A 144,179-nucleotide genomic window follows, 5' to 3' on the forward strand; every position below is an offset into this window, starting at 1 on the left:
ACCTGGTTAAATAAAGGTTAAATAAAATAAATAAATAAAATAAGAGAGGGTGTCTGCCTCCTAGACCCTGACTCGTAGATGATTTCAAAGGAGAGGGGCCTGATAACTGAATGCTCTACCACTCATTCTACTTTTAGAGACTTTAGATACTTTACCTTCACCTTCTTCCATCACTCCATGGTCCAGCTCTGATGTTCATGTGCCCCTTGTAGGAGCTTTCAGAGGTGGACACCCTTAGCGGTCTGCAGCTTCACAGACCGGTACACAACAAACTGTGATCACTGTGTGTTCTGACACCTCACTGTTCCAGCAGTTTGAGCTCCAGCAGCTCTTTAGTTGGATCACACCACACAGGCTAGCCTATACTCCACTTACTGGTAGGTCCTGATCTCTGCAGACCGGGAACTCCTCACAAGAGCTGCAGTTTAGGAGATGCCCTGACCCAGTCGTCTAAGCATCGCAGTTTGGTCCTTCTCAATGTGGCTCTCATCTTCACACTCGCACATTTTTCCTGCATCAACTTAAAGAACAAAATATGAATCTGTTACCTCACACATCCCCCCGACATGTGACTCTGTAAAGAGATGATAAATGAGTGTCTTTACATGCACACGAAACAACCAATCATAACCTGATTACAGGAGTCATCATGTTAGCAGCATAATCCAATATTTTTTATTAGACAGAGGCCATTATCAGTTTATGAAAAAACCTGTTATTTGCCCAGTAATCTGTTTTACTCAGCGCAGGTATTAAGCTAGATCTGGTTTCTTTTGTTCTACATATGTGCATTAGTGAAGTATGCAAGCGGAAGGATGTGGAACCCTCATAGTTTACTTGAGGTATGAAATGTTGCATTCAATTCTGTTGCCATCCCTTCAAAAAACATGTAAGGCTGATTTATGGACACCAAACTGATTCACTATCAGTCTGTTTTCTCTGTAGATACTGAGTCTGCACGGTGCAACTTGCATTTTCAGAATCAATCAATCAATCTTTATTTATATAGCGCCAAATCTCATCTTGATACACCATGAGCAGAGCACCTTGCAGTATTTAGCTAGTTACAGCAGTGAGGAAAAACTTCCTTTAACAGGCAGAAACCTCCAGCAGAACCAGACTTATGTTAGACAGCCATCTGCCTCGACCGAGTTGGGGTTGGAAAGAAGGATAGAGGAGAATAATAGATCGAGAGAGAGATGAGAGTGATGAGACGAGTAGTAGTAGCTGTTGCCGCTGGAGTCCAGCACGTCCGTGTCAGCTGGAGTCTGGAATGTCCACAGCTGGAGGATGTCTACGGCAGCTCAAAGGAACCTACGAGACAAAGAAGCTCAGGGACTCCAGAAAGGTCTATGGTTAGTAACTTTAATGGGACAGGGAGAGTTAAAGTAAATGATGGGGGGAAGGGGGGGAGATAGGATCCCAGTGTGTCAGTCCGCCGGTTCCCCTGGCAGTCTAGGCCTATAGCAGCATAAGAGCTGGTCCAAGCCTGAGCCAGCTCAAACTATAAGCTTTATCAAAAAGGAAGCACTGCAGGACGCACCATCATCTCGTCCGATGGGCCAGGCTCATCACACCTTTCTTCAGATCACACAGGTTTACAAATGTTCTCAATGACATTCTGCAAAGCTCTGGTTCAAAGAACAACACCTGAAGAATCGAAGCCAACAGGTCAGAGTTTAATGTACTCATGTGGCTCTGACGTTCACGTGTCTGTCTACTGGAGGTGATACATTAACGTCTGCCGTACATGTCAGCCTGCAGGCGGGACGACTCATATTATCTGATTACTAATATTGATTACACAGTTCAAGCAATATGCTGTATACTGTGTTGTACTTGAGGCAAATGAGGATTATTGAATTCAGCTGTACTTAAAGAGAGAGAGAGAGAGAGAGAGAGAGAGAGAGAGAGAGAGAGAGAGAGAGAGAGAGAGAGAGAGAGAGTGATTCTTCATACTTTAATTGAGTTCAAAAGTTGACCGGGCCGACCAGCCTCTCTCTAGCTTTTATGTCCACTTGAATCATGGTGACAGTCCATGCATCTGTGTGTGTGTATGTGTGTATGTGGGCTGCAGCAGACCATACTTCAGCAGCAGCAGATTTTGAGCCAGATCATCTCTCTCTCCCTCTTTCTGTCTCTCTCTCTCTCTCTCTCCCTCTCTCACCATCAGCTGTGATTACTTTGGTAAAACAGCGCTGCGTCGCAGAGAACCAATTTTGCTAATGCACAGCCTTCACGCGCACACACAGCATGGTTATTGATGAGGCAAATGGGGAGGGGAGCAACAAGGGGGCACACACTCTGCTGGGAAATGGGGAGAGAGAGAGAGAGAGAGAGAGAGAGAGAGAGAGAGAGAAAGAGAGAGACAGACAGACAGAGGGAGGACGAGAGAAGGACGAGCTGGACTGGGACAAAGAGAGGGACAACAGGAGAGACAGAGGGAAGAGGAGGGACTAGGATGGCAAAAGCTTGGACGCTCAGACATGTAGACTGGAAATGGAGAGAGGTGTCCAGTTAAAGAGCCAATAAAGAAAAGGAAAGAAAAGGGAGACAAGGAAGGATGGAGGATGCAGAAGGAAGTACCAGGATTGTCTCTTTTTTATGGATGATGATGCAGGTGGACTCCAAGAAAGAGACAAGTTCGGAAAAACTGGGATGTAAATTCTCTTGAAGTTGTCGAATGTCACATGCAGAAGATAAAAAAAGCTGAAAAAGGACAGTAAAGGAGGCGGTCGGAGTGATTCTGATTGAACGTCTTCCACAGCAGGACAGTCATTAAACACTCAGACGTCTTACTTTCGTTGCTGTGGCAGACGGGAGATGGATATGACTTCTGAGGCGTCCTCCACGGGGTGGATGAAGACTGCATCGGGGGCCGTGCATGTGTGCAGATGATCCTTCTCTCCTCGTGGTAAAGCATGGCGTCAAAAGAAGCTCATCCCACCTGAAGAATGAGGGACCTGGAGGATTTTGAAGGTTGTTTGAATGTTTTGAAGTGTTGCTGAGGATGTGTTTTGAGAAAGGAGAGGGACACTGCTCTCTTGTGTTGAAGGCCCTAGGAATAAAAAATGGAGGGTTATATATTCAATAAGCTCTCAAGATCGATCCACCCAAAAACTCTCCTTAAGGTTCTCTAAAATCGACCAGGGCCTTCTCTTTCTTCTCTGTCTTCTTTTAAAGCCTCTGCACCAACCAGGAACCTTTAAGAGGAGCTTATCCACCAGGAATCACTACTAGAGGTCCCTTAACATTCAGCATTCACCCTTTTACTGATGATCCACTCTTTATGTCAGGAGGTTAGCATTTAGCCGTCCATCTCCAGAAAACATCCTCTCAAACCTCTCACATATTTTTGAAATCTCATCCTAGGAGTGAATTTCCTGCAAGATATATTTTCTGACATGATCACCTGAGAGCTGAATGATTATCTGGGAGTTCTGTGCAGAGTATTCACTCTCTCTGTCTGGCCTAAAAGGGGGTTTATATGCTCTATGGGGCAAACATTCGACTGGAGATTGTACCAAGGACCTTAAAAAACAACATATCCACAGGAAAATATTCCTCAAAGTGTCTGAAGCATCCAGAAACCTGTATTAAAGGGTACATATCTCACTGAAACACCACTTTTGAAGGCTTTTTTTCATGCTAAGAGTAACTAGTTTTGGTTAAACATCCAGCAGTATGGCCAACATGGAGAGCTTGTCTCACTTTGACTAGCCTAAACTGGGACTCCAGGAGGAGAGAGGGAATAAAGACAGACACATGTTGAGGAAAGTCAAAGTTACCCTGCATCTCTGAGTTCTTCATCATCTGACTGTGCACTCATCTGCAGAAACAGCTCTCCTGGTTTTATGCATCTTTCACCGAGCGTCTCAAATCACTCACGTAGAGCCTGGTACAGGAGCGCTGCAGCATGGGACTCAGCTGCTTCAAGTCCTGGAAACATGACAACACGGGGCACAAAGGTGAGGCAAACACACACATGTGCACACACACATGTGCACACACACACACATGTGCACACACACACACACACACACACACACACACACACACACACACACACACACACACACACACCATCAACATATTAGCTTTTAATCCCTCCTGTGTGTGGTGTGATGTGGTTTGCATGTTGCCCTTAAGTGAAATCTGCTAAATGCTGACTCAGGACGCTGCTGGGGTGACTTTGTGTACATGTGTGTGATGGAGTATGACTTTGAGAGGACAGAAGAGCATGATGGGACATGGGAGAGGGGAGAAGTGTGTTAACGAATCTGCATGAGTTTGAGACAAAGATAGATGAGGAGGAGGAGGTTCATGTGATTCCAATAAGTCTTGGTGCCAGGTCTACAGAGTAACATGCAGGTGGAAGATGGATAATAAAATAGCATTAGCTGGTCCTCCAGCAGAGTAAATCATGGCATGTGCGTGCATCCTTGCAGGTAACAGAGACGTGTTGGCCAGCCCAGGCTCGTACTTCTTCCTCTCTAACAGCGCCGGTCAGGGTGACGAGTGGCTGAAGAGTCTGAACAAGGGAGTCTGGATCCCTTTCACAGGTAAAAGAAAAACAGCAGCTGCATCATCTTAGCATGCTTCTGAAGAAATGTGTTGTCTCTAAAACTGGCATTGAAGTCAAGTCACCAAGTATCTTCAGTCTCTCTCTGCTTTTATTGGATGTCTGTTAACTTTTGAGTTTGTCCTCGTCTTCACCTCACTGATCCTTTTACATATCCAACATGTTGCACTCCCCTTGTTTCAATTTAATGTAGAATCTTTGAAAGTAAGCCTCTCGGTGCAGGGGGTCTCTTATGGCAGGAACTGCTACTGAACAAGACAGCATGTGAGCGTGCACGCTGGTGAACACACGTGAAGGCCGCTGCACGAATTTAATACATTATCAGGGCCTTGTACAAAGAAACCAACAAACATAATTAAAGTTTTTTTATCAATGAGTGAGTCAGAGTCTCCATGACTCCTAATGAAGTCCAAGTCCAAGTTGTCTGTGCATGGTTTAACGTCACAGATTTTAGCCTCCAGTCATCTCGTTTTCAGGGGTCTTTGGTCAGCGTCTGGAGGAGACGGTGCTGTATGAGCGACGTTATGGTATGCGTTTGGTTCCTCTGGTGGTGGAGCAGTGTGTGACCTTCATCCGGGATCGCGGCCTGCAGGAAGTGGGTTTGTTCCGGCAGCCAGGACAGGCCAGTCTGGTCAAAGAGCTGCAGGAGGCTTTTGATGCAGGAGAGAGACCGTCCTTTGACAGGTGTGATACCTCTGCTGTCTGCCTGGGCTGCACATTGAGTCAAATTTTTCAAAATAAAACACTGAGCTGTAACTTTTTGTTTTCTCCCTGCAGTAACACGGACATCCACACGGTGGCATCTCTGCTGAAGCTCTACCTCAGGCAGCTGCCTGAGCCTCTGGTTCCTTACAAGCGTTACCAGGACTTCCTGCTGTGTGGTCAGAAGCTGATGAGTGACCACAAACAGGTACTAGCTATACCCATGAAACCTGCTTTTACTGATGAGTCAGAGTCTGGATTTATCTCAGTATTAAGTAAGATGTTTCACAGTCTCTCTAAATCATGATATTCTACTACCTTATGTCACCACTGGAGCTCAAAAACTCCAAAATACCCTCATGTTTTGATGCAAACTTCCACATAAAGGCATAAAGTGAAATATTAACATTTAGTGTTTCTTTCCTAACTTTCTTCTTTAATGTTCACATCCTCTGTCTTTGTCTCTCTCTCAGGGTTTGTCAGAGCTGAGACATCTCCTCCATGAGTTGCCCGTTGCAAACTTCAACCTGCTCAACTTTATCTGCCAGTAAGAACCTCCTGACCTTGTTTCTCTTTCTTCTCACAAACTTTACTAAGTCCTATGAGTCATGTTTGTGTAGTGTCGAGGCTTTGAAGCGCTAACAGCGTCCTCTGTGTGTGTGTGTGTGTGTGTGTGTGTGTGTGTGTTTGTGTGTGTGTGTGTGTGTGTGTGTGCAGGTTTCTAAATGACGTCCAGAGTTACTCCAGCAGCAACAAGATGAGCAGCCAGAACCTGGCCACTGTGTTCGGGCCAAACATCCTCCGAGCCAAAGCTGAAGATCCGCAAAGCATCGTGGGAGGTAAAGACACAAACTGACCCACAGCTCTACAAGAAGGGGATTTATTCAACCCCTAAGCTCCACCCAGACTTTCCTTCTCCTCTTCTTCTTGTTTCCTAGGTGCAGCGCTGGTCCATGTCCTGATGTTGGAGCTGATCAGAGAGCATGAGCCTCTCTTTGCCCGAGTGCCTCCGTCCATCTCCGCCCGTCCACCCTCAGGTTTGCGTGCCTCACCCAGTCCCCTGAGACAGCCTCACCTCCACCCGTCGCCCTGCCATCGCCAGCTGTCGCTGCCTCTCATCACAGAGCGCTCAAAAGAAGCAGGACAGTTGGCTGCAGATGCACAGAACCACAGGTAAAACTCATGCAAGCATCTCACAGATTCATGATCAATTTCTATTCCCCAGTGACAACAAACTTCCAGGATAAGCCTCTCTGTAGGTTAAAAAGAGGTCAGCATTCATTCCTCCTTTGACTCTCTTCATTACTCGAACATGGGCCGAGGATTTCTCGACATTAAGCATTGTTAAAACTGTTTTAGATTTATCAGTGGAGTAAGACAAAGGCTAATGTTCAAACACAACAGGACGCTGGTGAAGAAATTGGCTGAATGACCCGAAACCCTCCTGAATACCTCACAAGTGTGATAATGAAAGGTTCACAGGAACGGCAGCTTTTGTATTATCTTAATGAATGTTCTTCTGTCTTAAAATGTTTTCTAGGTGTGTTTGACGGTAGTATGTTGTATAACTGTTCTGTTGGGTCAGTTTTGCAGTATGCTTGGCCAGGCATTGCCGGATTTCCTGTTTCAGAAAGCGGAAGTAAACAATGACCAAGATAATGAAACTGCTTCTGTACCATCCAGTTACGATTTGGAATTTAATAATTTTCACAACACCTAAACATAAACGTATATAACTTTTTTTCTGTCATATACGGGGGATAAAAGCAGAACATTAGCGCTGTGCATTGTGGGAATCAGTACAAAAAGGAGACTGGTCCGACGCATACTGAGAAATTTTCCCGAATTAGTACGACATGTGGGTAGTTTTTGCATACTGCAAATTTTGCTCATGTTCACATACTGCATACTGACAGTACGTACTACTGGTATAATAGGCAGTTTAGAAAACAACTAGAGACAATCAGGCGTCTACTAGTGCTCACTCCTTACTCCCCCTGCATCCGTAAAACCATCGTTGGGGAACTTGCCGTAAACATTGCCTACTTCAAATCAAAGCTAAGCAACTTTGATAGTAACACGACCATTTCAAAATGGTCAACAAATTCTCCTCATGACGTCAGGCGTGGTTCTGTGTGATTTGGACAGCTGCAATCCCTCTCTTGCAGCCTGCAGACACACCCGTCTCATTTATTGAGACAGAGGCTGTTTTCGAAACGGCCTGCTACATACTACCTACAAATGTAGTAGGCAGTAGGTATTGCCTACTACATACTGCGTTTGGATTTAGTATGTAGTATGACTGTTCTGTTCAATCTGTGTTGCAGTCTGCTGAGTCAGACGTCACTGGATTTCAGGTTCCGAAAAGCGGAAGTAAACAATGGCCAAGCTGATCGCAAAAATGCATCTTTAGCAACACTTATTATTCAAAATGTTTAGAAGTGGTTTATATGGAATTTAATTATTTTTACAGCACCGAAAAACTGAATGCCACCGTCAAAAAAGAATAAAAAGAAGAGGCATAACGTTAGCGCTGTGCATTGTGGGAAACTACGCAGGGAAGACTGGTCCGATGCATACTGATACGTTTTCCCGAACCAGTAGACATCTTGGTAGTTTTGGCATTCTGCAGATTTTGCTCTTGTTCACATACTACATACTACATGCTGAATTTTGGCCAAATCAGTACATACTGCTAGTATAGTAGGCGGTTTCGAAAACAGCCAGAGAGAGTGGGGCATGCTGTGTGAGTTGCCGGAGCTGCTATCTGTAGCTTACCATAGTTTGGCCATGTTTGCTATTATTTTTCACTTTGATCACTTTCCACAAACATAAATACAGATGTTCATTCAACTTTGCAAATACAGAAAAAGGCCTTTCCTTTATGAGATCCCTGGTCAACTGTGAACCCTACCTGTCCTCTCCTGCTGGTCTTGCCTACTCCTTGTCCTACCCAACATGTCTACTAAAAAATCTACTCTTCCTACATCCATCCCATTTCTCACATCCATCCAGTCTTGCATCATATAACATTTTACGGGTTGGCCTTTTTCATGTGTAAATATTTTTTTGAAGTCTAACCTTCTTTCCTTCCTTTCTGTAGCTGCACCTCCTCGACTTCTGCAAAAGCAGATTTGCCTTTCAGCCAGAAGAGACTTCTCGGCCATCGCTATACCTCCTCCCACCCAGAAAACTGCTTCTACCCTGTGCCCTCCTCCGGTCAGCACCACTCACACCACAATGTAGATCTTCACCAACACCATGCTGGACAAAGATCGTCCCTTGCACATACTCAAGCCTCTGCATCAAGCGTCCAGGTTCTAGGCCCACAGCCACACAGCTCCAAGTCCAAATCCATGCTTGTGGACTTGGCAAAGGCCTGGCCAGATGCAGACGCTGATTTATGGTGTTCTGGTGCTGCAGATGAAGAGGCTGCAGTGCAAGAAATAGCCAGCGGAGGCAGCAGTGACGCTCAGGATGACAGCAACCTTTCTGCCTACGACAACCTGGGTGGAGATTGTGAACGAGAGGGGATGGCAGACATCACCAAAGGACTTCTTGCAACTTGTGGAGATGAGGCGGACCTGGAGGAGGTGTGGCAGACAAGAGGCTCCTCCTCTTCGTGGTCTTCTTGTGAGGTTCTACCATTGGATGAGAGCAGGGATGATGCGGACACGGTTAGTCCTGACATGTCGCCAAAGAGACCTAAAAATGTGCCTTCAGGTCAGATATCTGAAGATGAAGACGGTCATAATGATGATCCCAGGGATAAAAACAGTGACTGTAATGAGGAAGAGGATGATGATGATGATGATGATGATGATGATGATGATGATGATGACGACGATGATGACGATGATGACGATGATGACGATGAAGATGCCCACCCTAACTCCCCGGCTTCATGTGTGCTACTCAGCCCTGTGAGCACAGGGAGCTCTGAGGTGTTCCTCCCCTCTGGTCCTCCAGATGTCCAGGGGCCTGAGCCTCAGCCGCAGCCCAGGGGCGCTCACTCACTCCTGGATGAGCTGCAGCTGCAGATGTCCCGGCAGAAGGCTGAGTACCAGGCCAGGATACAGAGGTGAGACACCACCACAAGTACAGGTAACCTGCTGGACTACTAAACAGTATTCATTGAAATCCAGTACCTCAGCACTGATAATTTTAATATTTGTTTCACTTTTGTTTGGTCTTCAAAGGACAAAAAGTTAATTTCCGTACTAATGATACAAGTTGCGCTAGACCTCTGAAAACTACACAGTAATCTGGAGAAGGCCTCAACTTTGAAACTCAGTTTAATTTTGTCTCCTTTAAAGCTGCTGTCGGTAGGAATGGTGTAAAAAAGTTTTTTTTTTTCTGCTGGGTTTGGAGAAAAGGTCATAATACCCATCTGTGCTCATCAGTAAGTGGAGTAATTTGAGACCATTGTGAAATCTCTGCGTTTTCCAATGCCTTTGTACCAAGCAATGTTATTATTCCCCTCGTTCCCTCAATGACGGACCAATCATAGCTTATCTCCAGTCCTCGGTTCTGGTTGGTTGAGGGGCGACCCCTACTACGTCCTCCGATTGGTTATGAGGTTGGCACTAAGAAATGAAAATAAAGAGCAACCACTGTCTTCTTTGGACCTCCGATGCTGGGACATTAAATACAAATATCTGTGTTGGTTTTTTGCAACCATCAACAAAAGAGCAGTTTGCATGTCTAGTTCTAACCTTTCACACCTTCACTCTGCAACACCAAAACAAAACCATAGTAGTATAGGAGGTAGAAGAATCACTCCAGGAGTGAGGAGTGGTATTGCATGCATGCCTATGTAAATCTCTCCTGTTGTTACATTACTACAGGAGCAAATTCAAAATGCATTGTAGAAGCTCTCTTATTTCAGTAGTTCAGCTACGGAAACAATGCAGAAGCTTTCTGGCTTTCACATTCTCAAGAAGAAGCAAGTTTTTTGTCATGTGGGACCCTTTAAGCTCAACCAGAAAACGTTTCTGAGTTGCAAAACCTGATTCAAGCCCATAGTAAACTGCTCACTTTTAAAGCAGAATTACACATGTTTACAGCCTGGTACAAAAACAGTATTGGCACTTCTCCCTTGGTTCTTCCTACGTGACAGGTGGTGAGCTTTTTTAAATCATCCATTTCAATTATATTAAGGCTTAGAGTTGCCCCCAAGCGTTGTGCACAATTAGGCATAATTATGGGAGTGGCTAACCAACAAGTGTAGCTTTTTTGTCAGGTGGCAAGGCTGTACCTAGGGTTGCCAACTTTCTCGCTACTAAATAAGGGACTGGTGCACAGTGCACAGTGCCATGGTGGTGAGATCCCGATGTGTGAATTTAGTGTATATTCACATTCTGATTCAACTAGAAATGCAGAAAGTGTGTATATTCCCATTAATCCTTACTGTATCATTATGTAACCTCACATCAATAAACCTCAAAGAAACCACAATTTGGCTCTTTACATCAAAAAACAGGCAAAAGAAAAATGTAATGCAAAAGAGGAGTATAACTCACCACATGTACATTTTCAATGGATACTTTTTGCTGCTCTTGACTGACTCAAGCAGTCTTTTGTCCTTTTGCACAGCCAGAGAGAAGTCCTTACATGACAAGTCACAGTTTACAGATATTTGAAGGTCATTTCTGATCAGCTCTGTGCTGCATCTGTTTCTTGAGTCTGACCATTTAATGGCCACCAGAGAGAAAATCCTCTCCACACTTTTTTTGCAGGACTTGGCACATTTGTGCTGTATTCAACTGATGTGCGTGAGGGGGTCTGTGATTGGATGACAGGCGGTGTGATTGGCACATGATATGCCACTGCCGTTTTATCTGATCTAGGATCTGTAGAGTGCAGTCTGCTGTATTTACAAGAGTCAATAGTCAATATACGGGACAATACAGGTCCCGTATGAAACAAACCAATTTAGCCCAATATACGGGATGTCCAGGCCAATATGAGACAGTTGTCAACTCTAGCTGTGCCCTCAACCCCACCTCTTTGGAGTCATCATTTCTAATATGGCAATTGCCATCTTTAGGCTTCATAACCCGTCTTCAGACAATAATGGATGTTGTCACTGAGATAACATCAATGTTTTATACAGTCTGGTCTTTCTGCTACGTCACTGAGAGTAATTCATAGGTACATAGGTGTACATTAGCCATTTTGACCTGGGTCTTATGCAAATGCCAAAGTGTATCTTGGTAATTGTACAACATTCGAAGGACCTTGAAGTTTTTTGTTTCCAGTATTTGTTACCTGGGCATGATAACTGTATAAGTCAATTTTAAACTAAATGATAAACTTATTCTATGTTAGGTGTAACAAGTGCTCTTTGTTGTGAAAGCCTGTGTTTGAACTCCAGTTTGTGGTTTATGTGTGTACTACAGGTTGGAGCGCTGTAATGACGTCCTGGAGCGGCAGGTTGCAATTTTGAGGGTCAGTCTGGAGCAGCAGAAGCGAAGCCAAAGCGTGGCCGAGATCAAGATCCGCAAAATGGAGCGAGCCAAAGTCGACGCCGACCTCCGAAACACCACCCTGCAGAGAGAGATGGAGATGTTCTTCCAGATGTACGGAGAGTTCAGAAGAGGAGATGGAGGAGGAAGAGGCGGAGGGAGTCTTTGAAGACGAGAATAAAAGATGGAATATTTCTTTGAAGAGATCTGGGGACAATCAGAGAGGAAGGAGGATTTTTGCACTGACTTTGTTGAAAGGGATGGATGGTAAAACAATCTGAAGTTCTCACTCCTCTATGAGGGCTTCAAACCCTGAAGGAAAACAGTTGGGACAAGACTTGAAGCAAGTCATGGGTGAAAGGAATGAGACCGAAGTTTGCAATTTAAGGTTTCAAGAAGAGGGCCAAAAGGTTTGAGTCATTTGGTGCAGTTATGGGTGTTTGGATGTCGTGAATGTCTGAACTTCCTCAAACATGGAGCTGTTGAATTGGTCAACTTGATCAAGTCATGGATACTAGGTTTGCTTCATAGAAACGTGTAACCAAACTGTGTCCTTTGAGTCTGACTGAGCAGAGGTGGTGTCCAATATGAACTCAGGTCTCTTTTAAGGAACCAGTCCTGTTTCTGAACTGTGCTCACACAACCAAGACCAATTAATCTTTTGATAAACTACTACTGGTGCCCTAATGAAAAGGATAAGCGCTCAGTGAGAACCCCACTCCCCATATCCCCTGATAAGTAACATAGTTCACCTTCCCTAAAACTTCGCCTCTAATTACCCTGACACCCTGACTTTGAAAGTAAATGGGCAGCAAGTACTTACACACCAACAAGGTCATGAAGTGGGCACGTCTCTTTAGCAGTGTGTCTTCAAGTTAGGCCAAAAACATCTCTTGATAGTAAGCTCTGTCATCCCCAAACCACCACCTCTCTTTGATTGCTCTCACCACCCACCATACCCATGTACTAAGAAGAGAAAGAAAAGACAAAACCCAAGGATGAGAAGTGTTAGAAAGAGGGCAGGCAGAGCAAGGGTAAGAAACCTGTTTGAGTTAGGCTATATGCTCTACCTTCCCCTACACCTTCAATTTTAAAGAAAGAAAACAGAGAGAAGAGCTTGTAGAGAGATGTTAGAGGGAGAGTGAGAAAGGCAAAGCCAGTGCGAGAAGCCTGCCAGGCAAAGCTGTACACTCTACCTCCCCCTACTCCCCCATTTTCAAGAGGAAAGACAGGAGAGGCGAGGATGAACTCAGGGAAGATTGTGTATAGAGATGTTGGGCTAGGAAAAAGGAAGGCTGAAGTATGTAGAGAAGCCTGTTTCAACTAGGGCTCACTCTGCTAGGTTCGGCTGTACGCTCTACCTTCCCCCAGTCCCCTATTTTCAATACGAAAGACAGAAGAGAGGAGTTGAACAGTCATCTCCGATTTCTTTTTTATCCCCCAACTGGCATATGTCTCCTCATGCAACAGACAAAAACACAAAGCTAATGGCTGGTCCAGACTGGGAGACTTCCAAGATGTTAGAACTGCTGTGCTGCCTAAACAAGATGAGTCAAGATCAAGAGAACGGTGACTGAATTGTCAGAATACCAGCGTTGTTGCATTAATACAGGACATAAGTGCCGGTCTTACCTCCTTTGAAGCCATTGTGCATCCTTTAAAAGAATCTGCTGCATCTGTTCTTTTGAGCTTCTCTTTCTCAACAGTTCAATCAGGCATTACTCAAACTTCAAGACTCCACTCTGAAATCTATGAAGTCTGAAATGGACAAACTGAAGATTTTACACTTGTATTGAAAAATGTAGCTGGTAAGAGGATAGTTATTACCAAAGTTGTGTTGTCATCCATACTTTGGTTACTAAACAGTGTCTTCCAGTGTTAGAATGAAATATTTTTTTTATCTAACAGTAAAAGAACCCTCAGAACTTGAATCTCAGGCGAGATTTCTCAACCCGGAGATGTTGATGTCCTCAAGTTGACAGTACACTTCAAGTAGTTGTCTTTTATCTATATTTATGTACCTCAAAGTAACTAACTCCAACTTTCATGCAAATGATCTAACAGACTCAAGGAACAACTCTCATGTTTATATATTCTGAATGTCCATGTGTCTTTGTTTCATCACCACTCAGGACCAAAGTCAGCTGGACTCTTATGGCCCTTTTCCACTACACAGTTCCAGCTCTACTCGACTCGACTTTACCCAGTTTGGGTACCTTTTCCACCAGCCTGAGAACCGACTCGCGGTGGGCGGGGTCGTCATAACACAGCTGCGTGAAACTGCTGCGTGAAACTGCTGCGTGAAACTGCTGCGCGAAACTGCGTTCACATCATTTTGAACGCGACACAAACACACCGGTGGGCGTCGCGCTCATGACTTTTCGGTGATGACATTCTCTGACCAATCAGTGGCCAGCAGTCCGTCAAAGTCACCTTTTAGTATCGGCTTAGCTCGCTTGGAACCAGAACAGAGCAGATACAAAAAAATGGTATCTGACACGAGGTACCGCGCCTATGGAAACGCAACACAAACCGAGTAGAGTCGAGTCAAATCCAGTAAAGTAAGGCTAAGACGGGCCGGTGGAAAAGGGCCATAAGACTCCCGGCTGTGGGAGGTTACAGTAGATTAGAGGATGAGCTGGGTCTTGAAGCTGGCTCTCTCTGACCTGGCTGGTTCATCATGGTGAACAACTCCAAACTCATGACTTGGTGGGGCCCAGGTTATGTTCAGATTTGTAGAGTGAAATCTCAAGATGCTGTCATTTAATTAATGAATGCCTGCCAATGTCCCAAATACAGATGATTGGCTGATGTAAAAAGGGATAGGAAATAGGACAGGACATGAGGGTAGAGTGGGGAGTGAAGTGCAGGAAAGGGGCTACAGGTTGGAACCAAACACAGGTGGCCCACTTTAGGACATAACCTCCGTACATGGGGCACACAACTTGACCACCAGGCAGAATTAGTTAACTAACCAGACTTCTGTTTGGCGAAATACTGAAGTTATCTCTTTCTTTTTGAAGCAAATATTGCTGTTTCTGCCTATACTGCTGAAATCATGCACTATTGCAGACGTTTCAGAGTTGTACTGTGTTAGCTGTCACAAGTTAACAGTAGCACTCAGCGTATATCGTATGGGAAAGCATATGATTATATGATTAATAAACAAAGGAAATCAGTATTTCTCTGCAGGATTCCTCTCTTCTAACTAGAGCAGCAGTGATTCTTACCACAGTTGTTCTTACATAATCATTGTCTACTTTCATTATATCAGTCTGACTGAATGACAAACAACGTAGGATAAACACCTCTTTTCATAAGCAGCAGAAAGCCAGAGTTAACAGAGAGATTATAAGCAGCTTCGTGGTACCTCATGTCAGAGAAAGCCTGGGTATGTGGAGCAAACTTCAGGGTTAAATAACAGAGATAGAGGCCTCTGATGTCTTCAATGGAGGGAAATGTTGAGATAAAAAATAATCTTATAGGACAAATCAGCGATAGAAGATCTCTGAATCAGCTGGGTGGACACTAAATGACTTTTATGACATTTTGAAGTTAAAAAAGTTTAACGACCAACTTCAACATAAAGATACAGACCTCTCACTCTGCATGAAGACCCTTTCAAAATGAAACAATCGTACACGCGGAAAATAAACGTTCTCATTCCAAAAATGATTATTGGATGAAGCATTTTTGTGTATTTGTATGCTTCTAACATGCATGTGTGCGGCTGATCAGATTGGAATTTCTTCCCTCCATAACTTATACCTTCATGAACGCTGAGCTCTGCTGGCTGAAGATTGTTTTCAACTATTCTTTCAAGTGTGATCGTCCAGGATTCAAAGGATTGGACAGATGCTTTCCTAGCCAATCAGAGGCCTCAATCAGAAGCGTGTTGTACCTGGTTGGTGAACTGATGCCATCTAGAGGCAGCAATAAAGAACTACAGATGAAATGGCATTTGATTGTTGAAATGCAGAATCTGTTGTAAACCAACTTTTTTCTTACAGAATAAAATAAAGCTCTGAGTCTTATTGTGGTGAGAATGTAATATTTATTCTCAAACTATTTGTTACAGAAAAAAACAACTTTACAAACAACATATCTCTTAACATAACTTTGAAAAAACACGTTCAACAAACGAAACAAGAACAGAATAACTCAGTCGATCAGTATTACAGATTCACACTACGTCAGCGAGGGAGAGATTTAAAGGGAACAGTGTCACACTTTAAACACACTTGTGAACAAACTGAAACAAAACATTACTATAAACAGAGCGAGAACAGTCATATTTAATATTTTATATTGACAGCTGAGTGTTTTTTATTCTTCTGTGTCACACCTAACTTACACCACAGCAGAGTGACATGTGACGTGGTTTGGATTGGGAATGTTTGCTCTATAAAACACAAACTCCTCCACTATGCGTCATGTGATGCATGGAACCAATGCAGCAAACACACTGCTGCTACTTCATGAAGTAAAAGTGCAATAAAATAATAACAACGGTAATCAAGGTGCTGCATTTCATTCATGAGCTCTCTGATGTTCACACTGATGTCATCCTGCAAAAACCTTGTATCAAAAGGAAGCATTGCAGAGGCAGAGTAAGGAATTTAAAAGCATCCATCTTTGATAAGCTTGATGCAAACTGCGTCTTGGCGGGGCAACGTTTCTGCAGGACGGGACTCTTGTGCACACCAGCAGCTTTAAAGCACCAACACTCATCAAACCCACAAAGTGGAATCCTTCAGGTTTCATTGTTAGGAAAAACAGATGCAGACATGTTAAGTTGACTCTTGGTCACATGTAGATCTGTTTTTTTTATATATAAAAAAACAGTCTTTACATTAAAACGTCTAAAAAAACAGTGAAATAAAAAAGTGGAACATTTCAGTGAGCAGGAGATGAATGTCTGCAAATTCCTGAGACAAACTGTCATATATACATATCATCTTTTTGATCTGTAGCTCGATTTTCTTTGATAAACTACGCTGCATATCTGGTTAGATGTACCGCTCCCGTCCTGCTTAGTGAAATTTCCATTTTAAGGACTAAACTTTTGAGACAGACACGATGTAAAGACGACGAGGCAGTCTTTCATACTGGAGATTAAATGACAACTACTCTCTAAAGGGTATAAAGTGCATTTACAGTGGATCATTTTTTAAACACGTCAACTTCTCCTTCTGCTGGACAAACTTCTCAACATCCATGAGTGGCACTCATCCTCAGATGATCTGAGCTCAGGGAGGATGAATCATGCTGATTTTGTTAATGTGACCCCTGTGGTATGTGTGTATACTGCAGCCAGATGATACATTATAACGGTGAAAGATTAGAGAGGATGTTTAACAGCCAAGCAACACTGTACACGCCTAAAAACAGCTAAAGCAGATGAGAAATGCTCCATGTTTCTGTTCCTGGAATGTTTGAATGTTTGTGACGGAGGGCAGTACAGTGTTCAGATGTTATCTGGATGTGAGAGCTGCTTTCAAAGGTCCCATGGGGCAAGAACGAACGGTCAGACGATCAGTAACCAGAGTACAGAAGGTCAAAGGTGATGCAGAACAGTTCAGGACTTCTGACAGCTTTTAATTTTACCGCCCGCCTTTGTTTTCCACCAAAATAACTTTTGGTCTATCTACATCCCGTCACCTTTCCGACATCTTTTAGTAATGTTGCTGATAAAGCTCTTATTAGGAAAGATAAAATACAAAAACAGAAGCTTGTGTTGGGGGAGTTTTCATCCCATGGGACCTTTAAAGTCTGAGAGACGGGAGTAATGTGTCCTTCTAGAAGCCAGAGGGCGTCAGGATGTTCATGTCTCTGGGTTTGAGCTTGTGCGGCCGCGTTCCCTGCCGCCTGCCGTCCACTGTGGGGATCTCCATCTTAGGGGGAGCCATTGACTGCGCTGCCGGAGTGTCGCCCAGTCGAGTGGTCTGCGCCTTCATTACTTCCATTGGGGTCGGTTTCTGGCCACCACGGTAGGCCTGCAGCGCAAAGCCTGCTGGGAAAACAGAGAAGGATAGACGGTGTAAGAGACAAAGGATTATTATAAACCTGGATGTTATTTTAGCTTGGTGTTCGACTCTCTTAGTTTTAATGTCTGGCAGTTTGTGAGTGAGTCATGACTCAGAGAGCACGGAGGACAGGAGAGCTCATTGAATCAACATGTTTGTCTATTGGTGCAGAGAACACATCGTGTTTGCTGTTTTTGTCCCGTCCACTGAGTCACACATTCATGAAAGTGTTTTTTTTATCTTGTTTTGTGACTGTACGGCACTTTATGACTCTGAGTTTAAAGATAATGAAACATATCTCATGACTAAGGTTTCTCATTTAACGTCTTTGTCATTTCTCAGTGACAACACTTTTAAATGCATTTAAAGATTATTAGCTCGGACATCCTGCAGGATATTAACGTCTGCAATGTGGGGAAGAAGGTGATGATGTGTAGACTCCGAGGTGGAACAGCGCTGTGTGTACGTGCAGATCTGAGTGTGTGTGATTGTGCCTCTCCACAAAGCTGTAGTCTACTGTGAAATCTCACACTAGGACACCAATACAGCACTTTGTGAGGTTGCAGTGTGTGAGTGCAAAGACATAGATAGATGACAGGACTCAGTTGGTGCTGTCGCAGAGTTGCAGTGTGTAAGAGGCTTATGTCAGAATTCAAATAGTACACTCCATACACCAATAATCATCTTTCACTCCTCGATCTGTTTAGTTTAAGGTCCGCAGTGTCTCACATATTCATTCCTGATTCTTAAACTGTTGCTTCTGTCTGAACTACAGAACCAAATCAGACTGTCAGTAAATAAACAGTTTGTATCTACAGGCAGTAAAAATGACAACAGAATCCGTCAGTGCTGTATTTGATGGTCTTGTTTGCTTTTGTAGCTCATAAACAGGCATCACTGCAAACTTCAGTCTGTCTCATAAGAAGATAAAAACTCCTCACAGGAGCTTTAATTAGAGAATGAAAATACTGTCTGTCAATGCTTTAAGATTAATGTCAAACAATCGGCCATACAGTAGAAGCAGACATTTAAAAACAAACTCCTCATGTTTAACTTGTCTTCCTTTCACTTGGATTCAACACAAATGCCGACATGTGCAAAGATGAAAACAATCATGACACCGCCGTACTGTTCTGGTACCAAAGGACAGCCAAACATCTCTACATGAACACATCTGTGAAGCTCTCAGTCATCCAGGTCATTGTAATTCAAAGCTTGATCCGTAAGGCAACTGGACTCTGAAGGTCATTCGCTCGCCTATTAACCCAAATTTCCACCAAGTCCAGTTGCCTTACGGATCAAGCTTTGAAACACAACATGAACATTTCTCACAGATGCTTTAAAGATATCAAATAGTCTGCACACAACAATACACAGATACGTCCTCAAGGTTCCTTCCAAACAAGAAGAAAGTGAATGAACATCTGTGGGTTCAGTTTGAGGGCAGTAAATATGTCTACATGTATCCTTAACATGTCATCTGAGGTCTCGGTAAGATTTCTGCTCGGGTCTCAAAGCGAAGAACAAATGTCCCAGGTGTGAACGTTTCTGCAGGTTGAAGTGTTTTCCTAACGTCCCTCAGTTTCTTGTTTTGCAGATTCCAAAATAAAACGACTCCTCTGTTTAGTGTTCTGTCAGCTAAGTCATCAAAACACTGACGTGTCTTTCTTTAAGTTACGTACCTATTGTCATCCTGGTCAGAAGCGTTTGATGGTTCTCATAACAAACTGAAGTGATCATGATTGTTTTTTTTTCCAAGTAGCGTTCAAGTCAGACTAATCTGGATCCAGAGCTCTGACTTTATACCACAGAAAAAACACCCACCAATAATTAACCAGATTCAGAGGCTCCCAGGGCAAAGTTCTGGTTCATGTTTACCACAAGTCTGAAGGTCATTCGCTCGCCTATTAACCCAAATCTACCACTGCTTATATAACTAGTGGAGGAAATGTTAACCGAGTTCCTGATTGAGCCTGAACTTAAAAAGTCCTTATGTAAGAGTTCGCTCAGATTAAATGGATAATTCAGGTTTGTTCATCAAGAAAAAATATGTCATGAAAACAAAATCTGAACTTCTGAAGGAGCTTCCGTCTGACTCTTTGAGGGCGCACTCACACTCAATCCAATCCAAGCATATCTCGCTCCTAGAGTCCATTTTTTTTTTACTCATGTGAGCGCTCACATACACTACACTTCTTGGCCCTGGCACGGCCTTACATAATCTATATCAACAGATAATATCAGACTTATTCCAAATGCAAGACGAGTTGTTTTTCTTGAAATACATGTGAAAAAGCGGACCGCCTTTCCAGGGTTTATACTTTTTAAAGCTGAATACACACACCCACGCACGCACGCACGCACGCACGCGCACACGCACACGCACACGCACACACACACACACACACACGTACGTCCCATTATCAGCCCATTTGTGTGGCAGTCGCGTTAACCAGTAGCAGGGTGAGGCGCTGCTAGTAGGGTGCTGTCAGCGTCTGTCTCGATCTGTATGTCGGTGTTCCTGTGATGTGGCGTGTGTGTTTACATTTTACAGGCATGCTCATATTTCTATGGAAATATGTGTAGTAGTGAGAGATTCAGAAACGGAGAAAATTGCTGTGACTGTCGCAAATGTCTTCTTTTGCAATTTAATCGAGCGGCAACCTCCGGTCTAAAAATAAGTGTCCAATGTGGAAGTGTTAAAAACTGCAGTTCATTGAGGATCCGTTTGAGGCTGGCTCCGGAAGTACTGGAAACCACATACACACTAATTCAAAGAAGACGATATTTACAGCAGAAATAAACATGTTTACATCCTGGTAAAAAAAACGAGTGTAGTCTGGATAGCTCATTTCTCTATTGACACACACTGTACGGGGGTGAATTTTTTTCTAACGTGGCAATTTTGAAGATATTTAGATTACGAGTCTTCCAATGAGAGGCACAGCTGACTTGATTGACAGGCGGGAGCACTGTAGCTGTTGGCTAGGAGGCTCAAAGCCCGTCTCTTTACATCACAATCGCTCGACAGCAGCAATATGGCTGCCGCCAATGATTGGCCTCAAAAAAACAGTGCTTCAGAAACAAACGAGTGACGTCACGGATACCATGTCCACAATTTATACAGTCTATAAATTTGATGCAGTTAGAATTCATCTTCTTCTGTTTGCCAATACGGTTAGCAAACAGCTTTAAGACGCTCTATAGCCACCATCTGGTGGGAATACCGTATTACAACCAGGCACTGGTAAAAACGATGTAAAATTGTACTTTTGGAAATGAGAAAATATTCGTAGTAACTCTTCGATTTTTACAAAGTGAACGAATATTCGAAAAATCATTGCCCATCCCTAATCAACATGAGGGCTTAAGCCTGATTTATACTTCTGCGTCAAATCGACAATGTAGCCTACAGCGTAGGTCTACATAGCTACAGTACCTACGCAGTCAAATCGACGCAGCGGCATTGTATTTCCCGCATTTACAACACTTCCGGGATCCCCACACATCAGCCGTGTATTTCATCTCCTCCTCTCTATTCTTCATGTAATCATGTCTGTATGATAAACAGCAACATGTATCAGCTGTAAATAAACATAACACGCTCTGAATTGCTGTAAAAAAGTAAACAGAGATCGTAGCAGGGCCGGAAACAGGTGACCCGACTATCAAAGAGACCACACTGCCCTCAAGCGTTTCAGCTGAGTATTGCTGAGCGAAACAGACACATTGACGCACAAATATCTAGTGCTCAGGTCCGCGTCGACCACTGCTGCGTAGGGTCGACGCAGAAGTATAAACCAGCCTTTAGTGAAAACAGGAAGACCTGAGTGCAGTCAGGCTGTAAAGTTTGCTCAACAAAAGCAGCAGTATGACACGTCACTGTCAGAAAGGATGAGAGGAAACGAAGCTGAACTTCAGCTTCTGTCGGAGAAAGATGGTTAAAAAGGTGAGTCTGGTTATAGGAAGAAGATTAAGAATCAAACAGAGTGTAATATGCGGGAGTGAGCATGGTATCAGTCGTGTCGACAAGTTGATCAGGATGTAGTCAGGAAGAATGTAGCACATACACTACCAGTCAAAAGTTTGGAAACACCATCTTATTCAAGGGTTTGTATTTATGTTAATTATTTGAAACACAGTAGATTAATACTGAAGACATCAACACTATGAAAGAACATTTATGGAATTATTGAATGAACAAAAAAGTGTTAAACAAAGCAGAATATGTTTTATATTTTAGAGTCTGTAAAGTAGCCCCCTTTTTCCTTCATGACAGCTTTGCACACTCTTGGTATTCTCTCAGTCTGCTTCATGAAGTGGTCCCTGGAATGGTTTCTAATTAATATGAGCCTTGTCAAGAGTTCATTTGTAGAATGACTTGCCTTGTTAATGTGTTTGAGACCATCAGTTGTGTTGTTCAGAGGTAGGGTTAGTACACAATGGATAGCCCTATTTGACTACTGTTGTAATCCAGATTATGGCAAAACCAGATTACTTCATAGTTTTGATGTCTTCAGTATTATTCTACAATGTTGAAAATAATTAAAATAAATAAAAACCATTGAATGAGAGGGTGTGTCCAAACTTTTGACTGCTAGTGTATAATATGATCAGACAGCTCATTAACCCTACAGCTGCAAACAGCGGTCAATGATTGTGTTCTCTTTATCTCTCTCTCTCTCAGTGCAGCAGGTGGTATTGACACACATGCGTGCGTCATACTACACAGGGTGTGTGTGGATGGAGAGAAAAACAACCAGTTTGTGTTGTTGCCCCGCAGTCAGGTGACGCCGTTTACCTGCAGCTGCAGAGTCTGATCCCAGGTCAGATGTGGATTTGTGTACTTGTGGCCGCGGACCAAACACGCTCCAGCGTTCAACCGCGCCTCCTGCCATGTCTCCTCCTCCTCCTCCTCCTCCTCCTCCTCCTCCTCCTCCTCCTCCTCCTCCTCCTCCTCCTCCTCCTCCCATGTCTAAGCTGCTGCTGGAGGAGCTCATGCTGATCTCTGAACCCGTGCTGCTGAACCAACTCCTACAAAAACAAACAAACAGAGAGTAAACTTGACCTGGTTCCAGATATCTGGTGTTTATTCCACATTCAGGTCAGGACTGGGACAAGTTCTTTATCACAGAGTGGACTACAGGACAGCGAGGACTCAAGAGTGTGTGTGTGTGCACTGCAAAAACTCAAAATCTTCCCAAGTGAAATTGTCTGATTTTTTAGTCAAATCGTCTTATCTCACTTGATTTAAGATACATTTACTTAACAAGTAACATTTGTGCATGATAGAGGGATTTTTTTGCTTATTTCAAAGTAAAAGTTTTTTCTGGTTTTTGGAGTGGCATTTTTTCCATACCTGCGTAGCTGTTTTGGGGAGGTGTGTGGTGTGGTGGAGGGAGTGGACTGGGAGGAGCTGCTCTGCCGCTCCTCTCTGGCCTCCAGGCTCTGGATCTGGAGCTTCTAAAGAGGGAAAACAAAAACACCTTTTAAGTCGAGGGTGTACAGAAAGCTGAATTTAGTTCACATCGACAGAGAAAAAACACTTCAACCTGCAGAGTTCACAACCCAAAGTATATTGATATCTTTAAAAAATGGTGAAAAATGGTGATATCCTTCACTTCGTTGCGATCTGTGTGTTCGGGTGTCTCTCACCTGAAGGGACTCAGGGATACGGTGGTGGTGTCTCGTCTCCTCAGCGGTGAGGCCTTTGTGGGGCGTGTAGCTGGCATCGGTAAGTCCCGCCCTCTGCTCAAACTTGTACATGCTGTCATGAGTCTGTTCTGAAAACAACAGACAGAGAATCTTAACGTCACGTATCTTTATGAATCTGTTATTAACTGATGATTAGAGGTTGAAAAACGTGGACGGCAGTGACCCCCTGTGACGTACTGGTGATGAGAGAGTTCATGATGATGGAGGAGGCCTTGGCTTTCACTACAGTTGGTGACCATGAGGGGGCGCTCTCTGGCACTATTGGCTTACTGACGACACCGCTCTCATCCTCCTGGTAAATAAACAAACCCAACATTGTTCTCACACTGTCCAACAGGAAAAATCACACAGAGAGGAAGCTGTGTGTGACTCTGTGTGTGTGTGTGTGTGTGTGTGTGTGTGTGTGTGTGTGTGTGTGGTGGAAGACGTGTCTCACCTCAACCAGGTGTGGGAACTTTCTGTCGGGTATGATGGGTCGTCTCCACAGGTTGTTGATGCTGATGTCGTGGGGGGGCGTGGACATCGGGGCCTCCAGGTTGTCATCGTAGCTGAGGGCTCTACGGGTCATCCCAATGGGAAGCTTCATCCCGCCCATCCCAGGACCCTCGATGGCTGCGGAGACAAACAACCACAAGAGAAGAGAATACAGTCTGTTACTCCTCTTGGTGTAATAGTTTCAAGTTCTTCACCCTCTTGTTTGCTGCAACACAAGCTGAAGCTGAAACACATCCTAACCTGTAGCCTCAATACTTCTCTTCATTGGAAATCAAGTTGCAGAGCTCAAACCATGAAAACTTAACTTCTGCAGCAGTCAACACTCACCTGGTAAGTCTCCTGAGCCTGACATGACTCCAGTAAGACAGTGAAGAAGATGAACCAGGGCAGGACCTGAAAAGAAAGACAGGGAGGTTTCATAAAATAACATCTTTGTACTCATGTAATAAGTAGAGATGGCCACAGTTCATCCTTAATCAGTTCATCTTAAACGGGCTCAGGTTCAGAGAAGTCTCCAGAGTTTCTGGATCATGTTTATATATGGTTTCATATTTGCATGGTTCAGATTTAACCTGCATTTGAGGATGCAGTGATGAACTGTGTTAACTGACAATGTTTTTTGGAAGCTCATGCAGTGATTTCAACTACAGAGTCATGTCTGTTTTTAATACACTGATTTCCACTACAGAGTCACGTCTGTTTTCAATGCAGTGATTACCACAGAGTCATGTCTGTTCTTAATGCAGTGATTTCCACTACAGAGTCATGTCTGTTTTTAATGCAGTGATTACCACTAGAGAGTCATGTCTGTTCTTAATGCAGTGATTTCCACTACAGAGTCATGTCTGTTTTTAATGCAGTGATTTCCACTACAGAGTCATGTCTGTTCGTAATGCAGTGATTTCCACTACAGAGGCATGTCTGTTTTTAATGCAGTGATTCCTGAGTGCCTGAAGATCAGGTCATCCAGTCTTGGTTTTTGTCCTTGTCCCTTTTGTAGAGAGATATCTCCAGACCCCCGAATCTTTTGATGATATTATGAACTGTAGACGATGAAATCCACTAATTTTTTGTCATTTTACTCTAAGGAACATTATCCTGAAACTGTTGAACTACTTGCTCATGCAGTCTCTCACAGAGTGGTGAACCTCTTACCTTCTGAGAGACTCAGCCTCTCTGGAGTGTCCTTTTTATACCCAGTCATGTGACTAACCTGTTGATCATTAACCTCATTGGTTGGATGATGTTCCTCCAGGTGTTTTTTTTTTTTAGTATTACTCAACTTTTGACCTGTTTTGTTGTCCCTGTTCAAACTTTTCAAAATGTTTCTGGCATCAAATTTAAAACGAGCAGATGTTTCTTATAAAACAAAAACATTGTTCAGGCTTTAAATGATTACACAGCTTCCCAGCTCTTATGGAACTGGTGTTTGTAAATGATGATTTACCTTCGTGCTGTGCAAGGTGGTGTGGCTGGTGAAGTGGTAGTGTAAGTGTTACATCGGCCCGTCCGAGACGCACTAAGTGCTAAGGAAATGCATTGTGGGGAAGCAAGCAGCCAGGCCAGGGGAGCAACTATGGAGGGAGAGCAGAAGTAAATGGTCAACCTCATATATGTGATTTGGAAACAAACATTCATTAAACTGACTCCATAGCACTTAAGAGTCACTCTTCTTTTTCCATTTTTTACTCTTAAACTGAATTACATACACATGATTTCGCAGCTCATCAACATTAAATAATGTTTTTCTGTAATTTATTTAAAAATTGGCTTATTTACTGAAAGAAATAAAGGCTCTGTAAGATTAATCTTTTGGTCCTTTTTACATAAAGAGGTAATATAAATAGCTTTGGTCTTCACTCTTCATTGAAAAGAGTCAACCCATTTATGTGTCTAATATTGAGACTTATGAAGTGTTGTGCATCATTTTACACACATTACATCAAAATTCAGCCTTTGCAATATGTTTTAACATGTATCAGAGTAAAAGAGTTTCAAGAGTGTCTTAATAAAACAGATATGTTCAATAATAAGAAATACGAGTGGCAAAATTTATATGAATTAACTATTTTAAACACGTATTTATTCCTGAATACTAGGCATGTAAGGATATATCGCAAATCGGTAAAAAAAAAACGATACAAATAAGGGTGGATTAAAATCGATTAAACGAAATTTATATCTGGATATTATTTTTAAACAGTAGAATGCGCTATCTGCATTATAATCCGCTTGTTTAACATCATGAAGTCTCTTGCGCTGCTCTCTCGTCACTCGCTGATTGGAGCTGTTTTAAGTTTAAAGCATGTTTCAGAATCAGCTGACTGCACACAGCGGAGACGCTCAGCTGGGGGCTGCAGCTGAGTGACAGGTCTCCATGAGCACTTTTTTTCTCTGCCGCCGGACTGATTCTGAGCCGGTTGCGCACTCGGCTGACACCTGACCATGTTTAAATGCTTATTTTTCTCAATAAGAACAAGAAAACTGGGTCCAAAACATGATTCTGTTCAGTTGTCCTGTTGCAGTAAGTCCACATGTTGTAGTCTGAGTCTTCACTCTATGACCATGCGTCCACGGTGATTATTTATTAGCATGCTCCTCATGTTGATTTTCAGCGTGTTTAACATTTTGAACACCTCCTCAATACGATCCGTAGCTGATTTATACCGTCAGTAATATACACTGTGTCGGGAAGGAAAATTTGATCTAGGGTGCAAAAACGCATTTGGCATTATTTTCGACATGGAAAACGTTCACGTGTTAGTAATGATTAAATGATAATTGATCGTTAACATTTCCAAAGATCGATCAAGGAGAGTACTTGACATATACATCTCTAATTCAAAGAGATTTAACTTATTTGTTTTAATATTTAATACTTTCATTTGGGAATTGTTCACTTTCTATTTCTCTATAATTGTTCTGAAAGGTATTTCTGTATGGTGGTTTTAGTTTTTTGAAAGGTACTGAAAAAAAGTGTGCAGTGGTTTTATTGGAGTTACAACACACCTTAAAAATGAAAAAGGATTACTTTGTTTACAAAGAAATGTAAGAGAAAAAATATATATCCCAACTGTCCATATCTGAGAATTGAAATAAAATAATAGTTATTTAAACTTTGAGTTCAATCCAGTTTTCTTGAAAAACGTTAGAGAATTGTGAGTGAATCGTATCGTGAACCAAAAAACAGGATTCAAATTGAATCGTGGGCTGAGTGTTTCCTTACATCCCTACTTACATTTGAAAACGTGTTTGTTTGTTTCACAATTTTTAATTCCTACAACTTACATGTGGATGCAGTTGTTAAGAAGAAAAAAAAAGCAAACAAGGAGCACAGAGGCTATTTATCTCAAAGCCTTTCTCAGCATTGCATGTGGTAATAACCTGACATGCCCCTTAACTACAGGAAGTAAGTCACAGATTTTCACAATAAAACTTGCAGGTTAAAGATCACATATCGTAAAGAAGGGGGCAGTAGGGGTCATTCAAACCTAATAACCTTAGCTTAAATTAAAATTTTAAACATAAATAAAAGCTTTAAAGGACATTAAGTGCGCTGACTTTTTAAAAACTCTTTGTTACGTCTATTTTTAAATTAACTTATCTTTTATGCTAATTCCGAGTTTGTTTTCTACACAGGCTGGGAAGCTTTGGCCTTTTATTTTAAACATTTATTTCAGTATTTAAAGTCTCTCCATGTGACAGCTACTATTTTAAAAGCTGAGGGAGTGGAGTCAAACAATGCTTAGTCTTTTCTTTCACATCAAAACAATGTTGGTTTTGTTCTGTTCATGGAATCAAATAGTTTTAAAAGCACGTATCTGATGTGAGAATGGTGTGAGTGAATCAATATAGTGGCCTCTGTTGGAATCAGTCTTTGGTTGGAACCAGCAGAATCCTGCAGGACTAATCCAGAGGATGACGGCAGACAGGATTACATAACCCGCTGCTGCTGCAGCATCATCATCACAGGGCATGGACACCACATATTTAACTCAAACCCCCTCTGTGACATTCATCATTTAAGGGCCTATCGCTGTGTTTTTCTGTCGATACAAACATAATATCAAAGTGAATTCAACCCCTCACATAAGAACGTTTTCCAAGTGTTTTTCTAAAGGTTTAAGAGTGTGTCGATAATGTAAGGGGAACAGAGAAACCACAACAAACACGTCACTTTTAGGAAAATTAGCTCTTCTTTGTCTCACAATACAACCCCGAATAGAGGATTAACTGCTAAACCATCGAAAGATATGATAATTTAGTTTCTAAATACATAGAAATCAACTAAAGAGCTATTTATCGTTAAACAGTTATATTCCAAGGCGTAGTTTGTCACCGTAGACATAGCGGAACTAGAGGATGAAGGACGACAAGATGACAAACCTTTGATGAAAAGGATGCTTAGAAATGATCTGTCGAGATCATAAACTGTCTTAATTTCTCTCACCGGAGGTAACGGCGGCTTCAGGACGACGACGACGACTGAGGCATCGGTGACCCTCCAATGTCAGCTGAACAGCAGAGAAAACGACGATGGTGTTGAATAGCGGCCATTATTGTCCATTCAATAATAGCTGCTTCCTCAACGGATGTCATGGTACGTTGAGTGTGCAGCTCTCGTGATATCTCGCGAGAGTCGACTATGATAAAACTACCAGCTAAACCAGGGGTGTCAGACTCATTTCCGTTCAGGGGCCACATACAGCCCAAGTTGACCTCAAGTGTTCCGGACCAGTGAAATCATAACATAATAACCTATAGAGAAGGACAACTCAACATTTTATCCTTTGTTTAGTGCAAAGAAGTACACATACAGTACATTCTGAAAATGTTCACATTACATGAACTATCTTTTACATAAACAGCTGTTGTATGTTTTGCCATGATGGATCTCATGGTTGGGCCGAATATGATATTCTTCAAGCACTGAAACCTGCTGCGAACACACCAAGCACACAGGTTTCCCATTCACCTGCCACACAGTGTGTAGTGTTTACTGCAAAAGAAAAGAGCGTAGAGTGTAGTGCTATTGCTAGTAGTGACGGAGCACACCTATGATGTATGCACATGTATGGTAAGCATGCACATGTATGGTAAGCATGCACATGATATGTGACTCCTTTTTTCGAGAAAGGTGGATCCACCACTCCTGCTGTTGCAAGTTTACATACACGGAAACTTTAGTATTGATTGGATCTTGAAGTGCTCTAAAAATTCTGTGAATTTTCACCGGATTATGCAAACTGAAAATATTCTCCCGGAGCGCCGTTTAGGTGCTCTCCATCACTATTATGATATGCGACCCCAGAGGACAATTCTGAAATAGCAGTTACTTTTATTGAAAAATTGCAGTTAATGTCTTCTCTGTAATTTTTTCACTTTGGGAAGTCGTCCATGGGCCAGATGGAACTTCTGGCGGGCCGGTGAAAGTATGAATATATGGAATGAAAGTATGAATATATGGAATATATTCAGACTGTCATTCCATATATATTCAGACTTCATTCAATATATTCAGACTTAATTTCATATATTCAGACTTCATTCAATATATTCAGACTTCATTCAATATATTCAGACTTTCATTAAATATATTCAGACTTCATTCCATATATATTCAGACTTCATTCTGTATATTCAGACTTTCATCCATATATTCAGACTTCATTCAATATATGCAGACTTTCATTCAATATATTAGACTTTCATTCAATGTATTCAGACTTCATTCCACATATTAAGATAAGATACAGCAGCAAACAAAAAGCTGTACAGTACAAGAATTCCAACAAGAATATATACTGTATATATATTTAAAAAAAAAAGAATTCAGACTTCATTCAATGTATTCAGACTTCATTCCATATATTCAGACTTTCATTCAATGTATTCAGAGTTAATTCAATATATTCAGACTTTCATTCAATATATTCAGACTTCCATTCCTTTATTTAATATATTTAGACTTTCATTCGTTCATTCTATATATACAGACATTCATATTCAGACTTTCATTCCTTCATTCCATATATCGAGACTTTTATTCAATATATTTAGACTTAATTTAATATATTCAGACTTTTATTCAATATATTCAGACTTTAATTCCATATATTTAGACTTTTATTCAATATATTCAGACTGTCATTCAATACATTCAGACTTTCATTGCTTCATGTAATATATTAAGACTTTCATTACTTCATTCCATATATTCAGACTTTCATTCAATATATTCAGACCACATTCAATATACTCAGACTTTCATTCCATGTATTCAGACTTTCATTCAATATATTCAGACTTTCATTCAATATATTCACTTTCATTCCCTCATTTAATATATTTAGACTTTTATTCCTTCATTCTATATATTCAGACATTCATATTCAGACTTTCATTCCTTCATTCCATATATTCAGACTTTCATTCAATATATTCAGACTTCCATGCAATATATTCAGACTTCCATTCAATATATTCAGAGTTTCATTCCATGTATTCAGAGCTCATTCTATATATTTCCACTTTCAGGCTGTTATAAATGTCATAATTTCCTGAATAGCTTGCCATTTGTTTGTCTCCTTCTAGTGGCTGTCTCAGAAACAGTAGCTTCTTTCCTATTCCAAGTGTAAATTTTATTATCAGGAATTCTCACTTTGCTTACTTAAAACCTTAATTCAGTCATAAAACAATTTTATCTACTTTGTCCCTGAAGGGCAAAACACAACAACATTTCAGGAAACCCAAAGACATTAGAGAAAACACAAAGACATTAGATAAAACACAACAACAATTCAGAAAACGCAACAATGTTTCGAAAAACTCGAGGAAAATACAGAAAACGCAACAACGATTTAAAAAATAAGACAACATTTCACAAAACACAACAAAATGTTTCCTCAAAAGCACAGTTCAAACTTCAGTGTGAGGAATGTGTTTAATTTCCATCTCCCATGAACAATGCCCGCCAGGATTCAAATTCAGGATCCTTGCATTGAAAGGCAGCAGACCTGTCCACCACACCAAAAGGCAACTTTGCATTGCTTTTAAATTTTTTTCAATTCAATTTGCTTTATTGGCATGAACAAAGACATGTTGTTGCCAAAGCACATACAATTCATACACATACATTACATATATATTAATTACATATTATATTCATTACATATATATTCATTATATATTATATATATATTACATATTTTATACGCATTAATGAACGATGGTGTCACCCATACAGCATATCTCAATGTCCTCACTTGATGCGGTATGCTCATAAAACCTTCACCTAAAATCAGATATTATGGGATGGTGGGTCCCTAAGGCTGCGACAGGCCGACACATATTTAGCAGCCAGAGGAGCTGCTGACCCTTCCCCCAGGAGAACTGACAGTTTCTCTTTGGGGTTAATGTTGGAAAGTTTGTTACTATTTTAGTAATTTCCCTGTAGTGGGAATCTCTTAGTAAAGAGAACTTGCTACAGCGGTGGAGGAAGTGCATCTCTCTCTCTCTCTCTCTCTCTCTCTCTCTATATATATATATATATGATAAACCAAACTTGAAATACAAAAGTCCCTGTCCTCTTTATGTGTGAAGTGTAGGCTTTATGTCGCCAGGATTATATAACTACGGTGGCCCTGAAGGGCAAAACAAACACAACATTTCAGAAAACACAGACATTACAGAAGACACAGCAACATTTCAGAAAACAACATTACAGAAAACACAATAATGACAGAAAACAGAAAGGGGAGGGACAACACTTCTTGTTTCCGATTGGACAGAAACCCGACAGCTCTAAATAATTTCCTATTAATACTACCGACAACAAATTTTAAACTGAGTTGGAAGGAATGGAAGAGGAGATCGATAAACATGTAATGCAGCCTAATACTCCTATGGTGTGGCTGACATATTAGGACATCCTCAGGTCTCTGAGACAGGTGTCAGACCTCAGATGAAAAAGCATCAGGTCTTTTTCACTTCGGAAGCAAAATGTTTCCCTTTTTTCACGTTCTGATAACATGTAATCTGTATGATTTTGGGAGAGTACTCTGATAACATGTACTCTGATGACTTGGAACTAGGAACAGTAACAGGATGGTATTCTTTCTGATTAGTTTAGGGAGAGAACTGATCATTACAGGCATGCCAATTGTGTGGTGGTTAGCACGGAGGAAAAAAAAATTCACACTGTCACACTCGTGCGTTGAAAGTATCCCAATAAATGTTTAAAGGCAACATATCATGCAAAATCAACTTTTTAATGGTTCTCTACCAACTTTTTAATGGGTTTTTCCTCCGTGCCAACCACCACACAATTGGCATGCCTGTAATGATCAGTTCTCTCCCTAAACTAATCAGAAAGAATACCATCCTGTTACTGTTCCTAGTTCCAAGTCATCAGAGTACATGTTATCAGAGTACTCTCCCAAAATCATACAGATTACATGTTATCAGAACGTGAAAAAAGGGAAACATTTTGCTTCCGAAGTGAAAAAGACCTGATGCTTTTTCATCTGAGGTCTGACACCTGTCTCAGAGACCTGAGGATGTCCTAATATGTCAGCCACACCATAGGAGTATTAGGCTACATTACATGTTTATCGATCTCCTCTTCCATTCCTTCCAACTCAGTTTAAAATTTGTTGTCGGTAGTATTAATAGGAAATTATTTAGAGCTGTCGGGTTTCTGTCCAATCGGAAACAAGAAGTGTTGTCCCTCCCCTTTCTGTTTTCTGTCATTATTGTGTTTTCTGTAATGTTGTTTTCTGAAATGTTGCTGTGTCTTCTGTAATGTCTGTGTTTTCTGAAATGTTGTGTTTGTTTTGCCCTTCAGGGCCACCGTAGTTATATAATCCTGGCGACATAAAGCCTACACTTCACACATAAAGAGGACAGGGACTTTTGTATTTCAAGTTTGGTTTATCGTGAGTAATCCACATGTGTGTTTGGGAACACCTGAAATCAAAACGTAAGCTTCTTAGGCTAAAAATAGACAGTGGGAAAATTGTTTGTAGAAGTAATTTACACCTATGAGCTCATTCTTTCTGGCAACCAGGTAAACTTTCTGCTCACTCTCCTCTGACCCCTCCCACCTCCTGATGTGCTCACCATCGTGTTTGCGTAACGACGCGCAGAGCGCCTCCCTCAGCGCTTTGGTCCTCCTCTCTTCGGTGAGACTGCTCTGACCGGACTTTCCTCTCCAGTTTTCCCCAACAGTGAAGGAAGTTTGAGTCAGGTGGTTCACGTCCCCGCTCCTCCACCGCTGAAATCCTCTTTACAGGACACATACCGAGGAACCTGCGCGGCTTTCTCCCGCAGCGACTTTACCGCTTTGAGAAACTTTCAGCAGCTGTTCACGCTTTTTCGGTTTTCTTGTGGGAGACCTGAGCTGATCCGCTCCGCCAATTCATCAACATGTCTGTTACTAGCCAAAAAACGACCTACCGGACCGTGAAAGTGGCCACACCGGAGCCGGTGGCCAGCACGGTGATCTCAGCCGGGTCGGTGTCCCCGATGCAGTACAGTCTGAACGGGAGCTACGAGACGGTGAGATACCTGGTACCGGTGCAGCAGGCCATGCAGCAGCAGTCCTACGTGTTCATGCAGCAACCCATGATGCAGCAGCCCATGATGCAGCAGATGGTGTCACCTGTGTACCTGCAGGGTGTGCAGGGTATGCAGGGTATGCAGCACCTGAGCGTCAGCAGCCAGGACTCCGAGCTGATGTTCCAACAGAGGAGCGCACGGGAGGTGAGCCCCAAGTTCAGCGTCCCCTCATGAAAACAATCCTTTAACTCAGTAAAGCAGACATGTAGGGCCACCTTTTGAACGTGAAACGCTCTGAAATGATTAAAAACTCATCGAAGAGTTGAATAGTCTGAGCTGAACATGCAGCACAGTGATGTTGAAAGACAACCCATGTAATAAAGAATGTTCTTTACAGACCTAAAACATCATTCAAACTTGCTTAAACGGCGAACATTCACAGCCAAGCTGTTTGTCTAAAAGACATCCCACATAGATACACTTCCTTCACGCCACCTTCATTTATTTAACAGCTTATATTACTTCTATTCAATGTGCAGATTTCTATTAAATGCACACCTAAGAATGAAAAAAAGCATAAATGGTCAAAATTATGGAAACTGACTTTTCTATGTGTAATTTCAAGACCGTTCAGTGACACTGTTATGTTTGGGGATGAGTTTGTAAGTGGGATAAGCTTTGAACATAAATCTTCAGATTTATGATATTGTTTACTGTCAGCTATTTTAACAATGAAGGCTATGCTCTGCCCTTTTTCATTTTGATGGTTTTCAACCCATCTCAAGCATTTATGAAAAACGCTTCCAGTTGTAACTCTGTGTACCTGGGTTGCAGCTCAGCAAAGCTGCAGAATCTGTATTTCGTCTGGCACCAGTTCTGTATCTCTGCATATTTCGTAATGTAGAACTATTTAGAGATAATTTTAGCTTCAATGTCTGCCCCCCTACTTCTTTTTTAAGCTGCCAAACAGCTTTACCAAGGATTAAAACGTACATTGCAAAATATGAGTGCAGAGTATGTAATGTAAGACAGACATTCAGCTGTAGAAGCTCAAATACTTTTCATGAAAGGCTGATAGTGTGCTGTGCTCAGAAGTGAAAAATGTACGTAAGGAACAGGGAAGTTTAACTAATTCATATCAACTTAATGTGATTTGATATGCAGCAAAAAAAGGATGGTTGTTGCCAAATTATATATAGATAAATCAAGCTTTTATTGATGCATGTAACGCTATCAAATGGTAAATGATTGTCTTATGAAACCTTTTCAATTGGTTGTCATAATACTTTTAAGAGAGATCAAGTGTTTCTCGGATGTTTGCATGAAAAATAAGTCTTACTGAATGGAAGAGAAGAGAAAAAGAGAAACTGATTGAGAATATTTTGTCTGAGGTCATGTGGTCTTAAATAATCAGAACTGAGGCTGTGCAGAGCGCTCCGTCCAGATTCCATCTGTGCTCAACGGACGGTCAGCAAGGAAATCTCACAGCAGATCACGTCGCTGTTATTAATGTGATAATAATCATAACCTCAAACTTAGTTATCATCACCACTTTATAACTGACAAGCGTTGAAAAAACAATGGTGAGTGAAAATCTGGAGGCGCCTCTGGCCGTTTATTTAAGTTAAACAACATATTTGATAACCCTCACTGTATCATAAGGTGTTCATGTTTTCAAACCTGCAAATAGAGACACTTTGATTTTACTACAAACCCATGTGTATGAGCTCATGTTGCAACTGGATTCTTCATCAGTGCATCTTACTGTGTGCGACTGAAGATTGACACTCACAGTGTGTGCAAAAGGCAGCATATTCGTTAGCAGGTACTTCTCAATAGAAGCAGTAACTCCCCTGAAGCTCTGTGGGAAAAGCTGACTTCCTTTTAGGAACTGTAGGTAGGCTAACCTACCCCTTGTTACGCAGCAGGTCCTGTCAGTATAGTAAGTTAGGTTAGCTAAGCAACAGCTGTATGCTGAGATCGATTGACACATCCAAACAAATCCTTTTTCAAGCTCATTGTTTTACAGATATTTGTTGGGACTTGGGACACGACTGTGTCCTAGTTTTGAACAATCCCTGTCCCAGTGTTAACCAATTGAAATCAATGTTGTTGCTCTTTTAACCAATAAAAAAACATCCCTAATGCACCGGCAGTCAAAGTTTAATGTTTATTTGTCTCTGCATGTATAAATCAAACAATACCTGCTGCGTAACATCAGGTAGGGTAGCAGTCATGCAGGATTTCCAAAGAGCTCCAGCAGAGTCCCATTTTTGTGCACATTACAAGAGTCCATTTTTACTCACACACTGTAGAAATGTCGACATGCAAAGCTATATTAAAACGAGCAAACACAAACAGCAAGTACAGGCAGTTGCAATCGATGTTTCATCAGCGGTGTGCAAAGGTGCACCATGAGTTCACACGTGGGTTTAGTTCTTCTTAACCTGCAGCCTGAAGCACATCCGTGTTATGACAGGAACATGTCTAAAAATGGTGAATGCTGATTGGTCATCCACCTGAAACACTGCATACACTTTGTTACAGTTACTGAGTTTCTTAGTGCATCTTTGATCACACTCATAGATCCATTAATGTCTTCTTTACTAGAGTTACAGACGTGTTTGTGAGAGTACTGGACTAGATTCAAGACTCTGGTCCAACCTTATCGGACATGTTCATCCTTCTTGCCAGGTTTTTGTTAAACGGCATGAAAACATCTCTCGTTTAAAGAAGAGTTCACATATAAATCAGTGAGTGGTCACAGCTGGCTGTTAAAACAACAGTTTATTAGTCTGTCAGTCACAATAAGGATCACACGTCAGGTGTTGACTTCATGCTTAAAACAGAGTGAGCAACAGCAATGTAAGCATGTCCCACGTAGCAGCGTTGACTTAATAATTCTGACACCTTGCTTCGAGTTTTCACGGCGAATGATCAGAGATAAATTGGTGCATTTGATGGACAGAGAGCTGAGCTGTCGATTTGAAGTGGTAAAGGAATGTCCACGTGCAGTGAGAGGAAAGGGCGGGTGTTTTTACCAGATATAGTAAACAAAAAATGCTTTATCATATTCAGTCTTTGCTGCAGAATCAGAAACTGAATCTTGACAAGTGAGCTGGCCAACTAAGGTCTCAACTCAACCTAACTTTATTTATATAGCACCTTTCATACATAAAAAGTTGCTGCCCAAAGTGCTTCACAAAAGAACAGAGAGACAGAAAACAAAAGCAATGATACAATTAGAAAAGGCATGATTATAAATAAAATACTGACAGTAAAATTAATAAAATCAGTAAGAGTAGAAAGAGGAGTTAAACATAAGGTAGAGTTAAAAAGATCAGATAAATAAAAGAAATGTATACATAAATAAATAGGTAAATAAGATAAATAAATGTTAAAGCAATGATTCCATAAGCTAGATTAAGAAGATAAGTCTTAAGTTTACTTTCAAAACACCCGGAGGCCAATTACACGATAAGTTTGCACAGTTTTCTGAGTAAAGTTTTGCATGAAATAGTTTTTATTTTAAGGAATGCATCCAGGTAAGGATTTAAAATGCCTATACTAAGCTACTTCATCTCGTCTGGCTCAGATTTGATGCAAAATCCTAAATACTTTTCATCAAATCTTCACATTAAAGTAGCTAAAACAAGCAAATGTTTCCCAAGTTTTACTCTAATTGTCTTTAAAGTAATACATAGAGCATCTAAACGGCTGCAGATGGCTCTTCGTTGCATTTCTAAATCAAGTTATAGTAGCAGGACTATTTTAAGACTATTCCTGCAGGTTAAAGTTCCTACCTTGCAGATTTGTTTGGATGCAGTAAACTCTGAAGTAGTTTACGAGTTTGTCTTATTTAATTGAGCAGAAAAACAGGTTTTGCATAAAAAGGAACATTTGTATAATCTTCAGTACCAATTTTTAATCCTTTTTGTGCTGTTGGCATTTAATCATTAAAAATTTAGGCTCTGGGCAAATGTGCCTCAGAGTTATATTTTGCATAATTCTGTTTAAATGAATCCAAACTAAACAACATGACAAGAAAACAAATCTTAGTGACCACAGATGAAACTCTCAAAATGTAATATTGATCTCTGTTCTTCAAATCAGCAGAACTGATGAATTTCAAAGTATCTCACGGCTTAGAACAAATACAGAAGAAGACTCGGATAAAACAGTCATGTCTCCGGCTGTGAGTATCTGGTGAAGTCTCTAAATCCATGCATCCTTGCACAAGGCTCTGTGTAACTTCAGCCTCTGTCTCTCTGTAGAGAGCTGATCATAGTGTTCGATTGGAATTTAAACTCTGGCTCCAGCGTGTTCACTAACTTTTTGAATCCTTATTTGTCGACCACAGAAAGTGTATGTAGATCTTTAGGTATATATTCAGAGCCATCATCTGAGATCTCTTGAACTCTCGCTCTGTTCTGGTGAAGTGAGGCTGTAAACGACTCCTTCACAGTTTTTCTCCTGGCTGGATTTTTTCCCTCACTTCTTCTCGAATCATTTCAAGGTGATGATTCGCCAAGTTGCTTGTCATATCACTCAGAAGTCCGGAAGTGTCTGCATATTGTTTTTTGTCTGTAACCTTTTCTCCTCTCTCGTTTCTTTATGCGGAAAAACCGAAACGCTTCAACACGTCAGATTTAAAAGACGCTGCTGCATCCACGGTTTCCAAGTCCTCTTTCTGTTCTCCCTCACCACTTACGCCGGTGTCTGCCATGTTTGCTGTACTACATCTGGGGGAGCAAGCAGAGCGCATAGGACGATGACATCTGTAGTTCTCACCTTCATCTGATCCACTGCGACTGAATCAAAACTACCATTTTTGCCCAGATCGTTTTATCCGTCACAAAATCAACAACGGTGGGGCCCCATTGGCCTAGCAGTCTAAGCGCGCACCCCATATAGAGAGGGAATAGCCCTCGTTGCAGAGCTCTCAGGCTTGATTCCAGCCTTGACCATTTACTACATGTCCTCCCCCACTCTCCATTCCTGTCTCTTTTCAGCTGTCCTATCCATTAAAGGCAAAAATGCCCAAAATATAACTTAAAAAAACAAAAAATCGACAGCATCAAGACACTTCTATTCTCCCGACATTGTTCAATTGATGATACCGTTACATCCCTATTAATTGGTTGAAAAACTCTGGTCGTGTTAGCTAATATTCACTGCTTGTGTCTTCATTCTGGATCATTCTTGGTCACTGCTTTTGGTGAATTTATTCAGAAAAAATTGATGCAAAATGTCAGATTTTTGAATATGTTCTAATTCAGACATCTCACCTTTAAGCATTGGTTATACAGATTTGAGGGATATAAAGCATTATAAATGATTCAATAAATTACATCAGCTTAATCAAAACTACTAGTTTTGGCATTGATGTGTCTTTTCTTTCTCTGAGTTTGAAGGGTTAGCTGAATTTAAATCTTTCCACTTTCTGATTTTGCCGTTAACTTTTGTCCGTGCGAATAGACCTCCTGTAAAATGACGATTATAAGCTCAGGCTCATAAAACAGTCTGAGTATTCACAGGTTGGTTTATTGGACTCTTAACACCTCATTGATAACCTTTCACCAGGTCAACCTTTTTATGGTTCAGCAGAAAAACTCTTCCTGTTCTGATTAAACATCACTTCCTCAATGTCTTGGCCTTAGGATGATTTACACAAGTACTTTCTTTTAAATAATAGTCCCCCACATCCTCCTCCTTCTCTCTCTCTCTTTCATTTCTTCATCGTGATTCCCTCTGAACCTTCCTTCTTGGGTTCCCAATGATCCCCAAAACTCCTGTCACTGCTGTTTGAGTCACTGCACACGGAGCTGACTGATCAAGGCGTGTTGGTAGAGACGCAGCACCACACCCAGTTTAGCTCTGCTGAAATGGCACACCCTTACATTGAAAGACAAACACATTCTTCCACCTGGTTGGATCACTTCTGCTGAATTAGATTCTGTCGATCAGAGGTGAGACGGCAGGGTCTCTACTCTACCTCTCTTTCTCTTAAACCAGGCATTGACTTTACTCATGCTTCTCCTTTATTATAGATTTTATTATCTTTTCATGTAGTTTTCTGGATCATTTTAAATCAAATATCCTTTGGTTTTGAATTTGGCTGCATTTCCAAACGCTGCGTTCCAAAGTTCACAAAGAAATATCAATCAGCAGTGTCTCCTTCATCACATCAAAGAAAAATCAGCGTGGGAGTAAAACACTACTTCTATCACTGATTTCTTTGGTGGCAAATCCTTGTTAACAGCTTCGTACAAGTTCATCTTGGCACCAGATACTAAACCACTGTTCGCTGAGCTGGTGGTAGGATTACTATAATGATCAGAGGAGTGATAAAAGGGAAAGCAGTGCACAGAGGGCATGATTCACTGGAGGTTGTAGTGCTTTAGTTCGAGTTCAGACCAAAACACAAGTCACAAAGCATGTACAAAGGGTTAATGCTCCTCAAACTGCTACAGAATAACAGCTTCTCTGCACTCTGGTGCAGTTTCGACGTATTCAAATTAGCTATAATGCCCTCTCTATGGAAAAGTGCCTCATTGTGGCATTAGTGCCACAACATCTAATGCACAAACACCAGCGATAAAGTCCTGTGCATCTAGAGTTGGTGGTAATTTCATTGCATTATTTATATGAGATGTCACACTCAACAGTTCTTTCTCTTGATGACCTACAAACAATATGTCTGTATGTGAAATCTGTAAATCTTTCTTTGACGTAACTGTTATTATTACAATCAGGAGTTAAACCAGTCTGGGGATGTCAAAGGCTCAACCAACACTTTTACGTGTTTGTGGAGGAAGCCTTGAGCCGCGACAAACGAGCTGCTCTTGCTGGCTTTAACCGTTTAAATTTTTGGGTCACAATTGTCACAAATCAGCGTAACAATTAACTGATAAGAAGTGTCCGCTCTCCGTTGAGCTCATCGTACATGCAGACAGATCTGAGCCTCATCAGGAGGAGAGTGCAAAGCACAGCTTAGTGCAGCACAGAGAGGAGCTACTGAAGGTTCATCTCCTCAATTGGACACGAAACAAGAGCAAACTGCACTGAGTTGATGAACACTGGGCTTTTTGAGCTTGGACACTGAAAGAGGGCACATAGAGGGGACAAATGATGCACAATTCTTGGTGCTATCAGTGGATGAGCATCACAATGAATGTTAATCAAAAATCTTTTTTTCGATGTTGAAGACGAGACGAGACAAAAATACATCACAGATAATAAAAACTCTGATAAATGTATATTTAGTTTTTGTTAAACAGGATAATAAAACACCTTTTCCAAATGAAAGCATGAAAATGAAACAGTATGAGGTAGTTTTCGCAAAATCTGGTGGTCTTATCGTTTCCTCTCCATGTTTCTCAGAGCATCAGCGGGCAGTCTTCGGTGTTCAGCCAGTCGTCCAGTCCGATTAAGAGCCCTGAGCCCGAGGAGGTGAGGACACACACACACACACACACACACACACACACACACACACACACACACACACACACACACACACACACACACACACACACACTTTGTTCTTCATTTGAGTAAATTCAGAGCCTACAGTGTGGTTTGTGTCATCCCTGCAATGATTCGTGGAGAGGAGCTAGAGGAAGGAGTTTCACCTCCATGCTGCCGAAGAAACAAAAAGAAGGAAGAAGTGCTGAGGGGATATGAAGTCTGTTGGCTCTGAGCGGACACACCCATCAATATGAAGCCTCGACATGGGAACATGTTGGTGTGTGAAAGTACAGTAACACATCAGGTGTCGTCTTTAAAAACAGAACTTCCCAGTCCAGCCGGGGAGTTTTACTATACACGCTCTGTGTCTGTGCAGCTACGCCCTGCTGCCTCCACAGTCACACTGTTACAACAACACTCTGTTCATCATCACAGGACCTGCAACTGTCTCATCCCTGATGAACCATACAGGGTGGGTGTTAGATCGAGGTGTGTCTGGCCACCTTCCAGAGGCCTCTGCTGTGGGCGGGTGCATTCCTGTGAACTGAACGGGCAGCGTCATGTATATAGCACTGTTGTCAAAACAGGTCGGATCAATGATTGATCACAGCTCTGACGGCACTTTGATGTCATGCATCTTGGCATTACCTGAGAAGTTTATCTGTGCGTTTACATTTAATGATGGTAATTATTTCTCTTAATAATTTTGTGGAGTGACAAACTTATCTGCAGTCTGTCTTTGAAGCAGGTGGGAAAAAGCTGAGGTAGCATTACAAATTGGCAGCACAGGTGTCACCCCAGGGCTTCATCAGCATCTCATAATCATACTTATTATGGATTGAACAGTCTACAGCTTTTATTGCAGAACAATAAAAAGCCCCATATCTTTACGTTTGAGAGTAACGCAAACTACCAAAGCAGCAGAAAAAATTACAGACCTACTGTCATACTTTTGACTGAAGCTGTCACGAGTTTAAGGGAGAGAGCAGGGGTGGTCAAGCGAGAGAATGCACAATCTTGTTTTAATGCAGCTGCACTTCATTCTGTGCTGTCCCTCTGCCTCTATCACACCTGCTTGGATTGGATCGGAAAGTCTTTCTTGTCTCCAAAGCGTACTGTAGTTTGCTACAGAAGTCCACTTATGCATCATATTACAACAAAGGGAATGCACATAATAAGCAAACACAGTCATATTTATAATTTGAATACAAGCCTCCCATGGATGTCATCATGATATTTGTTCAGCGAGATATCAGGCACAAAGTCTAACAGCCCAGAGTATTTGTGCAATAGCAACAGAGCCTGCAGCTTGTTTAAGATATCTGTTTGATTTGAACCTCCTTCCTATTTGCTGAAGTCTAAACTCTGAAGACATAGAGCAGAGAAGATAGCCAGAGGTCGTCATTGCATTGTTGTGCTGTCTTTACGTCCGACCTGCAGGCTGCAGCTGCATACCTCTGCACGATGACTGTCACATATAAATATCCCAAACACAGCCACATGATGAGAGAATCATACATTCATCATGCCGACAGAGGACATACTGATTTCATGGTCTAAGCTGCCACTTATAGTCACCGTGTCACTACTTGAGGACTCCTCAATTTAAAGAGGGGGACATGAAGAAGAAGAAGAAGAAGAAGAAGAAGAAGTTAACAACAGGATCAGCCAATCAGATATTGTGATGTGTCGTCCTATGATTGTCTTTGTACAAAATTGTTCTGATATTATCATTATTATGAGTAAGGTATCTCGTAGGGATGGGTCATGATTTTCGAATTCTCTAATATTCATTCACTTATTAAAAATCGAAGAGTTCATGCGAATATTATCTCATTAAATGAACAGTTTTTCCTCGTTTTTACCATAGACATGGTTTTCACCATTTCCTTGTTGTAATACGGTGTTCCTGCCATATGGTGGCTATTAAGCGCCTTTAAGCTGTTTGCTAATTGCACTAAATAACAGAAGAAGAAGAATACTGACTGCATTAAACATCCAAAAAAAAAGAAAAGAAAAAAGAAAACGGTAGTGACAGTCTCTGGAAATACTTGTGTTGTGATCAAGTGGCAACCTTCCGCCGAGAGAATTGAAGCCAATGTGGAAGTGTTAAAAACTGCAGTTCATCGAGTGTCCACTTGAGGCTGGCTCCAGAAGCACCGGAAACCACATACACACCCATTCAAAAAAGACGATCTTTACAGCAATAATAAACATGTTTACAGCCTGGTACAAAAAACGTGTGTAGTCTGGATAGCTCATTTCTCGATCAGCACACACTGTACAGGTTATTTTTTTTCATAACGCGGTAATTTCAAAGAGATTAAGATTACGAGTTTTCCATTAAAAGCGGCATAGCTGACTTTATTGACAGGCGGGAACACTGTAGCTGTTAGCGAGGAGGCTCAAAGCCGCCTCTTTACCTCACACTAGCTCAACATCAGTTAGGTTGAATTCAGCATATCCAATATGGCTCCCGCCGACGATTTGCTTCAAAACCGCTCTTCAGAAATAGATGGGTGACGTCACGGATACTACGTACATTATTTATACAGTCTATGGTAATAGTGTGAGATTCAGAAACGGGAAAAAAATGCAGAGACCGAGCATGGCTGTAAAATGTAAACATATATGCTGCTGCATCACAGAAACATCGGCATAAAGGTCAAGAGTGATGCTGCCAGTGCCCGCTACTCAGGGACTTGATTACAGAAAACTGCCAAATAGATGCCAGTGACTATTGAATAGTGTTTTGGCTTCAAATGCCTATATCTTGTATGGCACAGCACTCAATCCCCCCCACCCTCAACTATTTTTGGAAATTAGGACTAGAAATGACTGAACTTTAAGTGCTCTGAAGTTAATTTTTGTCGCTCTGGACTGGTATCAAAGCAGGTACAGGTGGACTGCATACATTTGATCAGTGTTACACGCTCTGGAAACAAATCCCCTGTTTTGACAGTTTAACCTCTGCCTGGCTTTGTGCATACGACTTGACCAAAATTGAACCAATTTGTACTTCATTTTTTTGAAGTTATGTCAGAAAAGTTATCAAAAATCTTTAAAATAAGTTATGGTCAGGATCTGCTTAGAATAACTTTGTGAAGAAGAAGAAATCAAGCTTTAATGTAATTGTTAATGAGTCTCTTCTTCATCCCATCCTCTTTGAAAAGCAGCTGTTACGCTCTTTGTCTTCCTCTTGTCCTCAGACATGGAAAAGAGCAGTGTTGTAATTACGCTCAGTTTATAATCCTACCTCTGACATCATCTGTGCGTGCTGGAGCGTCTGCTGCCTCTAATCTGTGTTTGCTCAAACATGCCTCCTCATGTCATCTTCTTCTTTGGAAAACAATCAGGTCAGTCAGGCTTCCACGAACAGTCGTCTGGTCGTGGTTGTCAAAATCCAAAGGGCTTTCTTTGGATAAGAGGAAAAGTTGGACGAAACTTCACCACACACTTCAATGTTTTCCTATAGGAGTGGAGTTTCTCAGTATGGCTGTAATTTGATGTCTTTCATTTTCATTTCCATGTTTTCGCCATTTCTTGTTGGACGTTAGGGTCAGTGATCTCTTCTTGGAAACTTTCCTGCCTTTGTGGTAAAAACAGACGCACTGAGGAAGCCAGCACGGGGTTAATTGTGTGTGCAGAGAAGGCTGAAGTGTTGTCTGTTGTCTGGGAGGCTGCTGTCTGATTAACGACAGACCCCCACCCTCCTGATTGTTGGTCTGTAAAGTGAGGACTCACACAGTCTTTTAGAGGACACTGACTTACACTCATTCCCTGAAACGCTGTTCTCCCCTGTATAGGCCTTTGGGTTGAGCGTTAACATTCATTTAGAAATTTCGATCAAGTATTTTTTTGTCGCAGCATGATTTGAGAATCTACTCCAGTTGTGGAATCACAGCAATGTGACAACATTGCCAAGTTGTATGACACGAATGAGGGATAGATATGTTGTCATATGTTGCCAAAACCAACAGGACTCATTAACGGTTGACGAGGAGGGAGGCGTGACAACCATACAAAACCAAAAACTGGTTTTGATGAATTGATTCTCCTGAAGCCTAACCTCAAGAGTGTTTTTGTAGTTTTGAATCAGTCAACCAGTCAAAGCTAAAAAAAAGAAACAGACAATGGATTTAACTTCTGTTTCAGTGTTTCCCTTCCTGGAAACACAAATCTGTGACATGTAGGGATGAAAAGCTGTGTTGGTCTCGGTACTAGTGACAGCCAAATTCCACCGGATTCATTTCCGGTCCGTCTCTGATCCATGACAGCACTGGATCTGATAGGTTTATATTCTAGTCAATGTGTTAACTTCCACTGGATCCACTCTGTTGCATTCAAGCTGCGTCTCTGATCCAGCAGGTCGGAGCCCTCCAGATCAGATACACAAGATTTCTATTTTTTCCGGATGCCGAAGCACGACGCATCAATCTAAACAGATTTAGATCGAGCGGGACAGGAAGTCAGGCACCAAAACAAAATGAAAACAACCAGTTAATTTTCAAAATAAAGCTCTGTGTTATCGTAGGCTCGTATTTCACATTACTACAACAACAAACCATAATGATGAGCGAAGCCAGCCCTGGAGTCAATAGGTCAGAGGTTTTCAGCGGCTGATAAAGACAACATGGACGAGGAGAGGGGTTGGATAATCATTAATGCAGTAATTACCGTGGGAAAACCTCGGTCACATGACTCCAGCAGTCCGACGGTCCTGCTCCGTGCTGCATTCTGAAAACGCATCAGAGAAGGACCGGACACGGATCTGGTGGAAGTCCCGGGTGAAGTGTATTGAGCTAACCTACCAGTTACCCTGTGTTAAATGAAGATTCATAACACTGAAGCTGGACGCCAAACGGCTGTACCAAGCTCTCCAATTAACAGAGTTTAACTAACCGATCCGTGACACGCCATCAGAGCTCGTCATTCAGAGTCTAATTGGTCTACACATTCCTCATGGTTCAACCTGCAGCTCTGAGCTGAAGGTCTACATGTCTGTGCAGGCCGGAGACTCCACTTCAAATGTTAGATATGAATGGTGTGATTATCTGAAGCAGTGAAGGACAGATTTCACACGCTTAAATGATCATGATCTGCAAGAGGACAAGCTCTGGAGTTTAAAGGAGAAAGGAAACGTGATGTCACTCAAGAGTGATTTGGGATGTCTGCAGTTTTGTTTAGTGAGGAACATATTGACTGAAGAGCTGCATGCCTAAAGAAGCTGTCAGTCTGTTGCTTCGTCATGATTTATTCTTTTAAAGCAACAGGAGCAGGAACAATCTCTGGATCTTTGGCGTTGTGTAAAGAGTTAGTTTGGAGGAGGTCAGAGGTTGAATGTTGATGGTTCTCTGAATGGTGTGTCGTTTTCTTAAGAAGGCTGAGGTTCAAGTGTTTCACAGAGAGGTTGCTGACGGACATGTTTGGGATCTGTCACCGTTCAGCTGTGAGACTTTCCCTCTGTCAGCTTTTCAAACATTGCTTCGTTTGAGCCCACATGAGGCAGATTTTAAGGACAGCACTGCTCCCTTTTAACACAGTTCTCAGTCCCTGCTCAGCAGCTCCTGAAGAGGCCTTTCTCAGCTCTGTGGGGTATGTGAAGTATTCACACTTAATTACAGGTCGGTGAGGGAGGGTGACACAGCGTGGGGAGGCAGGAATGCTGAACAGAACGTCGTATTTTAAATGTTTACTGTGAGGAAGTCTCGCTGTCAAGATGTGATGGTGTGGCTTTAATTAGAAATGCATGAGCAGAAGAATATTTCTAAGTATTGCACAGATTGTACGGATCAGGTGAGAGGGCTGCACTAAAGTTCATGTTTATAGAACTACATCTATAAAGTATAACGTGTAAAACTTTGTACAATAACGATGATCTAGTTGTCTATCACAGCAGAAAGAAACAGCAGCTTGTCAGTCTGCAGGTTTTGTCTGCAAACAAAGCACATGCCACCTCTCACTGCCCTGTATCTGAGCTGCTGGTTAATCAGTGTTAAAAGAATCCCTAATGTAAACAAACCAAGCAATTGATAGTGGCAGCTTAGCCCCTCTCTACTTTTTCTATATGTGTGAAAAGCATTGTAACATCACTAAACATCAGATATAAACCACATCATTACTATTATTTTTTTCCACTTTTAAATATGACGAAGGATGTTCCAGAGTGACTTCTTTCCTCACCGATTTAGTTTGAATTAAGATTAACCGACTAGTCTAAAGGTAAGACACTCACATTGGTTTGCAGAGTGTGACTAACCCTAGCAGAGCTAGCATCACCAGCCTTCAGTCCTCCTTGCAGGTTAACGTCCTCATGCCTGTGCTGGTTCCTCTCTGGTGGAGTGATTATATGTCAGTTTAACCAGACACAGCCTACATACAACTTTATCTCCATTTACTAGATCAACATACTGACAAACCATGCCGTGCTACCAGATGACATCTGTTCCCTGTGCTTGTTTACATCAAGGTAGTAGAGCTTTAGAGCATTATGGCAGCAGGCATTAACTCGAGCTACAGCTTAGACACAACATGTAACCAACATATCAGGTCTACAACAACCAAAATATTAACAACTTTTGGCTGTATGGAGGTGTAGTGATTCGTGCTATTGCTTCATAGCAAGTAGGTTCCTGGTTCAAATCCTGGCTTCATGTTCTGTGCATACATGGGTTCCCTCCCACAGTCCAAAGACATGCTTGTTAGGATACTTGGTCACTCTCTTTTTTTCTGTTGGCTCTGTGATAGTCGGACCACCTGTCCAGGTTGTACCCTGCTTGTTAATGACAGCTGGATGGAACAAATTGATGGATGTAGTTTAGTTTAGTTTAGTTTAGAACATTGTTAATGTCCTCAACAAGGCAACTTGTGGTACAGCAGAGCTTAAAAACACAAGTACATCACACACAACAAAAAGTTATCCAAACAACACGTAGTTGCTGGTCCTCATTAGTGCAATAAAACCACTTCCACAGACATGACATAATATTCACAGCAGTAGTCATTGCTCTCTCAGCCCAATGTGATCAACAATCATATAGTAACAACCATAATTGAATACAGATAAATAAAATAACACTGTGTGTACTTATAGACAACCTTAGTTTAATCACTGGTGCATATTATTTAATTGAGTTATTGCCATGGGGATGAATTACTTTTTAGCATGATTTGTTCTTATCTTTGGGTATCTATACCTTCGACCAGAAGGGAGTAATTGAAACTCCACTGAGAGTGGGTGTGATGAGTCCTTGTAGTATCGATAGTTGGTCCAATTGAGGAATCAGGTGCCGACTAGAGAGGACAACAATGTTCAGTCAGGTAGTCGCTGAATGCACTCATTTTTGGCTGTAAAATCAAGGTCTTGGAAATCCTGAGTATTTTTTATCAATTTTTCATTTCCTTTCTTTTTTATTTATTTGTGCTTTTTTAAAATTATCATTATTTTGTTGCAATGATATTGATAAATGAGTTTCCATTTATTTATTTATTAATTCATTCATTCATATATTCATTTCTATCTTTTGTTTATTGAAGCAGATACACTATTTTTTAATGATTTATGTTTATAGAAAATTTAGCAAATGTCTGAAAGTTCCAAAAATATATATACATTTTTATGTAATACAATTGTAAATCATAAAAAAGACCACTTTTGTAAAATGCCACAAATTTATTCGCGTTCTCATCACACTGGCTCACAAGGTGAAAAATCCTGAATTTTTAACAGTATAGAAAATAAAGCATTATTATATGTGTTTTCAATTTCACCCTGCCCATTATGTTTGTAATTCAAAACTCCACAACAGTCGACCTTTTTGCAGTGTCGACAAAATTCATGGTTCTGCAGCTGTAAACATGTTGGCCAACATGTTTTTCACTCTGTCAGCTATAACATCTTGTCAGTGCTTGTTTTTCTGTGCTCTCTTGTTACTGTAGTATATGATGAGGCAGACAGGTCATGGTGTAGAGACAGAACTTGGAGCTTGCTCAGGAAGGACTCAGCCTGTTATTAGTTTCTTGTTAAATCCATGCGCCTCAAAGTCATGTGTAGATCTTTATGTTATCGCATGTGTGCAGCAGCTGCTTCACCGTCTGCTGCAGATTCACATATTTGCATACGTCAGACTGAACTGAGCTATGATTGGTAGTTTCTTTCTGCACATCATGACTGGAGGGAGATAAGAATATGCTCTAACCAACCTGCAGCCAGTCACTCCTCTGACTTGTCATCAGGTTTATGAGTTGACTTAGATTAAAGCTTCACCAGGAGTAATTATCATTCAAACAAATCAGCGTATTTACAACAGGTTGAGTAACTGTATGCTTTTATTACACATGCAATAAGCGTTATTATATAATGAAGAAGACAAAGTTATGTAATCAAACCCTCACTCGCCACCAGGAGAGAAAAGCTAAAGGAAACCCTGCAATTGTTGGAAATTAGAGGGAAACATGAATGGAATTTCAATCTGATGTTAATCAAAAAAACTTCTGGTAACGTTTAGCTAGTAAGGTTAGCTTAGCATAAAAATGACCATGTACAAAGGTATGATAACTGCTCTCCACCAACTCTGAGGCTCATCATATCTCACTTATGTAAGTGTGTTAGTGGCTGTGCAGTTGTATTGTTGTTGTTATGTCGTTGTTATGAAGAGGTCTGAAGTTTGGCTGCATTTTTACCAACGCAATAGATGAGTGGGAAGAGAAATGCAAATTCTGTGGCCATATAATTTCCATTGAGAGGGAAGGCAACCTCCATGGCCAAGCGCATCAGTGTCGTGCATCAAATTAAACCAAAGAGCAGCTCCTTTAACTCTTTGCTTAGAGAGACTCAGTCATCTCTGATTGTGGAATTGATAAAGACTCAGATCCTTATGGAGGCTTATTCTTGTAGTTGCATATTTCAGCCTTTTGTGTCTTATTGGGAGAGCATAAGTCAGATATAGGAGGATACCTGGAGAGAGAGCGGAGAAGAACATGCGGAAAAGGGGGGGCAGGTTGGATTGAACCCAGGCCACTCGCTTGAGGACCACAGCCACACGGGTGTGTGACTTAACCACAAGGCTAAACCAGGATCCCAATATTTAGGAAATTAAACCCAGTAATCAGAGGAACACATCGGACTAGTGTAGGTAGCTGTTCAGTTTGCAGCCTCTCCTCACATCTTCCACAGAGGAGTGTTGACTTTCTCTACAGGTTATTTTCTTTCAGAGGAATCATTTGACTCCCAGCAGAAAATTGTAAGTAATTAGAAACATAACCTAAAAGCTAAGCTAGTGCTGTTAGCAACAGCTCAGTTTGAAGCCTGTCCTTACAAGAGTTTTTAGATTAATATGAATTTAAAATGATGACTCTTTTCCTTTCTATCTGTTTTATTTATTTTTTAACCTTAGTTTGTTTTAAAAGCGACATATGCAGCCTTAAATATTTGGAAAAATCTTTGAGAACAGGTCTCGATAATCTGGACTGCATTTAGGACTGAATGAAACCATGTAGGACTTGTCAGGTCAGGGATGTTTTGCAGTGAGCGCACACAAAGAACCTGTGTGGTAAAGTGACTCCTCTCTCCAATAACAACCTCTAGTGTTACTCGTCCACAAAGAGTCCTGAGATCCTGGCTCACACACTGACCTACATCCAACACACACACACACGCACGCACGCACGCACGCACACGCACACGCACACGCACACGCACACACACACACACACAAACACACGCACACACACACACACAGGGTGAAGTGGTGAAGAGGAGAGGTGATGATGTATTCAGGGTGAATATTGGGTTTCTTCTCTTCTGGGACGCTCTTTTCACAGCCCGTACACGTGAAACAAGATCAGCTGGTTTCTGATCCAGAACGCTGGTTTCAGTTTGAATCTATAACAGGAAGTTGTGACCATTTGACCTGATTTGACAAGATCAGAAGCACTTGAAACAGGACATCACATTTGTAGGAGGGGTGACCTCCAGGCATCTTTATTTCACACATTTTTGGAAGTCAGGTGGTAGAAACTTTGGCTCAAACCAAAGGCTTCTCGCCTTCTCGGCTTTGCCTTTTTTTTTCTATTTCTAACATTTCTTTAAAGGCCCTCCTGTCTTTTTCCTCTCCTTTCTCTCCTCTTTTCCCTCATGGAAATGGAGGAGTAGGGGGAGGTAGAGCGTACAGCCAAACCCCGCCCAAACAGGCTCTTGTCCTCGTTCTGCCTTTTCCTCATTCATTGGCCTACCTTTTAAAATGGAAATGTTTTGACATCTCTTTTGACCCACAGATGCTCTTTTGTCTGTTTAACACACATATACACACCCCATTAGGCCTGCCTGCTCATCATCATGAGGTTGTTGTCCCCCCCTCACACTCTGCACAGCTCAGGTCAGCAGAGGGTCTCTGGAATTTAACATCTTCACGTTAGCTGCATGTTGAACTGTGTCAGAGCTGACCTGGTGCATTCTAGTGATCCTGATAATGAACAACACCTCCACCATAGACAGCAACTTGGGAGAAAAAAACCCAGACATGTAGTTGTACAGGTATGAAGCTTCTCTGTACCTGAAGTCCGGGATTATCAAATCTGAGACATTGATAAAAACATTGAGATGGCTTCTTTTCCAAATGTTCCATGAAAACAGCTTAAAGCTCTTAGTTTTGGTCATTTTGCTCAGGTTCTCCAGCCTAATACTGTTAATAACTAATATTTGAGTCCAAAACATGTTTTCCATTCAAAGTAAAGTTTATGGATGTCAAAGAGAAAGTTGCTTGTTACTTGACTCAGACTGAGTCCCATCTTACAGACAGGACTCAGTCTGATCTCATCTTAATCCACCATGAGCAGAACACTTTGCAGCATTTAGAAAGTTACAGTGGCAAGGACAAACTTCCTTTAACAGGCAGACACCTCCAGCAGGACCACACTCATGTTAGACACACATCTGCTGAGACCGAGTTGGAGCAAGGGATAGAGGGAGATGAAGAGAGAGAGAGATGATAGTGGTGAGACTGATGGTAGTAGTTGTAGCAGCTGGAGTCTGGCACGTCCACAGCAGCAGAGATCCAGAGGAACCTATGAGACAAGGGAGCTCAGGGACTCCAGAAAGGTTTATGGTTAGTAACTTTGATGGGACGGGAAGAGTTAAAGTAAGTGACAGGCAGACAGAGGAGAGAGAGAGGGAGAGATAGGATCCAAGTGTGTCAGTTTCCCCGACAGTCTAAGCCCATACCAGTCTAAGCCTATAGCAGCATAACTAAGGGCTAAGCTGGTCCAAGCCTGAGCCAGCTCTAACTATAAAATGTATCAAAAAGGAAAGTTTGAAGCCTACTCTTAAAAGTAGAGAGGGTGTCTGCCTCCCGGACCCTGACTGGTAGATTATTAAGAATATTTTTGAAAAAGCTTTGTGACATAAAACTTGAGCCCTAACATTTGAGACACTTGGAGTCTGGATGAATGTCACAGGTGTTAGCATCACAACACATACTGAATTTCCCCCTGGGGATCAATAGAGTATTATCTTATCTTATCTCATCATCAGGACTGAGAAAGGTCCTGTCTTTCTGCTGAGAACAACAGGATTATCTGTAACCAGTTTTGTCTCCAGACTGGTTCAAGTCTGTCGTCTCTGCTCTCCCTCTCTTTGCAGGAATGACCGGCATGTATACGTAAACAGCCACACCCCTGCAACGCTGAGGCACAACCACCTCCTTATAATTACATATGTGCACTTTTTATTCTCCGTCCTGCTCTCCTCATTCGTCCCTCACGTTAAGTTATGATCTATGACCAGACATAAACGCCCTGAAAGGACTAACCTTTGCTTCAGCTTTGAACTTTGAGCTCTACGGGCTCGTAAACCCACCTCCTTCTTTAGGTTTGTCTTCAAAGCCGCTAGACGGGGTTTGACTTCAGTTTACAACCCTGCACCATGAGACACCAAAGTTATGTGTCATTTTAGATACTTTGTGAGTGCCAAGCCCTAATCAGACACTGAGATGTGTTTTGATAACTCTGCAGGTGTGCGTTTTATAGTCCTGACAGGCATGGTGTTTTCACACTTCAGAGATTTGGCGGCCTGTACAGCAAATATTTCAATGTGAGTGTGGACAACCATCCGCTCAGCTGTGATGTTGTGCTTCATGAGCTGCAGACAGTGCTGAAGGGATTCTGGATTCTGAGCACCTTCTTCTGGACAAACTATACAATAACACACTGAAGCATTGTTTTCTGCATATTATGATCTGTTGCATTGTTGATTAGATTTTTTTGGCCTGTATTGGTCAACATACATACTAGGGCTGTAAAGATGTCATCTCCTCAAACATGATTTGTGCCACAGTAGAAGCCACACACTGCAGTAAATGCTAGCTAGCTAGCTGGTTACTGAGTCTTCTTCTGCTGCATCTTCTTCGTCTTCCGTCCATGCATGAAGACACTCATAGCAGCCACCCATAAACCACTGAGCACAAGAACAAAGGGAGACTTTATTGGAGGTGAAGACAAGAAAGAGATCCCTCTAGCTCTGATGAAACATAATGAGTGCCTCAATTTCAAAGCTAACAGCAGAAAAATGAAACCTAGAGGACCATAACAATGGCGGGTGGCAGCCAGTGTAAAGAACCGCTTCAGCCTCCTACGAGGAACCAATCCCTTATACTGTTATACTAGGGGTGTGCCAAAATATCGATACTACGATATATCCAGAGATTTCGTCTTGCCATACGTTATCGATACACTGGCACCAAATATCGATATTTAAACAATAAACATACAGCCGTTCTAAACAGATTCTCTCACAAAAGCTACAATTTTAATTTACAGAGTCACCACTGCAAGCCTCCACATGATGGCGCTTAACATGAATAAGAGTGGGTGCTGCGGTAGAGTACTCTTTGAAAGGAAATAAAAAGAAGAAAAAGAAAATGGTGCAAGGCGGAGGATTAGCAAACAGCAGAGAAAAACATGTGAAAGATGCACCTTGGAATCCTTTCAGCAGCGAACTTAAAACACGCCATTTTCATGGATTCTAGGCTCCTACAGCTGGCAAAGTGCCAATTTGTGAACTGCTCCAAAAAAGTGAAAGTTAAAAATTGCACTAGCAGCAGTGAACTCTTAAGTGACGCAGTAGCATGCTGTTTGCGTATCGTTGGCATGGAGACAAGTCGCGGTATACACGTGCTGACCCGACCTAAACATATAGTGAAGGAATAACAGTTTGAGGGCCACACATAGGCGGCAGCCTTAAAGTATCTACTGCACAGAGGCCCTCAATAGGCACCCCCGGCAGGCCCTGGGGTGCCTATTGAGGGCCTCTGTCTTAGACCATATGTGCAGTAGATACTTTAAGGCTGTCGTTCATGTGAAATTGATTGACAATGTTTTGTAATTCCTGTGAAATGGATTCAGTGCAGTCAATAAATTCTGAATTTCTTCAGTGACACAGATACCGTGATGTATCGTGGATGATATTTCTTGCAATATATTGATTATCGCAGAATCGCTGTATCGTGATAGTATCATTATGGTGGGCAAAATAATGTGATAGTATCGTATCACGATGGACCTGGTGATACCAAGCCCTATGTTATACCATAAACTTATTCTTAGCACAGTTTCAATAGTTAATGTGTTTAACAGACAGTTATTGTCAGTATCAGTATATCTTGACAACCCTGGTACCTACCAAGACTGGTTTATCTTCAATAGGTCAATGACAGTGATCTGTCAGCTGGCTGCTCACATAGCCTGTAAAAGACGTACTTTAACATACTGTCATACATCGTTGCTGATGTGGCTCATACTCAGCCACATGACTAAGTTATTTTAACTGATGGACTGATGATAAATTTGCATTATTGGGCTGTTTAGACAACATTATAGGATTCTTTTTAAAGCATGCACTTTGTGAAAACAAAACAAAGCATCACTAAAAACTGAATGTTGAGGAATTAAGACGTGGCCTGCTGTTTCAAAGAATTTGGGTTCCTGCGTGACTGTATTGAGATTTGTTGGGCCAACTTGTTTGAGATTATTTTTAGAGTGTGTACTGGATTTAAAATATTGAGTGATCAGTTTATCCTCCAGGACACAGTCCCAAACAATACACATTTAACAGATCTATCCTAGGGTTTATTCTTTGCGATATACTACGCTCTCTGCATAAATATCACTTCTGTGTGCAGTTTTTCAGTCCTTTCAGCCACCCTACTCCCTTTGTCTATCTTCCTGTCTGTGGAATTTCCTTCATTTATTTATTTTGTGATAACAATACAGGAACTGCTCATAAGTCTGGCTCTTGATTAACGACACTCCCCAAATGAAATCATTGTTTTGCTTTTCTCCTTTTAGTTTGTCTGTACTGATTGTGGTTACAGGAATTTTAGAGAGCCATGACATTCAGCAAGATTTGATCAAGAAAATCTGTGCATCTTTAATGCAATGTTCATTTTGGTGTTGACATAACTATTGGATAAGCAAAAATTAATACAACTCTGTTCATGTGACTGTAACGTAAATGTTACATGCTCTGAATTCAACCTCTTATGTGACCAAATGGGGACCACAGTGCCAACAGAAACTGAACTTGATATCAAAGTGCTGCAGGGCTCCATGTTGGTCTTGGTGGCTCTCCAATGGCACAATAGTGTTAACTTAACCTTCTGGGAAATTTGGGCTCCTGGTGGTCCCTCAGGCTCATGAGGAATCTGGCTGGACCGCTGTGTACAAGCAGGGTTTGGAAATTCAAAGTGGCATTACTTCAGAAAAAAAAATCTACTTATATCAGGAGAAAAATTAACCCTGAAACATCTCATGGATGACTTGTTTCATTAAGAAAGATATGACTCTTGCAAGATCTTCCCTCTCAGACACAAAAAAGTGTAAAAATGCCTTTTCAACACAAAGAAAAAGTCTCCAGATAATTCTGAAAATCCTAAAAAATGCCATAACTTGTATTAGTGGGAACGTAATCAACAGAAATTAGGTTACTTCTTTGTTCAAATGGAAAATAATGCAATTTTTTGTCACAATTTACTTGCAAAATAATGACTTTGTTGGTTCCAAAGAGGCTGATTCAGTAACAATGGACACTGTCCTCCGCTCTAAAGAGGAGAGGAACCACCCGGCTTGTTATCAGCTCATAGTTCAAAGCCAGCGTCCCTTATGGTATGGGGATCATAAGAGTCCATGGCATGGGTGGCTTGCACATCTGTGAAGTCTCCATTAAAGCTAAACAATATATACAGGTTTAGGAGCAACATATGCTGCCATCCAGACAATGACTTTTTCAGGAAAACCTAGCAAGACAATGTCAAACCCCATTCAGCAGGTATTACAACAGCATGGCTCTGTAGTAGAAGAGTCCAGGTGCTAAACGAACAAAGGAGACCCTGAACTGATGAGCAGCTGAAATCTTTTATCCGGCAAGACTGGGACAACATTTCACTTTAAACTCCAGAAACTGGTCCCCTGGGTTCACAAACTTCTTCTTCTTTTGTCCATTTCTCTCATTACATCATGCTGGGACGTTGTGGCTTCAAAAAAGATGATGTTGTTGTATTTAGGACTTCTTGTGTTCGCTAAAATATGAGTATACGTTACTGTTCGAAATAACTAGTTTCAAATGTCACTTCTCCTCTATTCCTGTCTTTTCTTCATTTAAAGACTTAATAGAATTATGAATTTCTTTACTCATTGAATCAATACATCTCATTAGTAAGCCTTTATTACTCTTAAAACCTGTCCATCAACCCTGTTTATGTTGTATGGAATTTAGAGGTAAAGGTAGGCAGGTAGGGACGAGAACCCTGCAGAGGCCTGGAGCCTCGTTTCAGATGCACACCCTATAAGAATAACAGCTGCACCCTCAGGTAACTTCTATATCTCACAATGGGAGGGTTAAATCAGGCTGAACATCCAGATTATCAAACAGCCTGTCAGAAAAACAAACCGACCTGTCTTCACCCAGAAATCCCCCGCCACTTTTTGGTACCAGATTTAATCTCTCCACTTCTTCCTGCTGAAAGATGAGAAAATTAGCAGCTATGTTGCTACAGGATAGCTCTAATAGCCTGCTGGGTGTAGCTGAGAAATTATTTGAAATGTGCTCTTTAGCAACCGGTTCAGTCACCGCATGCCTCACGAGAGCTTGATGGAACAAGAGGAACATGATGGATAACGTTGAGGTAGACCACCCGTCTGTCATGTTTGTCTGGGGAAACGACCAGAGTGGCGGACAGGTGTTTGCACACAGTGAAAGTGCTCTCTGTGTGAAGAGTACACAGTGCAGGAAGCTCATCTCAGCTCAGCCAGATAACAGGTTACGCAACAAGTGTTTGACTTCACTCTGCTGCTACACGCAGATAAAAGGCAATGGGTGTGTCCGCTCACGTCATGTTTAGGTGCACATGGACTGTGCAGGGCTGCAGGGGGAGTTCCCTGGAAGTTAGGCTCTGTCACTTCACGTTACCGCCTTATTAACCTTTACAAACCTATGTGGGTAGTATGTCAAAATATGTATCTGTACTTTTGTGTCGCATTTTAAAGCACTTTTCTGACTTCATTAATGAAGTTAATAATAAAAAACTCTTGAACCCTTCTGTAATATTCTACCTGTTTTATTTATTGAATTTAAATAGTTCTTCAGATTTTGAGACACACATACACATCCTCTTATTGTCATCTCATCTTGCAAATCTTAATGTTATCTGCGTGAATGCACCCCTACAAATAAATCTCTCTCTGTTCTGTTTCTTCAGGAGTTAGAGGAGGAGGAAATAGAGGAGGAAGAAGAGGAAGTCGTAGAGGTGGAAGAGGTGGAGATTGTAAACGTGGTGCAGTCGAAGCCACCACCAGTGGTACATAAGATCTCCAGGACCGAGATCAGCAACGTGATGAGGGAGGAGCCGACCAAGATGGACACGCGATACTTCGGCGAGCTGCTGGCCGACGTCTACAGGAAGAACTGCGACATCCACTCCTGCATCTTTGACCATGTGTCCAAGATCAGAGGACAGTAAGTGAAGTTGCATTTTATACGTGTGTCTTTGTGTTCACAGCAGGGTAGACAAATTAATAAAGAGATGTAGCGATCTATCACTCTTTATTTATATAACACCAAATCACAACAAATGTTATCTGAAGACTATACAAAAGAGCAGGTCTAGACCGTTCTCTTTGTTATATTATTAACAAAGACACAACATCAAGACAGGATAAGATCCAGTCCCATCTTACAGAAAGGACTCAGTCTGATCTCATCTTAATCCACCATGAGCAGAGCACTTTGCAGCATTTAGAAAGTTACAGTGGCAAGGACAAACTTCCTTTAACAGGCAGAAACCTCCTGTAGGACCAGACTCATGTTAGACACACATCTGCTGAGACCGTGTTGGAGAGAGGGATAGAGGGAGATGAAGAGAGAGAGAGATGATAGTGGTGAGACGGATAGTAGTAGTTGTAGCAGCTGGAGTCTGGTACGTCCACAGCAGCAGAGATCCAGAGGAACCTACGAGACAAGGGAGCTCAGGGACTCCAGAAAGGTCTATGGTTAGTAACTTTTATGGGACAGGGAGGGTTAAAGTAACTGGCAGGCAGATAAAGGAGAGAGAGAAAGACAAGATCCCAGTGTTTCAGTGTGTCAGTTCCCACGGCAGTCTAAGCCTATAGCAGCATAACTAAGAGCTGGTCCAAGCCTGAGCCAGCTCTAACTATAAACTTTATCAAAAAGGAAAGTTTGAAGCCTACTCTTGAAAGAAGAGAGGGTGTCTGCCTCCTGGACCCTGACTGGTAGATGATTCCAAAGGAGAGGGGCCTGATAACGGAAGGCTCTACGTCCCATACTACTTTTAGAGACTTTAAGTATGATGAGCAGGCCTGCATGTTGGGAGCACAGTGTTCTCGAGGGGTAATAGGGCACTATGAGTTATTTAAGATATTAAAGTTTCTGACCATTAAGAGCTTTGTAGGTCAGAAGAAGATGTACACCCCTCCTTCGATCTGACTGGCCCAAAACCATAAAAGCATGATTGGCTATCTGGCCTTGTCAGAGGTGGGGCTTATGTTAAAATCAACTGTTTGGGATGCGTTGTTGTTACAGGCCTCTAGAAGTTTTCTTTGCATTTAATTTTAGCACCTTTTCTGTTTATTGATACTGTTTTGTTACTTTGGAAATCTGTCTTTTTAAGTCCTTCAAGACTTTAGCTCGGAAGGATTTTTATGTTTCAATACACAAGAATATAACACCTGTATGATGTAAGCACTTAAGGTGTGAATGATCAGTTAGAAAATGTAATTGATTTATATGCACACATCCTTCATGCCACCCCTAAAGCCAGATCCTTGCCACCCGAGTCTTCAACTCCTGGCTCCGCCCCTGTGAGTAGATGTCTAGAAAGCAGCCCGGGGATCATGTGGTAATGTCTAATACTGCAAGTTTGACAGCTCCGATAAGTATCCTGAATGGCATGCTCGGACAGGTAGAAGGAGAGTTTCAGTTGGTTTCCTTTCACCCTAATTTCTTTAATTTATGTGGTATTCTAAAAACATGACAGGTGCAGTAACTGGAGTCATAGTTTTACTACACCTTAAATCATCGGTAGCTGCTCCATAAGACGAATAGTTACAGGAAACATGGGTAGGGAAAAGGGAGGATGATGTGACTTGTACGTCAGGTGATTTCATGCAGCCAATGAGAGCTACTGTTTAGACCACTCCCCGTTGATTCATGAGGTGTCATTTTAACTTATGTCTGTGTGTCAGAGAGGGATTAAGCATGAAATCTTCAATCTTTCCTGAACTTTTCACCTCTTTGTGCGACACCTGTGACACACAAGGCTTCAAACCCCCACACACACACACAGGGTTCAACGACCTCTTCATTCTTACACTGTGAGTCATGATACATGTGTAGTGTGATTTTGTGCAGTGATGTGTTCCAGGTAAAGATCTTTCTCGTCCCTGCAGAGCCTGATATGTCGTCTGACGGCATTGATTTAGCCTGATGCTTCTGACACACTTCCATCTTACCCATATACTGCCTCATGTCATCTTGAGCCTGCCGTGGTCCTTTTTCTACTTTGTATGGTGTTGTCCCTCATCTTCATGATGTCTTTACCTTATAACATACAAAAGCTACTGCCATAATGCTCTAAAGCTCTACTACCTGGATGTAACAAGCACAGCTGACAGATGTCATCTCGTAGCGCGGTGTGGTTTGTCAGCATGTTGATCTAGTATATGGAGATAAAGTTGTATGTTGGCTGTGTCTGGTTAAGCTGACTTACTGCACCAGAGCAATGAGGAACCAGCACAGATTGTGCTCAGTCCTGACTGTTTTCTGAGTGTCTTTTACCTTTAGACAGGTTGGCTAGTCAGAATGGGAATGTCTATTGAACTGTGAAGAAAGAAGTTGCTACAAAACGTCTCTCAACTTCCATATCTTCAAGGCTCTATGAAGGTGCATGCATGTAGAAACTTAGCTTTTGACTAATATTGGCTGCAACAAGTCTCTTTTATCATTTAAGGAATTTCTTTTAGACTTTGAGGACTTGTTGAGTTTTCTCTGTGTGCAGGATGTGATGTTTACTCTTCATCTATCAATCAGACGTCCCGCGTTCTTATTTTAGTCCAAACAATGTGATGACAAACACAGAGTCTGACTCAATGTAAGACTCATGAGCTATTGTAAGAAACAGTCTAAGTCTTTTCTCTCTGCAAACACACACTTAACCACTTTATTTTCCTCTTCCTCTTTCTGACACACACACACACACACACACACACACACACACACACACACACACACACACACACACACACACACACACACACACACACACACACACACCTCGTGTTTCTTGAGTCACGCTGCCGTCTTCATTGTTGGTTTTCCTCTGTGTGTGTGTATCTTACAGGAAACACCAGCTGGATCCCAGCATTGACTACAAGGTGAGAAAAACCCTCCATTAAACACATCTTGTGATTACATCTGAACCAAGCTCAGACAATCTTTGCCTTCTACGAAATGAATAAATATAAAATCAGTTTCTCAATATCTATGTGTAGATGAGTGAGATGTGTCTGTTTGTGAGCTCAGGTGGAGAAGGAGGAGGTGGAGGCTCTGCTTCCAAAAGGAGCCACTGAACTGACCAAACAACAGATCCGCTACCTGCTGCAGGTGAGTGACCTCTGATCACAACAATAGTAAGGTATAATAAATTGCGTCTTATGGGTTACATCATAAAAATGTTATTTATTTATATTCAACCTGAAAAACACTTTAAAAGCAATGTGCTCTCACAGACGGTAGCTGGGTTTACATGACGACTCCTAATCAGATTAGAAATGAAAAAAGGCCCAATTGGATTAAAAATGACTGATAGAAACACCACACTCATTCAGATTGTATTCTGGTGGCAGGTGTTTTGCACATGCTCGTTTCTTGTCTTACTTGACTCGATATCGCACAAAAAAAAAACTCTGAAGCAACACGGTGGCATGAATCTTGCGGGGGAATAAAACATAGCTCCTTTTGGACATTTTAAAAGCCTTACACATTGTTAACTGGCAAACACAAAGAAACAATGATCTCTCCAACTCCCTGATTGTATTGTGCTGTTTTGCTGTCATGGTGGTGTGCTTCACCTATAGACTACATAAAAAATTGGATGTAGTATCCGTGACGTCAACCATCTGTTCCTGAAGCTCTGTTTTGAAACCAATTCCCAGCAGGTGCCATATTGGAAATGCTGAACATAACCAAACTTCGTCAAGCTAGTGTGAGGTAAAGAGGCGAGCCTTTAGTCTTTTTGCCCACAGCTGCAGGATGCACGCCTGTCAATCAAGTCAGCCATGTCCTTATTTAGGCAAAACTCGTAAGTTAACTCTCAATAATACAGAGTTATATATTAATTCACCCCCTGTACAGTGTGTGCCGACAGCGAAATGAGCTACTCAAACCTAAACCGTTTTTTGAACCAGGCTGTAAACATGTTTATCTCTGCTGCAAAGATCATCTCTTTTGAATTGGTGTGTATATGGTTTCTGGTGCTTCTGCAGCCAGCCTCAAGCGGACGCTCTATGAACTGCCGTTTTTAGTACTTCCGCATAGGCTTCATATTTTAAGACCAGAGGTTGCAGCCTGGCTACACCTTGAGTCAAGCTGCTACGATGTGGCGCTACTAATGATAGGTTCGGGGCCTTGAGCATGTAAACACCAGACGGGGATAGAGCATATCCCGTGTAAACAGATGACACTGGATTTTAAATCAGAAACATTTTAATGGGAATAGCAAAAAGTGGTCACATAAACCCTCCTACAGAAAACAGAGTATTTAGAAGATAATATTGATAAAGAAACCCAACAAAGCAAGACAACTCAAAGGTGGAGTAAAGATAAGATTTATGTAAAAAGAAGACAAGATTGAGATTAAAAGGATAGTTCCATTTTTAAGGGAAGTGAATATAAATGTTGTGGTCAGTGTTTCTTGAAAATAGCCACATTACATGGTAAAATTGGAAGCTGGTAGTCTTGCTTCTGTGCTGGGTGTCCGGTTGCTTTCTGAGCAAAGTGGCCGAGCTGACTGAGATCTCCTGAGAGTGATACGCTGACTGTTTACAAGAACCTCATGAAACCACACTGCAAAAAAGCTGAACTATCCCTTAAAGTCATGCATGCTAAACATTTGTATTTAGATCTAAATTTACTCTTTTAGTTTCAACATGTAATGTTCCTGAATGAGCTTCATCTACATTATAGTGTGTTATTAATCAATGGATTCTTTTGTGTACTGCCTTTAAATATATTTATTTGAGACTGTGAAGCCTTGATTTCACTTATATTACTATAACTCCTCAGTGAAGTTATATTTGGATCCAGTTCAGAGCACCAACAAGTCACCTCTGCGATGTTTTCTTTAAATCTCTTTGTGTTTGTGTCTCCTTAAGACCCGTCTGACTGCAGATAAGAGCATGCGTCTGCTGCTGTCCACCTTCAGCAGCCTGAGAGAGGAGCTGCTGCACATGGCTGAGGACCTGCGGGTAAGACAGAGAAGTTTCAGTCATTCATTTAGTACTTTAAATCTACTTTAAGTTTGTTTATTTTTTTATTGTATTTATTCAAGCGCCCCCCCCCCCCGAAAGTCTATTCCTGCAAAGAAAGGAAACATTACTTTATTGACTGCTATCTGCTGTAATGCATCTTTGCAAATACAACCACAAACATCTTGCCGTTTAATTAAATGCAGACAATCGCCTAAGCCTCGAAAATCATTGCAGCTTCTCTCTTTTTAAACATGCTGAGCTGCAGTAAAACATGCAATGAAAAAAAAGTGCAAACAATACACAAATTGCAATGTCCTCAAAAAACATCATCTTAAGTTTTCTTGAAGCAATGAAGGACACTAATGAGAGTATGCAGTAAATATTTCCTTCAGTGTGTGCACAGAAACATGAATGCTGCTGGGTGGTTACATATGTAATGAGCACATACAGATCCAGGTCGTAGCAGCAGTTTATGTCGGGTAAGAACAGTGTGTGCCCACAACTTGAACAACAACTCACAGCAGCTTCTCACAGCTGTGTGAGCTTTAAATTACTCCAGACATTTACAGTCTCATGGGAGACAATAACAACTTATTATTGCAAGTGTTACTGTGGTTTGGTGGAGTCACTTTTAATTGTTTGCTTGCATTCCTGGGCAGAAATCCCTCGGGGCTCGACAGACCAAATTAAACATGTCGTTTAAGCATTTCAGAAATAATCAAATACAAATAAAGTAAAGAAAACACACAAATATGACTCTCACATGATTACTTACTATTTTAAATAGGATGTTTGACCGTGGTTTGTCTGTGGTTTCAGCGTCTGGAGAGCGAGAAGGAAGCTCTGGAGAGAGATCTTAGCTTCAAAGCCGACCAAGCCAAACAGTATGACTGCCTCCTGGAGGCCGTGCGAGAAAACAACAGACAGCTGCAGGTATGGTACACAAGGCCTAACAGGTGTAACATATCCCACCTTGAAATGTCAGTATGATAGAGCCTTGTGTGTTCCTGCGTCTCTCTCCAGGTGTCTCTGAAGGAAACCAGTGCCAGCCAGCGTTCTCTGGAGAGCCAGCTCATGAGCACCAAAAGCACTGACTCGGGCCGGGAGTTCAAACTCAAAGAAATGGACGGAAGGATGAGAGCGCTGGAGAAGGAGAACGAGATGCTCAGACAGAAGGTGTGTGCACCACCTGTCTCACTCTCACCTGTTCATTCATTGCAGTCCTACCAAACACATCCACTTGTAACACTACTTGTTTGAAGACACCTGTTACACTCTCCGTTGTATTGATCTCTTTTAAAGGTAGTTTTTTTTAGATTCCTGGAAGGAAATGTTAACTCTTTGTCCGTCTGTTCTTCAGCTGGCAGGCCAGGGCAGCAGCTCCTCTCTGCAAATCAAGACGGAGGAGCTGTCCCGTCAGTACAGGGATCAGCTGGATTCCATGAGACAAGAGAAAGACAAGGAGATACAGAGGCTGCGGGTGAGGAATTCACTTGGCTGTTGGTTTGATTTCCATAAACTTTGCTTCAGATTTTCTCATTCACTGATCTTAGAGAAGTAGTCAAGCTTTTTTTATGTTTCCAAACACATATCAAACATAAATGTAGCATGTCAACACTGGGCGTGGGCAGAGTTTTAGATAGTGACGTAAACATGTGTTGGAGTAATCCCAGGATGAGACTGCAGGATGCTCTGAACAGCTCACACGGGAATTACATGAGAGGGACATGAGATCTGCTCAATTCATGACATCATGGATTGGTGAATCTCCTTTACAGAGCATAATATACATAATGCTTGACAAATAGGAACATCCCACTCCGTTTGTTGTCCCTCGGATTTTTTTTTGTCCCTTCCCAAACTTTCCAGGTCAGATTAAGAATCCAAAACCTAAGGCTATATTTCATAATTTGTTATCTTAAACAGAGAAACCTGACTTTGTAGAAGGGTAACAGTGGAGAAGGCTCCCAGAATGCTGGCTTCTGGAGTCCTGGGTTCCGGAATTCCGCGTTCCAGGATGCTGGGTTCCGGAATGCTGGGTTACAGAACTCTGTGTTACAGAATCCTGGGTTCCGGAATGCTGGGTTCTGGAATTCTTGGTTACAGAAATGCTGGGTTCTGGAAATGCTGGGTTCTGGAACGGTGGGTTCTGGAAATACTCGGTTCTGGAATGCTGGGTTCCTGGAATTCTGCCTTCCAGAATGCTGGGTTCCAGAATTCTGGGTTCCGCGATGCTGGGTTCTGAAACTCTGGGTTACGGAATTCTGCCTTCCAGAAAGGCTGGGTTCTGGAATGCTGCGTTCCAGAATGCTGGGTTCTGGAAGTCTTTTTTATTTTACTTTAATTTTCTATACAACCAAGCAGAACACTCGCTCTTGAAACACTCAGCATACCGTGGAGAAGTTCATCTTCACAGTGTCAATGGTCTTGTTTGTCAAAGACATTCATATTTACCCTCAGGTTTGAATGTAATGACTTTTAATCTGCTGCCATCATCAGTACACAGTTTAAACTGGAGCAGCTCTTTAATTTGATGCCAAGTATCTGTGACTGTAATAACATTCCCATCAGGCTCAGGTGTGCTTCATAGTGTACTAAAGAGCTGACAGGTCAAACTCAGGTGGCAGATATGGTAAACAACATCCCTGCTAGACGTCAGGGCGTTAGCATTCTGAGTGACACTAGCTCTTGTTTTCACTTTTTGTTTTTGTTGAGACCTGCCAATATTATCTATCATGTCTATTGTATTGTATAAACTGCGCTATATGCTGTAGAGAATAGAGTAATTACAGTACAAAGCCTTAACTGTTAAGTCTGTATTACCTTCTGTAACTACCCGAGTCGCCGATAGTTGTTCCAGATAGTTGTACAGTCTCTCTCACTCGCCTGCTTTGGTGTGTACCTGTCTGCACTGGACTTGGAGCGTCCTACAGAATGTCAAGCTTGCCATCCTCAGCTCTTCATCAGAAGATAAAAGTTAGATCCTGTGTGAAGAGTAATTCATCTCCTTGCAAGTAGACATCCATCTGTCCTTGTTTAGCCAAAGCTAACAGTAAAAACTGAGGTGCTGTGTCTCGTTGATTCAGAAAAAACGAGCTGATTGTTTTATTCTGAAGTGAACGCAGAATCTTAAGGATACTCTTAATGTGATGAGATAGCTCAGAGAGAGGTAACTGGATACCTTATTTGTGTGGTTTCTGTTACATCTTGAGGAAGAGGGGGAAGAAGAAGTTGCATGCTGAATATGTCATGCCTTTTAATCCTTCAGCTTAAAATCTACACAAAACAAAAGGAAAAAAACCAAAAACACTCACTTTCTTGTCCCTTGTCTCTCTCTCCGTTCTCCCTTCAGACTCAGATAACAAGAATCCAGACGGACATCACCACCCATACAACCACCTCGGACCAGAGCCTGCAGCTGAAAATCTCAGAGCTGCTCGCCATGCTGGAGCAGCGGCAGACCACCATCACGCGTCAGGAGGAGGTCTGAAATAAACATCACACTCTTGGTCATTTTCAGAGTAATTTTTTGTAATAACAGCAGGACACGTTCACATGTTGGTGAGGAGAACTTTGAGATATAACCCTGCAGCTCATCAACTGTTAACTGTAGATTGGTCTGGACAGTTTGCATGAACGTTACAGGCAAGGATGCAAGTTTCAAGAGTTTACCATTCATATATTTTGAAGCTGTTTTGAAATTGATTGGAACCAATGGATACTGGGAAATGTAGGAAAGGTACCAACTTTTCAACAAGTGGTTTGTGATAATAACAGACTATAAAGTTGTCACTGGTGGTCTTAGTCACACCATTATGACCAAATATTCCTTATAGCTGTTCAACCGACTCACGTTATGGAGGCTAGTAGCAGCAGGACGTCTTGTGTGGGCAGACCTGCAGAAACAAAGTGTGTGATCGAGTGTGTTAATCATGAAAAACTGGCCAGCTGCTGAGCGTTACAGAAACACGGATCTGTTTACACACAAACACACACACACACACACACACACGCACACACACACACACACACACACACACACATACTTTTATAGACACACACACATGCACACACTACACACATGTCTCCAGGCGTGAGTTGATGTGTTTCTTCATCACATTGATAAGTTTGCACCTTTCAAGTCCGACCACATTCTGATGTTTTTGTGCTGCACAAACTGCAGCGAGCTCTCGGTTACCATCAGCTCAGGAATGTTTCTGTCCCCTCAGGCTGCTGGAGCAACAAAGCCTCACTTTACTTTCTCACACAAACACACACAAAAGGTACTGATGGCTTTTGTTAGAGCTCACAACAACTACAGTGGCAAGAAAGTGTGGAGGAGAAGCAGAGTGGAAACATACAGAGCACAAAATTTGATCTCACTTTTTTCCGATTAACGTAAAACCTGTGATTCTGACATGCTGCAGTGTGAAGCACTTCAAGGAAACTTCCTGGTTGGTACCTAAAACTATCCGGCCTTAAAGACACAAAGTGCATGATCAAACACTAATGCCAGATCAATCAGACTTTATCAATCAGACTTTATTTGTAAATCGCTTTTCATACAGACATTGTAACACAGAGTGCTGTACGTAAAAACAACTTAAAATAGAATGAATTAAAAAATGAATAAATAAATAAATAAATGAAAAGACACTGCCATCCTAATCCCAACACCAAACCCACCCCACAATCCTAAGGTCAAGAACATGATATTTGCAAAAATGGTAGAAATAATAGGAAAATAATAAATAAATAAATGAAAAATAAAAAAGAAGTTGCTGAACAAACTGAGGAAACACTGTTATGATATCTTAATGAGGAAACACTGGAGGTAAAATAAGATATTAAAACTCAACACAGGAAATTAAATTCACCAAAATAAAATAAATTAATAAGATAATAAAACACGAAAATATTAAATAAACTAAAATGCTTTACTTAAAAAAAGTGACAAAAATTTGAGCTAGGAAATAAAACTTTTATAAGAATGAAACTCAGTCAAGACTAAAAAGGTCGGTCTTGAGTTTGCTTTTAAAAATGTTGATGCTCTGTGCAGCCCTCAGATCTTCAGGTAGAGTGTTCCACAGGCGTGCACCGTGATCATAAAAGCTGCCTCACCATGAGTCTTTGTTCTAGCTTTTGGTACCATTAATAGTCCACTACCTGAAGACCTGAGGGCTTTCACAGACTCATATCATAAAAGCAAATCTGACTAATAAGAAGGAGCAAGACCATTAAGAGATTTAAAAAACAATTAAATAATCTTGAATTCTAAAAGATACTGAAAACCATGTACAGAGATTTAATAAAATAATGACCCAGGATTATTTGTTGTTAAAAAGGACTCATGGGGTTCCAGGTGTCCTCTCACACAGTAAACCCACTCGTAAAACTTTTTCTAATCTCTAAAAGAAAGGCATGGTACAACAGGGTTTGCGTGAGAACTTGTTGGATGAATCAATCCTGAAACCAACAGATGAACTCAGAAAGCATTTTAGTTTTACATGTTTCTCTCAGATGTTTTCTTTTGACTCTGTTTATTGAACTGAAACAATGATACGTGCACTGAACAGGAAGTCTTAGCTCAGATATCCTTCCTCACTCGTCAGGTTACCTGCTAGCTTCACAGCCTGCCTAAATTTCCACCGAAGAAGCTCTAGAGTCAATGAATCTAGAGATCAGACTGTCGATAATAACGTGCCCAAGAGGACGAGAAACCTGGAGGCTGGCTTCCATCAAACATGGTTTAATTGCAGATCATCCTTCAGTTGCACTCTGTTGGCCTGTTAGCAATCATTACATGTAGCTGTGTGTCTCATTCTACTCATTTAACTGTTGACCTTTGACCTCTCGTGTCCCGCAGGAGATCAAGAGGCTGATGCTGGAGAAGAACGACAGCTCTAAGAACGTCACCAAGACCGTCATTACCAAGAGGTGCAACATCACACACACTAATCTAAAAGAGTTTAAATACTACATTTTCATTTTATCGACCAAAGCTGTCTCACCAGGGAGATTTACAGACTGAACATCTCTCCGTCTGCTTGTGTTTTCTGTGTGTGTTTGCGTGTGCAGGTACAGAAACCATTACCCGATCCTCGGTCTACTGAGCGACGACTACAGAGTCACCTCTCCCGTCAAAGAAGACAAGACCATCGTCATCGAGAGATCAGGAGAGATCATCAAGCAGGTAAGAAAGTAGTGACTGGATAAAGAAGAAAACAAAGCTTTAAAGTAGGTGTGAAGAAACAGAGGAACAGTAGCAGCCTTCTCCAGAGTGAACACATGGTCATGGGTAAACCACAGACGTTTATCACTGCAGCTGTATTGGGCAGTTTGTGTATATGTAACGATGACGAGCAGGATCATTCAGAGAAATCAGCTGGCACTGAGGTCCAGTTGTTACCAGAGACCCCCCTTCACATAGTCGTACCAGATTTACCACGGACATAATGAAGGATAGGGCTCAGATGCTCCAGGACAAACCAATAACGAAACAGACTTATGAAGGGTTTCAAGCAAGAGTACAGACAAATGAAGTTTCTTAACATGTTTATTTGAATGATACTCGGTCTCACGCATCAAGTCGAGGCCCCGTTAACTTCAAAAAGGTTTGAAGACTCCTGCATGTCTGTGCTTAAAACTCTAAATTATTCAGAGTAAGTCGAGTTTAATGGAGAGTAAATCATTTCAGACTTAAGATTCAACCTTAAAAACTTAACTGACCTGAAATTCACGTGTGAGAAAATATTAAAATGTGCCTCTCTGTCTTTGCCTTGTTGTTGTTGTTTGACTGTATTCTTTGGTTTCACATAAAATCATGGGCCAGACATCTGATTTGTAATCACATGCACTGGCGCCCCCTTGTGACAGGATGTTGCTGCTGCAGACGGATCTGCTGCAGGTTTTCGGTTGAAGCAATGAAATGCTGTTTAAACTGTATCTGTTACACTGTGATAAGCATTGGAGAGATTTAGGGATTGTTTAAATCTGTGTTGCATTCATGAAACGTGAGAATAAGCTGGATTTACTTGATTAATTTCAACTTTGCTGTCTTTTCTCAGTGCTTGGGATTTTCTATTCTTCCACTACACACTTGAAAATCCAACAAAACAGGGGTATACTTTAATCCTAACACTTCACAACAGCACGTTCTGAATTGAAATGCCCCTGGAGTTGGTATTTTACAATTCTCTTTGGTTTCATGAATGTAGCACAGTCACTTTGCTAGATTTGAAGCTGTTTGAGGTAACTTAAAGATATTCTCTTGTGAAATCCGGCATGTTTTGGATGTGCCACTCATCACAATCACTTAATGTGAAGGTGAAAATTAAGATCTCTGTAATCTTATCAACCACTGCATCATAAAACTGCACAAAAGGCTCACCTTGTCATAAATATGGTGGAAACCGGTCGGCCATGTTGTTTTTTCCAGTATGTTTTTTTTTTTTTGACTGAAGCTTTGAACAAAGTATAACAGCTGTGCCTGTGTTCTCTCAAAACAGGAAATCATACTAAGCCCTTAAAGACACTGCTTCTCTCCGACAGGAATGATTGAACGTCGAGAAGACCCAGACGTCATCTGCCCCTCCCCCTTGCATGCTCCTCCCCTCCCCTCCCTCATCCTCAGGGCTCCTAGGGTCGGTGGTGGTCATTGAAATCCCCTTCTCCTCCCCTAAATTTGGGTTTGTCTGTTCGAGATTTTGGTTTTGACCAAATTGAGCTCGTTTTGGGTGAAAATTTTATCTGGGCTTTTTTTTTTTTAAATAATCCAATAATCCGAGAATAAACCTTTTAAAGTATGCAACACCGTGTTGATTGTAAAATGGATTAATGTGGCAATCATGACAACTGGGAACTGGGCAATATGTGAGCTGATTGGTTGATGATTTCCTCATAGACAGACTCTCTCTCCTTACTCACCTTCATAACAGTCCTCTATCTGCACAGGTCATACTTCGCTTTACCTGAAAAAAATAACTTTTGTGTTGGTAAATGAAACTCAGTGCAGCTGGAGAAAAATAGAATAAAATAAAAACATTTACATGAGGTTGTTTCAAAGTAAAAGTCTGTGCTACATTAACATTAACTCATGTTTAAATTTAACATCAAATATTTCTAACTCTGTGCATTAACCCTAAAGTATGATACAACTTTTATAATAACATTTTTTATAAAAATTGTCACGATTCAACCTGGTAAATATTTATACATTAGTGATATGCTTCTGTAAGGTTGGGAAATTCTAATTTATAGGTAACAATAAATCATCAGAAATGTGAGTAACTGAGGAGAAACAAAGCTAACTACGAGGGAGTAAAGGTCAGAAGTATGTAAATGTGGCATAGTTGTTCTTGTTATTAATTTAGCACAACAGCTGTCTTTTTCTTTTTACAGAAACAATGTACAATACATAAACAAACTTTGTGTTTTGATCATATATTGCTGCATCTCTCATGTAAGGGATAATTAATGATCTCCCACCTGAAGGGATTCTAATACACACAACTACCCATTCACCATACATCACCCCACTTATTACCCAGCTACAGACTGAAGTCATAAGTATTATGACGCTAAACAATGGTCTAAAGATGTTTTAATTTATTTTAAAATTATTTTTTATTTGTTTAAGAATGTATTTAAGCAAGAAAGCCTCATTGAGTTAAAACCTCTTTCACAAGAGTGTCCTGGCAGAGATCAGCAGCAGGTCGTTCAAACAAAGTTACAAGCTGATGCATCTTCCTTACGCCTTCAATCTACTTTTAAAAACATTTAAAGGGGGGTGCTGATGATCTGCAGTTTAGACCCAACCTTACCTATAAAAGTAAATCCAAGTTTAAACATTGAGCAGACTTTTTGTATTTGTCATAATCAAATATTTCCTGATGCTCCTCAGTCCTCAGCACGAGGCACATGGAGGGAGAGAAATGTTATGAGAAACCAAACGACTGAACACACAGCACCGTCTCAGCTTCCAGTTGTCACTAATGCACGTTCATACAAACCTGGTGCCATGTAGCATGCAGCATGTCCTCAAAGCCACCACAGCCGTGCTAGCCCAGGGGTCGAGGAAGTAGACGTGATACTATGATTGCTACTCTGCATGTAAATATTTATATAGATATATATAAGAGCAGGAGGGGCCTGCTCACTGTGACTGTAGAGCAGCCCCCTCCTGCTCAACATCTGAGGAACATTTGAAAAATGTTCTGATTGGGTAGTTTGCTTGGCTTTGTTTGTGCTAAATGGTAGTTTCTATTCATCCACTGTGTTATCGTGTTTGTATTTTGTGGTTTTTACATCTGATCTGACTCAGAGGTGCATGGGCATGTGCTGATCACATCATGTGTGCATCGCAGTGGGTGGGGGTGGGATTAAGGGGTGGATGTGTGGATCTGGAACATGATTTTACTGGGCTTTAAGATGGTGGAAGAACAGTTTGAAGCACAAAGTTATGCAAATGTATGTTTGTCTGGTTGTTTCTGGTCAAGTGTTTTACAAAGGGAAGCATGTTGACGGCTTTGTGTCCACTTGGTGCTCGTCTTTACGGTGCAGCGGCCTGTTTTGCTGATCCACAGTGATTTCTGCATCTGGAAAAGCACAAAAAAGAAAGACTTTTAATTACTTTTGGACACAAATAGAGGTAAAATATGCTCTTAAATTGACATGGGAGTAAATCCAGATGCTGATACATGCACTGTAACTAGTTTAACAAGCTGCAGCACCCTTTATTTGCATGCTGGAATATTTAAAAAAAATAGTGGATAATTTAACCATGCTGCTTAAACATCTGATTAACACTACTGACATGAGACAGAGCAACCCAGTGGACACAGAGCCTAGTTTTTGCAGGAATCCTGTAAAAATATGTTAACTGTCATGGTGCCTTATTGTGTTTTCTTGTTAGCAAGCTAATGAAAGGCCTGCATGGCTGTTTGGTGGAAAACATATCATTATAATCTGAAGGTAATCGGAGATGCAAGATTTTGACCAACTGACCAAATAGCCTTGGCACCATCAGTCCTCGTGGCTCTTTGGTCGCCATAAGACCGGCTTTCATCAGCTCGCTATCTGGGTGATCTGCAAAGAAACCAAATCCTGTCCTCCTGTGCCAGCACAGAATAAATTGTATGCTGAGCTAAATTAACTGGTTGATGCTAATCTGCAAATAGATGTTTCTAAATATATTTTCATATGCAAACTGTGTCTTTATTTTTCCAGTTGAACAGGATGCTTTAGTCCACTCCACAGAGAAATGCTTCCGATAGATTGTGATTAAAATCAGCCATGTATCTTTGCAAAGGTCTGCGTCTTTTGTCTTTTACTAAACAAACCTTTGGAGCATGATCCCAACAATCAAGTGTGGTAAGTTAAGGGTGGATGGATGAACATGTAGGAGCAAGGGGCTCTCTCAAGCCGGTCCTTCTCCCCTTCCTTTTACTATGCAAAGAAGTCCGTTTGAGGTAACGGTGGGTGATACGACCTAAAATTTATATCACTCTTCAGCTGTCCTATCAGAGTTACCCAAAACAGAGAGCTCATATCAGATCATATCAGACAGTGACAGTGGCTTATGGACAATATTAAAGAACGGCAACAGGTCGCCTCGAAATCCCATCACACTAACACCTCTGCAGGCTGGATGACATTAAGGCTACGTTACAACTGTAGAGGCAAAGACTTTGAATTATGTGAGAAATATGCTTCATATGTTAAAGTATGAGTCCCTGCTGGCTGTCACTGTTGTTTTATTAGGCGCACAGATTGAAAAAGTTAAATTTGTCAGCGTGTTTGGTTCGGTCGCTTAAGTTAACATGGTAGCCAGCTTGTCTCACATGCAAAGGTTAAAAGAGAATGTGTTATACTTTCTCATATTTCAAACATATATATAAAGTCAGAATGTGCGCAACATGTTGCAAATTTTCAAACCGCTAGGTATGCACATGTAGTAATCACTGAATTTATGTGTAAACTGCTCAAAATGGCACATTTTTAAAATACAGCGAGATCTTCACGAGATAGTCACAAGACTTACTGAAATGATGAAGTCATCACATGAGGGTCTCGTAACTGGTTAATCTACAAGAAGGAAACTGTCTGCCCATAGCTCTGCCCCCGACAGGCCTCCACAGGGCTAGCCAATCAGAGGACAGGGAGTACGTTCAAGCCATGAACAAGTCAAACACCGGCTACATACTGGCAAACTGTAACATTTTGTCTTTGTCTTTGATGTGAAATGTGTAACCTCCTGTTCCACATTTCTCTCAACCTCAAACAAGCCTGCGATGCGATAATCAACTGGTCTGTGCATGCGAGTAGAGTAAGATGTTTCTATAAATCACTGTCATCACTTCTCAATAAGTTGTACCTTCTAGCTGAATCTGTAATCTCTCCTGCTTCCCTGTTTGTATTTCAACACTTCTACTTTATTTGTATTTTTATTTTACATTTGAGTTGTGTCCAGTTAAACCAACCTGAAACCATATCACTCCATGACCTGGCTGTTTCAGAATAAAGGGCGTGTACAAAAACCAACTGGTTAGAGGGCCTCGCTTGGCCACCCAAACAAAATTCAGGTCCCCAGTTTTGGCCACCCAAGTCAGAAAAGTCCAGCTTCGCCCCTGCTGCTGCATCAGGTATTTTTGCCTCCTCCTTTGTATTTTAAAAGGCTTGTTTTTCATCTCCAAACAAAATGCTTTTTATGTAATTTCTATCAGACACCTGAGGTGATACAGCTTATGAAGAGCTATAAATTGTTTCCACCTTTAGATGAGAAGCTCTTCAATAAATGCATCACATCATGCATTTTCAACTAACTTCCTTCCACTCTGAACAGAGTTGCAGACCTTAATATCTCCAGCAGAGAGCGCCAGCTCCTCCCTGCAGCCTGCTCCCAGCTCGGGGTCAATGAGTGGAGCTGATGGAGCAGAGAGACACAGAATGAGGTCATCACAGCTCTGTAGGGCTTGGCTCAGTTGGCTGCTTGACAACCATTTTGACTTCAGTCACTGTTCTCAGAGCACACACGGCCTCGTAGGGAGCATGAAACAATCACAGAGCGTCGCTAACAGCCACGACTGTCCTGACGCACAAGATCACATTTCAGTGATCAGACTGCCAGTGATGAGTTCATTTGTAAATAATCATCTGATTAAATACTATCATTTCAGATGTTACAAAAAAAACAAGGGTAAGAACTCATACTTTTCAAGTCCTTTCTATGATTTAACCTCCTCTTGTGTTAGGGTGGGCACCGACCAGTTGTAGGTTTTAAATGTCTAAAAGAACCACATAAATTTGTTTATTGCATCAAGGCTTTTTGACTGTCAGGAACCTCTGTTTCAACAACATAAAACTAAACTTCTTTTTTCACTAAATCATAAAGTTCTCTGGTTGAAGTTATGACCTTTTGTTGTTAGGGTCGGGTTCAACCAAGTTATAAAAATAAAATTATAAAGAAATAATCAGAGCCAAAACTGAAATCATAAGTGCACCATGTTCCCACAGCCCTTTGTTCCCACAGCCCTATGTTCCCACATTTAGGCATCTATAAGCTCTGCTTCAGCCGAAACCCTTTTTGATCAGCCTATTTTATTTTTTCTTGTAATGATTGAGATTGTGAAGATTTCTGCTGCTGATGATCGAAATAAAATTATTAATTCATTTGTTAATTTACTATAAAGTGCTTGCAAAATATCTTGTGGGGGGATAGGGCTTAAATTGAAGGGAAATGTAGGAACACAATACCTAATTTTGAAAATGTCCTAGAAATGTTGGAACATAGGGCTTTGGGAACACCATTCGACTTGCAGAGTGCACATCTCCAATTTGCCGCATGCAAAAATGAGAAGAAGATTTTCAGTGAGTTCTGGATAACATTTTTAATGAAAATGAGGGAGAGGATACAGAACAGCGTAGCGATAAAGATGAGTGTGATATCATCCAGGAGACACAGACACCTCTGATGAGTCTGGTGAGGAGGTCACCGGTGATGAAGCTGCTCCCTCTGAAAGATTCAAGTCCAAAAATGTAATCAGTACCTTATGATGTACATGGCAGGGCATCTGCTGCACATGTCATCAATATGACCCCTGGAATCACAAGGTCTGCTGTGATGAGAGTCAAGAGTCAGTGACATCAAGAAAAGTTTTGAGCTATTTATGCCATTGTCACTAAAAAGAGTCATCATATATGACAAACCTTGAAGGAAGAAAAGTCCATGGCGACACGTGGAAAGACATTGATGAGGAATACCTGGATGCTTATATTACTTTTTTTTAGCCTTTTTTCTTGAAGTAATTATATATTGGTCGAAATTGACCTGTAACACCATCTATGTTACTATAGTTAATAATATTAAAGTGAAAAAATGAATAAAACAAATTGTTGGAAGAGATGTGTTCTAATTCCCCTCAGTAATAGTCAGGTAACACAACAACCTTTAATTTATTTATATGATTCTCTTGAGGTTCAGTTTACCATTTTTTAAATTGAAATCTAGGGGTGTACTGACAAAAAAAGTACACCCCCACACCAAAAATATCAAAACCAATGTTTTCATTGATAAGGAAGGTCAACAAGGTAACCAAGAGATGGGAAACAAATTGGATGATTGTAAATTGTTTTTAGTGTTTTTTACAGACGATTTAAGACACGAGTCAAAACCGACCCGTTAACACAAGATGGTAAGAGAAAGCTAACACAAGAGGAAGGTTAAGAAAATATCTCTGCAACTTTTTTTGCAGAGTATATTTCCATCATCTCAAATGCACCATTGCATAGTCAGACTTTAAAGATCATTCTATGTTACTTTTGACTTATTTTGGAGGTAAATCATAAAAAGATAAGTACATTTACAGAAACTACTGTACATGAAATCAAATAGATTCAAAAAGTGACGGCGCATTTGCATAAACAAACACAGTAGTTCATCGAAGAGGATGACGGCCAATTTAAAAAAAACGTTGACTTTTTTCTCAGATTGATTATTATTATTATTTCATTTTTTATTTGTATTATTATTATTTTATTAAATATTATTACAATCATTATTGATTATTTTAATTCTTATCTATTTTAAGTTTAAATATATTATTATTGAAACTATTATTAATTATTTTCATTATGACAGAAAAAGTCATAAATATGATAAGAAGTTTAAATTATGAGATAAATATTTTTTTTCAATTCGAACATTTTGGACCATGCCACCCGTTGGTTTCTGTAGCAGAAATTTGAAGCTTATCGTTTGCAGAAACCATGTTGGAAAGGCCGTCTCAACCCAACTTTGGATGACCTAGTAGGAGGCAAAGAGGCGGTGTTGAACAAATTAAAAAAGACCCCTGTGTAGTGTGCTGGAAGATCCAGCACTGAACCAGGCTGTAGAGTTTATTTTAACTAACCAGACTTCTGTCTGTGCATATGATTACAGCTAGTCCTCCAGAGCCTATAAGTGGAGCCGCATTATCAGCAACAGTGTGCTTTCAAGAAATAACAGACCGTTGCTACGAAGTGTTGCTATGTAACTGCCATTCAGAATCAAGTAATAAACTGCTATGTGATAATATGAACACTTATGATAGAAGACGAAAACTAGGTCTGACAGTTGAAAACAGGAAGCAAACACAACTTTGTCAGCTGTGTTTCACTGACATCCTTCCACTCTCTCTCTCTCTCTCTCTCTCTCTCTCTCTCTCTCTCTCTCTCTCTCTCTCTCTCTCTGCAGACTTTATTATAACGTCACTGTATTTCATCCTTCACTCCAAAAGGACAAGCATCCAAATTCCCACAGCAGCTTGACGCATGTTGTGTTTCTTTGAAAGAAAATCTCCAACTTTGCCTCAAAATATTTTCAAGCTCATGCTTTTGTACTCTTTTGCAAAGTATGTGTCAACTTCTCTCTTACATAGTCATGCTCATGCACCATGGCTGATGTATACTCTCTCTCTCTCTTTCTCTCTCTCTCTCTCTCTCTCTCTCACTGTAAACCCAATATTCTCCGGGGCCCGGGGTTTTAGAGTGTAAAGGCAGCGTAGAGGCAGGAAGAGAGAGACTGCATTATCCACATCAAAGAGCCAGAGTTAACAGCCATAATCAATGCTTCCCCATTACGCACTCCAGTCGGCCTCTCTCTCTCTCTCTCTCTCTCTCTCTCTCTCTCTCTCTCTCTCTAATCAGATCAATATGCTTTATTGGCATGAATGGAAGTATGATATTAATATTAGCGAAATAAACGGATTCATGAACAGAAAGTGGCAACTGACAGAAAAAAAACAGGTTAATGTTTCGTACAATAAAAATGTGAAACTACCGTAAACCTTGGAATAGAAGTTTGGCGTCAGTTTTTTGGGGGTGTTCAACAAAGTCCAAACTGTGTAGCTGAGAAGCTCTTCCTTATACCATTATTTTTCTGTATCCTGCTAGCTTACAGTGCGGTGGTTAAACTCAGTAGAGGTAGTGTTAGTAGTTGTGACCCACTCCCCACTACCAATTTGCAGAGACTAAGTTTATTTCTTAATGAAATGTTTAAAGATTGCTTTTTTTTAGATAAAATAACATAATTACTTGCACAATGTTGCCTATGTGGTATAAGTTATGTAAAAGAGTAGGCAGGATAAGCCTTGGCTCCAGCCTACACCTTTTTTGGTCAGCATGTTATTGGCTAAAATATATGTGGGTGTGTATGCATGTTTATATGTATGCATGAATGTACTTGTGCATGTATGCATGTGTATTTGTATGTATGCATGTACATATCGATATGTGTGTGTCTGTGCGTGTGTGTGTATATGTCTATAAATATTTTCTCGATGAATCCCTCAGTGAATGTTTTGTTTTTGTTTTTATTTGTGATTTTTACATGGCTCCTAAGTTGTGGAAGGAAATGTTGGTTGTTGATGCAGACCAAAATAAACCTAATCTATCTAATCTGTCTAGCTTCTTCAAGCGCAATCTTCTGGGTGAAACACCTCAACACAATAAAATGTCTCTCTTTACACTAGCATATTGGTGGCACTGGTGTAGGATGCAGCTACACTTTTTAGTGTGTCTTATACACCATTTATGCAGTAAACTAATCCAAACTGTGGTCATGTTGAATTTGTGTATTTGCATTAGACCATCTGCGTCAAGCCTTGAGTGACACATGGTAAAAAAAAAAATGCAAAAAGAGGTGTGTCTTTTCTGAAGCCGTGCTTTGAAGCCTGTTGGCGGCGGTTACCATATTGGAAATGCTGACTCATGCTAACTTTGGTCGATCTGGTGTGAGGCAAAGAGGTGGACTTTAGGCGGGTCTTTAGCCTCCTAGCTAACAGCTACAGTGTTCCTGCCTGGCAGTCAACTCAGCTGTGCCTCTAATTATGCAAAATGCATTATGTTAATAAATTCAAAACTGATAATAAAAAACATCACCCCTATACAGTGTGTGCCTTTTGAGAAATTACTATTCAGACCAGAACTGTTTTTCTAACCGGGCTGTAAACATGTTTATTTCTGCTGTAAAGAAATCTCTGCTCTTAGAATGGGTGTGTATGTGGCTTCAGATGCTATTGGTGGCAGTCTCAAGTGGACACTCGAGGAACTGCAGTTTTAACACTTCTGAATCAGCTTCATTTCTCATGGACAGACGTTGCTGCTTGGTTTAATCTAGAGTACCCAGGTAGGTATAACCATGTAAAGATAAAATTTGTGTATGTAAACATTTAGTGCATTCACCCCACACGTTGACACTTTGTGTTGCTGCCACAAATCCACAAGTTGGTCCTCCATTTCTAGCCTCCATCTAACTTAATGTTTTGTGTATGGTCACCAGGGCTGCTCTTACTTCTGCAGTCAGCTTGCTTCCTGATTGTGGATTGTCACATAGAACGACACCATAGCCAGAGAGAGTGCTCAGCTGAGTAAAATCCCTCTTAGTTTACCTCACACCACGGGAAAATCTGACAAGATAATCTTCAGAACCATAAATAATCTGGACTTTGCTGACTTTGGTTTGAAGGGAAACTGTTTGAAACTGTCATGGTTATCTTAGTGTGTACCCTGCTTTTCTGTGACTATATAGAGTTCAATAGCAGCAGCATCAATTTCGTAAATTCAAACACAACATAACAAAACAAACATTATTAATGAACAGCCTGCTCACACAGATTGGAATGATTAAACTGGTCTGTATTGACACCTCTGCCCCTCACAGCCCGGCCGATCGACCCCTCTTTCCCAGTAACCAGGCTCCATGCCTGGGGTCAGCCACCCTGTGAAGCCCCCTGCGTGGCTGTGGGGCCGGGGTGTACGTGTGTGTGTGTGTGTGTGTGTGTGTGTGTGTGTGTGTGTGTGTGTGTGTGTGTGTGTGTGTGTGTGTGTGTGTATGTGTGTGTGTGTATGTGTGTGTGTTTGCGTGCTCCACATTGGGCCACAGCCAGGAATTCGTAGTACGAAAGGCTGCAGCTCACACATGGACATCCAACAGCACCACAGTGACAGCAGTGACTTAATCACATTCAAAGTTTTAATGATCATTGTGTTTTAATCGTTTCTCACTTTAAGGCGGTAGTCTCAGTTTGTAGCAGCTCCCACCTGACCTTAATTGCTGCAGGAGCCTGTGTTTGTTAATACATTGGTTACATTTTTGGATGTCTTTACTTATGATTAGGATAGTTAGGGTGAGGAGTAGTGGGACACGATTGCGAATTGGGAGGGGGTTCTAATAGTTATCCCACAGAAAAAAACACAGATATCACAAGTGGTTGAAAGGGAGAGGGAAAAAGACAAGAATAATATTGAAAGCTTTGGTAAAGCAAACTAAATTTAGCTGCCAACAGCTGACCAAAAATTGTGAATGGTGCAAATTTGCAACGTGTTTAACACTCCACTTGCTCCATATGCAAGAGTTGAAAAATCTAAACCCAAGCTAATCATTTACAGATCCACCTGTGACATGATGTGACGTACAGACTGGGGGAGGTTCATTTATTTAGGAAAAATACGACAAATTTATTACATCCCTATGTGGCTTCCCTGAACTCTGTGACTCCACCTGTTTTTACGGGATCGTGAATAAACAGGAGCTCACTGTGAGGAAAGTGAGAGAGGAGGATGATCTAGTTAGTTATGAAAACCTTTGTCTGTCACTTGATTCCAGCCAGCGGTTTTGCTCGGAAGTCAGCACTGCCCCCTCTAGCATAACCAGCTTCACCGTTCAATGTAGTCAAGCTCAACCTTGTTTGATGAAGGGAACCCCTCCCCTCTCGCGTCTCTGGCACTTTTTTGATTTGACTGATTTTGACGTGCGATTGTTGGCATCTGGAAAAACTCCTTTCGGAAACAAAAACAGGCTTTATAGGTGAACAGAAAAGGCTTTGGTGAAAATAGGCCCAGTGACAACCAACAACCGTCCGATAGAAACTGCAAACACTCAAAAAGATACTGTTTCAGATTATACAGACACATACACCTTGATAGTACATGCACACACATATATATAGAGAACCTCTCACTATCACACACCTACAAACACCTAACTCTTCCCCCTACAAACACCTAACTCTTCCCCCTACAAACACCTAACTCTTCCCCCTCCAAACTCAATGAGTGCCTATCACAAAGATATTCTTGTTCTGATAATCATTCAGAATAAAGTGCTTAATCTGGAGCTGTGATCCCATGCTTATTATTTATTCTAAGTATGTCTAATTCTGTTCTCTCTCTATATAATAAGTGCTGTAATATGAATTACGTGACTTCTTGCCCTGATAGATTTACTGTTTTCAGCATTCAATTCAATTCAAATATTCAATTGAAGTAGTTTGGTCCTAAATAACTTAGAGATCCACTCAACTTGCTATTAATCAAGGTTGAGTGAATTATTATTTTGAAATCACTAATCCTTGTTTCAGTTGTGTTCCTGTCTGGTCACACCTGCTCCCTGATTGTTTCTCCCCACCTATTTCCCATCACTCTTGTTACCTCTTGTATTTAACCCCATGTTTCTCACTGTCTCATCGCCAGTTCTTTGTACCTCACAGTCTTCATCCCAGCATTCTATCTTCATCAATACATGACACAGTCTAGCTGGTTTTGATCTCTGCCTGCCTTTTTTGACCTCGCCTTTTGCCTCACGTCTGTCTGTTACCTCGGCCTGATCTGACTGCCTTCCTGTGTACGGACTCTGCCTGGATTACGATTAAACCCTTTGCCTTTTGCAACTCTGGTCTAGTGTGTTGCATTTGTGTCTGCCTTACTGTGCTCAGGATCATGACAGGGTTAGCAAAGGGTCAAATTAGGGTCAGAAGTCAACAATGAGTCAGCGTTTATACCAACATCACTATGTTTTTATCTACAATAAACCAGAGTTTTAAGTGCATGCTACTCCCGTACTCCCAAAGTCACTTTTGGCTGCAAGAGATTGGTTCGATCTCCAGTTCAGAGAGTGGACTCTGGCTATTGGTGAATGCTTATGTTACGTTGCTTCCCACCAAGCGACAACCTCCAGCCACGAGAATGGAAGCCAATTCGGAAGTGTTAAAAACTGTAATCTCTCAGGTGTCTAATTTAGGCTGGCTCCGGAAGTACCAGAAACCACATACACACCAATTCAAAGAAGACGATCTTTACAGCAGAAATTAACATGTTTACAGCCTGGTACAAAAAATGAGTGTAGTCTGGATAGCTCATTTCTCTCTCGGTACACACTGTACGGGGGGTGAATTATATCCTAACATGTCAATTTCGAAGATATTAAGATTACGAGATTTCCATTATGAGAGGCACAGCTGACTTGATTGACAGGTGGGAACGCTGTAGCTGTTAGCTAGGAGGCACTTTAACTCACCTTACCCATTAGCTTGACAGAAGTTAGGTTGAGTTCAGCATTTCCAATATGGCTCCCGCTGACGATTGGCTTCAAAACAGGGCTACAGAAACAGATGGGTGACGTTATTATAACCATTATTTATACAGTCTACGGTTCACACCAAACACTAACAATTGCTTAATTTGTGCGTAAACAAATGCCAGAATGTTTTGTGTTTTCTCACTTTATTTAGATGAATAAACCTCCGCCGGTCCGTTTGTTACGTCATACGCCACCCATAGGATCTGCACGCTGATTGGCTATCGCTGCACGAATGATAAGCTGGAGTTCAGATTTTTCAATTCTCGCAAATAAAGAGTGGAGCATTGGATGCATCACAAATTTGCTTCATTCACACTGCCGACCATTGACTTTATATTGAATTCACTCGCGATAACGATTTTATTACCATTTATTGTGAATGCCACTTTAGAGTGTGGTGTGCTGTGTTGGTCACCTCATTGCATCCACACTGAGACTTGCTGGAAACCTAAGTCTCGAATGAGGCTCTGTTTCCAAATATTTGTTTTTATGAAGGAGTAAAATCAGTCATCTTATTTCTTAATTATAAATGTATGTTTTCCTATTCTTGTATTTCAAAGGAGAAAAGATGCGATGTGATTTGCAGTGTTCTGGTGTGTAATGGAGTGGCTCTGTAAGAAATGCAGTAGGTTGGGAGCCTATAGGAAACCCCCCCCCCCCCCCCCCCCCCTCTCTCTCTCTCTCTCTCTCTCTCTCTCTCTCTCTCTTAATGTCTGGCCTCTGGTTTGTTTCACTTAATTCTATCTCCCCATCTCCTGATCCATCCATCAGTGTCTCTCACACACTCTCAAAGAAACACACATCCTCTTCCTCTCTCATCCTTTGCTTGTCTTACATCGTCTCACTGCAACTCATTTTCACTTCACTCCTCCCTTCTTTCTCTCTCTCTCTCTCCTTGATGAGTGAGTGAATGAGTGGGTGAGCGAGTGAGTGTGGGCGAGCGGGCATAGCCGCTGATGCACTCCTGGTCATTAATAAAAGTTTTATACACAGTCAGGAAATGCATTTGAGCCCCGGTGGCTGAAGCTCCTCTCAGACACACAGGAAATGGGCGCTTGGCCGGCAGCCAATCCTGCTATTTCAGGGGATCGTCCGGAGCCAATCAAGCTGGGCCTGGTCAGTTAATGGATCAGTGGCTCTTCTTCTTCTCTGCACCCAAATAACATCAGCAATTAGAAGGTGTGGGCGGCGGCCTCAGTGGGAGTTATATGAGAGGAGCCAGAGCAAAACATGAAGTCCTATGTAAGCCACATGTGTCAAAACAAAATAAAAGGACAGTAGCAGAGGTTTGCTAAACTTCTTTTACCCAATGCAAAGATCTGCTGCAACATCAGAGGTCTGAAGTTTCAACCTTGGCACCTGTAGGTTACTTTTTGATGATTTATGCCTCAGGGAATGATGGCATGGTGAAGTCAGCGCTCAGGGATGAACTTAATGTAGCTCCAACTTTCTTTCCTTGGTGCCACATTGTTAACAGTCCAACCAGCAACAAGATATCAATGAATCAATGAATTTAACACCAACATTTGGTTCATCAGTTACCCCAAAGGAGGGCCCGTTCATCTGTTTCTGGTGAGTCCCAGATTCACTGTAAATTTTGAATTCTGCAAAGGCCAATGTTGGATGGAAAATGAGATTGAGATGCATTTACAAACCTTGACACATTAAAAATATGTGAAAACCAGTTAAATAGTCATCCTGACTGTAAGATGAAGTAAACCACACAGATATTGAAAAAAAAAAAACTTTTTCTTTTCTTCTCTCTGTGTGGTTTACTTCATCTTACAGTTTCCTGGTTTCTTTTGAGGCTTCTGTGTTTTCCAGGGAAAGCTCTTGGACAGCTCTGTGAAAGCTGTAACTGAAAAAATTTGAAAATAAACCAGTGCAGAGTAAAGCCTGATTTTTACTCCTGCGTTGAACCTATACCATTCGTTCACATAGCCCTGTACCTCTGGAGAGGCCTAAGAACGCACGTAGAATGACAGGCACCTGCTAAACCATGCAACTACGTGTCAAAACAACACAAGCCCTGTGATTGGTCCGTTATGTGCGTTGTGCCTCTTTTTTCTTCTTTGCAATAACTGCAGCATGATCAACTGCTCAACACTAATCAGCTCCAATTCCAACTTAATATGCTTTGATCTAGTCAACAGGGGTTCCTGTGCACAATCAAGCAGAGATTCTAGCCAAACCGGAAACTGGTGATATGACTAACATCCAACTAGTGTTCAGGCTGAGTACTGCAGAGTGATGAGGATACTCCAAGGCGTGGAGTCAACAGAGAAGTATAAGCCATGCTTAAGAAAGAGTCACATCTACTGATATTGCTCTAAGTTGAGTGTCTTATTATCCCTCATAAGCATCCTGCAGCCACAAGACAACCTCTAAGAAACTTCCTCAACAGTTTACTAAGTTCCCTTTCCTAGTTTTGCTTGTTGGACTGGAGATCTGCTATCACTACCCAGGGATATATCTGGCTGACACACTCCTCCACTTGCAGCCCGCTCCATTCATTCACTTTACTCTAAATGGTGATGATGCTGACGACACGGTGCTTCACGGAAGCAGTGAGTCAATCCTTTCAAAGCACTGAGTTGATGAATTCTTTTCTTTCTTGTTAGCAGTCTGCATATACATCGCTTCATTTTGCTTTTTCTCTGAACACTTAAGACTATTTCTGGGACATCTTAGGCCTTCCGTGAAACTGCAGCAGCAGCAGCTGTTAATAAATCTCTACTGACATCACAGAAACACACTGGGACTCAGAGCATGGGCTCCGTCAGCATCAGACTTCCTAGATTCCTGCTGGGAGTGTTTTTGAATGGAATCTAAAGTAGTGGTCACAAATTTTTTCTGCTTGGGCTCAAATACTCTCCAAACGTTTGAATGCATGTACGATAAAGCTGAACCTCTCATGAAGCGAGGACTAATCTCTACTTACAAACAGCACAAAAATTCAGCACCTAAAGGAGCATGACCAAGTTTTGATATGGGAATTGTTCTTATTTCCATTTGCATTATGGGTTGAATCATCCACAAACAATTGAGTGAACACTGGCTGGGTGCAGGAACTGTGAGCAAAAGAAAGGGGAACAAAATCAGCTGTAATACAATGGTCAGATTTAGCTAAAACGAACGTCTTTAAACAGACATGTGACTGCAGCTGCAGTCCTTTCTTATATGTTGTTACCCAACATCATCTACATCTTGCTTCTCAAGTTGCTGTAAACTGTGGTAATGCAGGGGAAAGGAAGCCTTGACAGGAAGTCCGTTATTGCTACATGCTGGCTGCAACCTGTTGTATCGAAGGTAGCTGAGAAATGGGTTGCTGAGCAATTAACAGAACATTGTAACAACTGCCAGACTCCGCTCCTCCCAATGCAGTTTGGATTTTGCCAGTATCACTCAACCACCTGCTACTTCATTGAGAACATCAGTCTATTAAACCAGGGTGATTATGTAGGAGCAGTCTGTTTGGACCTAAAACAAGCTTCAGCACAATACATCATGAGGAGATTCTTTCACAACTTTCCAGTTTTAATATTTCTTACAGTGGAGGAAATCATACTTCCCAAACAGTTCCAATTTCTACTGCTTATACAGGCAGTAGAAATTGGAAATGCACAATCATCACACCTTAGCTGCTCATTTGGAGTACCACAAGGCTCTATATTTGGACCGAACCTATTAAGCCTTCACATAAATGTTTACCAAATGTTTGTCCGGATGTTAACATGCACTTATATGCAGATGACACAGTTTTATATGCACATACTAAAACAACGCATGAAGCTGCTGTTAAATTATGGAGCAGCTATGGTACCAATAACTCACTGGCTTCAAAACTCATGTTTACATCTCTATACAAAAAAACGATATGCATGTTTTTTCTACTACCAAGCCAGCAAAGGGCCAACGACAACAATGTGTATTAGTCAATGGAGAAGGACTTGATTTGGGAGAACACTTTAAAGCTGGGGTTGGTAATCAGATTTAGATACACTTTTTGTTATACTGGTTAAAATGATCTTTATGTCCTGATGGCAATCAATACATAATGTGTTCTTAAAAAAGAGTGAAAAAAAGCTGCTATCTACAGCCGGAGTAAACCTGGGAAAACACCAACCAATCAACAGTTTTTGGGTGCCAAAATTTTAAACCATTCAAATCCCGTCCTGCCGTTCTGCCCGCCTCCTGCGCGTACATTTCCCCGGCGTGTACTCCGAGTCCCCGTCCCCTGCCTCTGCTTCCCCTGACTCTATTTACTGCCCCTCTCGCTCGACCTCGGGCCTGTCCCCTCTGACCCGATGAAGTGCTTTGCTCAGGACTGTAGTCCGGATCAGAGTCTAAAAAGTTCTCACCACGGGGGCTCTGACAAGCAGAAGAATTAATGACATTCAGTAAGTCCTACAGAAAATGTATATGTTGTAGCGTCCGTCCGGACACTGTAGGGATGAAGAGCTGATTCGTGAACATGTTGAGTTTTACTAACCGGTCACTGTCGGCCGTGATCACGACAACCAACAAAGCACAGACTGCCTACATTTTGATTAATGTGCATTGTCCAAATCAAATTAAATAAATAAATGAAATAAAAATACACAATCATCTTGGAAAGAAAGGCAATGCTTTATCGTTATCGGATGAGTTCCAAGAAGACGCATGAACAACAATAAAAGCATGCACTTGCAGATTAATGCTGGTTTCGTTAGCTAGAGCTTGCAAACCAATGCACAGTGGTAGCTCTGTAGCATTAACTGTTAAATCAGAGCAGGTGAAGGTTAGACCTCTTTGCTAAATCTTACACAACCCTGGTGGATAATTGATCCCAGCAGCATGCACAGGTCTTTGCGCATACACAAACACACACGCATGTACTACCAAGTCGCTATCATTGTGCTATGTGTTTATATCTACATGGTAGCAGGTCCCCTTCCATGGAGGCCGCCACCCTGCACCGCCATGTTTCTGCAGCAGCACAGAAACGTACAAACTAGTTACATACATGTTTTGGTGTTTAGTGAGTGGCCGTATGAAATGCACCCGTTGGAAGGAGAAGAAGAAGAGAGTGGTTGTTGTGCACAAATTAATTTGTCTTGATAGATGTTTTTGATGGTAAAAAGTCAGCATATGGCGGATCATACTTTGCATACGTCACAGGCGCCTACATTTTCATGCAAGATCTGTAAAAAGAGATGAATCTGAAACTAATGTCTTGGATGTTTTAGATCCTAAAGTACAAAGGATCCTCATTTACATGATTTAAGTTGCTTTGTTTCTTCTGTTTTGCAGATGTTTTAACCTTCGCATCATTGCAAATATTATTTTGAGATGTGTCACAGTGATCCATCAACACCATCATCTGGAGAGTTTCATGACAAACCATTAGGGCAAAGAAAGGAGGGACGTTTTCCCATCACTTCATGTCCAACAGTTCAGCAAAGTACTCCTGAAAAAAGCATACAGCGAAAGGCAAGTGTTTGTGTGTGTGTGTGTGTGTGTGTGTGTGTGTGTGTGTGTGTGTGTGCAGTATTCCTCACGTGAGAGACAAACTGTAATGTGTTGTGTAAGTTGACACCCATGTGCTCCATGGGTGGGACGCCTCCTCCCCACCCAGCAAGCGTTTGTTACTGCAGCACAATGACACAACACATACGCACTCATACACACACACACACACACACACACACACACACACACACACACACACACACACACACGTACACACACGTACACACACGTACACACACGTACACACACGTACACACAGGAAGAGTGTGTTCAGAGTGGAGTGCCGGCAGAAATGAATGACTTTGTCAGCTGTATGCTGTTAACCAGGCCATTTGACATTGATCCCTGCCTGACCCAGAACATCTCTCCATCTTTATCTCCCCCTCTTCCTCTCCCTCTCTTCCTCTCTCACACACAGACAGTGCTCTCCATGTAGTTGTTTTTGCCTGATTTGCATGCAGGTAACATGTTAAAGAAGCAATATTTCAGGAAATTGTGATTCAAGAAGAATAATGAGTCTGTGTTTGTGGGAAACACTTGATAAGCAGATTTACCCCGGGAGGTTAAAAGATGTTCTGACACCTTCAAACTGAAACAAACAAAACAGACTGGAAACATGCTAAACATCATGAATCTAGTAACAGAAATAAAGAGTTTTGACGTGATATGCTTTAGTCAGGACCACTCTTGTTAAATAATGAATTATTTGCATGCAGTAAGTTATATTTGGTGGTATTGCTCTGTTCTGGGAGCTTACTGCCCTTCCATGCCTACACCTGAGGCAGGGAGAGCACACCTCCCCTCTCTTTCATGTGTATACATGAAAAGCCAAGGCAGGGAGAGCATCAGCAGAGACCTATCAGGGTACAGATCAGAGTGAGCATCAGTGACAATACATATGACAATGGTAAAATCAGACACAGCAGACAGGAGGAGGTGGATTGTAAAGAGGTTTGCAATGTCAGCATGATTCTTGTGCTAGAAAAAGTCATGATCACCCATGAGTGCAATGTTCTTTCAGTCTTTGTTTGACTCTATTGGCTCTGAAGTCTTACATGTAACGCAAAATTTAGTAAGTGAGTGTATAGTTGTTATTTTTTCCAACTCTAAAATCACAGGAGAGCTTGTCTCAATAAAATTCCTGCTTTTGCACTTTTCAACATTGTTTCCAGTCGAACAGTTGAGAAAAGTAATGGATCAAAGTGTTTAATTTACAAACCAATGACCTGACATTATTATACATGGCGCCCCCTGTGGACAAAGTGAGTCATCTCATGTCTTTGCTGAGCTCCTGTACATGTGTAAGTTGTGTTTCATGACAAAGTCTTATCCTGCTTGGTTGTAGCAGTGGAATGTATCACTCCTCGTGTAGTAAAAGGGTTTTTGCCTTGTCTGACACCTACCCCCTTGCGGTAGGCTTTAAAAATTACAACTAAGAAGCTGTGAATAATTTTGCTAATAGTCTTATTTGCTTTTGGAGGAAATAAAGACGTCCCTCTGTTAATTTCAGTCTGTTTCATAGAAGATAGAAACTCCTCACAGGAGCTTTAAGCTATAGGCTAAAATTGAATAACTTGTGTTCCGTTATTTCTTTGGCTGGATGAAAAATGTGGCTATTGTTTGGAGTAGCACGACTTGTGGAAGGATAAGAGGACTGGTCAGTGGGAAGTCTAACGAGAATGGATGGGTTTTTTTGTTTAATTTTTGCATCACAAGCATTCAGTTCAAATAAGATTTTAATTTCAGCCGTTCAAAGATACATGTCAGCTATGTCTGGCCCAAATGCTCTTCCACAATGCTAAAGGAAGCGTTTCATTTTAATGCTTAAGGAATTATCCGATACATTTTCACTAATAAACTGTAAAAGTGTGAAAAATAAAACATTACCTCCGGTTAGATTTCAATTAGATAATCACATTTTCTCCATCTTTGTCCCCCACCCCACACTTTGTGTCTCTATCAGCAGTTTGTTTCATCTCAGATATTTTCCTCAACAGGAAACAGAGCCCCCCCTCCTCCTCCCCCATTAGGGACCAGTGTCCAGTTACTTTAATGTGTGTGTTAGTGTGTGTGTTTGTGTGTGTATGTGCGTGAGTGCACAATTGCCTACACTGGTGTGTCCTGCTGTAGTCCGGATGGTTGCAAGTTGCTGAGTAAGGGCACAGACTGAAGGAGACAAAAGCACACACGCACACACACACGTACACACACACACACACACGCACACGCACACACAAACGCACACGCATGCACAAGCATGAGCATCCACACACACACAGACAAAGGAAGAGGGTCATATTACAGTCATGCAGCATATTGTCAGTGATGTCACTTGTCCTTACAGAACATAAATGTCTACTCCCTGACCCTTTTTTTTTCCGCAGCCATGACCAACAACAAAATTAAAATAGCATCTGTACCTGAGCAGACATTGTAGGTTACTCCACAAACCATCAAGTCTCAAAAATGCTTTCATAAAATAACCTGAATAAAAGTTGCCTCGCATGTTGGCTGTTGTTTTTTTTGTAACTAGACAAAACAGGCTAGGGCACAGCTTATGCAGGGGGCTGCTTGCTGAGCTGCAGCTTAAAACAGTTTCTTTTGTTTTGTTGCTTTGGATTATTTCCCTTTTTTATCCTTTACAAGAACTTAAACCAGAACAAATCAACCTCCGTCCTGTACCGCTTTCATAAATGATGTCACATGATCAAACATGGCATGCACACAGCATGTAAAGGAGGCTGCATGCCGAGCTGCTGCTTTCATTAGTTTAGCTTGTTCTTTGGTTTGGAATCTTTCCCTTCTCTTTCAATGCACAATAAGTTAAATGGGGGACTAATTTAGCCCATGTTTGGTCCAGTGTAACTTTTATCAAATATGTCCAATGAACGAACATGTTGTTGTACAAAGTATGCCAAGGAAGCTGCAGGCTGAGCTGCTGCTTGCATTAGTTCAGCTTACTCTTTGATTCAGATTCCTCTTCCTTTTTATCATTCGCAAAGAATTGAAAAGAGGACATATTTACACCAGTTTCGGTCTAGGACAGCATTTGTAAATTATGTCACATGACTAAACGTGGTGTGGACACAGTAAACCCAGAGGGCTGCATGCTGAGCAACTGCTTATATAAGTTCAATTTGCTCTACGATTTGATTCTTTCATTTTTTTAATATTTGAACAAAAAAATCACAAGTGTCATTGACCTCTGCTTGTTTAGGTTTAGCTCTTGTAAAATATATCACATGAACAAACATGCAGCAACTAAGCATGCATGTCAAGGAGGCAGCATTTTGAGTTGCTACTTTCATAAGTTTAGCTCATTCTTAAGTTTGGATGACTTTTTTTTTATTTAAATGGGGCACAAATTTACCCCTTTTTGGTATAAGAGATCTTTTGATAAATATTTCACATAATATCATATCCAGAGGGCTACATGCTGAGCTGCTCGTTACATAAGTTCAGTGAGTTACTTGGTTTGGATTCTTACTTTTTCTTTTTTCCACTGTAAAAGAAATTGAATGTGGGACTAATTTACCCCATGATTGGTCAAGTTAGATATGTCACATGACCATACATGGTGTGAACGCAGTAAATCCAGGGGGCTGCATGCTGACCTGCTGCTCATGTCAATTCAAGTTCTATGGTTTGATTTTTTTCTCCTTTTCCAAAAATTCACATGAAAAAAAATGATTTCTGTTCGGTCCGGTTCAGCTTTCAGAAAACATATCAAATGACCAAACATGGTGTGTACAAAGCATGTCAAGGAGGCTGCATGCTGAGCTGCTGCTTACATTAGTTCAGCTTGTTCTTTGGTTGGTTTCTTTTTTTACCTTTCAGAAAAAAATGAACAGGGGAATAATTATTTAGCAAAAATGTATCCTCTTTAAAAAGAACAGACTTAAAACCAGTTAAAATAGGAGGTTGCCAGCTGAGCTGCTACTAACACACATAATTAACATCATGTACATATTTACATCTGTTTGCTGATGTTTTTTTTTTAGGATTAATTGAGTTTGCTTCACCTTTTCTTTCCTGCCCTCTATTCATTTCTTTCACATAAAACTTCTACACCCAACAGCTCAAACTCTGAAGCCATGCAGCCATAATGCGACAGACCTGTGAAGTGCTCTTTGTGTTACCATATAATCAAGGGCTAGATTTAAAGATGAATCAACACCTCTCTGAACATGATGAAATTATATCCCTAACATGACTATGCTTTTTGAAATTAAAGAAGCTTTTAAACTGGACTCCTCGATATTTTACCAGTGTTACAGGAAGAAACTGCTCAAGCATCAAATAAAACAACTATAAAATATCTATAGATAAAAAAAAGACGGTGTCATCTCAAAGTCATTGTCTTACCCAAAAGGCTAAACATTTATTTTAATTACAAACAGGCTTCTGCTCAGTCATCTTCAAAGAGCAGAGAGAACTGATTCATTCAGTGATGAGAGAGGGAGGGGCAGAGAGAGGAGTGAGAGAGAGGAGGGGTGACTGGAATGTGTGTGTGTCTGTGTGTCTGTGCGTGAGAGAGAGAGAGGGAGAGAGTGCATCCCGCTCTCAGTCATTCATCTCTCGGGGAGAGGAGAGGAAACTACACCAGGACGGGAAAAGAAATACTTTCTGATCGGAAAGTTTTGTGACTGAAACAGAAACCTTTTACTCTGAGCTCCTGCTGCAGTGTTCGTCTTCATCTGAAAGAACTGTGCTGCAAGTATTTCACTGTTAAACTTCACTTGCTCCTTCTAATCTGGGGGAAGATACTTTCACGTCTTCTCCTGCAGCTGAGGACACTTTTCCTGCAGTCTGAAAACTGCAGATACACAAACTGTGCATGCTTCTCAGCACAAGCATTGTTTGCAACCTGATTATCCACAACTTGGACAGAGGGAGCTTTGCTCTTCAGTCCAGCGTGCACAAAGGGACTGGTCTGGTTTCTTTTGGGAGGTGACATCAGGAGGACGCACGGGACCTGAGTACTCCGGGAAGGGGTCCGGGAAGAGGAGGAGGAGGAGGAGGAGGAGGAGGAGGAGGAGGAGGAGGAGGAGGAGGAGGAGGAGGAGGAGGAGGGCGCGCCACCCTGAAGAGAGAGCATCCTCTCAGCCTTCACAATCCTTACTAAAATCACATCCTTTAGACAGAAGGGGGGGTTTATCTTAAAATTACTTGTGATTTTAACCAAATAATCTCTGCAGTATACTATGAAGTGAGATTCAGACAATTTCATACAGTTACAAAAGTAAACTAAGGTCGAGTTAAATTCTTCACAGGGCTCGACAGACAGTCTAAAAACTGTGAAAGAGACATTTAAAGTGTATTTTAGGAGCATTGTAGAGTTTGTCTGAGACACACACGGACATCTGGGACGCCCAGCACCCCGCTGCAGAATGGATCTCCCTCCAATCAGAGGTAAGCATAAATTAATCCTGTCGCCATCTGATCTGCTGATAAACTTTTGATGATTTGCGTGACCTTGGAATGGAAAAGTTCCTCTGGGAATTTTTGACAAGTAATGAAAATGACTGTAGAGTTGTTTAATTCAGCAAAAAAAGGCGTTGCATTTTGCATGTTGTATGTTGTATGCATATTTGGGGTACTTTGCTTCATATTTCTGCAGCTTTTGTAGACAATTCATAGATCTCCCCTACAGAAACTTACTTTTATTTGCAAAAGGCAGTGTGAAAATGTAAATAATGAAGTTCTTAAAGGTAACATTGCAACAGAGACAAGATGTTCTTATCGAATAACATCTTGGAATCTATATAACTTTGCATATTTATTTTGTAATGACTGAATGCTGCAAATTCATGCAAAGCATTTTCACTTTGTTTCAGCTTTTTTCCAGTTTTTTTGTGTTAAATTCAAACTTTTGAGTTTAATTTCTGCTCTTTGTGCATAGAGAGGAAAGAAGTGAAAATTAGCAATATATTTTAACAGATTGTTTTAAGTTATGCTCAAATGTCCAAGCTCTAAAGACAGAGACATGTGCAGACTGATCAGGTGTAGAGGGTGAAATCTATGTTTTACTTCACATATCCTCAGAAAAGCTGTGAAGGAAACCTTCTGACACCTTATCTAGATCTGCTCTAAGGTGTCTCCTCCTTACCTTGTGTGGCTGTGCTTGTGATTTGTCTACTATGACCAGCTCTCGGTCCAACATATTTCTGTTCTGGGTGACTTTTCCATCCTCTGCCAGCGCTGCTGAGTCTAAAAACTGTGGTTTTGTTTCATGTTGAACTCCATCAATATATTCATAATTGCTTGAAAATACAAATGCCACCACTCTTCTTACATTGCACTGTTAAATATTGCAAAGCTGCATCTGTTTCATGTGTTTGGGCCATGGATTGGGAAGTGACAAGCTTTAAGTCGTAAAGGTGGATCAGTGATGTTGATTTAAAAGTCCTCACAACAAAATGTGATTTAGAGTTTTGTGTCTTTTGGATTAAGTTTCATAACTTCATTCAAACTGTGTTGCATCACCAGGGGAGCGAGTGTGTTCCTGAACGATCCTCCAAAATGGATCAGAGGGAGAAAGTCTTATTAACCGATTGTTAGGCTACATGTTAACATTAGTCTCAGTGTGTTTTAACAGGCCATGTGTGTGTGTGTGGTGTGTGTGTATGTGCGAGTATAACCGTGATGGGGACATGTGGGGTTGGGATTGATTGTCCTCAAGGTCGGATGCAGAATGTCAATACCCATCTCCGCTGGGGTGGGACTGAGGAGGGGGGGCGGGGTAGATGAGCAAATGATGGGACAGACGGATGACGAGGGGGAAGGGGGAGAGAGAGAGAGAGAGAGAGAGAGAGAGAGAGAGAGAGAGAGAGAGAGAGAGAGAGAGAGAGAGTGAATGGGATGAGAGGAGTGGTGGTGGAGGCCAACCGGGGATGGATGAGTGGATGGATGGGAGGGGACAGTGCATGTGGAGTGGGGGAATATGGTGGATAGATGAATGAATGATGAAATGGATGGATGGAGGATGGGAGGGAGGGCAAGGGATGGATGGAGATGGAGGCTTTTTTTTGTGCCACAGCGGAGGAGCTAATGCACCGACTAATGCACTGTGGAACCACAAACTTGTGGAAAGAGAGACTGTAGTAAAAACACTTAGTAAAAAAGAGGAAAAGATGAGCTGGGACTTTAGCAGAAGAAAAGAAGAGCGTGTTCTCTTGAAATTTATAAAGCTTCACGTGTGGAAATCTGATTAACATACACAGGACGCCAAATGAACTGTGTCACCTGGTAGCACTAGTGCTCACAACTATTTCATGCTGTGTCTTGACCAACAGACTGCACCGTGGTTGCTGACCAATCATCATGACTGATGTGACGACATTGTCAGGAAGAGGGGCTGGGATAGACGACACCCAGAAATACTAATGGCAGTTGCGTCTGCTTACATTTCTCTTCTGTCAGTCTGTCATGGTCTTCCCTCGAAGACATGTCATAAAAGCAGGGATGCTGTTCCGAGAGCTTGACAAACTTTTCTTCTGTCTCATGGTTCAATCATGCAGAACCAACTTAACCATTCTTCTTTCGCTTGGTGCAGATCGCAGGAAGAAAACTCAAACTTGCCAGGCTTTCTGTTGGGAGGTTGTGAGCGTCTCAGATGTGGCTTTGACTGTTGTTCATTTGGACACTACTCAGGATGAGATGATCCATTTTTCAAGGCAGATGGGTCTTAAAACCTTACGTCTTTCAAGACATCACAGGCCAAAAATGAGAACTTACTTTATTGCAATAAGTAAAAATGGCTGCCTTTAAATCATTCAATGCCATGCTTGCTCCAGTGTGCACCTACATGGACTTGAACCAACCACCATTTTTAACTTGAACTATAACAATCACCCATCAATCCACCTTCAACTTTGGCAACACAGAGTGAAGATTCTTTACTCTAGCTACTGTTTCATGTTCTGATCCTGTTTGTTCTGCAAGTAAATCTCATCATGCTTGATAAATATTCCTGTAATGCTATTTGATCTCAGCTTTAACCCCAGTGTCCACCTCTACACCTTCTTTTGGCTGTCTTTCTCACACAATCAGCAAGATAGTCGTGACCAGCAGTCTCAAATAAAGACCTTCACATAACACAGAAACTCCCAACCAATGCAACTTCCATGCAAACGTGTAATTTTGAGTGAAACTCAGGATTATACATGGTAACAGCACCGCTGATAAACACGGATCAATGAACACTGATCAATGAATGTTGAATTGACTTTGTACCCAAAACTGCTACAGCCCAATTTGTGGAATTGACCGAATAGTGTCAAAGCCTTTGTCTAGAAGAAATTAAAAATTACAGGGACAAGTTGTTGCCAGCTGACAGAAATCAAAATCAGACTGGTGGTGAAGAGACACCTGCTCTCCTGAAGTTTAAGGAACTTGCATTACACCTGAACTACTTCAGAACACAATTTACAGAATAGAGGCCTGTTGACATTTCTTTTTCAGTCCTCAAGGGGAGGAAGGAAAGTGGTTGTTTGTAAAATGGAGGTTGAATCCATCAGATTTGTTGCTGAAGTTGAATAATTTTTATCAAGTAAGGCTTGTTAACTGTGTTTTTAGCAATGAATAATGCATCCTCAGATTTCCACTTGACCTCTGATGTCACAGCTGTATATGTTCCTCCTGTTTTTGCTCTCCATACTGATTTTTCCCCCTGAATGCACCAAAGCCTGCTAATACTTGATTGGATAATACAAGACCAGAGACCAGAACACTTTCCATGCAGAAAATCTCAACCCCTGAGACCAGATTCTATCAATGATGTGTGGAATCTTTGAACAGAGATTACAGGGACTTCCTGCAGAAAAACTTTCTCTTTGTGATCATTCTGATGAATCTTATCCTTGCTTTTGTTCAAGCCAGTTCAGGATTACCTCTCCTTTATTAGTCCATTCTTCCAGAGAGTTATTCTCTGCTACATTCAGTCTACTTTGGAGGAATTGTTTGTGTTTCATCACATCTTGTTTTAATCCACAAACAGCTGCATGTTTTCCTCTGTATTCACTGGCTGATTTTGAAGTTTCTAGCCATGTGATCAGGGCAGAAGTGAAGTAGTAAATACATCTTTTCAGACCAAGAACTACTTTAAATGATGGCTAAAAGAACAGCTGATTCCTTGCCTGGCCTCACCTTATGAACACAAAGAGCATCATCAACTTCTGCTAGCATAGAGTATATTTTCAACCACAAATAAAACATTATTATATGTCTCAAAGTGGCAAAACTTCCTTGTCTTTTAAACCAAAGTAACTCTATCTAACTAACTAGTCTTAAAGATATGAAAAAACTCAGGATCACAGAGTCTGTGTGTAAACAAAGTCAAATTGGTTTGCTGAGTGTGGCTAACTCTAGCAGAGCTAGCACCACCAGCTTTTGGTCCTCCATGTAGGCTAACCGCAACTCTCCTGGACTAGTTACGCATTATTACACGCATTCTGTTGAGTTCACCGGACACAGCCTTCATACAATTTCATCTCCATTTTCTACATCAACATACTGAGCTGAGCTGCAGTTTGGGGACCACATCTCTAGGACCCTCGTGTTGTTGCGACAGTTATTGTTATGGTTAAGTTACACACAAAAAATTATGTCCTTTGTGGGCACTAGGTGGTACCTTTGCAAACAACAAGGGTTGTAGAATTGAAGTCGCAGAAATGGAGTTGTCTGTCTGCGGCCTCTGGGTCTGCAGAAACATGCTACTCACCAAACCACACCAAGCAAGATGTCGTCGGTCATAGTGAGGTATTTTAGTTTGAAGAGCTGCAATGCATTTCAGGGTGGTAACGTATGAACCTGGCCAATCTAGTATCAGGGCATCCCATATTATGATAGGATGTGGTGGTAATGTTTCTCTGTCCTCTCTGGTTGAAATGTTGGAACATTTTTCATGTTTGACTTAACCACAAAGAGATGTTTAAGTAATGAAAACACAACAACTCTATGGTGTTAGGATAATGTTTTGGAGCAGTCTGCTGCATGACGCTCTCGTGTGATTCAGTTTGGGTGAATATGTCACAAAGAAACATCCCAAAACTCCCTCCTCTGCTCTCTCTCACACTCCTCTGTTTTGACTTTCTCCATCTCGTATCTCTCTCTCTGCATCTGGCTCCACCACTTTCATTGTCATCATTGTTAGTATCATCATCCCTCACTCACTCACTGCCTCGTTCCCTCCCTCCCCCATCGTTCTCTCCCCCCTCTCTCCCTCCTGCCTGTACTTGCTGGTCTGCAGTGTCTATTTCAGTCTTTCCGCTGGGGTCAGATTCGGCACATCCGGTATCTCATCCAGTTTATTGTCATTCAATCCTGCTGTGCTCCCGGAGGGCATCAGGAGGGAGGCCCCTGGGTCTTAGTGCCGGACAGACCTCACACACACACAGTCGAACACCCTGAAGGGCTAGCAGTGTTTGAGTTGAATGCTTTGACCTCATGGGGCTTGTGCTCTTAATGAGCTTACATACACTTTCATAACTTCATTGTATTTGATGCACGTGTTTTTCCATCAAGGTGAATAAATTATTTTTATAAGAAATATTACTGACTTCATCTAGGGTCTGATCTGATTCTGATCAGTTGGCTTTCTTGGGTCTGTTATTGGGCTGTTGGCATTTCCTACAGTCCTATATCGCTATTTAAGTCTTGTAGTAACTGTACTTTTACAAGCTTCTGTCAGGAGGCCTGCTAAGTCTGCATGCTTTTGTATCACATACTTTATAAAACATGAACATAGTTGATTTCTGGAGCAGAGCTTTGACGCCTAACTAAGGCGGTTGACTCAACCTAACTTTGGTCATTCTAGTGTGAGGCAAAAAGGTGAAGTTGAGTCCGGCATTCAGCCTCTTCGCTAACAGCTACAGTGTGCCCGCCTGTCAGTCAAGTCAGTTATGCCCTTAAAAACTCGTAATCTTAATATCTTAAAATCTTATGAGTTATGAAGAATTCACCCCCTGTACAGTGTGTGCCGAGAGAGAAATTAGCTATTAGGACCAAAACCATTTTTGAACCAGGCTGTAAACATGTTCATTTCTGCAGTACAGATTGGCCTTTTAGAATGGGTGTGTATGTGTTTTCAGAGGCTTTTGGTGCCAGCCTCAAGTGGACAGTCTAGGAACTGCTGTTTCTAGTACTTCTGCATTAGCTTCATCTCTCAAGCAGCTTGATTTGTATGCTTGATATTGCACCACTCATCTGTAGAGCCTCTGTTGCTTCACTTGGGTGAAAGTCTGCTGTTTAATGTGCAGATTTCTTTGAAATTGCTGCTTTTCACAGCTGCAAAGTCGTCAGACATCATCATCTTTTGCTTAATTCTTTACTATTAGTTCTCAACTGGCCCTTCAGGATGCTGGGCTTGCTGGTCATGTGATTTTTAGAGTAACAGACACAATAGTACTTTGCTAAGTCAAAGCTGGCATCGGAACTTAAATTTGAAAATAAATTGCATCAACACAAACCACTACAGCTTCTCAGAACAACACATTGTGTTAATAATTTTTCAGTAGCAGCATCCTTCTCACACAGACTTTATCGACCTTTCTAGGACACATTACTTCCAATAAACTAAACATTTGCTCTTTTTTCACACTAATACTGCTGCTGCTAGGTTTACACTGGAGTTAGTTCAATGTAAGGAGTTCACACTGAGGTGATCAAGAAATTAATACGGCCTGTTGTACCTGTCGTACAGAAAAGCATGCAGCCCAATTTTTAGACTCTCTACATGCACACAGATTGAATTAAAATGAATCTTAGCAGACCTGGTCGTTTGTGATGATCCCTCTGGAGCCTCACTAGTGAAACATTCTTTTCTCAAATGAATGTGAAAAGGCTCCAAACAAAAGGCCATCAAACTCTGGAAAGCAGCAGAGAAGAGGAAAGACATGGAGGAGTTGAAGGTGATTCAAGGGGAGGAGGGAAGGTGATTGAAAAGGGACAGAAATAAGAGGAAGGAAGAAGGGAGGAGAAAGAGAGAAGACAGGAGAGGGCAACCCCTCCTCATTCCAAGGCGAAGGGTCACTGCAGACAGTTTTAAATAGCCTGAAACCATGATGTCATCTGTGAGAGATGCAGAGATGCTCTGTCCATTAAACTCCATCGACCATCAGCAGGTCGAGTCCAGACTGTGAAGAGGTTACAGAGCGAGAGAACAGACCTGAGACCAGATCAGTTTGAATGTCAGTTTTTACTTCTGGCACTGATGTAGGGATTTTTTTAACCAAGAACTTCTCACAGATGACTTTCTCTATTCAACTGGAGACTAGCATTGGGCAAATGGACCTCATACTGCATTTGTTGACTGTGTGCAGCTTGGTGAAGTTAGCATAATCAATAAGTGCTAAATGCATCAGAGCTGGGATTTGTGCATTGTTTAACAGGTTACATTCAAGACTATCTGTAGTTTAATATAGTTTTTGTAATTGTTAATTCATACCGAGCGCCCTCACGTTTTGGTTACAGCATGTTATTGTCATATTAAATAGCTACAACACGCACAAACATTGTAGAAGAATACATATCATATAAGATGATTAAAACAAAATAAAAAATTGTTATCGCCACAGATACTCACTAAGGCAGAGAGGGACAGAGGACAGAGTTCATGGCTATGATCAGGTCATGTAAACAGCTTGATCAATAACTGTATTCATGACCTGTGATGAGTTTGAAAAGGGCAGATATCTCTAGTGCATCAACACAAAACCCACTAGGATGTACAGTTTGGAATTAATGAAATACAAAACATTTATTATTCAAATAAAGTTACTTTCATGAAAAGTAAAAAACACCAAAATACAAGAAATAAAGTGTTTGATGCTCTAAATGTTCATCATGGCAATCATGTACTACATTGGAGGGCATACGGCGATGAAAAGTTGAAGATGGTTTCTTTTGAGTTTGGGACATCATGAAGACTCCCCATGTAGCTTGCTTTAGTCAACTTATCATATAAAATGGGAATTCCCAACAACAACACAGTAGTGAAAATACTGAGTGGCTAGCAAGTTTGGAAATCTACAAGCCACAGAGGCTGGTGAGCAAAATATTCCATGTCAAGCTCTACTTATAAGGGTGTTTTTCTTTCAGTGGGTGTTTTGGAGGAACAAAGTGATGGAGCATGAGTGTATGTCTGAGTGCAGGTACGAGTGTGTGTCTGTCCCAGGGCAGAGGCTCAGTCATTACTGATACTCCCTGAGCTCAGAGGTCTATCCTCAGGTTGCCACCGACAGCCTCCAGAAACACACTATCTCTCTCTCTTTCTATCCTTTTCTCTATGGGACTGTTTTGTTTTTCAGTTTGACTATCACAGTTATCACTTTTTACACTTACAATGTTTGGGAAAATGATCACAAAATATTGTCACCAACAATTTCTGTCAAGTCATCTCAACTCTGGTTCTTTAGGATCTGCAGATAGTGGGATAGTATGCTCCAAATAAAAGCAGAATACAGATTTTTGGGAAATCTGTAGTTGAAAGGAAACAATTCTTAAAAGGCCAAAAGATGTTAAGGTAATCAGTAAACTGGAATGTCTCTCTTTGTCTCTCTCCCTTTGTTGGTTCATGTTTTTTCTACAGCCCAGGAGGCCAAAGGTTAGCAAAATTATGCATGAGCTCTGAAAACGTTCTATGCATCCTTTCCATAAGTTGGCATATCTACAGACTTAGCATGAAGGAATTACCCATAGCTCATAGCATTGTGGCGTGAAACATGGGGAAGCCTGTAAGCATGAGGAGGTAAACAAATGCCATAACATGGCAATTAAATAGAAAAGAGGGATGATAAACAGGAAGAAGACTGGAAGGTGCAACCAACACTGATGCTTTAAAATAAATAAGTGTGCCTTTAAGTTTGAATAAATCTATATATATATTCATGCAAACTTGTGTTTACATAGTAATGCATATCAGGCAGTCGCTCGCTAAAGAATTTTAGCCTTGAGGAAAGAAATAATATTGAAGTTAAAATGTCTAATGCTTCCAAGGTGAGCAATAGGACTGCTGTCCCACTCCTGTTTATACCACTTTGAGGCTTTGCAGCCTCTTGCACTTAATTACCTTCCAGGTGACGTCAATTAAGTCCTCAAGGACTCAGGGCTTAGGGTGTAGGGCGGAAATTGAAATTCAGCCTGTCATTTCTGATTAATTGAACTTTTCTCACTCTTAATTGTTTTTTGATGTTACTATCACCTGTTGATCCGTGGATTGGAAGGACTGTGAAAAGGAATTTTCCCAATCCATAAACAATATTACTTCATGCACACTTTGAACATCTTTAAGAGGAGAACTGAAAGACATGCATCTGAAGAAAAACGCTCCACAGCTCTGCTAAGACAGAAAGATCTCTAACACACATGACAGAAAAACAAAAACACACTGCATTCAGTGACACTTGTAATGTGAGAGAGGAGGGTGCTGCTTTCCTACTCACCCTCCACACACACACACACACACACACACTAACACCCACACACAGACTCATCCCAGCTGTTGTTGCTGTAGGATTGGTAACAGACACTCCCCAGCAGAGCCAGACAGAGCATCACTACCCCAAACTGTAGCCTCAGCGTGGCCAATCACTGAGGCCTATTCAAGTCACGTGATGTTGTTAATACCAGGGACATTGAGAGATATGTTACATCGTCCTGTTTGCTGCCTAAAAAAAGGTTCTAAGTAAAATACATCTAAATAGTGGACATCATTACAGCTGTAAAAGCATTAACAAATGAACAGGAAATAAGCTAGTATCTTGAAGGTTTGTGTGTCGTCTGCAAAAGATCAAATTATATGTAGATCAACGTGATAATTCTTTTCTTAGTCTGAATTCTTGCATAGTTTGTCTGTAAAATGCTACAAAAGTGTGCATTACAAGCTTTAGGGTAGGATTTAAACGTCTTTTTGGTCAAAACAACTACCTAAAACTGAAGTTTTTCAATATACCGTGGTGCACCTGTAATGTATTTGGCACAGCAGAAAAAGATTAAAATTATTATACTCTATAAAGACAGACTAACGTTAAAAGCATTAAAACTGTCAATTCTTAAGGAATATTGAATTTATTGATCAGTTAATTGCAGCAACATCATTTGTTTTTTTGTTCAACTTTAAACTCAAAGCTGAACTTTAAGGTACACTCCCCCACATCCCGCCTCTTCGGTGCCACTGCCTCTCAGTGTTTGACGTGACTTGCAGTATTTGTGTCTTGATGGAGGAGTTGGCAGTGGTTTGTTCAACCAGTAAAGTAAATATGAGGTCATGAAAATGGAAGGCAGGCCTCTTCTCTTTAACAATTAGATGGTCTGATAGGCGAGCAGAGTATGAGCGAGCCGCAGCCACCGCTCCGCCTGATGAGATTAGTCACCAGGACTTCTCCTCTCTCCTCCGACTAATTTGAAAATGCATCCTCATCTAACCAACCTGGGCCTTCTTATCTGCTCCTTTGCAGTGATAGATGCAGAGAAACGCTGCAGGGCAGAGCACCTTTACGCTCAGACGACTAAAATTTGTTCAGCAGACTCTTTTAAGGAAAGCCTGGAGGACTGGGAGAGTTTTTTGTTTTGATTTTTACAGTCTGGCTCACTAATCAGCTCTCCTTCCGATCCAGTGATGGATTGCCGGTCTTGGGTTTCATCCACATCCCACATCTCCTCTCTTATTGCTTTTGCATTTCCCTGATGCAACTTTGTCTCCTCACTGCCTGCAGTGAACTGAATAACAGGACCAATTTATGTAATTATCAATCTTTAATTTAATCTGTTAGTGACAATGAAACACTTTTTACACTTCCTAATGGCCAACTAATGTGGCCCTGAGTGAGTGGTTTTCCATATTTTGTTGTGTTTGATCTTAATATTCATGACCAAATGAAAACGTGTGAAAAAATGTGCCAAATTTAGGACCCTCTCGAAAACGAGATGATACATCTCAAGGGGTTACTCCTAATAAATTATTTCAAAAAAACATACTTTCATATGCTTTAGCTACAGACCGTCTTCATTTCAATGAATATCAGTTTGAGTATGTTATGGCCAATTTTGCACAAATTTGCAAAAGTTGTGTTGTTTGCTAACTTTTTTTTTTCTTGTTTATAATAATCAAATGTTTTGTAACTGACTCCCTGAACCCACCTGTTCATTTCTCAATCAGGTGCAAGTGAAGTGTAAGGATACCCTCATGGATTGAGTGGTGAGAGTTCCCTTCCTTTGTGGAAAGAGGTGCTACAGTGAGTTGACTTAACTTATCGATAACAAAATGAGTTACCAGTGTATTTATTTATGAATAATTAGCTGGTTACATCATCACACGTGTTTTCCATGTACACATTGTTTTCCTGAAATGAATTGCTGAGCATTGAACCCTCTAAGGGTACAAACAGTGACCAGGAAGTGACACGTAAATACAGTACAGCAAAACTGAGCATTACATCTGTTCAGGCAGGCCATGAAGTCAAGCTTGGCCCAGAAAACATCAGCTGAACTTTACGTTAACCTCTATCAGCTGACAACTCAGCTGAGTTACCAATATTACTACACATCCAATAGTCAAATTTTAAAATAGGTGTTCTATTTAAACTGATTTAGCCTGCATACTTCCAACAAACAGGAAACATCTTCCACCCCAGCTCCTCCTTTCTGTTGTGTCTGATTTCACCAGTGTCATATGTATCGTCACTGATGCTCGCTATGTTCTGTACCCCGGAGGTCTTTGCAGCTGCACCTCCCTGTCTTGGCTTTTCATGTATGCAAATGCAAGGGAAGGGAAGAGAAGGGAGGTGTGCTCTCCCCGCCTCTTAGGCTTTGGCATTCCACATGCTCACATGGAAGGACAGGGAGCTCCTAGAACAGAGCCATACCACCAAATGTGACTTATTGCATGCAAATAATAACTGTCTTTGATGACTTAACTTGATGATGACTAATGCAACACCATCGTTTCCTATAACTTTTAGTTTGGCAGCATTTCTAACCCTACGCTGCAAAGAAAAAACTGCCTGCAATGTTTTTTTAAAACAGACCCTGCTAATCATGGGAGCATTTTAGAAAAGTGTGAGCATTGGAAAAGAAAACGCGTTGGACATCTCCCTTTTCGGTGACAACTGTGACATTCAACTTTGGAGTCCAAAGTAAAACCACACTGTGATAATTGCGACCGGAACACAATCAGGAGCATACATTTAAGTTAGATTCAGGATTAAGATGTTTGAATAATGACCAAATAGATCAGATTTTCCAAAGGTCTTCGAGGTGTGTGCGAATGTCAGATTGTGGATTTGAAAGTTGCTCAACATGTTGGTTGCAGCACCCCAATACAAGTGTTGGAAATGTGTGTGGTAACAGGGTTGTACATGCTCTTCGATGATCTGACCAACATAAACCTGAACAGAAAGCCCTGGATCCATGTTTAACTGGATGTGGTCTTAGACTTGCTGCTGCTCCCTCTTACCTCCCTCTTCCATCTAATCTCATGATCTGGGCTGCTTTAAATGCATTTCCATTTGGCCTCATTACTCTCTGAGAGGACTGGCACCACCAGAGGAGAGAGCCAGATATCTCTCCCCCTTGGCCACTTGGCAGGACTGCAGTTCCTTGGAGTGTGTATATGTGTGTATGGTTCAGTGGGTGTACAGTATTTGTGCATGTTGGGAAGGGATTCTGCTATCTTAGTGTTACACTAACATACAAATGCTACTCTTTCATTCAGGGCTTATCTGATGTCTGCACTGGGAATCAAATCAGTCACTAAAAACTACACTTGGACCTTTTATTAAATTTAGTCTCTTGTTCATGCGTTTACTGCACTCTAAGAACAGGTATCAAGCTATTTATATGACTTATACAGTACTTTAAATACTAATAATAGCATTGATGCCAGCCATGTATCTTGAGAACTTCCAAGCTACTTCACTTTTGCACACCATTTTTCAAGTATCAGAATATAATCCTGAGAGTTTTTTTTTAAGTTGATGCCTTCAAGTGATCATTTAATTGTAACAGGGTTTTTGATTCTGTGCTTTGAAACAACAGTGTCCATAATTTTTACGATTATGAGGTAATAGCCACGCCTCATCCTGCCAGTGGTATCTCTGCTCTAGCTCTGTCACACCTACAGCTCTTTTATAGCCACGACGATGCTAACCTTGCTCATTCTCAGATCTGCAATACTGATGCAACAGTTAGAGATTTTGATTGTGAGATTACAGTCTGAGTGATACTTATAGTTTCACGATTTTCATGCATAATTCGATGTCATTTTGCTGCTCTGTGGCATTTGTTTGCTTTGCATTCAAAGCCCAACTTTCCCTTCTATGTCACAGATGGTAACTGACACATCTGTATTTAATTCTCCACCAACTAAAAGTTTTTTTGAGGAACCTGCCATGAATGTTATATACCTCAGTTAGTACATAGCCTACTACCTTAGATCCTGCAGATGCTGCACCAAGTTTGACATGTTCGACACTTTAACTGCAACTTTTTATGCGTCATGTTTGGCAGATAAAAATGCTCCCATGCTGCTGACTTCACTACTGTCTGCGCAGGGTACAAGACATCCCTGCTTGGTCCGTCTAGATAAGCTAAAGTAGCGTAGCCTCCACGTGTCATGACAATGCGCAATCAGTCTGATGGTCTTGAAACAGGCATTGATATATTTTTTATTTTACTGGAATCATCTCAAAGTTCAAATTTCTGGTGTGATGACAACCATACTCTTTAGTCACTCTTTCTCATCTTGATGTTGTGATGAAATCCCATAAGTTAAATATTTTATGTTACCAGCCTTTGCACATGCAAATTGTAAAATTCATCACCCCTCGTCAACAGCCAATGGTAGCTCTCTCCAGCACCAAAAGAAAGCAGCATACAGAGTAAGAAACTCGGGAGCAGTGGCTCATGCTACAATGGAATAGTTGGAGGTGAACATCATGTTAGGACACATCATCTGCAAAGGGATGGTTGTTCCAGATTCTACAAATAAGTGCAAAATATGTTGGCAAGTAACCAAATTTTCTGGTTTATTATTTGTTTAGTGACTGTTTGTAGTCAGTCAGGCTTTATGAAGGAACAAAGAGGCTGAACACCTGTAGCTGTGATGGGATACTGGACCTCATCGGCAACCACCGGACTGTGATTTAGCTTCTTATTGATATCATAGATCTGCATCACAAGTCTTCTCCTGTAAGCTGTTAGTAAGGGATAATGTATAGAGGGCATGTGGTTATAAGAAGAAGAGTCCCAACAGGGTGAGCAAGGCTGCTACAGGAAGCTGTGCCTGGTAGCTGTCAATGTTTCCTGACTTTTAAAACTGATGTTTTAGCCACAGTGTCCTGGGATTGACTAGAACCGCTTTTGCTGTTGAGAATTAATCATCACTGTTATGAGGTTTGGACCAATTAGAATCCAGTTCTTCACATGGTTGGGTAATAACCAATGTAAATAAAGAGCTCAAAAGAAAGTCTCAACCTGGAACGACTCCTGTTGTTACCCAAAGGTAATGTCTTCAGATGATAGCTGATTGGTTCAAGAATGGTTCCAGAGAACTGGTGAAGCAGTAAATGCCTCACAAACCGCTTGTTGAGCCAACCTCGGCCAAAGTTACGGCCTTCATTCACATGGATAATGTCAATGTTTCAAGTCTTTTCAACGTCTTATATGTAAACAATATGTCATACTGCACATAGGGCTATCGGGAAATCAAGATTGTTGTGGCCAAAGTAATTCAGGATAACAATTTGATTGATATCATTGGTTCCCATAAATATCGCAATAATATTAAGTAACAGCAAGACAAGGGTGGAGCTGCACGTTAATTTGCTACCGTTACCAAACGTGTCCCTGAATGGTTCTCCCTTGACGTAATAGTTTACGCAAGTGTAACCCAGCAGATACTTTAGTTTGAGGTTGAGGGTTGTGATAGTTTAGCTGGAGGGAAACAGTTTCAAAAGTGGTGCATAATATTTAAGAACACTAACATTATTTTATCATTACAGAGACGTGTCACGAATAATCTGCACACTTTCCAATGAAAAGAGTTCAAAAAGAGAGACTCTAACATTTGATGTTACTTTTTTAAGGCAGAAATTGGTAACCTCTGAAGAAACCTACGAACTGACATCAGCATTTAGAAGTGGTTGCTGTTTGGTTGGAACCACAGACCAAAAGTGTCCTACTTTTACGGCATGCTTCATATTTACAGTGTGGTGGTCTGATGGAGGATATTTTTACATGAGACTGATCTTTATACTCAATGTACTCGATCAAATCCATGCATGTTCCCTGTCGTCTCTCTTCCTGCTTGGTGACACAGCCAGCCTCCCAGAGTGCAGGTGGGTTTCTTCCATGGCAGCAGCAGCTGTGTCTGACAGATGCTAAATTACAGTGTGGACCTCATGGTTGTTTCTCTCTGGCTCTGGCAGGCTAATAATAGCGTTAGCCTGAGCAGTGGAGAACCTCAGCGGTCATGATGACATGGCTTATGGTTGTGTGGAGGGGGCACTGCCAGAGTCCATCTTTGATTCTGTGCTGTTTATTTTCTGTGGAGCGATATGTGAGCTACTGTTTGCTGGGATGTTGTGCTCATGTAGTGCCAACAATTAGGCCAAAGTCTTAATTGAGAGACACAAGGTTTACATGAAATTTGACATATGAGAGACTCTTTCAAACAACAACAAGACATTGTTGTATGCACTGAAATGAATCAAATAGCATTTCTCTGTTTGATAACACACTTTTCTGATAAACCAACAGCTGAAACTTGAAATTTAACATTCAAAATGAAATCTAACATCACTAACCCGTTTGTTTTTATCTTTTTGTGTGTTTGCAGGTTTATCTGATGTGCCGTGAACATTGGGAGCACCGGCCTTCAGCCCTGGTGCCACCCAGCCTGTCTCACCAAGATGGACCATGCTCGTTCCTACAGGGTGGAGTTGGACAGCAACGACCTCCAGCATGTCCCAGTGCTGTCGCTCAACCAGATACGTGCCCTCCGGGGCAACAATGACTATGTGGACAGGCCTGTGGCTCTGGAACCGGCAACCCAGTCTGGATTTTTTTATCCCCATGATGACGGTTACCCTCAAGGAATATACTCCCACTCCCCTCAGTCAGCCTTCAATTCAGTCCTGTCTCGCAGCCAAAGTCAGCAGCAGCATGCTCACCTTGCCCACCTGAGCCGATCCAGTACCATAAGCTCTTCCGCGTCAGACCAGCGTCTGCTTGCAGGTTTGACCTCGTCTCATTCTGGCCTTGGTTCTGTGGTCCGATCTCAGCCTAAAGGAGAACTCAAGCCTGATGCTTCTTTTGGTAAAGGCCTGACGGATGATGAGGCCGAGCTAGGCCTCCATTCATTCATCTGTGAGCGGTGTGGTAGCTGTAAGTGCCACGAGTGCTGCGCGCCTCGCCGCCTGCCTTCTTGTTGGGCCTGTGGACAGCGTTGTCTGTGCTCAGCTGAGAGCGCAGTGGAGTACGGCACCTGCCTCTGCTGTGTAAAAGGCCTGTTCTACCACTGCTCTGCCCAGGATGACGAGGATAACTGTGCTGATCGTCCATGCTCCTGTGCTCCAGCTCATGCTTGTGCTCGCTGGGGCACCATGGGGCTACTGTCGCTCTGTCTGCCCTGCCTCTGCTGCTACCCCCCTGCCAGGCTGTGCCTTGCCATGTGTCAGTGTGCCCACGACCGCGCCACACGCCCCGGCTGCAGATGTAGCAACACCAACACTGTGTGCCGCAAGATTTCCGCCTCAAATCCGAACCCTGGTCACCCCGCACTTCGCAGCAAGGCCCTGGGGAAGCCATTATGACAGGCCTAGATAGGGTCCAGGAAAACCCGTCTCCCCTCAGACGTCGCCAAAGCAATGCTGTCACCAACAGTGCCACAGCTGACCCTCCTACCTACATTCAACAAGCCAACCAATCAATCGACCGTGAAGTGTTGTTCACCTTATGTACCTTGAATTTACTTCTTCTCCAGCTCAGGAGGGACCAAAGCTTTATTGTGCCTGTTCATGTTGGAGTCTTAATGCCTGAAACAGAAAACTACTCCCTCAGAAGGAGAAGTTGTCATGCTTTGCTGGACTGCCCTTCAACCTTAACCAAGACTCACAGAGGAAACCTTCTCTGTCTGCATTCTGTGCTGTAATCTGGTCGCGTTTCCTTATTTATTGTTGAACCTCTTTCTTCCCCAGCGTTTGCAAAGAGAACTCACAGAGCACAGAGATGGGCGTTGGACCAAATCATGGAGGAAAGATGCCTGTGGTGATGTGTGTGGTCTCTGCCAACAGAGTTTCTGTCCTCTAGAACGAGAGATTCAGACGAGGCATGGCAGGCGAGGACTTCAATCACTATGACATTCACAAATTTCCTCAAACAGCTGAACATGAATGAAGAAAACCGACATTGCGCTTTGGTGATTATCAGACTGGGACAAAGCACCGAGGCATGGAGCGAGGAAATAGACACTTGTAACACACCCGTAAGAACAGTTTGCAACCAAAAAGGGGCCGTGCACTGTACAAACTGAGTGAATTCAACGCTCTTAAGCTCATTTGTAAAGGAAAAGCACTGTGAGGTAGAGGGACGATGTTTTCCCGAGCAGCCCAGAGCTGAATGGAACCAGAGGGAGGGTGCATCCATTGTGACTAGGCAGCGTGTGCGTGTGTGTGCGTGTGTGTGTGTGTGTGTGTGTGTGTGTGTGTGTGTTCTCCTACTGTACAACCTGTGTGTGTAGAGCCTGTGTGTGTGTTGTTTTGTCAGCAGAAGAAGCCTCCCTTGTCTTATTTTTAGCAGTGTGCTACAGTGGAGCTCTGAGGGTCTGGTCAGGTTTCCTCCTGAAGTCAGTCTGTCGCCATCCTCCCTCCTCTGACCGACCTCCTTCACTTCTGCCCCACCTTCTCCTTCTCTCCTCCCATCCTCACATCAAATTCTCCTCTCTCTCACTAGAACCAAGGCTGTTAGCTAACTCGTGCAGCAGATAAAAAAGCAGTTTCAAATTCTGGTACCTGACGAACGAGTAATGATGCTACCATAGAGGTGCAGGAAGATGATACTACTTCCTGGTTTGAGCACACATTTCTTAAACTGCTTTAAAGATAACTTACTCTCACTCAATCAAACAAAAGTTTAGTTTCAAGAGAATTATCCAAAGGTGATCTTGGGATTTCTTTGAGCTCTTGCAGATCTACTTCTTTTGATTCAGGGGCCATATTTACAAAAAATCCAATTAGACCGATCAGTTATCATCTAAGGAGACTGAAACCTGTCAGGAACAGCTGATATGTTTTAGTTTACAGTGTAGACAAGGATAAGAAGCATAATACGGCTTATTGCAAAGAGGGTTTCACATACAAGGAGTTAAAGCAGATGGTGCAAAAGAGCTACACGGCTGCACACAAATTGGAGACTCTGCTGAATGCATGCACATTATTACTCAGGAAGACAGTTAAGTCCTGCAACTCAACTTGTGGTTTAATGAAAGCAAAGCATATCTGCAAAAGCCTCACACAATATTTACTCTTCACCTGGATTATTCTCTGTGTGCAACCAAAACCTCTTGAAACATGAAAAGTCAATACTGCTTGGACAACAAGACTGAAACTAGAACACTTTAGACGACAAACTCTTGCACCCTGCTTTCAGATTCTGCCCTCACATGCCAGTTTCTGTTTTATGGAGCTGTTTGATCCAGAGGATACAGCTCAGGGGTTTAACACTCCCTGACAGGCTCAATCTTTGGTCATGCCAGTTCTTGTATTCACCAAAATGTAATTCATTTAACTTTTACATTTAAAACTAACACAAATGTTTCGGTTGCTCAGGTTAGATTAGTTCTAGTTGCTGGTTGCTTTAGTACTTTTACTGTTTGTTGTTCAGTGTAATGTGCAAAATCCGTAAAAATATCAGAGACTGGGGGACTAGAACCAGCTCAATTGGCTCAGTTCTTAGGGTATTGAGATTGCTCAAGAGCTTTATGAGCCTGATGAGGCTCAAGGCTTCCGCAGAAGAAAACCCCAAGGACCACCAGAGAGCCAGACTGCCAGGATGCCCACTTATTTCATGCTTTTCACAGGACAGACCATAAAAATCCTCCAGCACATGACCCAGATAGATAAAGTTTATGACTTCCTTCTCTTATCCTGTTTTGAAATCATCACAGCACTAAAAGAAAAACAGCCTCAACCAAACCAAAAGCTCGCTGACACAAGGCGAATCTTTCCCAGACACCCATCTATCCCCTCCTGCCTCATCCGCCTCTCCTCTTACGCTCAGAGGGCTAAAAGCCTCCAGCCCCTGGTCCACAGAGAGTTGATCAAACAGGCAATTAGCTTCATGATAGCTCTTAATGGGCCGGAGAAGAATGGAGCGTGGGAGGGAGGGAGGGAGGAGGGAAGTGAGGGGACAGGATGAGTTGGGTTGTGGTGTTTGGCAGATGGACAGATGATGGGGAGAGAGAGGGATACTGGGAGGAAAAAGAAAGGTTGATGTCATCAGTAAGTCTGATGGAGAGTATGCATCGCTCCTTCTGAACTTTTTCAGCTCTGCAGGTGAAATTTACCATCAACAAATGTTCAGTCTGATCCAAAACAACACACGCAGCGTCAGGTTTGTGCACAAGTGTGTGTGTGTGGTGGTGTCTGTATGTGTATGGGCTTCTGTGTATGTGTGTATGTCTGTGAGGATAAGTTAGCACAAACACACAAGTATACTTGATTTGTTAAAAGTTACTTTGCTATATTTTTATATGTACATATGGGCTGTTAACTGTTTAATTATTTTTAATCTGCTTTATTTTGTTTTGATGACACTGATGTTAACACGGCTCTTTTCCATTATAGTGAAGATTTCCTTTTTATCGCACACACATGATCGAGTCAGGAACTTTTGGGGCAACTTTGACGATTAATGATAATCATTCTTCTTTAGACAATCACGCCATCATGTCTTGCAGGGTGTAAGGATTTATTTTAAGGTCTAGATTTAGATGATCCACTGCGATTCATGCTGTTCCACGTGACAAGACTTCTGCTACAGATGTGGTGCAGGATATGATGTATGAACTGGCTGATGTGGAGCACAATGATGCCTTATGGATGCTTATAAAGGGCTCTTAAACTGACAGAACTGCTGTGCAGATAATAAGGCAGTGTTACTTTATAATCTTTATCCATGCATCCATAGACCTTTGGTGTTCTAATTTGAGTACTGTGTTGGAGTTGTTCAATTTCTGGGCCAAAATGATCTGTAGCCTTCTTCTAGAGGGAATTGAGAGAAGAATCTTCATGCAGACATTGTTTTATTGTGCACCCAAATGGTTACAGAGTAGAATTCACTCCCTTACCAACAACTAGAAGCTAATCTGATGTACTGTACTCTGCATCTAGCTGGATCACCTTCTCTTGTTTTCTCACTCTGCTGACTGCCTCTGTGCATCCTTTTTGGTCCTCCTTGTCATCTGGACTGGCAATATTGAACTAAGACCAGTAATAACAGTCAGCTTGATAGACAAACAATAAGCGGTACAAATATTGAGATCTGCAGCACTCTGGATCTATAAAAATGTCATACAAACCAGCCAATGCCCCAGTTTCAAAGATGTGATATGGTGTACCAAGGTTTTCCGGTGTTATTTCAGCATACCGTGCAGTCATGCAAGACTGACATCCTGACCTTTTACCTTTCACAAGAGTAACGTTAGCTTAGGTGGCTGATCAGGTAGCGTTAGCAAGCTCACGGTGAGATAACAGCGACGTCTGAGATCTGTACGGCAATCTGCAGTTACTACTTCAGAAATTGTCTGAACACTAAGTCTGGAAAGAGGAAGTTTAAATCCAATCGTCTTGTTAGAGTGAGATTTACTTTTACAAACTATTAAATGAACACATGGTGCACTCCTTGCTAAAGATTTTACTGAGTATTAAGGAGCAGGAGCATTTTAGGATCCTGAAGAAGGATTTAAAGAGGCACTATTCTAGATTCTGTAAGTTTCAGCTGCACAAGTCAAGACTCAAATGTTCAAGAAATGGTGGGACATGTTTGCAGGCCCTCAAATCCAGACTTCAAATCTGGAAATATAAACTGTTAATGCATATATTAACGTATGCATATTGTTTATTTTCATCTGTAGAGTATAAGCAGCAAGTCAGGAGTGGTGAAAAAGGCTTTAGATGTTTTATTTTGTCTCATGTTGCCCTAAAGGTTTCTGATCTGATCACAGGTTTCACTTGCTGAGGAAGACACGTTGAATTTAATCATGGCTGCTTTTTATTGGAGTGTTGCAACTTTCACCACTTTAAGTGAAACACATTGCTTTATAAATATTATTAACAGCATTGGCAACCAAAAGTCACAACCTTAGTTTCGGACACGCATTATTAAAAGTCATTGACATCCACTTTGATGCTGATGAATCTGAAAACTCTTCTTCCACGCTGAGAATAAATGCAAACAGCGCTGTTGCAGCGTAGACAAAAGGAGAAACTGATCTGATCAAATCTGCTGAGGTGGTTTTGTCATGGGAGACATGTGATCAGTTTCTGGCTCGTTCAATCCTGCATGCATGCTCTTTTAATGTCCGACAACGCTGCAAAGAGAACTCTGAGAGAGACGCTGGTTTTCAGATTCACCTGCAGCATTGTGGTCATGGCCTTAGATATGTTTTGCACACACACCCACACCCACACCCACACACACACACACACACACACACACACACACACACACACACACACACACACACACACACACACACACACACACACACACACTGTCTCCTCTACATTAGCTGGATGACTTCGGTCACATCTTGGTGCTCGGGGGAGAAACTTGAGGAACTTTTATTTGTACCAGATTGTTTTCTATCTGAGCTGAATGATGTGAAGAGAACAGTTGCATACTTTTTTTTTAACTTGTTATGTTTCATCTGTGTTCAGAGTAACAAAAAATAACCACAATGACAGCCGTCCAAATATAACCTTTTTAGTCTGCAACGCTTTGAACAAACTGCAGATACACAGAGTGGGAAGCTGGGGTCCGGAGTCATCAAATGAAAAAGACTTTTATTCAAATGTATTGATTTTTAGGAAGGATTGTGTCAGAGTTTATGATTTAAATGCAAACATGTGCATTATGCTCATGTTAAAAGTTGCTTAGAAACACTTGTGAGGAAGCAGACCGTAGAAAGTTGCATCCTGTATCATCAAATTAAAAAGAAATATTAGGTTCTTCGGTAAGATTCAGGGGAAATGAAGTAAAGCTGTTCGATAAAAGAGGGGTCAGATGTTAGTACTTTTTTAAACTAGTGTGCCGCTACACTGTGTGTATCTGTGCATTTGTAAACAAAGCGTTTCAGATTATCAAATCTTTAAGTTTTGAGATTCCCCAGATTTTTCCAACCGACCTCCCTCAGGACCGGAGCTTACGTCAGGACCCTGTCTGATGCTGTACGTACGCAGGCTGCCACTATAACCAGTAAACTTCTCCTCCTGTGTCTTAGCAAGCATCGCTTTTGGTACAAATTGGCATCCTGTATGTTGTAAAAGAGTTTAAGGAGAGTATATGGAACAAATATATATAGAAATCTATCTAAAATGAATATATTATATATGGAACAGTATGCATTTCACACTTTCTGTTTCACTGCTGGTATTGCTTCATGGATATTTATTTGAATGGTTGCAACAACGGCGGTTACATGAATCACAAGGATGGTGTTTATGAGTGGAGTATTTATTTTCAGGGAAGATGACGAGCACCGATGTTGTTGTTGTTGTTTGTCTTTTTCATTCTGTTTATTTGTTCCTCTTGGTGTGGTGTGGCTGCTGCTACCCTCCTGGCTAAAGATGAACCAATAAAAATGAGTTTCCAAACTGATGCACTGTGCACGTTCTGTGATTGATGAGATCTTATCAGTTAGAGGATGCAGTATGCATGGGATGGATTCAGAAAGTATATGAGGGTGGGTTCAATCGTGAGCAAGGTACCTTCTTAGTCCTAAAAGTGGCTCCAAGGGACAAAAATCTAAGAAAGTTCTTATGGCCGAATTCCAACGGATCCGTGTCCAGTCTGTCTCCGATCCCCTCACGGCACCGGATCTGATAGGTTTCTATTCTACTCAATGTGTTAACTGGATCCGCTCTGTTGCGTTTTGGCTGCATCTCTGATCCGGCAGGTCAGAGTGCTCTGGATCAGATACCCAAGACTCCTATTTTTGCCGGATGCCGGAGCACGACGCATCAATCTCAACAGATTGAGATGGAGTGGGACAGGAAGTCAGGCACCAAAACAAAATGAAAACATCCAGTTAATTTTCAGAATAAAACACTCTGTGTTATCACCAGATCGTATTTCACTTAACTACAACAACAAACCGTCATGATGAGCGGAGCCAGGCCTGGAGCCAATAGGTCAGAGGTTTTCAGAGGATGATAAAGAAAACATGGATGAGGAGAGGGGTTGGTTGTTTATTAATGCATTTATTACCGCGGGAAAACCTTGGTCAAATGACTCCAGATTCTGCGGTACTGCTCCATGCTGTGTTCTGAAAACGCAACCGGTGGGTGTTGACGAACGGAGAGCATGGAGCCGGACCGGACACATGGAAGCCCTGGGTGAGAATCCCGATATCTTTCGTAGAAGTTTCATAACAAGTTAAGATCAAATCTTTGCAAAGATATAAGTTCAGTCACTCAACTCAAGTTGCCAACCTCATCCCTCCTTGCAGATTAACTTTATATTCAGATATTAAGGAGCGATGACATCATTTCTCCACCTCTTATAGTCGAAGCGTGCAGGTGGATGCTGGGAGATGCTGGGGCTCGAAGTTTGAGCGCAGCCCTCGTGCAGAGGCAGAGACCAGAAATCCGGCAGCTACAGATCGCCTGTTTGGGAGGATACTCTGTCAGGTGATTGTGGAAAGGATGCATGACAAATGTGAAAGTATACAGCTAGAGTTGCCTGCCTGAACTAGCTTGCAGGCGTCTCTCCATTTATTCACAAAGCATCTCAGTTGTTAAGAGAGCTCCTCAGGTGAAACACTGTGAAGAGAAGTGAGGAGGAATAAGAGGGAAGATGGAGAAATAGAAGAAATGCACTCTGAACAATGAATGACAGTTAGCTAATTCAATGCTGTAAGATTAGATCGTGCAGTGGTCGTGTTTGCACTCCCAAAAGCAATGCAATATTGACAGAAAGGAGAGTAATTACAAGGTATTTAGCATATTGAAAATGCACTCGTAATATTGTTCTCATGACAGGTGAGCGTAACATCGTCAGCAACTGTCAAGCTGCACAAAACGATGAAAACAACAACATTAAGAGTGTTCATATTTAACATCTCTGTCTATAGTCATGCACAGAGGAGTGCAGAGCGAGGGCACATTACCCACGAGTTCATGCCCATTGTTTAAAGTAAAAGGGTGTGAATGGTCGGCCTGCACAAGTACAGTAGACCTGTGTGTGGGAAACACTGCTTTAACACCCAGGATGTGAAGAGGCTGCAGAGCAGAGGGTGTCAAACATTTTAAGTTATATTTTCTGGGCTTTTACACCTTTCTGTTAGATAGGAGAGGACAGTTGATAGAGCAGGAAGCTGGGTGAGAGAGTGGGGGACTGACATGCAGGAGAGGGCCCGCAGGCTGGAATCAAACTCAGGCCAGCCACTGGGCACATGACTTAACCATTAGGCCAAGCCCACAGCCTTCAAACAACTTAAAAGCAACATTATTTTTATGTTAAAAATAAATATCTAGTCAGATTCTATGATCAGGCTGATTGATCGTTATTCCGTGCCCGTTATCACTGAGAGTGTCAGGATCGGTTCTAAAATCTAAAACATTCACAAACAATTAGAAGGGGTGAGGGAAAGACACATGCATCAACTCCTCAACTTGCATTGAGAGTTAAGAAGGAGAGGGAGCCTCGGCCAGGGCTGGACTGACAATCTGGCATACCACCGTCTTTAGGATGAATTAGTTTGACTCATCCATGATCCGTTACCTCAAACCCAGGTGGACTGCTGCACTCTTCATGCCACCTCAGTTGTTTTCAAAAGCACATCAACACATAATAGCCTGCAGGACGGCATCCAGGAACTATGCCAGGGTGGGTATTTCATGTGCTTTTGCAGTCAGACCAGCCAGGATGCAACAGCATGTGAATAAAACAACTCTGCAGGAAGCTAATTCCTCGTTATTTGGAGTCAGAAGCTAATTCCTGCGGCAGTGTGAGCACTGAACTCAGAGACAACGACCCTCTGTTAAACTCTAAATACAGCAGCAAATAAAAGTGGAGAAGAACTCTATGAAAGCCCAAGAGAAGAAGTGATTGTAGGACGAGTTCTCCAACTGTCAGCCAACTTACAATGAGCAAGAACATCAGCACAACTTTAACTTCCAGAACACGGTAACTTTAAACTTCCATCGTTTATTTAATTAGACTTTAAACTATCGATATCAGAAACATAATCTTGATTAGCTCACACCCTTTATAAATGCTCTATCCTCTTTTTATTCATTTTTTTTTTGCAGAAATTGGTAGAAATGAAAAATCAAGCGTTTGAGTTGTGGGCGAAGTCAAACAACAGTTTTATAAATGAGGCCCCCTGATGCTCCACTCCCTCACTTTACTCTGTTGAGCCCATAAATAAGTAATCAAGGCTGGGTCACACTAATGGCTTCCCAGAGCAGTGGATACAGATGTGTGTCTGTATGTCTGTGTGTATGTGTGTGTGTGTGTGTGTGTGTGGGGTGGGGGAGAGACACGCAAAGAGAGATGAGGAGAAGGAGGGATTATTAGAGATGGAGAAACAAGATGCATGTGCGTGCATGTGTGTGTGTGCACGTGCAGCCTTGGAGAAGCCTTTCTGTTCATCATCTCAAATCAAAGTGCATTAAAGCAGAGCTCTTAGCATCTTCCACCCTCACACACTCCCCTCAGGAGTCACACACACAGATAAACACACACACACACACACACACACACACACACACACACACACACACACACACCATGTAGATGTACTGAATGTACTCGTGTGTGCATACATGAGCAAACACTGATAAGTGTACACACACTTATGGAAGTGAACACACTTTTTTTCTGTCATTTGTGACAATTTTGTAGACCGTGTGTGTGTGTGTGTGTGTGTGTGTGTGTGTGTGTGTATGTGTGTGTGTGCGTGCGTGCGTGCGTGCCTGCGTGCGTGCCTGCGTGCGTGCGTGATAGAGGAAATGAATAATGCATGGATATTTCCTCCAGAAGCTCTTACCAATAAACCCGTTCACCAGCTCGGGATGGGGGACGAGCGCTGACCTGGTAGTCCAACATTCGACCCCGAAGAGAGAGGGATGCTGGTTTGATTCCACTGTAGATGTCTGTGTAAGACGCCGTGACTGAACTTTGTCCAGACTTTCATTTACCTGCTGCAGTTAAGCTGCTACCTGCCATTTTGCTTAATGACAGCAGGGATAAGCTGCGGGCCCTCACGACCCAAAACAGGAGAAGTCAGGTAGATAAAGACGGTGGACCACTCTCCAAGGCCAACTTTGTGACCTCTGACCTCTCCAATTTAACTGGTTCATGCATTTTAGAGGTACAATTTCCGATTTTAGAGCTGCTGCTATGGCTATGACATGGTTCCTATCAATAGTTTTTACAGTTTCTTGATAAAATGCCATTGAATGAAACAAGTATGAAGCATATAGAGCATTTTATTACAGACCTAACAGTCACTACTTAGGGACGTGTAGGTGCTGTAGATTGTGTAGATCGTGTAGATTATGTCATAACCTAGCAACAGTAAACATTCCGCTCCGCCAGAGATACGCTCTGAGTCTTCTTTTTGACGGAGCCCGCGCCCAGCACGCTGCGCAGAAAAGATTGACCTGGACAGGAAGTCAGGCACGAGGATCGCATGCAACATCCACCAATTTCAAAATAAAACACCATATACAGACTCCCAACTGTTTAAAGATCATATAAATCAGAATTACTCATCGATTAGGGATGTAAACTACAAACAGCCACATATCGGTGAACTATGTTGACTTCAACATGACTTTATGATGATAACTGTGTCTGAAGGTAACAGGACAACAAAATAGAGCAGAATTATTCTTATTAAACTCATCTAAACCTGCAAAAATGAAAGATTTATGCAGCATACTCAGCAATGATTAAAGCACAAAAGTAACAGAATACTATACAAATGAGCAGAAATTCAATCACAGAATCACAGGCTCGGTGACCTGTTGTTTGTATGTGTTGTTCTCTTTATGATGGACCCAGCTGATCCTGGCTGCTCTGAGCTGCACTGCACTTCAAACAAGCGTCCTGTGGAGCAGGGCACGCACAATTGGACGGAGCAAACATGCGGTGCAACTGTAACGCAACGTGGCGCATCCTGAATAAATTGGGGGTAACAAAGAAAATCTAAAAAAAGGAGGGAACAAAGTGAAAGCTAAGTTAAAGGATTTATTAAGATACTAAGAAACTGTACTTTAAATGAGCTTCTGTGGGCCTTGAGGAAAACACCCACCTTCCACTGGAGGACTTATCACTAATTCAGGCCCACTGGCACTGACTGCATCCTCTCTCCTGCTTTTATGCTCTGACTCATGATGTAGATCAGGTACAATTGAGCTCACAGCAGAGAGAGGGAGAAAACACCACAAAAAAAAACTTAAAATATAACACTTAAACAATGGAACCTGATTCTGAATCCTTCATGACCCGGAACTTCTTGTGTTTGACACTCTCACCGTTCGGTTAAATTCTAACGCTTGCAATGTGTGGATTCTGTGACAAATGCAATGTTACCTGCCACCTTTACAGTGAACACAGTCATCACGCCTTTCTCATAGTTTCAGCCACTCTTTTCAAAAACTGTGAGCCTTCATTGCATCCACATTTACCACAGCGTCATTGCCATCACCAGCTTTCTGCAGCGTTAGACAGCCTCTGCTTTCTCTTCTTCCTTTCTTTTAAACTCTTCTGATTTTGTGCAAGCTAGCTCTCTGTGACATGACAATGAAGTGAAAGGGAGTGATAGAAGGCAAATATTAACCAATCCAAAATCAGCATTGAAAGTTAAGATTGTCACGCTAATGGGAATATTTGTTCACTTAGTAAAATTGAGTTACAGTGAATATTTTCCATTATAAAAGCAACATTTTTCATTGTTTTCACCGGTGCCTGGTTGTAATAAGGTATTCCCGCCAGATAGTGGCTACAGAGCGTCTTAAAGCTGTTTGCTTACCGTATTAAGTAACAGGAGAATAGGAATGCTAACTGCAATAAATAGCGAAAGAAGAATAAAACACAGATACAGTCGTTGCAATTTGCTCCGTTTCTGAATCTCACACTACTACACGTGTATTTTCAGAGACTGAGCATGGCTGTAGAATGTAAACACACACGCCAAGTTGCGTCACAGAAACAAAGACATACAGATCGAGACAGATGCTGTCAGTGCACGCTACTAGCAGCACCTCGTCCTGCTGCTGGTTAACGCGACTGCCACAGAAACGGACTGCTAACGGTACAGGTGTGTGTGTGTGTGTCTTTGCGTGCACAGTGGGAAATTATTCGAATAATAGCTGAATTGATTATAGCCAATGATTATTGAATAGTATTTTGGCTTGAAATGCCCATCCCTAGGCTCAAATTTATTTTGAGGTCGTGCAGACTGAATTTCAGGATTAGTGTCAAAAATTGTTGCAATTTGCTAACTGCCATTAAATGACAGAAGAAGAGAGCATACGTGATGCAGAGACTTCTGCAGCCACCAAAAGAGGAAGATGTACTTATTTTATGTTTGACTGGACTCGTGCTTTCCTTGTCTGATATTTTATAAATGGCACATAAATTAGCCCCAAAACTATTTGTCATAAGCCTCTACTTTGCACTAGAGAATGAAACTGAGCTGATTTTGTGTAGGTTTGGATCATTTCTCCTTAAAAAAACACTGAAGATGGAATCTGAAATGAAGATGTATGACTAATCACGCCAAACCTGGATTATTGTGCACATCAGTAATGACAAGGTTCTCTCTCTCGTAGGCCAGAATGATCAACGCAGAGTACAAGAGAGACAATTTGGAGAAAAACTTCACTCTCATTTTCTCAAAGACGGTCTCACCTCCTCCTCTCAGTAACGAGACAGGCTGATGAGTGATGCCACTTGTAGTCGTGACCTCTGACCTCTCTGTTGAAGCAGTGGGTGTCCAGAGTTGACGAGCCGCCCCCCCTCCACACCCTGCCCGACCCCGAACCCTCACCAACGTGTGCATCTTCACTGTGGCTCTTGTTGGTCCTACACAGGCGCTGTCCCTGTGCACCCTGGGAGTCGGCCTCCCAGCCTCTTAGGAACAAAGCCGCCTGTCCATCACACACCCATACAGCTGTCAATCACCACCAACACCATTCTTCAGTGTTTACACAGACGATACTGGCGCTCTGCTGTCGGTGAGGAGCATCGCTGAGTGGAGTAGGATGGGCCTCACACGCACTCATCGCTTTGGTTTATAGCCGTCAATGGAGAGCCTGAAAAACACAAATCAAAGGAGGTCAGAGGTCAGGGAGGTGGGAGGGATCCTGTGCTCTGCTCAATGACACTTCAGCAGGGTTACTGACACTTTTGGAGCAATATGCTCCAGATATAATCTTGTTAATTGTGTCTGAATTGATCAATATTGTCATTCTTTTTAATCAAGGTTTTAGTATGATCAAGAGTATCCTGCAGAGGAGTATCCTGACAAGATTGAAGTCTGAAAAGCATGTAGTAAGCCAGGTGTGTTTATCATTCAAGTTTACAAAGTAACGTGTCGCTCCAGCCTCATATTGTCTTTCTTTAATTCGACTAATAGTGCATTTAATCACCTTAGTTTTCCACAAATATTGCATTAATATATTTTAAGATCAAGGTAATCACAAGTTAAAACTGATACAGACAGCCCCATATAACAAAGTTTATTCTTAAATGAAATATTGTCTGTGTTGAGATAGATAATATGTATACTGACTGGTTTCAAACTCCCTTCAGAGTAAAACAAGGAGATTTAGTTGTAGCTCTGCAGATTAAGCAAGCTTATTTAGGTGTGTTTTTGGATGACACTAAATTAGATATTTTATTATATGCTGATGATTTGACTTTAGTGGCTGAGTCTGAACCTGATTTACAAAATATGTTAAATATAGTTAGGTCATGGTGCAACAAGTGGAGATTAGAATTAAATCTGAACAAAACACACGTTATGCACTAGAAAGAAAGGTATAAGAAGAAGTACACAAATTATTCATTTGGGTTCAGTTGATTTAGAATATATCGGGGGAATATACATATCTGGGCTTTATTCTCAATTAATTTATGACTTATAATGCTGGAATTGGCAGTCTTGTTGATTCTGCCGGAAGGGCTTTGGGATCAGTCATCAACAAAATGAAAGTATGTCAGGATCTTGGACATTCTACCTACACTACACTTTATGATGCATGTGTGTCTCCAGTCTTGAACTATGCCGCAGGGGTGTAGGTTTTAAAAGACTCAAAAATGTGAAATGATCTGATTGTGGAATCGGCTAATAAAAATGTCAGATGATGGAATAAATAAGAAGGTATTTGTTTGGAGCAAAATACATAACTCTCCATGGACAAAAGAGCTTTACTCAGTTTTTGAGGAGGTGGACATGTTGTATATCTTCAGGAATAATTGGTGCTGTATTGTTAACTCTGTGAAAGATAAGCTCTTGTTGAAATATGAAGTAATATGGTTTGAAAATGTTCTGTCCAAACCAAAACTAAGGACATTCGTGCAGATCAAGCATAATTTCATCCCCAAATTACATGTCACGATTCGTTTATCTAGAGCCAAAGATCTTTGGTTGTGCAGTTAAGATCTGGTGTTCTTCCTCAGGCCATTGTGGTCGGTTGATTTAAAAATATCCCAGAAGAAAACAGACTCTGTGAGGTGTGTGATTTGAACCAAGTGGAAACATAGTCCCAATTTATTTTGTACTGCACAAATTATAATGACCTCAGAGAAAGATGTTTTAAGAAATTGCCTTAAAAAAGCCTGAAATAGAGGGGCACTGGTGGCCTAGCAGTCTAAGTGCCCCACATACAGAAGCTATAGTCCTAGTCGTAGGTTCGATTCCAGCCTCAGCCATTTACTGCATGTCCTCCCCCACTCTCTGCTCCGCACATTTCCTGTCTCTCTACAGCTGTCCTATCCATAAAGGCAAAAATGCCCCCCAAAAATATAATTTTAAAATAATAAAAAAATAAAAGGCCTGAAATATTGTGGTGGACTGATGTACAAAAACTAAATTGGTTGTTTAACCCTCCTGTTATGTTCAGGGTCAAATTGACCCATTTCAAAGTTAAAAATATAAAGTACTGCGGTTACCTGGTTGTTTGCGGAGATAAGTTTGCAATACGGAGCTCCCTCAGTCTCTGCAAAGCTTCCGGGGTGAGTGCAGGAACGAGTCGTGTTTTAAGAGTATTCATTGATTGTATGGGTGAAAAACTTTCACCTTTATTCCAGGACGATGTTCCTTTGTGTTGACGGATCTTGGTGTGCCTGTAACGCATATGGTACGCAGTACGAGCACGGAGTGATGCCGTGGTAGGGTCGCGGACTGCCGAGGTAAACCTCAAATTATGTTTAGCATTTATCTTACTGTGCCGTCTTGTTTTTTGCTTATCATTGATTAACGTTTATGTATTTCGTTACAGATTGCCACTTTTGCCTAGTCTTTATGTCTTTTTGAATGTGACTCTGCTCAGTAACAGTTTAAAGTATTAATAGTGTGTGTTTTAAAAACTATTGTTGCATAAATAAAGATTATGTATATATTTTCCTAAACATGTCTATTGTATTCATTTGTGGACTTGCCTGCGTTTTCTTTAAGGGGAAACCCTCTGTTAAAGGGTCGGTACCTTAAAATAAGGATATTGTTAAAACTCTTTGGGTAAAAGTCCCATGGTGGCGTTGTTGGTATTTTAGTCAAACCCCAGAATTCCCTCACCAGACTTGCTTGGTTACATATGCATGACACAATAATAAAATAAAAACTTCAAACTATCATGCCCTAAAGTTATCACACATTTCTAAGGTTAAATTCTTTGTCTTTATTGAAGTTATTCAACATCCTGACTACAGCAGTGATGTGTTAAATGTCCTTTCTCTGGCACTCTTTGGCTGACAGCACATGGAGGGGCTGCCAGCTGAGCTGCCACAAATGATGTACTTTGAGTGTTTGACATCTAAATAAGCCAAGAAATCTCCTCTTCTCCAAAACACACAGATCTTAAATAATTAAAACCAGTACAAACACAATTAATTCATTGAACAGTTGATGGTGGACAGTATGCCAGGATATGACCTGAGCTGCAACTAACACTAACCCATCTTCTTTCAAGGTGATCTTGCTTTTGGGAAAGGATGCTTTCAAAGTTCCTTGTTTACAGGACAGCTTATCCTCTGTCTCTTCCTAAATGCAACGGTTAAAAACATTAGATAAATCAATATTTTCTACTGTGAAAGCCTATTCAGGGTTCCCACACTTTTCCAGAGATAATTTTCCAGGACATTTCCAGGACATTTTCAGTGATGATCAAGCTGGTATGACGGTCTAAATCAAGTTCCTAATTTAGTTCCTAAATAATCTAATATGTTCCTCTCATTTGAAGTCTACATTGAAAGACATGCAGTCTATGGCTATCAATAAAATCATCTCTTACATACTTAAAAGTTATGGCAAATTGATAATAGAATAATGCAACCACAGATGTACAGCACTTCAATTTATTAGTGCAACCAAGTAACAATGATGGGCAACATCTCAGCTTTCTCTTTTTTCAAAAAATATAAAATGAGCTAAGAAAAAAACAAAATCAGGAAGCTGCCTTACTGAAATAAATAAATAATAATAATGATCAGAGGATCCGTGCATTAATGACCTAAATAGAACTGAATGACAAAATAGGCCACAAATGTTTCTCAACTCCGCCGATGCTTTATAGTGAATCAGAATAGTCGGCTCGCGTTGAGAGAGAGCCGGCTCCCAGTTTTTTCCTTTCGCTGCTTAGCTCTCACAGTGATCAGCCCCAGCTCTGCTCACAGCAGAACTTTGTTTTGATTGGTCAGCATGGCGGCCATGCAGCCAATCACATGTGAGGATATAGGACACAGGTGATGGAGGGGAGGCTGTGTATCCTGGCTACAGCTGTTCCTTCAGAGAGAGTCTTCTTGGAGAACGGGCAAATACTCACTGAGAGGGAAATTGGATCAGCCCATCCAAGCTGAGGCATCTGATTTTTCTCAATGCCAACCTGAGGACATTAATAATGTTTGCTCCAGTTTGGTTCTGGTTCTGCTTGCTTGAGTTTGGTTCTGGTTCTGTTTGCTTGAGTTTGGTTCCGGTTCTGTTTGCTTGAGTTTGGTTCTGGTTCTGTTTGCTTGAGTTCGGTTCTGGTTCGGTTCTGGTTCGGTTCTGGTTCGGTTCTGTTCGGGTTCGGTTCTGTTCGGTTCTGTTCGGGTTCGGTTCTGGTTCGGTTTTGGTACGGATCTGGTACGGTTCTGGTTCGGTTTTGGTACGGATCTGGTAATGTTCTGGTTCGGTTCTGTTCTAGTTTGGTTCTGGTTCAGTTCTGTTACGGTTCTGGTACGATCCTGGTTCGGTCCTGGTTCGGTTCTGGTTCGGTTTTGGTTCGGTTTTAGTACGGTTCTAGTTCAGTTTTGGTATGGTTCTGGTTCGGTTCTGGTTCAGGTCTGGTTCGGTTCTGGTTGGGTTTGCTCCTCACTGAGAGGAGAAATCGGATCAGCCCATCCAAGCTGAGGCATCAGATTTTTCTCATAGCCAACCTGAGGAACATTAATAATGTTTGCTCCAGTTTGGTTCTGGTTCTGTTTGCTTGAGTTTGGTTCTGGTTCTGTTTGCTTGAGTTTGGTGCTGGTTCTGGTTCTGTTTGCTTGAGTTCCATTCTGGTTCGGTTCTGGTTCCGTTCTGGTTCGGTTCTGGTACGGTTCTGGTACGGTTCTGGTACGGTCCTTGTTTGGTTCTGTTCCGGTTCGGTTCTGTTTCAGTTTTGGTATGGTTCTGGTACCGTTCTAGTTTGGTTTGGTTCAGTTCTGTTTCGGTTCTGGTTCAGTTCTGGTACGGTTCCGGCACGCTCCTGGCTTGGGTTCGGTTCTGGTTCGGTTTTGGTTTGGTGTGTTACGGTTCTGGTTCAGTTCTGGTATGGTTCTGGTTCGGTTCTGTTTCGGTTCTGGTTCAGGTCTGGTTCGGTTCTAGTTGGGTTTGCTTGAGTTTGGTGTTGGTTCTGGTTCTGTTTGCTTGAGTTCCATTCTGGTTCGGTTCTGGTACGGTTCTGGTACGGTCCTTGTTTCGTTCTGTTCGGGTTCGGTTCGGTTTCAGTTTTGGTATGGTTCTGGTTCGGTTCTGGTTCGGTTTGATTCAGTTCTGTTTCGGTTCTGGTTCAGTTCTGGTACGGTTCTGGTACGGTTCCGGTACGCTCCTGGCTCGGGTTTGGTTCTGGTTCGGTTTTGGTTTGGAGTGGTACGGTTCTGGTTCAGTTCTGGTATGGTTCTGGTTCGATTCAGGTTCGGTTCTGGTTCAGGTCTGGTTCGGTTCTGGTTGGGTTTGCTTGAGTTTGGTTCTGGTTCTGTTTGCTTAAGTTAAGTTCTGGTTCTAACCCAAACCCTAATCATAACCCTAACCCTAATCATAACCCTAACCCTAATCACAACCCTAATCTTAACCCTAACCCTAAATCTTAACCCTAACCCTAATCTTAACCCTAACCCTAATCCTAACCCTAATCACAACCCTAACCCTAATCCTAACCCTAAATCTTAACCCTAACCCTAATCACAACCCTAACCCTAATCATAACCCTAACCCTAATCACAACCCTAACCCTAATCATAACCCTAATCACAACCCTAACCCTAATCCTAACCCTAATCACAACCCTAACCCTAATCATAACCCTAACCCTAATCACAAGCCTAACCCTAACCCTAATCCTAACCCTAATCACAACCCTAACCCTAATCATAACCCTAACCCTAATCACAACCCTAACCCTAATCCTAACCCTAATCACAACCCTAACCCTAATCATAACCCTAACCCTAATCACAACCCTAACCCTAATCACAACCCTAACCCTAATCACAACCCTAACCCTAATCACAACCCTAACCCTAATCACAACCCTAACCCTAATCACAACCCTAACCCTAATCACAACCCTAACCCTAATCATGACCCTAACCCTAATCATAACCCTAACCCTAATCACAACCCTAACCCTAATCACAACCCTAACCCTAATCACAACCCTAACCCTAATCACAACCCTAACCCTAATCACAACCCTAACCCTAATCATGACCCTAACCCTAATCACAACCCTAACCCTAATCATAACCCTAACCCTAATCACAACCCTAATCACAACCCTAACCCTAATCATAACCCTAACCCTAATAACACCCCTAACCCTAACCCTAATCATAACACTAACCCTAATCACAACCCTAACCCTAACCCTAATCATAACCTTAACCCTAATCATAATCCTAACCCTAATCTTAACCCTAACCCTAACCTTAACCCTAACCGCACCCCTAACCCTAATCACAACCCTAACCCTAATCATAACCCTAACCCTAATCACAACCCTAACCCTAATCCTAACCATAACCCTAAACCTAACCTTAACCCTAATCGCACCCCTAACCCTAATCACAACCCAAACCCAAAACGCAACCCTAACCCTAATCACAACCCTAACCCTAACCATAACCCTAACCCTAATCACAACCCAAACCCTAAACGCAACCCTAACCCTAATCACAACCCTAACCCTAACCTTAACCCTAACCCTAATCACAACCCTAACCCTAACCATAACCCTAACCCTAATCACAACCCTAACCCTAATCACAACCCTAACCCTAATCGTAACCCTAACCCTAATCACAACCCTAACCCTAATCACAACCCTAACCCTAATCACAACCCTAACCCTAATCACAACCCTATCCCTAATCATAACCTTAACTGTAATCACAACCCTAACCCTATCCCTAATCACAACCTTAACCCTAAACACAACCCTAACCTTAACCCTAATCACAACTCTTACCCTAACCCTAACCCTAATCATAACCCTAGGATCAGGGTAAGAATGGTTTGTAACAGATTAAATGCAAAAAATTGGGCAATTATAAGGCTTCTCATAAAACACTGTACGTAAAAGGGTTTACAAACCATTATTTTTTTGCAAAGTTCAGGGAAAATACACGGCTACAAAAGATCCTAAATTAAGGGCCGTTCGGGAGTCAAAAGAGCCGGCTCTTCTTTGGGAGACAGAGAAAGTTGTGAGGCACAGACCCCCAAGCTCTCTGCCCGACTCTGCTGACTCTCAGACCCCCGTTTTCTGTGAAGGCATGATTATGAAGTGAAGGAGAAAAGCTGTGAAAAAAGTTGCGCAGTGTCGCTGTCTTTTCCAGCACAGCGTGCACTCAACTTTCAATGAATGGGGATGTGTTTTTTTAACTTAAGCTTAATGTTTTTTCTAATACCTGACGTTGTACAACTATACCTGACATTATTTAAAGGTGATGGCAATCTTTGAAAGTTTTGGATTAACTATTGGCTTGAAATGTTTCAGTGAACAAGACGTTTACTTTGATGTTCAAACTAAAAAAACTGCAGACCAGGCTGATAAGGTTGATTGGAAAAGTTAAGAGGTTAGGGCTGTGCTTTCAATTTCTTCTCTCTCTCTGTGTGTGTGTGTGTGTGTGTGTGTGTGTGTGTGTGTGTGTTTGTGCAATAGGAAGTTGGGGATTTGCTCAGTCGGAAGGGAGGAAAGGATGACGACAAGGAGGAGATATGAGATGATGAAGTTGTGTAAGAGAACATTTTTAAGAGTGAGAGTAGACTAAATATAAGAGATGCCTCCAACTGCAACGCTTAAATAATCCAACAGAAAAAACGAAGAAGCAGCTCCAGAAAACTGCGATAGCTCTTTTTAGACTGCAATGTGGTTTAATAACAGTGACAGTGCTTAAAGCTACAGTAAGGATTTTTTTTTGTGGCAGTCAAAAACACTGAAATGAACTCTGACGTCTTTTTATAACCTAAAAAATGAAGTTTGTTGTTGTAATCTGACTTTTATTTCCTGGGTGCTTGAGGCTGCGAGGGCTTGAAACAGGACAACACTTTGCAACGTCCCGTGAAACTTTGACATCATGTTGGTCACGTTAACATCTCTAGGAATGTTCATCTTACTTAGTTTTACTTTCCCCAAGGTGCTTGAAGGTCCACTTTGTGTAAGCCAGACTCTTGCTGTCCAGACTGGACTAGAGGTCATTCACGATGTGTCAGTGTACTTTTTTTTCATCAAAACAGCGTATGAATAAAAATATAAAGGATGAAATATTAAACCGGAGGTCTGCCCTGGCATTTAAGGGGCTGAAGTCCACAGTGTATAGAGTTGTCCACAGGGTTGCCAAATAAATTCAGAGGTGTAAATCCAGTTTAATCTATTTGACCAAGTCTGGCTGCTTTGGAAGATGTTGGCCGAGGATTTAGAGGGATGCCATATAAGAAACAAATCACCCAGGCAACATTAGTAAGATATTTTGAATACAAACAAGGTATCAGAGATCTGGACATTTTGTTGGATATGGTGGCTCTGTACATGACATTGTGAGAAAAAAAGGCAAGTTTTTTTTTAGGTGAGTTCCAGCTAACTCTGTGTGGGCTTAGGGACGCCCTGCTGTCACTTCATCAAGTGTGATCTCTCAAATTCTTTTTTAGCCCTTCATGCACCCTTTCCATAAGTGAGAATATCTGCAGACTTATGATGCGCTCACACCAAGCACTAACAGTTGCTTAATCTGCGTGTACATGGATGCCAGAATGTTTTTTGTTTATTTACTTAATTCGCGTGAAAAACTTTCTGCCAAATTCCACCAGATCTGTGTCCAGTCCGTCTCTGATCCGTCACGGCACCAGATCTGATATGTTTCTATTCTAGTCAGTGTGGTAACTTCCACTGGATCTGCTTCATTGTTCCGGATGCATATCTGATCCGGCACGGCAGAGCCCTCCGGATCAGATACACAAGACTTCTATTTTTGCCGGATGCTGGAGCACGACGCATCAAGCTGCGCAGAGCAGATCAAGTGAGACAGGAAGTCAGGCACCAAAACAAAATTAAAACATCTGGTTAATTTTCAGAATAAAACACTGTGTTATCACCAGATAGTATTCACTTAACTACAACAACAAACCGTCATAATGAGCGGAGCCAGGCCTGGAGTCAGAGGTCAGAGGTTTTCAGAGGACCAGAAAGACCACGTGGATGAGGAGAGGAGGAGGAGAATCCTTGATTCAGTAATTACCGCGGGAAAACCTCAGTTGCATGATTCTAGCTGTCCGGCAGTCCTGCTCCATGCTCTACACAACCAGTGGGTGTTGACAGACGAGAGCACTGAGCGGGCCAGGAGCAGATCGAAGACGGACCGGATGTGGTTGAAGTTCCAAGTCACTCAACTCACGCCAAAAATCGTGTATTTTAGACGTGACGTGAATTTTATTCCCTTACCCGAACTCTCATCAACTGGCATCTTTTCTTTTCTTTTGCCTTTATTTTACATGATAGCTGAAGAGAGACAGGAAACGTGGCCGGGAGTCAAACCAGCGGCCTCTGTGACGAGGACTGTAGCCTCCGTAGGTGGGGTGCTTAGACCACTAGGCCACCATTGTCCCATCCATTCACAGCTTTACATTGACTTTACATATAGTTCACTCGTGTAAATGATTTTATTTGCATTTGGTGTGAACGCCCATGAGCGTGAGGGAATTATGCATAGTTCATAGCACTGTCACGAACACGTGATTCCCAGGGGAAGCCTGCATGAAGGAAAGAACGGCAAAACACTAAGAGAAAAGATACCATGGAAGATGCAAGCGTTGATGAGTCCAAAAAAAATATTGTTTACCAGTGAGTATATAATATATTACAAAAATAATCATAAACTCAACAAGGATAGAAATCTGTACTCATAACCAAAGAGGTATCAAATAAGCCATTTGCAGTATTTCCAAATGTCAAGAGAAAAGACAGTGGGCTGTGGCGAGTCATAAAGTTGGACTTGCGTACAGGAAAGAAGTTGGAGAGAAAGATCCATGGAGCGAGGGGGGGGGGGGGCTTCACACAGCTGCATGGATGGGGGGAGGGTGGGAATGTTATCTGCAGGGGTCAAGAGGTCAGGACAGAGGTTCTAACTCACTTCCTGTTTCTGCTGCTGGGATGACAAAACTCCTCTCCCTGCCTCTGGAATTCGCATCCATCCATCCCTCCCTTCCTCCCACTCTCATTCTTTCGTTCCCCGTCCTGTCTTTTTCTCACTCGTTTAACTCACAAGCTGCTTACACCAGTCCGGTTTCTTCATGCAGATCATGATTTTACAACCTATTAGTTTGCTAAAACTTTCTAAAAGTTTCACTCATTCTCTGTCGGACTTAAAGTTGGTTTGTGACAAAGTTTTCTACTTTTATTCGTCACACTCTTAGTGTAACACCACATTAAAACAAAACTAAGTACCCCTTTGAGTGATTCTGCAGATGTTTGTTGCTGACCCAGTGGTCAAAATGAAAATTTGGTGTCCGGTCAGGGAATTTATGTTGCAGCTGTCCAGGCACACAAATAAACCATTTGTTTCAACACCTATCCCAGCAGCTTCATCATAAGACACATTAGAGCCTCATCATGATTGTTTTATTTGGTAAAGTAAGAAAGACTAAAATGTGCAGTGGTTTTCTAACGACCCCCAAAACACACAGGTTTATGGGTAGGAGGAGTCAGATGTAGACATGAAACTTCATTCCTGGAAAGAAACACGGCGAAACTATGATGTAAACATACTTTCATGTTCATTCCTACAAAATCACAGAAGTATGTTGATTCATATCTGGACTGATGAAATGCTTTTTTGAATTTTTATGTCCATGCCTTCAATAATGCAACAGCTTCTCTTCACTGGCTCCCCATCCTCTGAATGGTCAGACACCTTTGTATCTTAGCTCATAGTGCCCTATTACCCTTCTTGAATACTATGCTCCTAACATACAGGCCTGCTCATTGTACCATATGTCTTTAAAAGTAGTATGGGAGGAGGGGCGCTGGTGGCCTAGCGGTCTAAGCGCCCCACATACATAGGCTACTGTCCTGGTCCAGAGATTGCCAACTCCACTCCCGGCCGCGACCATCTCCTGCATGCCTTCCCCCGCTTGCTACTTCCCACATTTCCTGTCACTCTTCAGCTGTCCAATCAAATAATGGCGAAAAGCCCAAAAATATAACCAATTTTTAACACATGACAATTAAAGGGCGATAAGTGTTCAGACATAAGGCGTGCAGGCTTGCTCATCATACCTAAAGTCTCTAAAAGTAGTATGGGAGGTAGAGCCTTCAGTTATCAGGCACTTCTCCTTTGGAATCATCTACTAGTCAGGATCCGGGAGGCAGACACCCTCTCTACTTTTAAAAGTAAGCTTCAAACTTTCCTTTTTGATAAAGCTTATAGTAAGAGCTGCTTCAGGCTTGGACCAGCTCTCAGTTATGCTGCTATAGGCTTAGACTCCCAGGGGAATTGGCACACTGTGATCCTGTCTTTACCTCTGTCTGCCTGTCACTTACTTTAACTCTTCCCGTCCCATTAAAGTTACTAACCATAGACCATTCTGGAGTCCCTGAGCTCCCTTGTCTCGTAGGTTCCTCTGGATGTCTGCCGTAGACGGCCTGCTGCAGTGGATGTGCTAGACTGTTGGTTTTCATCGATTATATCATCATGTTTTCATCCACTATTGAGGAACACGCAAGTTTTTTCAAGGTGCTCCAACGGCTAAAAGAATATGGTTTGGAGCTATCCCCAGCAAAATGTTAAAGCTCGAGCCCATTTAACCAGACAGATGATATATATTTGAATAAAGAAAATAAATATTTATTGACATTATTAGGTGTCACCAAAAGTGGTGAGCTAGCCCGGATTGTAGGTCAACACTGTCAGCAGAACCTTCACTGCACAAAGAGAAAAAAAAAGAAAGATACATATGTACAACATTTGCGATACCAGGAGTTGAAATGCAAAAAGAGGAAGAGTTATGTTGATATAAAAAAAACATCAGGTTTTTCAATTTTTAAATAATTTTAGAGATCACAGCTTTTCTTGTTATCTCGTGAAAATCTGCTGAGCGTACAAACAGCAACCTTATGTAGGTCATGACCATTTACAACACAGACAGGCTCTAACATGAATACAGATTCTTCATATGCACACATCATCAATACACACATACACACACACACACACACACACACACACACACACACACACACACACACACACACACACACACACACACCCTCTGTGATTTTCAATAGACTCTGTGCATCCTGTGGAGAATGCAGAGAGGAAGTGATTGAATAATTCAGCATATTTCCTGAACAGTAATGGCCTACTGCTGCTGCTGCTGATGGTTGTGGTGGTGGTGGTGTGGTATTCAGCGATGGGGTTAAGTGCTGTGTGTACTCAGCCAGCCATGCACCCAACCAGCTTTCATGCATCCATTCATCCTCCATATAGACTGGGTTTGGCCTTAGTTTATTTCCATCCTCTTGGGATTCAAAAAGAGAATGAAAGGATAAAAAACTGGTTTCAATTTGTTAAAGAGACTGAAGGAATGCTGCACAGATACATGTAACTCGACTTTCTCCCATGAAACTTCTTCCTGGATTTATTAAACACTTTTCCTATGTTTCCCTTTCCCTCCTCTCTTTGCCTGTCACTTACTTTAACTCTCCCTGTCCCATTAAAGTTACTAACCATAGACCTTTCTGGAGTCCCTGATTTCCTTGTCTCAGATCTCTGCTGCTGTGGACGTGCCAGACTTCAGCTGCTACAACTACTATCCGTCACACCACGATTATCTCTCTCTCTACGTGCCCCTCTATCCCTCTCTCCAACTCGGTCTCAACAGATGTGTGTCTAACATGAGTCTGGTCCTGCTGGAGGTTTCTGCCTGTTAAAGTAAGTTTGTCCTTGCCACTGTGACTTGCTAAATGCTGCAAAGTGCTCTGCTCATGGTGGATTAAGACGAGATCAGACTGAGTCCTGTCTGTAAGACGGGACTGGATCTTATCCTGTCTTGATGTTGGCTCTTTGTTAATAATAGAGTACGGTCTGGACCTGCTCTTTTTCGGAAAGAGTCTTCAGATAACATACGTTGTGATGTGGCACTTTATAAAGATTGATTGATACAGAGCAAAGTTTGTTTCCTTTCTTAATCTTTAAGTATTTCATAATCTTTACTCAGGTTGTCAGGTTGCTTAGATTTTTTGCTACCACTGTCTTTTTGGGCACCATCAATCTCGCTGTAATATTTCTGCAAAATAAGGACCATTCATTTCAGATATACATTTGACGAAGAATCCAACAATCATCAAAGAGGTGAAAGGGAAGTAAAATCTCTGAAAGAGCACACTTGATGTGAGTTCAGTTTTTCTGGCTCTGTATTTTAGGACAGGGCAGGATGTTCAGGCCCTCCGTGTATTATATTTAGCTATTCGGTCCAGGAAGCAGGATGAGGAGGGGGGCGGGGGTCAGTTGTTAGATATTAGTGAGCCTTGTGGGACGAACTGGGGTTCCAACTTTCCCACAGTCTGAGCTGGAAAACGCTGGACGGACGCCCTGACAGCTGGCCCCGCCGAGGACCTGGGTAACTGACTGCCCACTGCTTCAACGGGAAGTAAAGGTCAGAGTGCAAAACCACACAAACACACCGCCAGTAAACACACACATGGTTGTCTCAAAATACATCAGGGGTCTCTTCAGTACTCATATTCAATGTAAGAGTCATATTCAGCTAATGTTTCTGGAGATCAGTCTAAACAAAATCCTCATTCCCTTTCGTGAATCCTTCAGTTGTTAGCCTGTTTTAGCTGAATGTATTGGTTTCAGGCTCACAAGTTGTTATCCGTCTCACCACTATGATCTCTCTCTCTCTCTCTCTCTCTCTCTCTCTCTCTCTCTCTCTCTCTCTCTCTCTCTCTCCAACACGGTCTCAGCAGATGTGTATCTAACATGAGTCTGGTCCTGCTGGAGGTTTCTGTCTGTTAAAGGAAGTTTGTCCTTGCCACTGTAACTTGTTAAATGCTGCAAAGTGCTCTACTCATGGTGAACTACAATGAGATAAAGACTTCCTGGTTAGGTTCTTATTCATGCACAACACGTGGCAGAAAAGTTGGCAGACATCTACTGTGTGTTATTCAAAAGTGTAAGTTTGGCAGAGAAACGTCAGTTCATGTGGACATAACTTATATTATAAAATATTCCTGAACCTGTACCTGCACAACGTCCTGCTGTGATCTTGTTTCTTGAAAAGCCTCCTGTCATGTTATTTGTATCTGTATCTCCATCTTTACACAAAAGTGACTCAGTTGTATTTTTTGATATCCTTTGTTTCTGTTTTTTTTTTCTCAATTTGGTCTTGACTACAACACTACCATTAAGTCCTCAAAAATACAAACAGTTATCCAGTTTATTGAAAAGCCTCAAAACGATTTACCTTTAAATACAGAATATAAGTTACACTGGTATATATGCATCAGATTCAAACTGACTTTCATTATGTACAGCAATGTGCAGTTTCCATGCAGATGTGTAGCTCTTTCTAGTATCATCAGTTATCGGTATAGTAGTTAAGCTCAGTCTACGGTAATGCCAAGCGGCAACCTCCAGCTGCGAGCATTGAAGCCAAAACGTGTTAAAGTGTTAAAAACTGCAGAGTGTCCCCTTGAGGCGGGCTACGGAAGTACTGGAAACCACATACACACCAATTCAAAAAAGTTTATCTTTACAGCAGAAATAAACATGTTTACAGCCTGGTTCAAAAAACGAGTGTACTCATGATAGCTGGATAGCTGGATAGCTGGATAGACTAGCTCGACAGCAGTTAGGTTGAGTTCAATATTTCCAGTATGGCTCCCGCCAACAATATGTCCATTACTTTTACAGTCTATGGGTAGCGCTAATAGTTGTGAGATGCGGACAGAGTCACTGTCACCAACAAATTCACCAAATTCGTGCTACCCCTCCTCCTCTGCCTGGTCAGGTCTTAAAGTAAGGAGTTTTTTCAATCAAACCAGCACTTCACAAAGTTTATCAACTTTACAGTAAAACACTGTTTTAAAAAATGCATGATGGGAGGTTTTATACATCAAATTTTACGGTGGAGACATGATTCACACACACACACACACACACACACACACACACACACACACGCACGCACACACTCACACACTCACACACACACACACACACACACACACACACACACATATTTCCTCCCCTTCCCACAGCGTTCTGTTCAGGGAGCAGGGAGAGTGTGGGAATCTTTTCTACATGCACAAATTGCATAAGGAGTCACAGCAACAGAAACACACACTAACCCACAGTCACAAATTTAGCATCCTTTTTTCAACGGTTCACGCTCATGGATAAATGTTTAACATATTCCAGAAGATAGATGCATTAAAGCTGGAAATCATCGTATGATAGACATTTAAAAAAAAGCTATAATCTAACAGGGACTGTGCCAGCTCTGTGAAATGTCTCTGTCATAATATGAGTTTGAGATGATCCACATTCCTGGTAACTCTGTCAGTTCATCAGCAGCTGAGGTTACAAGGAGAGGAAGAGCCCAAAGGTTTATGTTTGGTTGCAGCTCCCTCTTGTGGTCTTCGTAGGACTTGGGCACTCGAGTGAGATTTTCAGGAAAGAATAAAGTTGCGTAATAATAAAAACAGTAAAGACTTTCACAACAACGCTGAAGCTGTACTCATTTTTAACTTGTATTTTAAACTTTGAATGTATACTACAGAATCTGTGTGTTGTATATTATGATATATGCGTTTATTGTTATTTTAATACCTGTATTTGTCTGTATGTGCTTTTATGATATTGATCCTTTACATTTTAGTTTCATACCTCTGCAATAGAAATGCTGCTGCAAAAAAAAGAGAAAATAATGGAGCAGAGAGGTGAGACTTGAACCCAGGCTTACAGCAACAAGTGGTGAGTAAAGCTGGGGAACACTGGAGTAAGTGGAGGGGGAAAGAAAGAGAAGTAAAGAGGAGGGGAATGGGGAAAAAGGAGTCATAATGAGAGGAAAACTAATTTATGTAGCCTATAGATTCTGTACCGTGGCGTCTTTAAGACAGCATGTCATAGCATGTATACAAAAGAGGAAAATGTGATGTTGGATGCTATTTGAGGGACATTAAAAGCTTGATCCCAAAGGCAACTTGACCTGGGAGAAGCAATTCATCTCTCCTCGGAAAGGCTTCCTCAGCTCTTAACAGACTGGTGGAAGGAACTATAAGATATAAACCTCTAAGAGTCGTTGGTATGCTACCGTTAGTCACATGTGGTCGTTAGTAGAGTTGTTGACCTATAGTATCTGGGATTCGTTCAGGTCATCAGTCGTATATGGTATCTGGTATGTTTCACCAGGAATCATGTGATACCCAATGCCTCACATACCACCTGAATAACTCTCAGGAACTAGCTCAATGACTCAGCCCAGCTGTTATTGGGGGAGAGATTTTTGCGAGAGGATTTGCAGCTTGAAATGAAGGCATTGGCAAGTGAGCTATTAAGTAACATCTTTACAAGCTGTGTGCTGAGTTGTATTGTGTGTGATGGTGTGGGTTGTCCCTGGAAATGGATGAAGAGAGGAGGACATGGACAGGGAGGGTGAGGAGGAGAAAGAGGATGATTGGATGAAGTTAAAAACGTTCCGTCACCTGATGCATCGGAAGACGTCTCAAGTTTCTACTGACAAATGTTCTCGTTCTCTCCCTCTTTCTCTTAATTTCCTTGTCTCTTCATGAATCTTTGGTTTGGAGGGACTAAGACTCAAGCCTGAAATGTAAGAGCTTTGAGATCCACCCATTGGCCGGTGTTATGATCAGCTGATGTTAAGTGAACTTGACTTCATGGCCTGCCTGAACTAACACTGTGATCAATTTTTGTTGCCGTTGACCATGTGACTACTCGTTTCAGCAGCATTAGTCATGGAAAATGAAAAAGACAAACACTGATGTTTGGTTGAAGCAGCAATAATAAATAGGTGCTGCAGCTGTCACTGAAATGCTGAAAAAGATCCAAAAGAGCAGCAGGGAGCACAAAGTTTATCTCCCTGCCTCCATTCAGCACAGAGCTGCCCTCATTAATAATAAATATATGCCCTACTTTTTACAATGATGTTTGGGGGGGAGGGGGGGGGGGGGGGGAGGGAGGGAGGAGGGAGGAGGCAGACACAGAGGGTGAGGAGGAGGGGAAGGACCAGAAGGACATCCTCTGCTGAAGGAGACTAAAACAATAAGAATACTAGAATAAGGAAATGATGAGGAGGAAATAGAGAAAAGGAAAAGGTGTAAGGCAATTAATGGGAGGTTAGGACTAGGTACAAATATAGGTACTGTGGGTACTTTTTCCAGGAACGAGGAACCTTTTGAGGAGCTCTGTGCGTCTCTATAGGAGGAACTATGGTGTAAATTTAGTTCCAGAGTAATTGAGACTCGGTCCAGGAACTTTTGGGGACAGGGCCTGTAGATGATCCCAATTACATAAAAAAACAGGCCCTTGATTTACATATAAAAAAAGGAGGAGGGATCAAAATAGAATATGTCCTGCGTACCTGATGTTATTTGATCAGTCAAACTATGTACCTACATGAATTATGGCTCAAAAACTCTTCCAGGGTAGGACGATCTTGTTTTCCACTGAAGTAAGGCAGCTAGCTCACACAGAGACACAAGCTGAGCAGAGAGAAGGGCAATCAGATAGAGGCATGAAAGAGAGATTGCACAAGAGCAAAACTATTTTTTTTTAACACTAAATTGGCCTAATTTGCATAATCTTCACAGAACTTTAGGTGCAATGAAGACAGACAACAATGAGCCACAGGATCAACTTAGGTCTTTGAAGAGAAATTCCTGGAAATAAAAGTTCCTGGTCAAAATGCACTTAAAGCATATGATTGTTGAATTCTCCGTCAAATATATCTGAAATGTTTGGTCCTCATTTGGCGAAAAGTGTCTGAAAACATAATGGAATGGAATTTTTGTCATGGTTTAAGATTATTTTTGGAAAACAGATGTTATATCCCACTTTCCCAAGCCGACAGACTCCTTTGCCAAAGCATTACTTTTGGCTCAAAGAAAATAGAAACTCTGTTTAGTTTTGTATTTTCTTTGTGTTATGATCTTTGATTTCCTGTTTTATTTTGTAGATCTTGTGCTTCATGTCTTGTTTCTTTCCGTTTTCTAGTTAATTAAGTTGTGTTTTGTTGGAGAGGAGTTGTATTGTCATTCTTTACCCTTGTGTTCTTGTACTCCTTGGATGTGAAGTGTTTCCTGTTTTATTTTTTTTTCATGCCTTGTTTTACTTCCTGCCCTGTGTGTTTCCCTCCATTGCACCTCATTCGTTTCAGCTGTTTCCTGCGTTCACACCTGTTGCTCGTTACCCAGTGTGTCAGCGTATGTGTGTTCTTGCTTGTGTACCCTGTCTTGTGTGTTCTCTGTGTTTCAGTGTTCCTGTTCCCTCGGAGTTCTCTTCTGCTTTCTTTTGACTTTTAAAAAATTATTTCTGGACATTTAACTCAGTTTTTGTTAGATTTTCTGTTAATAAATCTTCTGGTCTGCACATGGGTCTGCACATTTAAAAACAGGACCATTAACTTAAGGTAATGGTGGTAAAAGAGGCAGGAATAAAGGGAAATAAGACGTGGATTATAGGAGATAAAAGAGGGTATGTTTTTCTTAAGCTTGCTGAAACTCCAAAAGAAGGTGCAGTACTATTTCTGGACACATAGAGGCAGCATTGGAGCACAGTAGTGGTGACTTGTTGAAGGAGTCTTAAGGCCTCGTCCTATGCTGCTCCTCATGGTGCTGTGAGGACTCCAGGCCTCTAACGGCGAGGAGCTTCAGACAATCTGCTACAAGCCTGTGCCCATCAGGGAGCTCCAGCTTCAACAAGCACTTCCTGGCAGCAGTTTTGTTTGGATCAACCTGTACAGACCACAACCAACTCCTGCAGGGGCATGCTGACTCAGCACACATGCTGTGTTTTTATCTCAGCATGTTACACTCTGTTAAACACACTCACACCTGGGAGCTGCTCAGTGGCCTCATAGCAGCTCAGGTGAGGATTTGGGGTCTGTTTGTTTCCACTGAAGACATTTTTTGAGGGGAAGACTCAGCCTCAGATTCTCTCACGCTCTCGTTATAATCATCAATTTATGAAGTTTGACACAATCCAGAGGTTATCCTTGGATGATGTGTTGTGATTCACTTTGTGTGTTGTCCCGGTGTTACCCTCAACATTCTTTGACTATTTCTAATTTAGTGATTTCACGACATTCCAAGAACGACCCTTCACAGAGAACAGGTTGAAATCAGATGAGAGTTACATGAGGGTTTTTACGGGCTCAAATCTGTCATGCCATGCAGCTGCGTCAAGTGAAGGATTTATTTTCTGCTTCTACTGAGACTAAAACTTTCTTTTCTTTTTAATGAGTTTATCACTTTAAATTTGTACTTTAATGGTGCAAAAGGACAGCTGTATTAAAAAAGGTGTATACCTAAAAACACCCTGACAGTTTCAGAATTTTAACTTCACCTGATGCATTTTCAAAGCCTGAAAAAACAAGACCTGCTGTATACGGCTAAAATTGTATAGTATGGCATAACTAGCTTTTTGCACTGATCACATCAACTTTTCCAAACTTTGTGAGACATTTTGGAGTATTGTCATTAAAAACACAGCAGCCACTATGCTGTATGACTTTACTAGAAGTTCATGCGTCATTGCCTCATGCACAGCTGGTCTGACCTGACCTGATGTTGCCTTTGTGTGTGGGCCAAAGTTCATGAACTTCATCCACTGCACGAAAAACAAGGCGTTTACTCTTTAAAATATTGACTAACCAGGCTTTACCAAGACGTCCTTCAATCAACATCCTGCTGCCGAACTTTAGTTCTGTTCTCCTCCAGTGGCTCTTTCACCCCAGTCACCTCCACACCTAATCATCAGTGTTCAGGTTAAGTTCTTCAGATGTCCATCCCTCATCACATGCTAAGTCCTTCTTTCACCACCACCTCCAGTGTCTAGGATTTAGGGTAAGGTAAACATACTTTATTAATCCCCATGGGAGAAATTCAATTTTTAACTTGTGTTCTTTTTTTTTTTTTTTGATCATGCTACACACACACACACACATAGTTTGATATACATACAATCATGCACCAACATGCTATGAACATGCACTTAGGAGAGATGTCAGAGTGAGGAGGCTGCAATCAACCAGCGCCACTAGAGCATTTGGGGGTGCAGTGCCTTGCTCAAGGGCAGCTCAGCAGTGCCCAGGCAAATGGACCAGCACCTTTCCACTTGCTAAACTTTGTCCAAACTGGGACTTGAAGCGACAACCCTCCGCTTCCCAAGCCAAGTCCGACTACTGCCACCCCTTAGATATGAAGACATCTTTCTGAATCTTGTAAAATCAACTCGTAAGAAAATAGTCTCATTTCGTGCTGGCATTACTGCCCTGCAGGTCTCAAACCATACCTGGTAATCCCTCAATTACTGTGTTGACTTCACAGCAGGGGCCCAATCTCAAACCCCACCCTGATAATGTCTAAACCTGCGTAGTCTTGCATCAGGCTTTAAATGTGTGAGTGAGTGTGTGTGTGTGAGGTCTTGATATGTTGCATAAATAAGGATATGGACACACTTTCATGAAATCAAGTTTCGAAAAAAGACATTGGATTAAAAGCTAAAAAGCTGCAGCAGCAGAAGCATTAATCCTTTGTGCATTTTTGACGGACAGCTGTTCGAAGGTGCTTTAATTCAACACAAAACTGACCAACTTCATTTTCCCACACATTTTCCTTCATGTCCATGTTTGTTTTGTTTACATTACAAGGTTTCTTTTCGAACGTTATACTTTCTATGCTTTTCTGTAAACTAACCGCTACATTACAGCTCTCTGTGAGACTCTGCAGAATGATAAGTAAATACTTTTTAACAGACACAATCTGACAAGGGAACATGGTTAAACTGCATTGTTAACAAAGCTATGCAGGTGGTTCTGCTCCAGTTGGTGCGGTAACACTGGTAGTGTAAGTTGAAGCTCTGGAAGAGTGTGTGTCTGTACCTTTGGACTTCCCTGAGGTGGAGATTTTCACAAGGCGTGGGGGGAGCTGCAGGGGAGCAGCCTCCGAGTGTGCATGGCTGGAAGGGAACTGGCGTAGTTTGATGTAAGAGAATAAGTACCCAGGTGATCCAGCTGCTCAGCGAGGACTCTGGGACGATGAAGATATCAGGGTTTTGGTGGGCGATAATCTGTAAATCTTTCTCATTGCTGTAAAAATGCTCCTACTGGAATGGGTAGAATAACCATCTGAAATTTAAAGTCAGAATTTCACAACATGTCATCTGAAGACGACTTGAACCCCAGATCTCTGTTTTACAAATCTGCATTAGCGGAAAAACAAAAATGATTTTTTTCTCATCTCAGGCTAAAGAGGACCAGGAGTGAGTGACATTTTAATTTGCACTAGCTGTAATAAGATGTATTG

The 144,179-nt window shown here is 41.6% G+C and overlaps 4 protein-coding genes across 7 annotated transcripts; 3 read left to right on the forward strand and 1 right to left on the reverse strand.

Annotated features, from left to right (window-relative positions):
- Positions 1–3,916: 3,916 nt before the first annotated feature.
- Positions 3,917–11,920, forward strand: LOC117812729 (rho GTPase-activating protein 22-like). The gene is made up of 10 exons (XM_034683641.1): positions 3,917–3,968; positions 4,449–4,562; positions 5,059–5,266; positions 5,360–5,492; positions 5,758–5,831; positions 6,002–6,123; positions 6,223–6,457; positions 8,388–9,046; positions 9,128–9,365; positions 11,686–11,920. Exons 1-10 carry the CDS (start codon positions 3,917–3,919, stop codon positions 11,918–11,920), a joined length of 2,070 nt encoding a protein of 689 aa, XP_034539532.1.
- Positions 11,921–16,045: 4,125 nt separating this feature from the next.
- On the reverse strand, positions 16,046–28,596 carry LOC117812415 (putative monooxygenase p33MONOX). Of its 3 annotated transcripts, none has more exons than XM_034683156.1 (9): positions 28,438–28,596; positions 25,435–25,561; positions 24,315–24,380; positions 23,929–24,104; positions 23,670–23,784; positions 23,433–23,560; positions 23,137–23,240; positions 22,579–22,811; positions 16,046–17,764 (listed from the first exon to the last, which is right to left on the reverse strand). In XM_034683156.1, exons 3-9 carry the CDS (start codon positions 24,337–24,339, stop codon positions 17,550–17,552), a joined length of 996 nt encoding a protein of 331 aa, XP_034539047.1. In that variant the 5' UTR covers positions 24,340–24,380; positions 25,435–25,561; positions 28,438–28,596; the 3' UTR covers positions 16,046–17,549. The 3 variants fall into 3 exon arrangements, with proteins under 3 accessions (XP_034539047.1, XP_034539048.1, XP_034539049.1); XM_034683157.1 differs by having other exon boundaries at positions 28,374–28,596; XM_034683158.1 differs by lacking the exon at positions 25,435–25,561.
- Positions 28,597–32,981: 4,385 nt separating this feature from the next.
- pof1b (POF1B actin binding protein) lies at positions 32,982–73,355 on the forward strand. 2 transcript variants are annotated; one of them, XM_034683125.1, is made up of 13 exons: positions 32,982–33,749; positions 40,929–40,997; positions 57,764–58,020; positions 60,920–60,953; positions 61,102–61,182; positions 62,952–63,044; positions 63,867–63,980; positions 64,071–64,223; positions 64,408–64,527; positions 66,400–66,531; positions 68,914–68,984; positions 69,126–69,240; positions 70,556–73,355. In XM_034683125.1, exons 1-13 carry the CDS (start codon positions 33,414–33,416, stop codon positions 70,574–70,576), a joined length of 1,596 nt encoding a protein of 531 aa, XP_034539016.1. In that variant the 5' UTR covers positions 32,982–33,413; the 3' UTR covers positions 70,577–73,355. The 2 variants fall into 2 exon arrangements, with proteins under 2 accessions (XP_034539016.1, XP_034539017.1); XM_034683126.1 differs by having other exon boundaries at positions 70,599–73,355.
- A 20,194-nt stretch (positions 73,356–93,549) lies between these two features.
- Positions 93,550–116,325, forward strand: LOC117812418 (protein sprouty homolog 3). Its single transcript, XM_034683162.1, has 2 exons — positions 93,550–93,864; positions 109,286–116,325. Exon 2 carries the CDS (start codon positions 109,359–109,361, stop codon positions 110,259–110,261), a length of 903 nt encoding a protein of 300 aa, XP_034539053.1. The 5' UTR covers positions 93,550–93,864; positions 109,286–109,358; the 3' UTR covers positions 110,262–116,325.
- Positions 116,326–144,179: the final 27,854 nt, after the last annotated feature.

Source organism: Notolabrus celidotus, chromosome 5 (assembly GCF_009762535.1).
Source record: "Notolabrus celidotus isolate fNotCel1 chromosome 5, fNotCel1.pri, whole genome shotgun sequence".
Lineage (NCBI taxonomy): Eukaryota > Metazoa > Chordata > Actinopteri > Labriformes > Labridae > Notolabrus > Notolabrus celidotus.

Excerpts from the sequence above, each read along its gene's own strand:
- pof1b (XM_034683125.1), top strand. The coding sequence starts at position 33,414 with ATGTCTGTTACTAGCCAAAAAACGACCTACCGGACCGTGAAAGTGGCC. Across the intron at positions 58,021-60,919 it reads GTGTCCAAGATCAGAGGACA|GAAACACCAGCTGGATCCCA; the intron begins GTAAGTGAAGTT and ends TGTATCTTACAG. Across the intron at positions 64,224-64,407 it reads ACGAGATGCTCAGACAGAAG|CTGGCAGGCCAGGGCAGCAG; the intron begins GTGTGTGCACCA and ends TCTGTTCTTCAG.
- LOC117812415 (XM_034683158.1), bottom strand. The coding sequence starts at position 24,339 with ATGTCAGGCTCAGGAGACTTACCAG. Across the intron at positions 22,812-23,136 it reads TCCCCAAAACAGCTACGCAG|GAGTTGGTTCAGCAGCACGG; the intron begins GTATGGAAAAAA and ends TTGTTTTTGTAG. Across the intron at positions 17,765-22,578 it reads ATCAGACTCTGCAGCTGCAG|CAGGCTTTGCGCTGCAGGCC; the intron begins GTAAACGGCGTC and ends CTGTTTTCCCAG.
- LOC117812418 (XM_034683162.1), top strand. The coding sequence starts at position 109,359 with ATGGACCATGCTCGTTCCTACAGGGTGGAGTTGGACAGCAACGACCTC.
- LOC117812729 (XM_034683641.1), top strand. The coding sequence starts at position 3,917 with ATGGGACTCAGCTGCTTCAAGTCCTGGAAACATGACAACACGGGGCAC. Across the intron at positions 3,969-4,448 it reads TGACAACACGGGGCACAAAG|GTAACAGAGACGTGTTGGCC; the intron begins GTGAGGCAAACA and ends GCATCCTTGCAG. Across the intron at positions 6,458-8,387 it reads GCAGATGCACAGAACCACAG|CTGCACCTCCTCGACTTCTG; the intron begins GTAAAACTCATG and ends TCCTTTCTGTAG.